The 138,945-nt window shown below is 41.9% G+C and overlaps 4 protein-coding genes across 5 annotated transcripts in view; all 4 read right to left on the bottom strand.

The window, feature by feature from the left end:
- Positions 1 to 34,336: 34,336 nt before the first annotated feature.
- Positions 34,337 to 53,607, bottom strand: MCRIP1 (MAPK regulated corepressor interacting protein 1). Of its 2 annotated transcripts, none has more exons than XM_036757914.1 (5): positions 53,513 to 53,607; positions 36,937 to 37,029; positions 36,669 to 36,787; positions 35,648 to 35,749; positions 34,337 to 35,349 (listed from the first exon to the last, which is right to left on the bottom strand). In XM_036757914.1, the coding sequence occupies exons 2-5, from the start codon at positions 36,942 to 36,944 to the stop codon at positions 35,285 to 35,287; spliced, it is 294 nt and encodes a 97-aa protein (XP_036613809.1). In that variant the 5' UTR covers positions 36,945 to 37,029; positions 53,513 to 53,607; the 3' UTR covers positions 34,337 to 35,284. The 2 variants fall into 2 exon arrangements, with proteins under 2 accessions (XP_036613809.1, XP_036613810.1); XM_036757915.1 differs by lacking the exon at positions 53,513 to 53,607 and adding an exon at positions 52,580 to 52,724.
- A 763-nt stretch (positions 53,608 to 54,370) lies between these two features.
- On the bottom strand, positions 54,371 to 56,290 carry PPP1R27 (protein phosphatase 1 regulatory subunit 27). The gene is made up of 3 exons (XM_036758038.1): positions 55,984 to 56,290; positions 55,164 to 55,314; positions 54,371 to 54,587 (listed from the first exon to the last, which is right to left on the bottom strand). Exons 1-3 carry the CDS (start codon positions 56,171 to 56,173, stop codon positions 54,464 to 54,466), a joined length of 465 nt encoding a protein of 154 aa, XP_036613933.1. The 5' UTR covers positions 56,174 to 56,290; the 3' UTR covers positions 54,371 to 54,463.
- An 18,619-nt stretch (positions 56,291 to 74,909) lies between these two features.
- P4HB (prolyl 4-hydroxylase subunit beta) lies at positions 74,910 to 107,410 on the bottom strand. Its single transcript, XM_036754098.1, has 11 exons — positions 107,049 to 107,410; positions 104,783 to 104,989; positions 104,140 to 104,273; positions 103,774 to 103,911; positions 94,120 to 94,224; positions 87,958 to 88,083; positions 85,936 to 86,136; positions 85,152 to 85,272; positions 84,834 to 85,015; positions 84,134 to 84,220; positions 74,910 to 77,790 (listed from the first exon to the last, which is right to left on the bottom strand). The coding sequence occupies exons 1-11, from the start codon at positions 107,197 to 107,199 to the stop codon at positions 77,710 to 77,712; spliced, it is 1,533 nt and encodes a 510-aa protein (XP_036609993.1). The 5' UTR covers positions 107,200 to 107,410; the 3' UTR covers positions 74,910 to 77,709.
- A 25,288-nt stretch (positions 107,411 to 132,698) lies between these two features.
- ARHGDIA (Rho GDP dissociation inhibitor alpha) overlaps positions 132,699 to 138,945 on the bottom strand; it is a 10,002-nt gene continuing 3,755 nt past the window's right edge. The window contains exons 2-6 of the mRNA XM_036756271.1: positions 135,583 to 135,800; positions 135,310 to 135,393; positions 134,915 to 134,991; positions 134,755 to 134,818; positions 132,699 to 134,310 (exon numbers count right to left, since the gene is read on the bottom strand). Of these exons, the coding sequence (XP_036612166.1) occupies positions 134,111 to 134,310; positions 134,755 to 134,818; positions 134,915 to 134,991; positions 135,310 to 135,393; positions 135,583 to 135,772 (615 nt within the window). The 5' untranslated portion in view covers positions 135,773 to 135,800 and the 3' untranslated portion in view covers positions 132,699 to 134,110. The remainder of the gene's footprint in view (positions 134,311 to 134,754; positions 134,819 to 134,914; positions 134,992 to 135,309; positions 135,394 to 135,582; positions 135,801 to 138,945) is intronic.

The following is a 138,945-nucleotide window of genomic DNA, read 5'->3' as shown; positions in this document are numbered from 1 at the left end:
GTAAATAAAATAAAGAAAAAGGGTTGTGCTGGATGAGGTTCCTTTCAACTTTAAAGTAGTAATCTAATCTAACATCCCAATGAGGAGGAGAAACAGAAGCTGTCTGAAGAAATGTGAGTGCATAGGAAGCTCACCAACCCATTTAACTTTTTAAAAGATTTATAAAGAAGACGGAAGCAAGGTCAGCTTTGTTATTATTGTTCAGTCATGTCTAACTCTTTGTGACCCCATTTGTAGTTTTCTTGGCAAAGATATTGGTGTAGTTTACCATTTCCTTCTCTAGCTCATTTTACAGATGAGGAAACTGAGGCAAACTTGCCCAGGGTCACACAGCTAGTAAGTATCTAAGGTTGGATTTGAACTCATGAAGATGAGTCCTCCTGATTCCAAGCCTAGTGCTCTGTCCACTGCACCACCTAGCTGCCCCCCAAACTAAGCTTCTTCCCACCAAATTAGGTTTCCTTCCTAACTTTCCCAATGTTACTGATAGGGCTACCATTCTTCTTGTCAACTAGGCTCAAAGTCTTAATGTCAAGGTTGAACTCAGGTCTTCCTGATTCCAGGCCCATGTTCTATTCATTGCACCATCAGAGCAGCTAACAGAGCATTAATATAAGAACATAGTACAGTCTTGTAAAAATAGTATCTGGAGTGCTAATACTCAGAATGAGCTGAGATTAGCAAGAGAAGCCAAGATCAACATAAAAGGGTATTTTTGAACCATGGTGGGAAAAGAGAAGGATCACAGAAGGAATAGGACTGGGGAGGACGGGAAGATGATAACCATCAATAGAGAGAAAGAATATCCACTTCATTCTTATTTTTTGTGTCTGTCTTCTCTCCCAAGGAAAATAACCTTTGCCCTAGAAATGGCAGAATAGAAATAGTCAACGGAGAGTTGATACCCTAGGTAAGTCAGGAGATAGTAAGAAAGTGGCTAGGTACCCTTGATGAATTCAAACCACCTGGCCTAGAAAGACATCTCTGGGTGCTGAAATAATGGGTAGATGTGATTACTAAGGTCACTGATATTTGAAAGAGCATGGGAAATGAGAGCTGTACTCCAAGACTGAAGAAAAGGGGGAGGCAGAATAGAATCTGCAAATTACAGGCCATTGGCCTTGACTTAAATCCTGGGAAAGTTCTAAAACAGATCATTTAAGAGACAGCTGGTGAAGATCTAGAAAGGGGAGCAGTGATGATAATGTAAGAACCAGCATGGCTTTTTCAAAACAGGTCATACCAAGCCAACCCTATTTCCTTTTTTGACAGAGTTGCTAAATAGATAGATGAGGAATATGCTGTGGATAGAGAGAGCTAGGTTATATAGTGGATAGAGTGCTAGGTCTGGAGTCAGGAAGATTCCTCTTCCTGAGTTCAAATCCAGTCTCAGATACTTACCAGCTATGTGACCCTGGGCAAGTCACTTAACTCCGTTTGCCTCAGTTTCCTCAACTGTAAAATGAGCTGGAGAATGAAATGGCAAACCACTCCAGGCTGCCAAGAAAACCCTAAATACGGTCACAGAGAGTTGGACACAGCTGAAAAATGACTTAACGACAAATGCTGGGCATATAGTTTACCCAGATTTTAGCAAGGGGTTTGATAAAGTGTACATTTCACACTATTCTTGTGGAGAATACAGAGAGATGCAGCCCGAATGCTAAATCAGCTTTATGGATTCAGAATGGATTGGGTGGTTAGACTCCAAAGAGTGTCCGATAATGACTCAAAGTCAACATGGCAGGAAAGCTCCAGTGGAATACCCTGGGGATGCGTGCTTGGCCCTGTGCTGCTTCACATCTTTACTAATGACCTGCACAAAGGCATAGATGACACACCACTAAACTTGACTGTGACGCCAAGCTGGGGGAGATAGTTAGCTCCACTGGATGTTAGTGTCAGATTCCAGAGAGAGCCTGACAGACGAGCATGTTGGCCGGCATCTAATAAGACAAAATTCAATGGGAATAAAGGTAAAGCCTTTGGGTGAGGTAGGGACAAGGTTAGACTGCAATTTGTCAGAAGAAGATCTAGAGCTTTTAGCAGACTGAAAGTCAGCTGTGTGATGTGGCAGCTGAAAAAACGAATGTAATCCTGGTCTGCCTTCAGAGAGACATGACTTCTAGGAATGAGGCAATGGTAGTCCCACTGTACTCTGCTCTGCTCTGCTCAGATGTCATCTGGAATAGTGTTTTCAGTTCTGGACACCATTGTTTCAGAAAGATAGTCATAAAATGAAGGCAATCAGGATGGCGAAGGACCTTGAGCCTACATCACAAGAGGATAAGTCCAATTAATCATCACTAAGCATGTATGAAGTGTTTGCAATGTTCCAGGCATATGCTAAAAACTAGGAATACAATGAAAAAGCAAAAATAGTCCCTGATCTCAAGGAGCTTACATTCTAATGGGGGAGATAATATGTGTGTACGTATGTATTTATCACATATACACAGAGCAGAAGGCAGCCTTAGTAGTGAAGGCACTAGAAGCTGGGAGGGGGGACCAGGAAAGGTCTTACGTGGAAGGAAATGTTTGATTTGAATTTTGAAGGAAGCCAAGTGTTCTAAGAGGTGGAGATGAAGAGGCAGAGCATTTCAGGAATAGGAGAGGAGGGAGCAGCCAGTGCTGTTTTAGAGAAAGGAAATTCAAGGAACAGGAAGCAAACAATAAGGCCAAACCATAGAGGGCATGGGTGGGTGAGGGGGTGCAGTAAAGAAGACGGGAAGATAGAAAGGGACCTTTAAATACCAATAAGAGGAGTTTTTAGTTATTTGATCCTAGAGGTTATAAATAGCCAGTGGAGTTTATTGAGTGGAGGAAGAGGAGGAAATTGACACGGGCAGACCCATGCTTTAGGAAAATCACTCGGCAGTTTAATAGAGGAAGGACTGGAGTGGGATGAGACTCGAGGCTAGCAGAACAACTAGGAGGCATTTGCAATAGTCAAGGGGAGTGGTGATGAAAGCCTGAACTAGGCTGGTGGATGTGCGAGTAGAGAGAAGGAACACACCTGAGAGATGTTGTAGAGAAGAAATTGCAAGATCCGGCAACCAATTGAATACATGGTGTAAGATATATCACCCTCCAGAAATAAGGTCCCTCTACACAAGGAGATGAGGATTACAATGATGTCAATTACAATGATGGGTGACTAAAACCTGAGAGAACTGAGATTGTTTAGCATAGAAAAGATTGTAGAAGCATTTGATAGCAGCCTTCAAGTATTTGTGGGATCATCATATTGGAAACTGTTCTATTTGGCCCCAGAGCATAAAATCACAATCACTCAGTGAAAGTTACGAAGAGGAAAATTTTGGTTTGATGTCAGGAAAAACTTTTTCATGATTAGAACTGTCCAAAAGTGAAAGGTAGGGGAGGGGCAGGTTGGAGATGTTTGAGCAGATGATGGATGACTTCTTGTCTTGGGTATGTTTTTGGATAAGGGTTGAACTAGACAGCTACCAAGCTCCATCACAACATTAAAATTCTGGGATTTGGACATGGACAAAGATAAGGAAGTAGAAGGACCGTGGTCAGGGGACAGGAAGTTGTCCAGTTTGGCCAGATTTGAATTTCTGGCGGAGGGAGAAGAGTAATATGAGATATGGCTAGCAAAGCAGAGTAATGCCAAATTGTACAGGGTCTTCACTACCAGACAAAAGAGCCTGACCTTTAATAAATAGGGTATAGAGCCTCACAGAATATTTTATTTTTAATATTGTATAAAGAAATAAGAATAAACATACAAAATGAAACAAAATATTGCATAAAATCCTTAGCAATTAATGAGGTAGAACCAAGTGTATTAATAGACAACAAACAAAAAATGCCCACGCTGTGTCCCCTTCAATAGTTCTTTTGTTCTTCTGAAGTTCTGTTACCTTCAGCTTTGTTTTCTTTTTAGATAGGAGAGATATGGACTATTTGTGCCCAACCTGTGATAGAGCCTTCTGAGCTCATATTGGTCTGATCAGCCAGAGTCAGACACACTGTACCTTGACCCTGACATAGTGATGTCATTTTGTCCTCTTTGAGAATGAAGAGCAACAATCAATCAACCAACCAACCAAATAGGACAGATCGATACAGTCAATCTCCAACATTCCCACATTTAACTTTTTTCAAACATTTGTCTGGTTTTATTAGTAACCTCATTTTCACTTTTGAATTGGCAACCACACACACTCCTGGCTTGGCATAGTAGAGAAAAATGAGAGGTACAATGTGGGCAAGTGTGTGGAGCAGCTGGTATCCTACCTGGCATTTCACTGGTCTTGTTCACCCTGCTGTGGTAAAGAGCTCTCCCTGCATTCATTGCATATTTTCATTGCTTGCCTTTAAAACTCAAATTTTGTGTTACAATCATGCCCCCTAAAGCGTAGTTCAAGTCCTTTGGGCTCTAAGGTGATGTTGAGACTGCACCAGTCTTGGCATCTTCCAAAAGCAAGACTAAAGTCCCAGCAACATCTCCATTCACTTTCAGAGGGTAGCCAAGGTAGAGAGGTTTTACAGAAGTATAATATAAGGGGCAGCTAGGAGGTGCAGTGGATAGAGTACCCTCCCTGGAGTCAGGAGGACCTGAGTTCAAATTTGACCTCAGACACTTGACACTTACTAACTGTGTGACTTTGATCACTTAACTCTGATTGCCTCAAAAGAACAACAAATAAACCAAAAAGAAATATAGTATACAGTACAACATACTCACACTACCATTACCTTCATAAGATTCAGGTTACAAACTGTTTTAGTTTTAAGAATTTTATATGTTGTATAATAATTATGGTACCACATGGTACGTGTATTATGAAAAGTGAATATTGTTTGAAATCAATGGTTCGGGGGTTTTTGTTCTTATTTTGTTTTGTTTTGTTTTACTGAGATGTTAGCAGAAAAGACCACAAAGTTATAGGGAATTACTAGTGAGGAAAAAATGTTTTGCATGTTATCAATTTTCTTTTGTGTACTACATGTTAGGGGTTATTTCATGTTAGGAAAAGCGCATATTATCAGAATTTTTTTTTGTTATAAAGAATTGTATGCAGAAAAGCGTATTTTCAGCAATCTCTAGTGAAAGATTACAGTTTTCGGTGGCCACAGGAACCTAGCCCCTATTTCCCACAGGTACACTGTATTAATACTTACATTTTTGACTTTTGTGCCATTTTCTAAAAAACGTTACCCCCACAAAAGTTGAGGATTGACTATATATGGTTAGAGTTGTGCTGACCTCGCATTGTGTCACTTCACAAAGGGTTGGGTTTTTTCCATATTTCCTTGTGTACTTCCTATTTATTGTTCTTACAGAATTATAATATTCCATATATTACTAATGTACCAGTCTCAGTAGGACCACCAACAACGTATTAGGCACCTCAAAATTTGGGGACAGAAGAGCGATGCGGTCAGATCTATGCATAAGAAAGATTTCTCTGGCCGTGATCCGAGGGATGGGTTAGAGGGAGAAGAGAGTGGCAGAGGGGAAAAAACTCTCTTAAAGGTAATAACAAGAGTCCAGGCTGGTGGTAATGACTTGGGAGCCTGAGTAAACAGCGATGCCAAAGTCAGAGATAGGAGAGTCAGAACAAGGATGAAAAGGTTTTTGAGGTAATACCTGGATGACAGCATTGGGAATAAAGAGGCAGGGACACATGCATGTGTGCAGTGGTGTTCTGGCAAATGTTGAATGTGGGAAGGAAATGTATGAACTTTTAAGCTTAATCTGCATCATTAGCATTTTCTTTGTCACTTTCTTAAGTTTATAAAGAAATCAGTGAAACAATAAGCCAAGCTCTGATTTTGTAGCATTCCGCGATTTCCAAGATGTAAATGCTCGCACTGAAAATTTAACCATCAGCTCCAGCAAGGAAGTGTGAGCTGGCTTCGGCACATCTCAAGAAATGTTGTGGAGGTAGAATCAACAAAACCTGATAATTAATTAGATGTGAAGTAAGGGAAAGGGAATAGTCAAAGATAATACCAAGTTATCAAAATGGGAGCCTGAGCAAATGGTGATGCCAAAGTCAGAAATCGTAGAGTCAGAACAAGGATGGAAAGGTTTTTGAGGAAAGATAGTGAATGGAGCTTAGTTTTATTTATATCGAATAGAAGGTATTGATAAGACAGGGCAGCTGGGTGGCACAGTGGATAGAATACCGGGCCTGGGGTCAGGAAAACTGCTCTTCCTGAGTTAAAAATCCAGTCTCCGACACTTACTAGCTGTGTGGCCCTGGGCAAGTCATTTAACCCTATTTGCCTTAGTTTCCTCATCTGTAAATTGGGCTGAAGAAGGAAATGGCGAACCACTTCAGTTATCTTTGCCGAAAAAACCTCAAATGGGGTCACAGAGAGTTGGACACGACTAAATGATAATCTTGAGTTATCAATAAAGATTGGATCATGATTGGCGTGATCTATGTAAGAAAGCAGGTACGTATTTCAGAAAGATTCCTATCCAAAATGATTAGAATAAAATCAAGTCAGGGGGCTTAAAGACCTGAGAAAGACCTTACATCCTGAGGGTATTGATGTCCCATTTTATTGATGTCATAATGTTGATTTGCCAAAGTGCCAGAGAACCTAGATCAGATGGTGAAGTGGGGGCCCATAGTTAAAGTCTGATGTTGTTCCAATAAGAGGTGGAAGATCAACCCTAAGAAAATAGAGAATCAAGCTCACCCACTCAAATTTTTAGGAATACCACAGATAGGGAAAACCCAGATATTCTAGACACAGTCCAGAAAGAGGTTCTAACAATCATTTCCCCACAGTCTAAAAAGGCAGCCCAGAGGTTTACTAGACTATTTGAGTTTTAGAGAACCCATATTCTTCATGTGAGTATTCTAATGGCCTCCATTTACCAAGTTACTGCAAATCTGCTTCTTTTGACTAGGGCCTAGAACCATCTAGCAGTCTCTCCCCCTACACCCTTATGATACCATGAAGTCCCCATTTGTGAAAGTCTCTTCATAAAAGGAAACATAAGTAGAATCTTTGACAGGCACCTAATGGTAGCCAGACCAAACGACCATCAGGCTTATAAGGCTGCAACACCTCAAAGTAGCCACCCTCTGCACCACTTTTGAAAAGTAATTGCTCACCTGTTACTGGGCCTTCATTGCCATTGAATGGAAGACACCTTTCATCTAGAGTTGCCTCTTATCAGTTGGGTGATGCAAAATGGCCTCTCTAATGAGATGGGTAGAACCCAGCAGGCTTCTATGATTAAATGGAAATAGTACAGTCAAAACATGCTTCTCCAGGTGCCTTAAGTGTGCTTCATGAATAGATGGCAACTCTATCAGAAACGAGAGTCTCCCATCCGAGCCTTGATGCCCTATCTCTTCTGCTAGTCCTATCTGGGAAGAATACCATTTTGCCTGCTTCACCCAATGGCTTTACTTGCTATAAGAAAGGCATATACATGCAATATTGGTGAAAGCCCACTCCTTAGAGGATAATAATTGCCTCGGAGACAGAAGAGATCTGATTCCAGTTCTGACACCAGCAGTCTGTATGACCGGGGGCAAGTCAATTTACCGCCCATAGCCTCAGCTATAAGATGAGATTGACTAGAACAGAGATGTCAAACAAGGACAAGAGTCCTGAGTGAAGCCTAAACCAGATTAAAATGTAATTGGGAAATATTTAACAAAATAAATAAAAATGCAATAAAATATGGATTATATTAAAAAAAAGAAAAAGAAAGGCATATACAACTGAATTTTGGCAACTATTAATCCAGTAATATGGTTTACCCTGAAAGATGGGAGTCCTGGAGAGTACTCCCAATGAGCTAAGGTACAAGCTGTATAGCTAGCGTTTTTTTTTAAATTAAATTTTATTTATTTTTTTCTTACATTTTAAGTTTCAAACTGTCTCCAACCCTCCCTCCTAATCCTGCACTAGAGAAGGCCACCATTTGATACAAGTAGAGATAGATAGATATAGATATATAGTAAAGTCACACTTTGTATTCTATTTATCAGTTCTTTCTCTGGAGGTAGATATCATCTTCCTTCATAGGTCCTTTGTAGTTGATTTGAATATTTTTAATACTCAGAATAGCTTAATTATTTATAGTTTTTCTTTGAACAATACTGCTGTTACTGCGCACAGCATTCTCTTGGTTCTGCTCATTTCACTCTTCATTTTTTATACGTCTTTCCATGCTTTCCTAAAATCCACCTGCTCATCACTCCTTACAGCACACTAATATTCCATCACAATCATATACCACAGCTTGTTCAGCCATTCCCCAATTGATGGGCATCCCCTCAATTTCCAGTTCTTTGCCTCCACAAAGAAAGCTGCTATACATATTTTAGAACATATAGATTCTTTTCCCTTTTCCCTGATCACCTTGGGAAACAGACCTAACAGTAGTATTTCTGAGTCAAAGGGTATATACACATGCATAATTCCAGACTGTTTCCAAAATTATTGTATCAGTTCCACCAACAGTGTATTAGTGTTCTAACTTTCCCACATCCCCTTCAACATTTGTCATTTTCCCTTTCTATCATTTTAGCCAATCTGACGGGTGTGAGATGATATCTCAAAGTTGTTTTAATTTGCATTTCTCTAGTAATTTAGAGCATTTTTCATGACTATATATAGCTTTGATTTCATCAGAAAACATATCCTTTGACCATTTATCAAATTTTTAAACTGATTCTGAGAGAGGCTAAGTGATTTGTTACACAGCTAGTAAGCATCTGAGGCAGTATTTGAACTCAGGTTTCCTTTGCTCCAAAGCTAGCACTCTATCCCCAATTCATCAGGTGGGAAATGACTCATATCCTTATAAATTGGACAAAGTTCCCTATAAATTTGAGATATGAGACTTTTATTCAAGAAACTCTATAATTTTTTCCCTAAATTTCTGCTTTCCTTCTAATCTTAGCTACATTTATTTTCTTCGTACAAAACTTTCTAAACTTAATATAAACAAAAATATCCATTTTATATCTCATGATGCTCTCTATCTCTTGTTTATTCACAAATTCTTCTCCTACCCATAAGTCTGATAGATAATATGTTCCATGTTCTTCTAATTTACTTACGATATCTCCTTTCGTATCTAGGTCATGTATCCATTTTGACCTTATCTTGGTAAATGGTGTCAGATATTGGTTTCTGCCAGACTGCTTTCTAGTTTTTCTAACAATTTTTACCAAATAGTGAATTCTTACCCCAAAAGCTTAAGTCCGTGTGACATTTATCAAACACAAGGTTATTATAATCATTTACTACTGTGTATTGTATGTCTATTCTATTCCACTGATCTACCTTTCTATTTCTTAGCCACTGCCATATAGTTTTGATAATTACCACCTTGTAATGGTTTAAGATCTGGTACTGCTAAACTTTCTTCCTTTACTTTTTAAAAAATTAACTCCTTCGATATTCTTGACCTTTTGTTTTTCCAAGGCTAGGATTTGAAAAAGCCTTGAGGGATAGTGGGATAAGATCTTCACCCGCATGGATTCCTAGGCAGTAGCCATGGTCTGGCCAAGGGATTTGGGGGCTGGAAAGCACAGAACTGAACAATCAAAGGTGCTCCCCTTTGGGTTCAGGACCAATGAAGGAATCAGTAACACAGAATTCCAGAACTGGAAGAGAATTCCCTCAGCACCTGTCTTATAGACAGTTGTATATAACGTCAGCACCCATCATATGCCTTCCCTCTTCTGAACTAAAGAATCAGGCTGAAGTTGTTTGGAGCGTGGCACACGTTAAGGAGAGAGTCTCTTGCCAAACTTGGCAGGCAGATTTTAATACTTTGTTTTGCTGAGTGTGGGACTATGTGATTAACTAAGGAAACAGCTGCTTCTTTCCAGCAGTCCTTTTCATGTCTATCGGAGAGCCATGTTGTTGTTGACTTGCTCCCAACTGGCAAATGGGTCCTCTTTCCCCACCTCAGGGCCAGAGGTTTGGCCTTGCTAGACAAGAGCTTTGCCAATCAAGCCCCTGCCTAGCAAAGTAAGGAAGGGGGAGGGTTCTCTGGGCCAGCTGTTTCTCAGATTCAACCTCCGGGAAGATTTGCTTTTGTACCTACTCCCCAGAGATCTTCTCCAGCTCTTCCTTTTCCTTCCCCAGCTCGGAGTTACTCCAAGCCTCGAAGTCTACACCCCCTCAGAGGGTTCTGTATATCCTGAAGACATAGTCTGGGTCCTCCTCAATTGGGAGGTCTTCTTTCTATCAGGATGGTAGAAAAGGGCTTGGGGGACCAAGGGATGGTACGTGGGGAGGGGCTTTGCTTTCTAACAACATGGAGGAGATAAGTCTCTGCATAACTGTAGTAAGTATGAATTTATCTAGATGAAAAGGGATCCTCTAACTGATTTGGTGGCTCTCCTGAGCTCCTGGATGAAGTAGAGAGACAGAGACAGAGGCACAGAGAGACAGAGACAGAGAGACAGACAGAGAGAGAGACAGAGACAGAGAGAAACAGACACAAACACAGAGACAGAGACACAGAGACAGGAGAGAGACAGAGAGACAGACAGAGACACATAGAGAGAGACAGACAAAGAGGAGAGAGACAGAGACAGAGTGAGAGAGTATCTTTATCCACCCTCATGAAAATATGGGGCAGCCCCTCAGCAGATGCCACTAAAAGGATAAAGGTTTTATATTCCCCTCTCACCCCCTGGCACTCCTAGGGAGGGGTGATCCAGGCTGGTAGAGGCAACTGAGGAACACTGAGAGAGCGATGGTACAGGGAAAGTCTGGGTATTGATCCAGGTGATGGGGATATGCTGCATGCAAGGGGATAATGACCCCTTAGCTGCTTTACTACAGATGACTCTGTCCCATGAGGAAGAATCAGTGACTCTGTTAGAAGTGTCAAGGTCTATGCCATGGCCGGGATGTCCCCATTGTCACCATTGCTTGCTGTCACTGCCTTACACTAGGAGACCCACTCTGAACTGCACAGGTTTGGGGTTACCCACCATATGGAACAGATTGTTGAGATATAGCACTCAGTCCTCCCGAAAGGGTCTGGGTTTTCGGGGTTTTGTGTTCTTCTATATTTGATCACTCTTTCGGTGGCCCATGAAATTATTTTTTGTTTTATTTTGTTTTGGTTTGCTATGCTTCTGGTTTGATCTTTCTTTTCCTCCTCCACTTCTGCCTAGGTCAGGCTTTTCACATTCTAGACATTAAAGTTTTATAGTCATAGTCCCAAAGCCGTTATGGTGGAAGGTCTTCTATAGCACTGTCACATTCAGATAGGAAGGATCCTTGTGGGTCATATATTGACTCAGAAAAGCACAAATTAACATTACCTCTGCTGTTTTGTTGTTGTTAAGTCATTTCAGGCATGTCCAACTCTCCATGACTTCATTTTGGGTTTTCTTGGCAAAGATACTGGAGTGGTTTTCATTTTCCTTCTCTATTCATTTTATAGATGAGGAAACCGAGGCGAACAGGGTTAAGGGGCTTGTTCAGGGTCACATAGCTAGGAAGCATCTGAGGTTGGATTTGAACTCATGAAGATGAGTCTTCCTGATTCCAAGCCCAGTACCACCTAGCTGCACTTACCTATTATGCACTATATTTTTATTTATTTTGTTAAACATGTGCCAATTACATTTTAATCTGGTTTTTTGCTTTGAGTTTCTGGAAGAACCTCTGTTCTAGAAGACTTTTTAGGACTTTGCCACCAAGGGGTAAAGTATGCTAGGGTCAGTATGTGCCAGGGTCTTCCACCATGTATACTAGGCTAGTTTTCTCCTAATGCCCAGGGGCTTTCCAGCCTAAAAGAAGCCAGCTCATGAGGAATAAACCCAAGGAGGGGACTCAACAGATGTTTACCAGCCATGCGGCATCACATGCTGCACTGACACATTTGACCAGACACAGGGTAGCTGTGTCTGCCTGAGCCTGAGCCTGAGCCTGAGCCTTACCATCTCCTTGCCATGCTACAGCTAATTAATCCTTCTTTTACTAACTGTAAAATGAACTGCAGTCTTCTCATTTCATTCTGATCTCGACCCTGAACTACCAGACCAGCCTGAGGCAGGCTCAACTTACAACATGACCCATCTGTACCATCACCACTACCAGAACATTCTAAGTGATTTTACGTAATAGACAATATTAATGATTCTTTTAAATGCCAGGTAGCCAAAGGGAGAAAAAAGAAGAAAGCACTGGATATCTGGTAACCCCAGGCAGAGCGACCTGAGCTTCATTCTACCTCTACAGTCATGAGGTCTGATCTGAGAAGGAGATAAAAGGGATGAATGACATTTAAAGGGGTGGTGGCCTTCCTGAATTCAGAATTCTCTTCTGTGTCCCACTCTTGCAGAGGAATCACAGGATCATAGATGTAGAGTTTGAAAGGAATTTAGAAATCATCTAGGGGGCACTGCTAGGTGGTGCAGTGAGTAGAGAACCGGCCCTGGAGTCAGGAGGGCCTGAGTTCAAATCCGGCCTCAGACGCTTGACACATGTACTAGCTGTGTGACCTTGGGCAAGTCACTTAACCCCAATTGCCCTGCCCCCCCCAAAAATCATCTAGTCCAATCCCCTCATTTTACAGAGTGGGAAACTGAGACCCAGAGAGAATCATGAAGAATAGCAGAACTGTCATTTGAAACCAGCTCCTCTGACTCTAAAATCATTGCTTTTTCCACAGCACCACGAGGAAGGGCAGAGGAAGGATGGCAATTAGCAAAGGAAGTGGACTGAAGAGAACAAAAAAGGCCTTGATGGACTAATAAGGAGGCAGGGGGAAAATTGGCATCCCAGGAAATACCAAAGAAGATAGATGTAGCAACAAGGAGAGGGGAACAAGGAAAAGATGAAAGGGGAGAGGGCAAAGGCTTCCTCCTCACTTTTTCCTCAAAGCAGTTACAGATCTAAAAGGTGCCAGATGCCCGGCTGGGGTTCTGAATGGGAGGAGCTCCAGAAGCTCACTGAGTCAAGGGGTTTTGTGTGAGCGTGGGGAGGGGAGCCCTTCTCCCACAGCTGCACAGAGGTACGTGGGCTGGAGCCACTCAAGCAGATCCCAGGGCTAATTGGAGCAAATGGAAGGACAGGAGGCCTCTCAGGGAAAGTAAATAGAATTACTCACCCATGAATGGGGCCCTCGACGGGAAATGGATGGAGTGGTTCATCCACCCCAAATGGTATTACCTCTCCCTGATGTACCCTGCCCTCCCTTGGGACATAAACCACCCCTAGACCAAGGCAAAGAATAAATCCTTCTTATTGTCCACACCCATCCTAAATCCCTGCCCTCCTGCAGGCTCCTACTCCCACCCAAAGCCCCCCCTCCAATTCTTTTTGTTTTTCTAAAATCTTATATCCTCCTCCTAAGATCTTCACATGCTGCGACCCAGCACCCATTCTCCACCTTCTAACAGACCCCCACACTTTACCCTGTCCTTGCCCAAAGACCCCCAAAGACCCCTAAATCCTTGTTCTCCCCCTCACTTCTACCATCCCAACTTTACTGTCCAACCCTAGCTCCTGGATTCCACCCTCCCCTCACTGTACTCCCAACAAAGCCTCCTCTTCTCATCTTCCTCATAGTTTACCCATCTCTATTGTCTTCTATCTCCCCAGAGTTCCTTTATGAGACCAACAGGGCCCTTCCTGCTACCCAGACCCAGAGCTATCATTAGGCTAGGGCAACCTGGAGCTTTGTCTCAAGCCACCAAACTCAAAGGGGTCTAAAAACATTTTCAGTCTTTCAGCAGAAAAAAACAATAGAATTTACCACCTAGTTAGCAGAAAGAAATTAGATAAATAGTAAAAAAAAAAAATACCAGATGGCTGCTTCTCTAGCATGATTGACCTTCTGCCTGAGACTACTAGGTGGGCAATCTCCCAATGGGCCTAGCCATGGGTTTCCATCTATCCTTAGTGGGGATAACTTGGAAATGGTTTTTACTCCCCATTTTCTGGGCAGTTTGTACTTCCCCAGGAGCTAAAAAATTCCTAGTTACAGCCTCTGCTTAGATTCCTTTTTCTACTTTTCAGGAGCCCCTCAGGATGACTGAGGGAACTAGGCGGAAACTAACCACTCCTCCAGCAAACCCAGGAGAGAAAGAAGATCCCCTAAGAAGCCAGAGAAAGGTCTACCTGAATAGAGGTGGGAGGGCATTTACAAAGAGGAAGGAAACCTGGGGGATTGGAACTCATAAGAGGGAGGAGTCAAAATATTAGGTGGGGAGAGAAGGAAAAAAATGGCAGTTCTATGTTTGGAGTCAGTGGACTTGGGTTCAGATCCTGATTCTGTTACTAATACGGTCCTACCATTGTGGCCTTGATAAACTACTTAATCTCTATAGGCCTCAGTTTCCTCATTTTTTAAATGAGGGAATTGCATTAGGCCACTTACCTTCTAAACGCTATGATCCTAAAGGGATGAATAAAGCAAAGAGGAAACCTTGAAAAGCCAGCCCTGTCTTCTTTGTCCTGGGAAGGAATGCTCTGCCCAATAAAGTACTTAGGCCCAAGAACTCCCAAAACCTCTGTACTCCTTCACCAGATTCATACTGGGAGAGTGAGACAGCTATGAGGTTAGGAGGGCACCTAAAGGTTCCAGAGGAACCAACTGCCCTAGGTCGGCCTCCTTATTGGCTCTTTCCTCTCCTCCCACCTGTCAGCCTCAACCGTGAAGGCCGCTACAGGCCTCCTAAGGTTAGGGTGCAGACTTCTTTCGGGGCTCCACCTACCGGGATTTGCCCACCAGCTCTGATATCTGAGAGCTTTTTGTTGTATGGTTCTCCAAGATGGGGACTGGAGAAGGCTTGCTATTTGATGCAGACTCAGAGAGAGTTCCCAGGATTAACAGTCAGTCAACAAGCATTTATTAAATGCTTACTATGTGTATTAAGTGCTGGGCATAAAAATACTAATAAAAAGAAATATATGGCCAACAAGATGGAGAGGACTAGATGTTTTCTCTGATCCTCCTGATCTCTGAAACCTCTCCAAAGCAGGAATTACGTGCATGAGAGAAAGTAATTTCATCTGCTCCATAGTCTGACACCAAGAACACCTGATGAATTGACATTGGAGAAAACTAATCCCTAACCTGCTCACTCAGCACATCCACCTCCACCCCCTCCAGCCACCACACTCTGGCAAGGCTGCACAAACCAACCATCAGCTTGCAGCGGAATTCATTTCTCCGTTCCTCCCCCTTCCTTGCACCACAGAAAGCCCAGAACTTGCTCTGGCTGGGAATGCAGTACACTGTGCACAGCAGAGGAAAAAACGGACCTGGGGCATGATGCCAACATGTGCGGGAGTCTCCTCCAGGCCTGGAAAAAAGGGGGAATTGACAACCAGCTGTGGCCAGTTCTGTCCCTGCAGAAGTCATTTGGAGCAGAGTCTGAGGTCAGTGAAACGAGAATTGCCCTGCATTGAAGGAGGCTGAGACAGCTTTGAGGTCAACCCCTAGCAAAACTGCCAACAGAGGGGAAGAAGTGAGAAGGTGAGAGGTAGAAGAAAATAAGGAAAAAAAGACTGAAATGGCCAAAGATCTCAGGAGGTAGAAAACTGAGCACAAGCACACAAACAAACAGGAAAGATAGTAAGAACAGAAGGGAATATGATCTCCGTACTACCTAAATAAGTCCAGACATCTATGAGTGATATTTCAAGACAAAGGAAAATGAATTGGCACCTGACAAGGCAGAGGACCTTCTAGATTCCCAAGAAAACATGGAACCACAGCAGGGTGTTTAGGAATGGCTTAAGAGAGAAATTGAAATTGTGAAAGCAGAATTTATGGCTTACACAGCAGAACAGAACAATTTGAATCCATAGTGCCAAAACCCACCAAAGATACAAAAGAGAGGACAATTGATGGGGAATACACAATACACAGAATGCAAATACACAGAAAGAAGAGAAGCAAAAAGCAATGACATTAAAAGAAAACATGATCCCTACAAAACATACTGATGTCAGACAGGATGCAAAGGGATACCTTAGGGATCATAGGTCTCTTGCAAGAGCAAAAGAAGTCAAAAAAGCTGAACATTATTATGCAAGAAGCAATACAAGAAAACTGCACAGAACTCCTGAACACAGAAAACAAAGTACCAATTGAAAGAATTTACAGATTTCCTCCAGAATTAAAAAAATAAAATACAACCTCTATGTTGCAAATTCTAAGACGTTAAGTGGTTGAACTGATCAATTCCAATGGCAAACAAATTCTGTAAGTGACAAGAAGACCTTCAAATACAAAGGAAAGTAAATTCAAATGAAATGAGACTATTCTACATCCATCAGAAGGGGCAGCAGGGAAATGTAATTCCCCTGTAATGTAATGTGTTCCAAGGAGCTCAAGATGCAACCCAAAGTGACATATCCTGTAAACCCCATGAAAAGATATGGACATTCAATTTTCCAAAAAAAAAAAAAGAGGCGTTTGAAGCATTCCTACAAAGAAAACCAGACCTGAGTAGATTGTTTGCTTTGCAAACACCCTAGACAACAGAAAGGTAAACAAGTACAGCAAGGAAGGAACAGGAAATGAAATAAATTAAAGAGGAAAAAAAAACTAAAAAGGGAAAGGCATCTATGAGGCTTACAATAATAATAATGAAACCATTTAGAGATTTCTTTCTAAAAGTTTGCAAGTAGACCAGGGCAAAAGAGGAAATCAAATAGCAGAAGTAATGGCGGAGAAACGAGCCTGAACCCTGTCTATAAATGAATCACATTTTTTTGTTTTGTTTTCTTTTGGGAAGTGGGACAGAATGTGATGGTGTGTAAAAGTGGAGAGGAGAAAAAGGGATGAAGGGGAATATGTGATATACCCTAGTCAAATCAAATGTTAACAATGAATGGAAAATAACTCCTATAGTCTCTCAAAAGAAGAGAGTCTACAAGAGAATGGAGGAGGAGGTAAAGGGAAGGATTGAAACAGCAGGAAAGAAAAGGGGAAATCTCATTTCAACGGTAGGAGGGGATCCCACTGAAGACTGAGCCCATGTGGGGAGAAAGATATTCTATAATGGGAGGTGGGGACCCTACACTGGGTATAAACAGCAGGGATTTGGTGCTTAGAGAGTCCACTCATCCTGACTCAGGAGAAGAGGAATCAGAACTTCCGGGGGACACCCAGAAGAAGAAGAGGACATGGACCCAGAGGAGAGATTTCATGGCACATGGTGGGGGAAATGATTATGGGGAGGGCAAGGGGTAGCAATGAACTGTACAATTAGGGACATAAGAAAATTCCTACCACAGGGCAATATTTCTATCACCTGTAGAAACTGCTATTTCTAAGATTGAGGCTACACTTACAAGGCAATGATAACATAGAAATTGTTTAGAAGAGGGAACTCAAAATAGGTACCTTAGAGGCTTTAATTCCTCAAGGAATACAGAGACTAAAGGAGGAATAGATAAGGACAAGGGCAATGAATCAAAGAATATAATTCTATAATAAACAGAAAGGGAATAGAAATAATGAAGAAAATGAGGGAAAGAAGTTCTTTTTAGAAAAAGACAGAAAATGAAATTTAAAACTAACAAATTTGAAGAGGAAGAGAAGGAATTCTACTTGACTACTTAAATAAGAAAAAGAAATTCTGAAAGAAAAAGAAATTAATAAGTTAAGCAAAACTTCAAAACTAGGGATTTTGTTCAGTTGTTTAAGTCATGTCCAACTCTTTGTGATTCTATCTGGGGTTTTCTTGGCAAAGATACTGGAGCGCTTTGCCATTTCCTTCTCCAACTCATTTTACGCATGAGGAAACTGAGGCAAACAGGGTTAAGGGACTTGCCCAGGGTCACACAGCTAGTAGATGTCTGAGGCCAGATTTGGACCCATGTAGTTCATATTCCTGACTCCAGGCCCAATTCTCTATCCATTTCACCACCTTAATGGATGACATATGGGGCTTGAGGGTGAGAAGAAGGGAACCCGTAGGAACAGGGTTCTCTTAAAGCAGATTAAACTAAAATAACTGATGAGACAAAGAGCCATCTTTACAGAAGAAAAAGAGAAAAAAAATTCCTAATTCGGAAAAAAAAAGAACATTGGAAACAAATGGAGGAAAATATAAACTTGACTATCATAACTTTAAATGTGAGTCAAGTGAACAACCTCAAAAAGTGAAAAAGAATGACAGGTGGGAAAAGAAATCAAATTTCCACAATCTTTTGCTTACAAGAAACACGTTTAAAAAAACAAAAGACATACATAGAATTAAAATGAGGGGCCGAAACAGAATTTATTATGCATCAAGTGAACCCAAAAAAGCAAGAGTTGCAATCATGTTGTCAGACAAAACAAAAACAAAAGCTCACAACAGAAAAAGAGTTAAATATGGAAACTACATTATGCTGAAAGCAGCCATAAACAACAAACCAACATTGATATTAAATGCATGTGCTCTAAATGCCTTAGCATCTAAATCCATAAAGGTAAAATTAATTGAATTACAAGAAGACAGAGACAGTAATAGTGGCAGGAGATTTTCATGTTCCTTTCTCAGTTTTGGAAAAATCTAACAGAAAGATTAACAAAGCAGATAATACACAACTGAACAAATCACTGGAGAAACTAGAGCTAAAAGACCTATGGTATCTTCTAAATGAGACTGCTAAAGAATATATATCTATATATGTAGATATATGGTCATAGATATATTCCTCAGTACCATATGGAACTTTTACAAAAATTGACCATGTATTGGAACACAGAGATATTGCCAATAAATGTAAAAAGACAGAAATACAAAGTACATCTTTTACAAACCATAACACAATAAAAAAGGTACTCAGTTAAGAGAGAACAAACAAAAAACATTCAAATGGAAATGACAATGAAATCCTAAATAATGAATGGGTCAAAGAACAAATCATTTGTTATTATTCATTCCTGTCTGACTCTTTGTGGTTACATTTGGAGTTTTCTTGGCAAAGATACAGGAATGGTTTGCCATTTTCTTCTCTAGCTCATTTTCCAGATGAGGAAACTGAAGTAAACAGGGTTAAGTGACTTGCCCAGAGTCACACAGCTAGTAAGTGTCCAAGACCAGATTTAAACTCAGGACTTCCTGATTTCTGGAACTCTATCTGTCATAGAAATAGTTAATAATGGTGTGAAAGAAAATGATAATTGTGAAACAACATACCACAATTTCTGGGATGTAGCTTCAGGGACAAATTATATCCCTAAAAACACATGTTAACAAAACAGAGAAGAAGAAAATTAATAAACATGCAAAAAGATAGCCCCTGCCTTCAAGGAGTTTACATTCTAAAAAGGGAAGACAGAATAGAAAAGGGAGCTAGTTGAAAAGCAGGCTAAGATGCGCAGAGAGAAAGGCTCCCACACAAAGTGGTAGCAAAGTCCGAAGAGTCACAGACAGGGTTGGGAGAGGAATGAAGGGTGGCTGACCTGGGCCCCTCCTCCAACTGTCAGGAGACAAATTAGTTCTGCCATATCGCTGATGGGTTGTCACCATAGTAATCCTGCTCTATATGAAACGAGCCACAGGAACCAATATTTGATTTATGTACTTGGTGAAGGTTCAAAGGGTATGGAGAGCAACGCTTCAAACCTGTGGTTCCTTAGGTCTATGTATCCTTAGTTCTGAAGCCAATAATACCCAGGCCCTCCACCCCCCACCCCTACTGGTCCATGGAGACATCTACTTACTGCCCTGGCCCTACTTAGCTCCAGCCCCAGTGAGCAGAGCTGTATAGTACCTAGTAATTCTGGCACCTGGCATGAGTACAATAGCCACCCTCAAATCCAATTCCTAAGACAAATTCATTTGGGACAGGCTAGGTGGACCTCAGGACACAAGGCCCAGTGAGGGGAGAGATCAAGACCTTGTAATACAAGTACTCATAGAACATGGTTGAAGAGGTAGCCTATGAAGTGGCACATGAATGCTCCCTTGGGGTGGTACTTTCTTCCTTCCCCCCAGGGGAAGAAAGAGCTCATCTGGTAGTTTCCTATTTTTTAATTTTATTTTTATTGATGTCTTTTGTTTTGTCATCATGTTCTTTTCCAAATATCTCTTTCTCTACTCCCTTATCCAGCCAGCTGTCCTTTATTACAAAGATTAAAAAAGAAAGAAGAAAAAAATCAATTCAGCAAAACTAACCATAGCTTCCTATCTTAACCCACTGTTCTTACTAATTGGGTGCTACGCTCTCCTGTTTCTACCTGTCAGCATCCTCTAAATTGGGGTGTCCTGTGACGAAAGTCCAGGTACCAGTCTGCACTTAGGCAGCCCCCAAGTAGGCGTATAGTTCGGGTTCTCACTGCTGCCCCATCATCCTTTTATTGATACTATGAGTCTCTACAACATTCCTTATAGCAGGTGTTACAAATTTTCTTCACTTTCTTTAAGCCCCCAATATTCTGCATTACCCCAGCTGAGTCCTTTGTATCAGCACAGGAATATAGCTAGTGAGGGAGATTATTTTTTCTATTATATTAATAACCAATTGTTGAATTAGGACTAAGGCTTTTCCTCTTTATTTTCTCATTAAGGGACCAGCCCCCTGTAGGTCAGTCAGCCAGTCTCAGAAGAACAAGGCTGAAGATGAGATTGCCCAAATCCTCCCCGGAACAAGCTGCTGGATCTTGGGAGAGGACCCCACCCAAGTAGGAGGCCTTATTGTATTAAAGTGTAAACAGAATCTAAAGTAGGTGAATTCGAGCCCTGAAGCCCTGTCTATGCCCTCACACCTTTCCATTAGAGTCCCAACTCAAGAAGAAGAAAACCGTCCAGAGAGGTCTAGATAGAGATGGCTTCCCCTCCCCAGATTGCTGGAGGAGTCTAAGTCTCAGGACCAAACCCCATTCTCAGCAGGAGAAGCTGAAGACTTTTAGCTCACCTTCTCATTTAATTGCCTACCTCCTCATTCGTTATTCACCAATCAGGGTTGATTTCTCCTGTCAAGGGCAGTCCTTTCCAAAAAAAAAAAAATTTAAGGCATTCAGTGTCTCCATTAGGTGTCTTTGATTATCAAGAGAAAACACTGGCCACCAATTTATTGATTATCAGCTAGCCTGATTAATAAATTGATTATTAATTACCTGGAAGCTCTGTCTCTTGGGCTTTTCATTCATCTCACTAGAGAGCTGAAAGGGACCTTAAGGGTCATTGAGTCCATAGCCTGATTTGCCCAGTTAGTGCCCGAGGTGAGATTCAGAACTGCCTTTTGCTGACGGCTACACACCACGGCATAGGACTTTGTGTGAGCTAAATCTAAAGCGTATGGAATTTGGAATCAGAAGACCTGGGTTCCTCTCCCATCTCTGCTTATCTCACTGAGTAACTTTGGAAGAATTCTTTAATCTCCATGGGCTTTAGTTTCCCTCTTTATAAAAAGGAGTTGAATGAGATGATCTCTTAGGGTCTTTTCCAGCTCTAAATGCGACCATCCTATGGATTCTCCCTATAATCCAAATCCGGCAGGGACAAGAGCAACATCCCAAACCCAGCCTGGGGGCCTCCTGCTGAGGGTACCACCAAGCTGCAGCTGGCGACATCGCGATTATTTATGGAAAGAAGGCCAGACGTTTGTTGTCTCCATATCTCTGATCCGTCTGTCCCAGGCATGAACTCACAGCTCTAAATCTCTGGCACTAAAGCTGTCCCGTTCCCCCTGACCTTCCGATGCCTGTCACAGAGCTCACATGCAAATGGACCTATGGCACCTAGCTTCCTGTCGACGACCCGAGCAGTCTTGCTGGATGTCCTTGCACAGGACTCCATAGGGGAGTGAGTGAAATGGGGGTGCGGGTGACCCTATGATCCACCCCGTCCTGCCTTCCCTGCCCCACCCCCCCCAACATACCCAAGACCAACCATCCATCAGTGAAGAACAAACACTGCTGCCTCAGAGGCTTGGCAAAGGTGTCGTATAAATTCTTCTTCACTCAGGCTGAATTCTCTGGGATTTATGCTTCCTGCCCAGACCACAGCGCTGAGAGCACACCCACCTCCTGACCCACCACCATCCCCCCATCTTCCTCCCAAGGCTCCAGGTTTTCCTTTCCCTCCCCTATATGAAGCCTCCTTTGCTGCATTCTAGTCCTCTGCCCTCCTCTTCTCCCCCAGCCCCTTCCCTGCTTCTCCTCCTCCATCCCTGTCTTTCAGCTGGGGTTCCAGAAGAACAGAGCAGGAGCTTCTAGGGCCTTGAGACTGGCCTGGGCTCCCCCACCCAAAGACGATCACTTTATGGCAAGGCTCTTGGGCCGGGCCACATTCATTTCATGTGTCCGATGCTTCTTGGAAACCCTGCTGGTCACATCCCTAGCACCAGGCAGTCAAGTAATCTTCCAGGCACCAAACTGTCTTTCCCTCCCCTCTCTTAGGTCCAGAGTTAGAAAAAAACCTTATGGGTCATGAATCCAGACACCATTTTCTTTTCAAATAAGGAAAGTGAGGCTTGTTCTAACAATGACAGGCTCAGGTCCAATTCCCTTCTCTGCCGGCACAGAATCACGGCATGTCAGAGCTGGAAGGAACCTGAGATATCATCTTGTCCCATCCCAGAGGCCAGAGAGAAAATTACTTTCCCAAGGTCACACAAGGTAAGTGTTAAGAACTTAAAGCCAGATTTTCTGATTCAGAGCCCAGTGTTCTTAATATACCTTTGCCCCTCTTCTGAGATCACAGTCTAGTCTGTTGTCTGTGCCTTGTGCCTGTTCTGTGTCCCTTGGAATCTGTAACTGAGGGATTGCTGCTTGCATTCAGCACACGTGCACTAGGATAGTGAGTGTGACCTTGTGAGTAAATGGGCAGAATAACAGGGAAGTTGTAGTACTTGTGTATGTCTATGGGAATTGTGTGGTGGAGCAGCTAATATTGCACAGGCAGGAAGGTGTCACACTGCCTCGGGCATTGGGTAGCTATGTGACTGGACAAGTCACCCGACAGCTCTGTGACTCAGTTTCCTCATTTGTAAAAAGGGATAACAGCACCTAGCTCACAGAATTATTATGAGGATCAAATGAGCGAACATGTAAAGCATTCTGCAAATCTAAAAGCGCCGTGTAAACGCTGGCTATTAGTGTCCTACATTGCCTTGGTTATGGAGTGTTGTGTAGTGTGCATATCTGTGGAGACTGTCGTTTTGTGTGACTGGCTTTATGTGGAGTGTGTTGTGTGCCTCCGATACAGTACGAGCTCCTTCCAAATGGCTTTCTTACCATAATCTCTTAGCAATTCCTCCTCCCTTGCCCCAGTTCTGCCCACAAAGGAAGCCGTTGGGAGAGGGCAGAGCCGGGCAAGGAGGAAATAAACCTGGGAGAGCTTCAGGAGAGTGAAATGTCAGACAAGGGAAGGGGAGAGGACTGAATGAGGGAGAAAGAGTTTCATTAATGCCACCTGAGGTGGTTGTTTACACTTAATGAGCTGGACAGAAAAGAGCAGGGAAGGAGCTCAGAGGAGCCTGGCACTGTCCAAAACTGCATCCTTCCCCCCAACCCCACCCCTACTGCAACCTATACCCAAACACACAGTTCATGTATTCATACACAATGAGAGTACAAACACAACTCAAACGCACCCCAACACTGTAGATAAAAGATAGATAGGAACAATGATGAAAAGTGAGAGACAAAGATGGAGAGACAGAGAGACACAGAGAAGGGAGGGTGGAAAAGATTGTGAAATAAATAAAAAGGAAGTAAGGAAGGAAGGATGGAAGGAAGGAAGGAAGGAAGGAAGGAAGGAAGGATGTAAGGAAGGAAGGAAGGAAGGAGGGAGAGAGGGAGGGAGGGAGGAAGGAAGGAAGGAAGGAAGGAAGGAAGGAAGGAAGGAAGGAAGGAAGGAAGGAAGGAAGGAAGGAAGGAGAGGGAGGGAGGAAGGAAGGAAGGAAGGAAGGAAGGAAGGAAGGAAGGAAGGAGGAAGGAAGGAAGGAAGAGAGGGAGGGAGGGAGAGAGGAGGGAGGAAGGAAGGAAGGAAGGAAGGAGGGAGGGAGGGAGGGAGGAAGGGAGAGAGGGAGGGAGGGAAGGAGAGAGGGAGGGAAAGAGGGAGAGAGGGAGGAAGGAAGGAAGGAAGGAGGGAGGGAGGGAGGAAGGGAGAGAGGGAGGGAGGGAAGGAGAGAGGGAGGGGAAGAGGGAGGAAGGAAGGAAGGAAGGAAGGAAGGAAGGAAGGAAGGAGGGAGGGAGGGAAAGAGGAAGGAAGGAAGGAAAGGAGGGAGAGAGGGAGGAAGGAAGGAAGGAGGGAGAGAGGGAGGGAGGGAGGAAGGGAGGAAGGAAGGAAGGAAGGAAGGAAGGGAGGGAGGAAGGAAGGGAGGGAGACAGAGACAAAAGACAAGAAGGAAGAGGATTAAAGGGAGGGAGGGAGGGAAAGATAGCTGCAGAGAAACAGAAAAAGAGGAAGGGAAGGAGACAAAGTCAGGGCAAGAGACAGAGAGGGAAGGAGATAGAGACAAATACATAGCAGGAAGAAGAGAAACAGAGAGGGAGGGAGGATGAGATAGAAGCAAGAGAAAAACCAAGAGGAAGAAAGAGGAGACACACACTCTTTTGCTGGCTCCCCACCTAGAGGATAGATTGTAAAGTCTTATCCCCAGAGTAGCAGTGCTGCCTATAGGGGACATCAGGAAAAGCAGGAGAGTAGCCTGGGCTCTCTGTATGAGAAGAGGAAACCACAGACAAGCCAACTACTGATTTTTTTTTAAATTATACTCAACACATATTCAAATGTGAAAACAAGAAAAACAATTATATATAAAACTCTAAGGTGGGTAGCAAAGTAGATAGAGTGCCTGGAGTCAGGAACACTCATCTTCCTGAGTTCAAGTCTGGCCTCAGACACTTCCTAGCTATCTAACTTTGCACAAGTCACTTAGCCCTGTTTGCCTCAGTTTCCTCATTCGTAAAATGAGCTGGAGAAGGAAATGGCAAACCAACTCGAGTATCTTTGCCAAGAAAACCCCAAATGGGGTCATTAAAAGTCAGACACGACTAAACAAATGAATGTGTATTTAATAAGGTAGTAAAAAAAAAATCTTGTTTCCGTGTCCCCTTCTAAATCTCTTTATTACCTGGGTCTTGTTGCTGCTGCTTTTATTACTATTCACCGAGATGCTATCAGCATATATACTATGCTTTGGACTCTGCTTTCTTCTGTAGGCTTCATTTTATATGTCTTCCCAAATTTATTCGTGGCCTTTGTCTCTGGTGTTTCTTTTCTTTTTTTTATTAGCTTATTTATTTTTAGTTTTCAACATTCACTTCCATAAGTTTTAAATTGTCTCCCCCTCCATCCCCAAAATGGTCTGCAGTCTGATATAGGCTCTACATATACATTCCTATTAAACATATTTTCACCTTAGTCATGTTGTATAGAAGAATTATAACAAATCGGAGAAACCATGAGAAAGGAAAAGAAAATAGTCTGCCTCGATCTGCATTCAGACTCTGTAGTTCTTTCTCTGGATGTGGAGGACAGTTTCCATCATGAGTCTTTTGGAATTGTTTTAGGTCCTTGCATTGCTGAGAAGGGCTGAGTCTATCAAAATCAGATACCTTGTATAATGGTCTTTGATATTTCTTAAAGAGACAAAAGTATTCTATTACCTTCACAAGGAGCTGAAGTCTGGAGAAGAGAAGAGGACAAATTACTGCTCTAAGCCTCAATTTCCTCATTTGTAAAATGAGGGGGTTGGATTGATCCCTTCTAACTCCATGAGCTGCATTGGTACCAATATAATGTAAAGAGGGGTAAAGGAAGACCCTCTTGGGAGGATATATGGGAACACTTGACAAGAATTGCATAGAATGAAGCTTCATGGGTAGGAATACTTTAATGCACAGAGGTCTTTTTCTCCCCCCTGCAAATAATGTCCTCTTTATATATTCCTACTAGTGTGATTACTGGGTCAAGTGGCTACTCTGGGTGTCACTGCCTAGAGGCCGGATACATTCATTTCAGCCCCTCTCCTTCACCAAGCTTCAAAAGGATCATGGAATCAGAACTTTCTAACTGGAAGGGAACCTTAGAGAGAGCCATCTAGTCTAAGCTCTTTATTTTATAGGTGAGGAAACTGGACCTCATGGAGGTCAATGACTTGCCCAAGGTCAACACAGTTAGTAAGCGGTAGCGCTGGGATTCAAACCACAGGTCCTCTGACTACATGGTCCAGTGTTCTTTACAATGGTCAAAGTGTATAATGGGGACTTCTCAGAGAAGATCTGTGATTGTCATATATGTATTGTGACCATCTGAGTTGAGATAGTCAAACTTTTACTCCTTCCAGGGTTAGGGGGAGGGAGTAAATGGGGTAGGGAGGTGATGGGAAGAAAGAGAGAGAGATGACTTGACCAGGGAACTAGACAGCAGTCAATCTCCTTGCCTCTCCTGCTACATCTAACATCTCTGGGAAAAGTTCCAGTCAGTGCAGGCTCCTGAAACTTTCCCCACCAGGGCACGCTGTGGGATAATTGGAGGCAGTGGTTTTCTGGACTGGGCCAGATGCCACCGACCTACGGAGATCTGTACAAGTCCCTACTCCTCTGAGCCTTAGTACTTGTCTCTTTCTACCTGAAAGTGGAAATAACACTGCTTGTAAGAATTTGGCTCCTACACCATAGGCCTTGTCCCCCAAAGAAAGAGAAGAGGACTGAAGACAAACTGGGGAAGGAGGAAATAGATCCCCAAGAATTCCTTTCAATTTCTTTAATTATGTAAGTTTTCCCACCCACCCTAATCCCCCTGGAGATGAGCTCCCTAATCAACTAGATGGGATTACAGGGTGTGGGTGGGTAATTTGGAGCAGCTAGGTGGCACAGTAGATAAAACACTGGACCTGGAGTCAGGAAGATTTGAGTTCAAATCCAGCCTCAGATACTTTTTAGCTATGTGACCCTAGGCAAGTCATTTAACCCTGTTTGCCTCAGTTTACTCATCTGTAAAATGAGCTAGAGAAGGAAATGGCAAACCACTCCAGTATCTTTGCCAAAAAAAAAAAAACCCAGATGGAATCAAGAAGAGTCGGGACATAACTGAAACAACTTGATAACCACCACCAACAAAATGGGTAATTTGGTTGGAGGCATTTGGAGGGTACCTTCCCATTGAAGAATGTGGTCTCGGCCCACTGTGGCCTTGCTGAGAGTGCACAGAAAACACGATTCATTTTTCATTGCCTCGAAGTGCCCCACAACAAGAGGCTGACTGGGATTTGGGAAGGCAGCTTCTCATGGCCATAGGAGCTGCCATTTTGGGCAAGGCCTCCTTATGAAGGAGAACAACAGCCTTTTGCCTGTTTGAACTTTGCCCAGTTCAGAAGACAGGCAGCAGCAGATGATTGGACCTGCTCCTGCTTCTGGAAACCTAAGATTTCCCTGGAATAAATTCTGAGGTGGTAGCATAACAAGCCAAAGAGGGAAAATGATCTTCTTGGGTCAGGTTCCTAGAATCGGACATGGTCTGTGAAAGCCCAGAGCATTTTGAGGGCCCTGGACCACAGGTTACATCCAAACAACACAGTGCTGAAGCTGAAATGACCTTGAGAAATCCTCCAGTCCAACCCCTTCGTTTTACAGGTGAGGAAACTGAGGCACAGGGAAGGGAAAGTATTTTGTTCAAGGTTACAAGGCTAGTAATGGGTGGCAAGACTGTTCCAAGCTCCCTTTCTCTTTACTTCTGATGTGAATCAGGTCCATTCAGGCCCCGGAGAAGAAGTCTGATTCATTTCCAATTCTGAGGGAAACCATTTATTACATCCTCTACCCTTCAAATAGGCTGTTTGTGAACTTCAGTACATTATAGCTTTTCCTCCAGGCCAATCTCTCTGTACCTTTTTTTTTAACCATATTCTGGTACTATCAACTCAGCTGACCACTAGCTTGCTAGCATTTACATAGCTCTTTACGACTGGCAAAATACAAGCCTTGTTTAATTTTATTCTCACAACAACCCTGGGAGGTAGGTGCTACTATTATCCCATTTTGTAGATGAGGAAACTGAGGCAGACAGGTTTAATGACTTGGCCAGGGTCACACAGCTAAGAAGTGTCTGAGGCCAGTCTTGAACTCAGGTCTTCCTAACTCCAGACCCAGGGCTCTATCCATTGTGCCACCTAAATTTAGGCCTTGCTCTGGGAGCCACAATATATTTTTTGACAGTCACCTTCTCTGCCCTTTCCCCCATCCACCTTTTTTCCCCTTTCTAACATTTAAAAATATTAAAGGACCCACATTTACAATTCTAACACAAAGTCTTGATCCATAGGGTCAGAGAGGTCATGTAATCTCTCTGGACCTCAGTTTTCTAGTCTATAAAATGGGGACAATTATAGCACCTACCTCCCAGGGTTGCTACAAGAATAAAATTAAATAATATTTGTAAAATGTTTTACAAACCTTAAAGTGAGACAGATATGGAGTGGCCAGAGTGACTGTGGTTCAGATAGAAGGTACAAAGAGATTAGCCTAGAGGAAATTTAATTCATTATCCTTTGGGAGTAGAAGATAAATTGAGGAGGCCTATTGTTTATATACAAATAACAGCTTGTATTGATATAGTAACTTAGAATTTACAAAGCACTGTTCACACGTTATCTTTTTGGATCCTCACAACCCTAGTGGGGTAGATAGGGCTGGTATGGTTATTTTTTAAGAACACAGAACACTGACTCAGAGAAGTGTGATGTAACCCAAGTCACACAGCAAGTAAGAGGGACTTGATCTAGAAGTCCAAGTCTCTGTTGGTCACCTCTCATTTTAATGAGAGACACAACAATATTGAAGAATATTACATAAACTTGGTTAATAAAGCAGTGGCAGGGGTCGAGAGGACTGACTCCAATTTTGAAAGAAGTTTTACTATAAGTAAAGTGCTATCAAACAGCATCACATGTTCTGTTTCATGAAAGGAAGAGTCAATCAATGCCACAAACCTCATTGTTGTCTTATTTTAAGAACCTGCCACAGCACCCCCCAACATTCAGCAACCACCTCCCTGATCGGTCAGCAGCCATCAGCATTGAGACAAGACCCTCCACCACAAAAAGATTATGACTTGCTGAAGGCTCAGATGATGGTTAACATTTTTCAGCAATGAAGTATTTGTAAATTATTAATTAAATTTAATTATTTTAAATTATTGTACATTTTTAGACATAATACTATTGCACACTTATTAGACAGCAATATAGTATAAACATAACTTTTATATGCACTGGGAAACAAAACCAACTCATGTGACTCCCACTATTGCAATATTTGCTTTATTGCAGTGGTACAGGCCTGAACCCACAATATCACTGAGATATATATGCCTGTACTCATCTGAGTTCCTCCTACTGAAACAGCTCTTCTCAGGGTTACCGACAACTTCCTAATTGCCAAATCCAGGGGTCTTTTCTGTCCTCACATTTCTTGACCTCTCCATAGATTTTGACACATTTTCACCATTCCCCTGCACCTGGATACTCTCCTCCCCCTTGGCTTTCATGATACTACTTTCTTCTATTCTCTCCCTACCCTCATCATTCAATGGATCATCACCCATCTCCTACCCAGTAAATCTGCATGTGTCCTTTTGTTCCCCCTCTTCTCTCTCTGGGTGAGCAAAGCAGTTCCTACAAATTAAATTATTACCATTCTGTGCATAGCTCCCAAGCCAATATACCCCAGACATCTTGCCACGTGAAGGGGCCATAAGCACCACAAATTCAACACATCCAAAATGGAATTACACTTGTTCAATCGTTTTTCAGTCAGGTCCAACTCTTCATGACCCCATTTTGGGGTTTTCTTGGCAAAGATCTTGGAATGGTTTGCCATTTCCTCCTCCAGGTCATTTTACAGATGAGGAAACTGAGGCAAACAGGGTTAAATGACTTGCCCAGGGTGACACAGCTAATAGAAGTCTGAGGCCAGATTTGAACTCAGGAAGCTGAGTATTCCTAACTCCAGGTCCATTCTATCCATTGTGCCAACTAGTTGCCCTAAGAATTATATATTCTCCCAAAACCCGACCTTCCCTCCAAATATCCCTATTTCCATTGATAGTACCACCATCCTTTCAGTGCCTGGGGCTCACAACTCTCCTCCCATATCTATTACCTAGCTTTGTTGATTTTACTCCCACATCTCTTACATTGGTGTCCTTCTGTCCAGTGACACGGCCACCATCCAGGCTCAGGCATTCATGACCTCTGACTTAAGACTACTACAAAAGCCTTCTAATTGATCTTCTGGCTTTCAATTCCAGTTCTCTCCCCTTTCTAATCCATCCACCACACAGCCAAAAATGAAAATAAATATGAAGAAGTCCAAACATGTTATTCTCCTCATCAAAGATCTTCATTGGCTTCCTGTTGCCTCTAGGGTAAAATACAATCTTCAGCCAGGAATGGAAAACCCTCTACCACCTGGCTCCCATCTACTTTTCCAACATTTCCGATTATTCCTATGTACACCTTCTATGTTCCAGCCAAACTGGCCTATTGGCTGTTCTCTGAACTCAATATTCTATCTCCTATCTTCATACCTTTGCATTCACCATCCCCTTGCCTGCAATCAGTCGATCCAAATGCATTTATTAAGCATTTACAATATGCCAAGCACTATGCCCAGCACTGGAGATACAAATAGAGGTTAAAAAAAAGTTCCTGTCCTCAAGGAGTTTATATTTTAACGTGCGGAAACAACATGGAGATAAATATAAGATATATACAGAGTAGATGGGAGGCAATCTCAGAGGGCAAGGCACTAGCAGCTGGGGGGGATAGGGAACAGGCTCCTGCAGGAGGTGGGATTTGAGCTGAGACTTGAAGGCCAAGTAAGCTAAGAATGGGAGGTGAGAAGAGGGAGCATTCTAAGCATAGGGACAACCAATGCCAAGGCACGAAGATGGGAGATAGAATTTAACATGTGTGAGGAACAGCAATTAGGCCAGTGTAGCTGGATTGTGGAGTAGATGTAAGTATAGTGTAAGAAAAATGGAAAGGTTCTTTCCTGCTTGGCTGCTTTCGAGTAAGGAGGCCTAGATGGAGAGAGAGCTAGCATCAGCAGCCTACTTAACCCTACCCTGATCAACATAAAGCCATGGGCACATGGCCCTGCTGCTCTGTCTCTGTTGTCTTTTATTCTTTCCTGCCTTAAGTAAAGGAACAGTAGAGATGGAATGGACTAGGTTACAACTTTGTGAGCTTCAAAAGATCAGAACACTAGGGATCCAGCAACCGGAATGTATACATGCAAGAGTTTGTGGGGAGCCAAGCCCAACGAGGGTCAAACAACTTGCTTGACGTGGCCCAACAAAGGACTGACACCAAGATGCTCATTTCTGGAACGGAGGGACTTCATGCACCAGGTAGGCCACATTTGGAAGGGATACTGGTGGGACAAATACTTTGAAGTACTAACTCAAATATGAGCCCACTCCTCCCAGGGGCTGAGGCGGTGGTGGTGATGCAGGATGCCCCTGATTCAGGAGGATGTGTTTGTCTTTCTGTTCCTGCCTTATCTTCTTGATAAATAACCCTTTTGTAAAAGCTTTAAAAAAAAAGACTTGGAAAAAATAGGAAGGGGCCAGATTAAAAAAGGCATTAAACATAAAACAGAGAGGTTTATATTTGATCCTAGAGGTAATAGGGAGCCCCTGTAGTTTACTGAGTAAGGCAGTGACAGGAGGGAAGATGTGAGGTAGGAAGACTAATGTGAAAGCTACTGTGATAACACAGTGGAGTGGTTAGAAGGTACCAAACTCCTGGAGTAGAGGTAAGGGGATGAGATAGAAGTTGTAAAGGTAGAAATCACAAGATTTAACAACCAAGTGGATGTATGTTGTAAATGAGAACAATTAGAGGATGATACAGAAATTTTGAGCCTGGGAGTATGGTAGTGCCCTCAACAATGATAGGGAAGTTCAGAAGAGGGGAGGGGCTGGGGAAAAGAGGTTGAATATGTTGACTTTGAGATGCCTATGGGATATATTGATCTGGCAATCCACTTTATAGAGACAACTGATGAGATCACCAGAACCAGATAGATAGAAAAGGGACAGAGCGATGGGGACCCCCAAGGTTAGTGGGCCTGACATGAATAAAGAACCAGCAAATGTACTCCCAGCCCACCTCTACCTCTTAAACTCCCTGGCTCCCAGCAAGGTTTGGCCCAGATAGCATCACCTACAGGAAGCTTTTCCTAATCACCCTGGTGAGCGCTCTCTCCTCAGAGTACTTGTGTTTTATGTGTATACATGCTGTCGCCTCCCCAGTAGAATGTAAGCTATTTGAAGGCAGAGAATATTTCATTTCTGTCTTTGTATCTATAGTAACTAGCACGACGCTCGCTGGTCATGTAGTGGATACTTGCTTGTTGAACTGAATCATAGAATCAGATGAATTAATAGCTTATACCCCATGTTTTCAATTCTCAATCAATGGCGGATTATCAGCTAGGAGTAAAGGTTGAGGATAACAGATATGGGAATTGGTGATTCTGACACTGGTCCATAGCCTGCAGTGACTGGGGTCATCAGCTCTAGGTAAGACTTTGGCCTACACCTAACTGTAAACCCCTAAACTGAAATGAACCACATTCTTTTTTTTTTTTTTTGCTAAACTTTATTCTTTTATTGAACCATTACCTAAACTGAAGTTGTTGCTTTTTAGCATCTATTAAACCAGTTCTAACCATAGTGCATTGGAATATCAAATATTCTTTGAACTGACAATATTCAATCCCTTGTTGAGGATGCTCTCCAGCAGTATACGGCAGTTGAACATTCAGGAGTGGAGAAACTGTGTCTCACTGCTGGCAAGTGCTTCGAAGGACTTGGTGAAAGTTTAGCAGAGAAAGTGAGTAAAAGGATCCCTGAGGATCCAGTGTTGTCCATGGGCAGGAAAGGAGCTGTCTCGAGTGCCAGGCTGATGGTCAGGAGAGGCCTCCAGGTTGTCGTTGCCTCTCTGTTCTCCAGAGTCTGGTGTCAGGAAACCAAACCAATCTGATAATTACTCGGTGAGTACAAAGGCTGCTAGACTAGAAGTCAAGAGGCCTGGGTTCTAGTCTTGGCTCTGTCATTATCTCATTCAGTGATCTTAGATACATTACCTCTGTCCCTGCTCTGGGCCTCAACTTCCCATATGTTACATGAGAAGATCTCTAAAGTAATTTCCAGCTCTAGGATCCCAACAATAAGTATTATGAAAGTACAAAGAGGACTAACTCCAGCTTCTTGGAATTCAGTTTCCTCTGACTGTGTCTCCAGCTTCAAACCCATCATCATCTTATCCCAATGTCCCAGGGTAGCCTGGAGTCGAAATTGTCCTCCCTCCATGCTCTCAGACCTCCCCTCCCTGTGGTTAGCCATGCCTGACAGCAAGGGTGGCCACAGAGTGGGAGCTGGGATTCAGGGCAAGGCACACAGGGCCTCAGCTGTCAGCCTAAGCTTGGGGGAAGGTGACTGCATTGATACTGCCTGAGATGCCACTCAAGTCCGAGGAGACTATTCCGGGAAAGGGCATTCCTGAAATAAATCTTCACAGAGAATTCCTGTTTGAATTCAATCGCCTGAGACAAGAGGAATGTTCCACGTCTGGACAGACCAAAATGACGGGGATGTTTCTAGGTCAACCTACTGACAATCTGAGGACCCAAACCTCAGACTGGGTACTGCTTCCCAGCCACAGGTTTCTCTACTAGGTTCAAAGAAAAGATGTCAGAAGGTATAGATCTTCTGACTAGAACTTTGTTTGTTCTCTTATAGAAAAGATTCATCTCTAAAGTCCAGCCCAAACACATAGGAAAGTTACTGTTCCCTCTCCAGTGACATTTCCTCCTAAACTAAGTGAGTCAGGCTGGGTCAGGAGAAGATGAAACCAAAAAAACCAAATTGGGCTTAATAGTGAAGCTGGTACCGCTGTAAGGAGTGGGGAGCTCCTTCCCCATTCCTGCCACTGTTTGAGCCAGAGCAGGGGTCACTATTGGCCAAGAGAGGCCGATCCCAGATCCAGTACCTTCTAATGAAAAGCCTAGTCAGTAAGTATCATGGGAGAAGAAAAGATTTCATAACTCCTTTGCTGGGAAGCACAGACTCTTTGAGCATATATATATCACAGACACTGACATCTCACAACATGTGGATTCTCGTGATCTTGCCCAGAACCTCTAATTTCATTTTTATCAACTCCAAAGTCCTAAAAAAGACAATGCACTCTTGAGAAATAAGATACAGTTCCAAAAGATCCTTTCTACCACCCGCTGAGGCCTCATGCTGGCTGCCCAGCCCAAGGCCTAAGAGGAAAAATGGCCTGATACCCAAGGTCGAGTATTGAGTAGGCATCTGAAACAATATCAGGCCTGACCAACTTGGCTATAGAGGGGGCTACAAACTCAGCCAGAGGCACATTCCAAATGCCTAACCCCATCTTTATTTACAGCTCCTCAGGCTACAGAGTAATGGCAAACAACTCAGCTCTCGAACTGTAACAGAAAGAAAAAAGGGAACTACTGGTAACCCTCTCAGTAAAACTACCAGCTGGGAATAGGACAGACCAGGGAACAAGAGCAGCTGCTGAGCTTCAGGGGACGGGACTCCTGAGGGAGAGAGGCTGCTGGTCTAGGAGAGACTTGGCATGGCTGCCTGATAACCCCAAAGGGATGGGTCCTGGAGGGCTACCCCGGTATGAGGGACCTGGGGCCAACAGGGTTTAGAAAGCAGGGAAAGGGCCTCAGTTGGACATCTGGGAAAGGAAAAATGGAGACTTCCCAGCTTGCCCAAGACAGAGGCAGTAGCAGATGTCTACAGTAGAACCAGGTTGTGCGTGGGAGGATGGAGCTACCACTACTTAACCTTACCACCTTAGAGAACCAATTTGATCCAACCCGCACTGGCCCCACATCCCCCCATCTGTCCTTTGCTCCTTCCACCTTATTTCAGAAGTGTAGGGAGAGATGGGAGGGCTGCCATGCTCAACTGCCTTGGCATCTAAAAGCCAAAGAGGGAAAATGAGGGCTCCAGGCTGCCTGGACGGCAGACAGAGCTAGGCAACTCCAGAGACTTATAGGTTTAGAGTACAGGAAGAGAGGATGGGTGGCGACAGGGGCCAAGTCCCCCAAGTCACAGTAAAAACTTGGAACCTCCCTAAAGAAAAAGGAAGGAGGAACAGGGGAGAGAGGGCCTTGAGTGCCAATCAAGTCCATCCTTGCAGGTACTCAGCCCAACATGAGCGTGGCTCTTTACTTGCCCTGCCAGGGAGATGGGCCCAGAGGAGAGGGAGAAAAACCAACATAAATTCTGCAACTGTCAATCTTCCAGAGGCCATGGGGAGGAAGGGAGCAGCCAGGCCACTGCCCTTAGGACTTCTTGGCATCTTGTGTGTTCCGGCGTTTCAGGTCACTCAAGTCAAAAGGTTTGAAAGCTGTTGGGTGCAGAGGGAGTTGAATGTCAGTTTCTGAAGAAGATCCCTTGTCTAATCCCACCTTCCCTAAGGAAACCTTAGGATCCATTCTATCCCAGTTTTGTATGAAACCAGTCTCCAAGCTGCCCCTGTGGGAAGATTCAGTCTGTCTCCTTCAACCAGATCTCTGAAAGAGGAAGCAAGCACTTCCTCAAGTACTTCCTTCCTAGCCCTGCATCTAAGTGACCAATGCTCTCATTGAGTTCAGAAGGGAAGCTAGGACTCAGTAGCCTCCCCCTGTTCTTCCGGGGGCACTCACTCTTCAGGCTGGGGTTAGGGACCTTTTCCACATACTCCTCCACCAGGCCACGCTCGCTGCCAGACATCTGGTTCCGGAGATCTCGTTCCACACATTGCCATGCTGCACAGGAAGGGGAACAAGAAGTTAGGGACCAAGGCTCAAGATGCCTGCAGTATGAACCTCTGGAGTCTGGTTGTCTAGATTTGACACATCCTCTGCCATGACAGTTAAAATTACAAGTCAGGGAAAGCTGCTTTTACTGCCTCCTGCCCATGAAGCAATCTCTCTCACAATCCACCTCTTCCTGGAAGCCCTTCCTAAGTAATGCACTAAAATTAATCCTTCACTGTTCCCTCTCAACCGTTATGTACTTTGTTTTCAGGATATTAATCCATACTCGTTGCCATGTTTTATAGATCATAGTTGTGTTTCCTGTCTCCCTAGCTAGATGTAAGCTATCTGAAGGTACTAACCATACCACAGGCTCACGGAACATAAAAATAAAGAGATCCCCTAGTCCTATCTCTTCATTTTACAACTAACACTAGAGGAGTAAAGTGCCTTGGCCAAGGTCACACAATAACTAGCACCTATATAGTGCTGTAAGGTTTGCCAAGTGCTTTACAAAGATGATTTCATTTTCTCCTCACAACAACCCTGGGAGGCAGGGGCTATTATTAACCCCATTTTATATGAAACTGAGGGAGACAGAGGTTAAATGATTCACCTAGGCCACACAGTCAGTATCTGGGACTGAATGTGACCAGAGCCTGATTCATTCTTGAGGATTCTCTCAAAGGAACTAATTCAGGACATTGCACATAAGAGATGCTTGATCCATCACAGAATCTGAGTGACTCCAACATTGTGGGGATCTCCTTACAGAAGGGAGGACAGGAGGAGAGAAAAATCTCCTCTACGGGAGGCTGTTCTTTAGAACTAGAAGGCACTGAACAGTGAGGAGAAGGGTTTACAAAGAAAAATCACAGAGATAATGACATAAGGGTGGGGACCCTGAGATAAGGGTCAGATGACTCACCTTCATAAATGAAGCGAACGTTCTCCTCATGGGCTGGAGTGAAGATCTCACTGCTGTTGCTCGGAGACCGGGGGCTACTATTCCTTTTGCCATTATAGACAACTCTAGATACAGGGGAACTGGAGACAAATACCTGTGTGTAAGTGTCTGGTAAAGGGCAGGGTTTGGGGGCCACCTCCCACCATGGGCAAGGAGACTCATAACCCAGAAAAGCCCTAGAGTCAGGAGCTGTGGTCTGTCTCTGTGGTGGAGATGACACAAGTCTCACCTGGTCATAGCTGGGGGTGTCTGGTCTAATCACTCAACTCAAAAGCCTAGGTCTCCTTCTTGGCTTCAGTCTGCTGTTGGGAAGCTCTGGAAGCTAGAGAAGGAAAACCAAGTGTCAATGCAGGCAACTGTCTCCCTCCAGAAGTAGCCTACAGCAATAATAAGGTGAACCAGTGCGATGCTGGAGATCTCGCTTCCCTTCTTGGCATTTATGTCTATGTTGTTAGTATGGGCAATGTAATCAGCAAGCATGGGGTCCTGACCAGGGAGCAAGAAGGGCCTGGGGAAAGGACCAGTGATCAGCTCTTTCTGAAACAGGGGATGAATTGGAATCTAGTCGGTAAGGCAGTTAAAAAAAACACCTCAATGAAAAAGGTCAGTGAAAGATCCAAGGCTGGGGGAGCAGTAGAAAGGATGGATGTATTTAGAGAGAATATTACTATTAGTGAAACACGAGAGGAGAAAAGTACTTTAGGAACACTGGCTGAGCAAGGTGAGATATGCTCTCCTTCCCACCCCACCCCCTTTTAGCAAAGGAAAATCAGACATAAACACAGAATCTTGGAATTAGAACCAAGAGAGCAGAGGGCCAACCTAATTCAATCCCTAGTTGAACAACACCCTCTACAACATACCCAGCCTGTATCATCAAGCCTTTGCGTGAAGGAGAATCCACTGTCTCCCAAGGCAGCTCATTCCATTTCAGACAGCTTTATTTGTTACAAAGTTTTGCCTTCCATAATCCTTTCCCATACTGTTCTTTGTATATTGAAATGTGTGTGCCTGTTCATGACTAAGATCACAATAAATTTTTTTTAAAGCCAAAAAAACCAGAAAAAGTTTTGCCTTACAAAGATCCCTAGAGCACTCCATGAGACTTCCTTCCAAGATTATATGGAAAAATTAAAAATGATACTTTGGATCTGGCCATTCAACCACCTGAATCCACTTAATTGTATTATCATCTAGACCGACACCCAGAGGTTTCAAACACACAGCCTACAAGACTCCTGAACTTGGTGCTAACCAGATTAAATTGTAATTGGAAAATATTTAACAAAATAAATTCAAATACAATAAAACACATAATACTAATAGGTGGTTTTCTACATCAGTATACAGCCAACAGAGATCTTTAAGTACCTTTTAGTGGCCCCTGTTTCTATTTGAGTTAGACACCACTAATCTATCCGCTTCTCTCCATCTCTTCCAGCACTCTGTGATCTACCAATCTAACCACCCCAGTAACAGAAAAAAATAATAAGGTTACTATGGCAGACGATGAAACCGTGCCGGCTCATTCTGATCAGGGTTTCTTTTTCTAGATATTTGCTAACTATCCCTCTAACACCTTCTAGAATTTTGCCAGGAATTGAAGTCAAACACAGTAGACTATGGTCCATAGATTATTACTTTCCTTTAAAAAAAATTGGGACATCTGTTCTTCTCCAATAACTCTCATTCTCCACGATCTTCCAAAGACCACCAGAAGTGGCCTAACAACCCTTTCTACCAATTTTTTAAGTAGCTTAAGACCTTGTCCATTCGGGCCTGGGTGACTTTGAAGTCAGAGAAACAAGCCCCACTGGGCTTCAGTCGGGGCAAAACAGAAGGGGGAGGGTGAAAGTAAGATTACAACAGCCTACTTAGGGCTTAACCTAGTGGGATCCTGTCACTGACCAGTATTTATAACTACCTTTTGCTCTGGGGATTTCCATAGGCTAGGGGAATGGCTATTTTTAGTTGGAAGTTCTCAATTCAGCTAGACAAATAAAAGCACTATACTAGTTATAGAGGGAAGGCAGAGGAAGGGGTGAACTGACTGAACAGCATCTAAGATGACAACCTAGGAAAAAATGCACCCCAGGAGATGGCACCCAGGGCAAACAGGACTGGTGCCATCAATGCCCCCATTTTGATACCCTACTTGGGACACAGACATGATCTAGCCTGCCCTTGAAGAGTTCACTGGCAAAGGGGCAAGGAATGAGTAGAGAAAAAGGAGTAGAGTGAGAATTTCACTTCTCTTTCTATCTTTGTACATCTCTAGATGGGAAATCACGCTTGTGTGGGTGTTTGCACATAGGCATATACTCCAAGAAGATCAAAGTTAGGAAGAGAGTTCCAATATACATGAAAACATTTATAGAAGCAATTTTTTGTGGTAGCAAAGAACAAACTGGAAACAAAATCAGTAATCATCAATCAGGGAATGGCTGAACAAATTGTGGTACATAAATGTGACTGAATATTTATTAATCCTATTTTACAATGGACTGTAAGAAGCCATGAAAACAGACTTGTTTTTGAGGCATGAGAAGGCTTATATGGACTGATGCACAATGAAGTAAGCAGAACTGGAAAATAATATGCACACTGAATATAACAATGTAAACAGAAAGAATAACAACCCTCCCAAAACACTAAAAACTGAACACTGAGTAATAATAAAGAACGAGCTTGAACACAAGCAAAAGATAGGCGAATGTAGCTTCCTCCTCTCTTTGCAGAGAGTTATAGAAGTACAACACTGCATATGCTGTCAAACTTGACTATTGATTATTTTTTCTAAACTGTTTTTCTTTTTTATTCTTTTTTTAAGAGATGGCTCTCTGGGTGGGGAAAAGGGAAGGGCATATTAGGAAATGGAAGTGGTGTAAATAAAACAAAAGGTGTCGATAAAAATTTCTTTAAAATAAAACTGCCAGCATCTGAAAGGCTATAATAAGGGCAGAAAGCAGATGTGGGCTTTCTCCACCCAGGGACCATGACTACCCAACTTTAAAATTTACATTAAACCAAACTATTGTACAAACATAAACCTAAGAACATGAGAGAAATTAGGTAAGGTGAGAAAGAAGAGAGGCATTAGAAAGAAGTAGGGATCAAGAATCTCCTTTCTTTTGTTTGTTTTGGGGGGGGCAGTTTGGGGGCAGGGCAATTGGGGTAAAGTGACTTGCCCAAGGTCACATAGCTAGTACATGTGTCAAGTGTCTGAGGCCACATTTGAACTCAGGTTCTCCTGACTCCAGGGTGGCTGCTCTACTCACTATGCCACCCTAGCTGCCCCTTTAAAAACTCCTTTTGCTGAATTCCCTGTAGCATTTGTAAGAATAAATCATACAATTTAGCATATTTACTCAGGGAAGTGTAGAGTTAGAAGGGACCTGGAAAGGTCATCCAGTCCAATCTCTCACCCCATGCAGGTCATCTAGTCCAAGTAAAAGTTGACAGGTTTTTAATCGGGCACTGCCAATGACAGAGAATGCATTACCTCACAAAGCAAATCATTCCAACTTTCAGAAAACCCTAATTGTGAGGCTGTGAATATAAAGCCGAAATCTGCCTCACCATAGCTTCCACCTTGTTATTATCCTTAGTTTTACTCTCTGGAGCCATACAGAATAAATCTAATTCTCCTTCCACATGACAGCCCATCAAATGTTTTAAAACAGTAATCACATTCCAAGTTCTCATTTCTCCAGGCTAAAAATCTTCAGTTCTGTCAATATGTGCTTTTGAGGCCCCTCATCATTCTGCCTGTCTCTGATGGAAGTGTTCCAGTTTGTCAATGCCCTTCTTAAGTACCCACATACTATCTCATGTGTATTAGCTTCCCAATCAAAACACAAGTTTCTCAGAGTTCAGAAGCAAAACACAGACAAGCATGGCAGTTTTGAAAGTAATATGTAGAGTTTATTATATATTTTTTGGGGGGGGAAGCAAGCTGTAATAGAAATTCATGTTTTTACATATAATCTTTTCCTGTTCTATTTAGCGAGGGTTTTGCTGTTCATTAAATTCAATTTTTTTTCAACCCATAAACTGAAGGACCAAGGCTATGTTCTACTTTTAATGTAAATTCTCTTTCCATCTCTGGTGTTGGGTGCTCAGTGAGTTCTCAAAAATGTTTGTTGACTTAATGAAGAAAGCATTTATTTATGCTCCTTTCTTGTCTCCTGATAAAGACAAGAACTCTTCACTGAACTAGCTTTCAATGTGTCTCCTAGCAGGATATCCTGCCTGGTATCTCTTCTTGATTCTACTTACTGGGTTCTCCTTTTTAATACCTAGTACTGTGATGCAACCTCATCTGATGACTCCAGTCTACAGAAGAGACTCAGAGCCAATCCTTCTGCAGCCTTCATTATATGTTACTGTTTCAATAAGTCAGGAGTTCTTACCCTTATTTGTTGTGGTGGTCCCTTTGGCTGTCTGGTAAAGCCTATGGACCCCTTCTTAGAATAATATTTTTAAAAGCATAAAATACATAGGATCACAAAGGAATCAAAAGGTTAGTGAAAATAAAGATGTAATTTTTTACCTATCCTGACCCCCTGAAATCTATCCATGGATCTCTAGTTAAGAAATCCTACACTAAACCCTTTCTTTTCCCTTAACTAGTGGTTCTTTCCACAGATGAAGAAACACTTCTATTAAAAATGAGTTTGGAAAAGGACCCATATGTACAAAAATATTTATAGTAGTTCTTTTTGTGATGGCAAAGAACTGGAAATTGAGGGGATGCCCATCAATTGAGGAATGGCTGAATAAGTGGTGGTATATGAATATAATGGAATACTATTGTGCTATAAGAAATGATGAGCAGGCAGACTTCAGAAAAACATGGAAAGACTTATATGAAACTGATTCTGAGTGAAAGGAACAGAACCAAGAGAACATTGTACATAGTTAACAGTCACATTGTGTGACAACTAACTTTGATTGACTTGGCTCTTCTCGGCAATGCAAGGTTTTAAGACAACTCCAAAAGGCTCATGATGAAAAATGCTATCCACATCCAGAGAAAGAATTACAGAGTCCGAATACAGATCGAAGCATACTATTTGCCCTCTCTCTTTTGTTTTGTTTCTTCTTTCTCATGGTTCATTCCATTGGTTATAATTCTTCTTTGCAACATGACTAATGTGAAAATGTTTAATGTGAATGTATATGTAGAGCCTATATCAGATTGCATGCTCTCCTGGGGAGGGAGGATGGGAAGGAAGGGGAGAAATCTTTTTTTTGGGGGGTGGTAATTTAATTTATTTAATATATTTAGTTTTCAGCATTGATTTTCACAAGAGTTTAAATTACGAATTTTCTCCCCATTTCTATCCTCCCCCCCACTCCAAGATGGCATATATTCTGGTTGCCCTGTTCCCCAGTCAACCCTCCCTTCTGTTACCCCACTCCCCTCCCATCCCCTTTTCCCTTCCTTTCTTGTAGGGCAAGATAAATTTCTACACCCCATTGCCTGTGTATCTTATTTTCTAGTTGCATGCAAAAACTTTTTTTTTTGTTTTTGAACATCTGTTTTTAAAACTTTGAGTTCCAAATTCTCTCCCCTCTTCCCTTCCCACCCACCCTCCCTAAGAAGTCAAGCAATTCAACATAGGCCACATGCGTATCATTATGTATAACCCTTCCACAATACTCATGTTGTGAAAGACTAACTATATTTTGCTCCTTCCTAACCTATCCCCTTTATCCAATTTTCTCCCTTGACCTTGTCCCTTTTTGAAAGTGTTTGTTTTTGATTACCTCCTCCCCCATCTGCCCTCCCTTCTATCATCCCCCCTTTTTTATCTTCTTCCTCCTTCTTTCCTGTGGGGTAAGTTACCCAATTGAGTGTGTATGGTATTCCCTCCTCAGGTCAATTCCAATGAGAGCAAGATTCCCTCATTCCCCCTCAACTGCCCCCTCTTCTCTTCCTACAGAACTGCTTTTTCTTGCCACTTTTATGCAAGATAATTTACCCCATTCTATCTCTCCCTTTCTCCCTCTCTCAATACATTCCTCTCTCATCCCTTAATTTGATTTTATTTCTTTTAGATATCATCCCTTCATCTTCATCTCACCCTGTGCCCTCTCTCTCTCTCTCTCTCTCTGTATATATATATATATACAAATGCATATATACATACATACACACACATATACACATATATACATTCACACCACACACACACATATATATATGTATGTATGTATGTATGTGTATATATGTATATACATATACATATGTATATGAAGGGGAGAAATTTTAAACTAAAAGCTTATGGAACTGAATGTTTCAAACTAAAAATAAATATTTTTTTTTTAAATTAGTTAAAGACTTAGAGGATGAAAAACTATTCTCTGCCCCAATGGGTTTTCCTACAACCTGACACTGCCTCCAACCATGGAAGTTTAGTCACAGGTAAACAAGGAATGAATGAGAAGCACTGGAACAGTGGTTCTCAACTTTTTTAAGTATGATGATGAGTGGAGCCAAGATGTCAGAGAAAAAGCTGAGGCTCACTTGAGCTCTCGTCAAAATTCCTCCAAACACCTTTAAATAATGCCATAAAACAATTCCTAGAGCATCAGAACCCATAAAAGAACAGGGTGAAATAATTTTCCAGCCAAAGACAATTTAGAAGGTCAGCAGGAAAGGTTTGTCACATCTGGGTGAAAGTGGTGCACAGTACAGCACAGGCTACACCAGCACAGACCCAGCCCCAGCAAACCAGGAACATGCTGTGGGAGGCACAGAATCAGCAGTGGCAACAACTGCTTCCAAAGCTCTCAGCCCAAAGAGGGGCTGAAAAACTGGTCAGAAGGAGATAAAAGAGGTCTCTTTGCTAGCACTGGGGCAGGACTCTGTTGCTTTGCCAATACTTGGATCTAGGTCACAGTCCTGGGTAGCAATCCCAGGGTGAGGAGGACCACTAGCACACCAGACCTTGCAGCCACAGTGGAGTAAGGAGCCTTGTCAAAGTTTCAGGTCAGGATATTAGTAAACACACCTCTCCTTAGATCATTCCACCTTGGAAGAACGGAAAACTTACAGGTCTGTAGAAGAATCTCTGAAAACAGTTGCACAAAACCCCTAAAGCTTGGGACAGTTTGCCCTCCACCCTAGAAGCAGAGCCCTACTTTAACAAAGAGTTAAAAGTCAAGCTGGGAAAATGAGCAAACAGCAGAAAAAAAAACTGACCATAGAAAGTTACTATGGTGACAAGAAAGGTCAAAACATACACTCAGAAGATCACAAAGTCAAAGCTCCTTTACATCCACAGCCTCCATGAAAAATATGAATTGGTCTCAGGCCATGAAAGAACTCAAAAGGGGTTTTGAGGGGGGGGCAGAGCCAAGATGGCAGCTTAAAAACAGGGACTCACTTAAGTTCTCCCCCAAATCTCTCCAAACACCTATAAAAAAGGACTCTAAACAAATTCTAGAGCTACAGAACCCACAAAATAACAAAGGGAAACAAGTCTCCAGCCCAAGACAGCCTGAATGGTTGCTGGGAAGGGTCTATGGCACCATGCTGGGAGTAGAGTGCAGCCCAACGGGGGCCACACCAGGACAGACCAGGCATGGAATAAGCCCAGCGGAGAAGGCCTCAGGGCCCTGAATCACTGAACTGTGGCAGTTACCAGACTTCTCAACCCACAAACACCAAAGACAACAGAGCAGGTCAGTGGGAAAACTGCTAAATCTGGGTGAGGAAAGTGAAGGGTCTGGCCACAGCCCTGGGGCAGTGGAAGTAGTGTTAGTGGTGGCAGCAGCAGCAGCGGTGGCAGCAGCAACAGCACCAGCACAGGGGCTACTTCCAGCCCCAGGCCCACACTGTGGGAGGAATCAAGCGGCTGATCAGAGCAGGAGTACAGAGGTTGCTTTGCTGGAGCTGAGACAAGGTTCTCTTGCTTTGCTCTGCTTGAATTTGGGTCGCAGTCCTGGTTGGCAGTTCTTGGGGGAGGAAGAGCACTGGTGTGGCGTATCATACCACCTCAGAATACAAGTAGCTATGAAAACAGCAGCCCAAAACCCCTGAACCTTGGGACAAAGCACTCTACACTCTGAAAGCAGTAATACCCTGGGAAAAAGCTCTAAAGTCAAGTAATTATCTGGGAACATGAGCAAGCAGCGATAAAGGAATGACTACAGAATCTTTCTTTGGTGACAAAGAAGACCAAAACATACAACCAAAAGAAGTCACCAAAATCAAAGAGCTTACATCAAAAGCCTCCAAGAAAAATACGAATTGGCCTCAGGTCATGGAAGAGCTCAAAAAGGAGTTGGAAAAGCAAGTAAGAGAAGTAGAGGAAAAACTGGGAAAAGAAATGAGAGTGATACAAGAAAATCATGAAAAACAAGTCAATGACTTGCTAAAGGAGACCCCCCAAAATACTGAAGAAAATAACACCTTAAAAATAGACTAACCCAAATGGCAAAAGAGCTCCAAAAAGCCAATGAGGAGAAGAATGCCTTAAAAGGCAGAATTAGCCAAACGGAAAAGGAGGTCCAAAAGACCACTGAAGAAAATACTGCCTTAAAATTAGAATGGAGCAAGTGGAAGCTAGTGACTTTATGAGAAACCAAGAAATTATAAAACAGAACCAAAAGAATGAAAACATGGAAGACAATGTGAAATGTCTCATTGGAAAAACCACTGACCTAGAGAATAGATCCAGGAGAGATAATTTAAAAATTACTGGACTACCTGAAAGCCATGATCAAAAAAAGAGCCTAGACATCATCTTTCAAGAAATTATCAAGGAAAACTGCCCTGATATTCTAGAGCCAGAGGGTAAAATGGAAATTGAAAGAATACACCGATTGCCTCTTGAAAAAGATCCCCAAAAGAAAACTCCTAGGAATACTGTAGCCAAATTCCAGAGTTCCCAGGTCAAGGAGAAAATGTTGCAAACAGCCAGAAAGAAACAATTTGAGTATTGTGGAAACACAATCAGGATAATACAAGATCTAGCAGCCTCTACATTAAGGAACTGAAGGGCTTGGAATATGATATTCTGGAGGTCAAAGGAGCTAGGATTAAAACCAAGAATCACCTACACAGAAAAATTGAGTATAATGCTCCAGAGCAAAATATGGACTTTCAATAACATAGAGGACTTTCAAGCATTCTTGAAAAAGGAAAGACCAGAGCTCAATAGAAAATTTGACTTTCAAATACAAGAATCAAGAGAAGCATGAAAAGGTAAACAGGAAAGAGAAATCATAAGGGACTTACTAGAGTTGAACTGTTTTGTTTACATTCCTACATGGAAAAATGATATTTGTAACTCATGAGACCTTTCTCAGTATTAGGGTAGTTGAAGGGAATATATATATGGTGCTGGGAGTGGAGTGCAATTTCTATGGTAGGGGTCTTTGAAATTTTATCTTATTTTTTTTTGTGCCTGTTTTTCCCTTTGGCTAATTCTGCTTTTCAAGGCATTCTTCTCCTCATTGGCTTATATATTGGTATATATATATATATATATATATATACACACACACACACATACATATATATACATATATATGTATATATACATGTATATGTATATATGTATAGATATAGACAGAGGGCACAGGGTGAGTTGAATATGAAAGGATGACATCTAAAAAATAAAATTGAGGGGTGAGAGAGGAATATATTGGGAGAAGGAGAAAAGGAGAGATAGAATGGAGTAAATTATCTCACATAAAAGTGGCAAGAAAAAACTATTGTAATGGAAAGGAAGAGGGGGTAGGTGAAGGGGAATGAGTGAATTTTGCTCTCATCAGAACTGTCTTAAGGAGGGAATAACATACACACTCAATTGTGTATCTTACCCTACAGGAAAGCGGGATAAAAAAGGGGGGGTGATAGAAGGGAGGGCAGATTAGGGAAGGAGGTAGTCAAAAACAAACACTTTTGAAAAGGGACAGGGTCAAGGGAGAAAAGTGAATAAAGGGGGAAAGGACAGGATGGAGGGAAATATAGTCTTTCACAATATGACTACTATGGAAGTGTTTTGCGTAATGATACATGTGTGGCCTATGTTGAATTGCTTGCCTTCTTAAGGAGGGTGGGTGGGGAGAGAAGAAAGGAGAGAATTTGGAACTCTAAGTTCTAAAAGCAAATGTTTAAAAAAAAAAGAAAAAAGTTGCTTTTACATGCAACTGGGAAATAAGATATACAGGCAATGGGGTACAGAAATCTATCTTGCCCTACAAGAAAGTAAGGAGAAAGGGGATGGAGGAGGGGAGAGGGAGTGGGTGATAGAAGAGAGGACAGACTGGGGAAAGAAGCAATCAGAATTTATGCCATCTTAGGGTGGGGGGGGCAGTAAGAGATGGAGAGAAAATTTGTAACTCAAAATCTTGTGGAAATCAGTGTTGAAAACTGAAAGTATTAAATAAAAAAAAATCTGAAAAAAAAAAGAATTGGACACAACTGAAAAATGCCTGAAAAACAATAATAAAAGGAGGAATAGTGGATAGAGTACTGGGCCTGAAGTCCGGAAAACACATCTTCGTGAGTTCAAATCTGGCTTCAGACACTAGCCGTGTGACTCTGGGCAAGTCATTTAACCCTATTTGCCTCAATTTCCTCATCTGTAAAATGAGCTGGAGAAGGAAATGGCAAACTACTCCTGTATCTTTGCCAAGGAAACCCCAAAAAGGGTCACAAAGAGTTGGACATGACTGAAATAACTAAACAGCAGTAACAAGTTCTGTTTGTGGACCCTAATAATGGTCGTTTTCTGTCCTTGGAAAAGTAACTAATGGATTCCTCTTGTCTATTACATTTTGGGTAATTTCCATTTAGCTAAAGTAATCAATGAGAGCTCAACAGATTTTTTTTTTTGTAATGAGGAACTCATGGCTTTTTAAGAAAATAAATACAAGGTTATGAGTCAAAAAAAGGCAGAGTTTTTTTGAAAATCAAGTAAGAGAGGTAGAGGAAAAATTGGGAAGAGAAAATGAGAGTGATGCAAGAAAATCTGAAAAAATGAGTCAATAGCTTGGTAAAGGAGACACAAAAAATACTGAAGAAAATAACACCTTAAAAAACAGACTAGGCCAAATGGTAAAAAGCCAATGAGGAGAAGAATGCCTTGAAAAGCAGAATTAGCCAAAGGGAAAAACAGGCACAAAAAAAAAAATAAGATAAAATTTCAAAGACCCCTACAATAGAAATTGTACTACATTAACTGGAAAAAAATAAATAACTGGAATTAGAATTTAAGTTTCTTAAGGGAAGGGACTATTTTCATCTTGTCTTTTATCCCAGTGCTTAGCACTGTGCCTGGTACAACACAGTAATAAATGCTTTTTGACTGACTGGTAGGGACATTCTGTAATAATTCTGTGAGCCTCAACCACTACCCCTGGTTAAAAACTACTAGGAAGGAAAAAAATAATCTCCCCAGCCTGCCTAATTTATACAACCTCACTGTTAAGGGGCATGAAAACCCCAGCCTTCAATGAAGACACTGAAATAAATTATTCTTCATACTCTTTTACTATTTAGAACCACAATCCAACTGGCCTCAGTATTCCAGAGTTTATTCCCATAGAAATTCCCCAAGACATATTCCCTTACTTTCTTCAAAATCACTCACTTGGCTTTTTCAGGACACAGACAGGCATCTCTAACTAGTTAGTATCATATGTAGGAGAGAAAAACCAAAACAGGCTAGAATAGATTATGTTTTCCTTTTCACAAGTGTCATAACACTCCCACAGTTTGCGATATCAACTCTATGCTGATAACTCTCAAATTTTTATACAGTATCATGCTGTCAACTGCCTAGTGGATATTTCTATCTGCATTAAGGCATTGAATTTGGTGCCATCTCTCCAAAACTGATATGTCTAAAAAGCAAAATGACAAATGTTGGAGGAACTGAAAGAAAACAGGCACCTTGAAGCATTTGTTGGTGTGGCTGTGAATTGGTATATTCTGAAAAGCAATTTAGTACTACACCCCCAAACTGACAAACTGTGTGTACCCTTTTGCTCAGAGTTAACACTTACTACACCTATACCTTAAAAAAAAAGCAAAGGAGGAGAAAGAGACCCATAAGTACAAAAATAATTATAGCAGCTCTTTTTGTGATAGAACTTGAAACTATGGGCTGCCCATCAATGAGGGAATGGCAGAACAAGTCATGGTATATGAGTATAATTGCCAAAGGACAGTTTTGGTCAAACCAGGGAAGGTTTATATGAACTGATATGGAATGAAGTAAGCAGAACAAGGAAAATAATTTATACAATGATAACACTATAAAAAAAACAATTTTGCCTTAAGAATCTGATCAATAGGATAATAAATTATGGTTCGAGAGGGAATGAGACTTAAATTTTTTGAACGTAGACAATGCAGGAACTTATTCTATTTGATTATGCATTGTTACAAAGATTTTGTTTTCCTTTTTTTCCCCCCAATGGGGTTGGGGGGAAGGGAAAGTAGATTTTTGTTAATTAGAACAAAACTTTAAATAAAACAAAAAGTTAAAAAAATGACATGTCTAAAATTTGCCTTTTTCCCAAACCAGTTCCACTATGGCACCACGATTCTCCTAGTGCCCAGATTCAAAACTATGGAGCTAGTTTTTCCCTTCTCCCTCGCCCTCTATATCCAGTCTTCATCAAACCCTATGAGTCTTCCTTCAACATTATCTTTACCCTCAGTCCCCTGGCTAATTCTCACTCTTACCACCTCAGTCAGTTTCCTCATCTACAAAATGTAGGGGTAGGACTAGATGATCTCCAAGATCCCTTCTACTCTTAGGATCTCCGATCCTATGAAGGCTGATTTAGACTTTTACATAGTTTCCCAGGTTCCTCTGTCTAGTGCCTCAGTCATCCCCTCAATTCATCCTGCATACTACCATCAGATGAATCTTCCTAAAAAAAAGCTTTCAATTAAGATAACTATAAGCTCCATGAAGGCAGTATTTTTCGCTTTGTGTTTGAATCCCCAGTACTTAGCACAGAACATTTTAAAACATTTCAAAAAGAGAACTAATAAAAGTTTAAAAATAAAAAATGCAGAAAGGGGAAACAACTAGAACAATTTTGTTACTACTTTATTCAATTCACAAATAATTATTTTTAAAAAAATAAACTACACACAAGTTGTTTCTTATATAATCCTTATTCTTCCTTATTCTTTGCCTATTGAAATGCTTGATAGACAATAAAAAAGGAAATTTTAAACAAAATGAAGGCTCAGAGAATTACAGTAGCATGTATACAGCCACATCTAAAGAAACAAAAAAAAATTGCTAGAAGAAGCCTCTACCTATCCTTCCACAGCTTGACCCTCCAGTGTACCTCTTTTATAGCACTCTGCAGGTCTTCAGGCACTGAGACCCACTTACATCAGTGTGATTACATAGAGAATGGGTAATTTAACTTTCTGTGCCAGAGATGTTATACCAGTCCAGATGTAAAATTAATACTTTCCCCAGAGTTCCAACCCTGAAATTCCAGCTGCCTGCTAGATATCTATCTACAACTGATATTTCATTTCATTTCACATTTCAAACTCAAGATGTTCAAAAATAAACATCATCTTCTTGGTTCAGTTCAACGAACACTTTAAAAGGACACAAAGACAAAAATAATTCCTGCCTTCAAGGAGCTTATGTTTTACAAACACTCAAATCCTAAGCTGCAGAATCCTCTTTGCCTTTTCTCTTAACTTTATTATCAAAATAATCCTATCAGTTCCACCTTGGAAATATTTGAATATTGAAATATTTCTCAAATCTATTTTCATCCAAGTTCAGGCCCTTATTACCTTTCACCCTCACCTCTGTAATCCCACCTCTCATACTTACTCTCTGTGTGACTTTGGACCATTATTCACTCATGCTCTCTGGACCTCAGTTTCCTCATGTATAAAATGGCCTCAAGGTCTCTTCCAACTTTAAATTTATGAACCTGCATGAGAGCCTCCCAACTGGTCTTCCTGTCCTCCCTTCTCCCAAGTATCCATGACCCTGTGGCCCATTTCACTTTCCTAAAGCACTCCTATTGTGATCACATCACTCCTTGATGCATTACTTTCAGTGGCTTGTTGCCTTTCGCTTTCAGAATAAAACTTGCCCAATTATCAAAGCTCTCCACAATGAATCCAATATACCTTTTCTGCCTTATCAACACTACTCTCCTTCACAAACTCTAAGCTCCAGCCAAAATGAAGTCCTCAGAAGCCTCTATTTTTTTCTGCTCTTGCCTATCTTGGCTCACACCACTTCCTGTCCCTGATACCTGAAATGGACTTTCTTTCCCACTGATCCCTTCCCACTGAAATCTCTTTCAAGTCCCACTCCCTCCTCAAACTTTTCTTAAAACTAAATAAGGATTTCTCCTGTACACTAACCCATATTAATTTGCATTACAGTTATCTGCACACACATCTCATCTCCCTTACTAAACTATAATCTTCTTGGGCTCAAGAACTATGTTTAATTTCATTTTTTTTAAATCTCCTGGCACCTACCAAAGTGCCCTACATCTAGTAGAAACTTGGCAATGTTTGTTGAATGCACACATTCAAAGCCTCCACATATGTTCTCACAACCTCAAGACCTCCTAAGACAGAAAGAAGCAAATGGGGTCTGTTGCAACTTTACTGGGGAAACCAGTACAAAGTAATTAAACAATATTTTCGAGATCCCACGGTGAGTAAGGTCACAACAGGGAGATAAACTCAAGTAACTTGAATCATTTTCAAAAATGCTTCCTAACGATAAAATAAGGATCATCTTCTGCCTTGCAGAAGACAGAAGAAATGGAAGCAAAGTTTCCTGATTCCCACCCACATTATTCATGCTTTGATTCTGATATTTAATAAGTAGAATGGAGCAGTGGTATAGTGGGAAGAAAGTAGGGCCCAAAGACTGGAGAGACATATATTTGAATCCTGTACCTCTGATACCTTCTAGCTATGTGTGACCTAGCAAGTCATTTAATCTTTCTAGGTCTTAAGTTCCTCAATGAAAAACAGTTGGTTGTGAGGTTCAAATAGGTGGGTAGTTGGTGCAAGCAGTTGGTGCAAGGCCCTTAGAGGTGTCCAAATAGGCCTCAATTCAAGTCCTGCTCAGACACTCACCAACTATTTGACCCTAGGCAAGTCACTTAACCTCTTACCTGCCTCAGTTTCCTCATCTGTAAAATGGGGGTAATAACAGCACCGACCTCCCAGTATTGTTGTAAGGCTCAAATGAGTAAACATCCCTTTGGAAATGATAAATGCTAGCTATTATCATCAAATGAAGTAATGTATGTAAAGTGCATTACAAACAAATCATATATAATAACTATATATAACTGGGCATATATGGTTATGATATATATACTTATATGGTTATACTACATGTAGTTATCACACACGGTTTGTAATTTGATATGAACATATTTAAATCATTCTGCCTCCAGGCCTCTGAACATTCCAGTTTAAACTAGTCGGACTAAATCTTGAAGCGATCTTCAGACTCCAGCAACAACAGGGCTTCTTAACTTTATCAGAAAGTTGATACTGTATCGGGAGTCACAAGTAACACTTGCCAATTTCCCAACCTCTTGTCGCTACTTCCTTGCCACCCAGGGAGAGGAGGGGTGGCGGTCCAATAGGGTATCTGAACAACCGAACACTAGGAGTTCTGATGCCAGCTCTATCACCCACCTGGCGCTTATAAATCTCCCTTTGGTATGAGGAAGTTTAAAGGGCATACTTGTCAAACTACCTGGGGACCGTGACAATAGAAACCATATAAGAGCAGATAAAGCAGGGTTTGCCCAAAGAGTAACCAAAAAAAGGTACTGGACTAGAGCTGACTTAGGGGTCCAAGTCTATTATCCCTTACCTATGTGGCCTCTCAGCAAAGTCACTAGACCCTCCTCGTTTTCCTCATCTGTGAAAAGGATTTGGTCTAGGGTCCCTTCTAAAATCAGACTGGTCCCAGATTCATATTGAGTGGTTCTTCCTGGTCCCTCAGTGAGTAGTAATACCTGCGGAAGACAGGTACAAGAGGAGGCTCCTCCGCCTCAAAGGAGAGGAGGCACCTGCTTTGGACAGACACCCACTGCCAGTCTTCAGGGATGACCTGCTATTGCGGGAGAGTTTCACGAATACTGTATCCTAAAGTCTGGCCGGCCTCCCCATGCCCTGTTGCACTGTTCTGGAAGGGCCAGCAGTAGGTAAGTGGCACCTCATCAACGGGGAGAAGACCCCGGGTCTGGCCGGCTCCCTCTTCTCCATCAGCAAGAGGAGGAGGGAACCGGGGACATTTCCTGTGGACACAGGGGGTCCTAACACCTGGCTGGGGGAAGGGGAGAACCAAATGGAAAGGATCCCCAGGTAGAGCTGCTCCTTTCCACGTACCAGCTTGTAGTGAGGCGGTCCGATTCCAGGCCCTCGACCTAAACCTCTAGAAAACCACCCCACTATATCGCCTGTGCCCTGGTGTCGCGACATAACTATCTCATCCCGGGGTGGGGGGGAGTCCCCTCTCCCCCAGTTAGGGGTTATACAACATGACAGGTACACTCGTTTGGGTCCTGGGGTAGGACTTCTCCAGTGGGATGGGCGGAACCCACCTCACGACGCGACGTGCCGGTCGCATCGCGACAGTGCGGGGGTTGGGGGGGTCGTATCGTGACATAAAGGGGGGGGTGGGAAGAAAGGGAGGAGGCGTGGCCCAGGCCGCGTCAGGGGCGGGGCGATCCCCACAGGTTTCCGGCGCGAGCCCAGTCCCGCCCCCCAGCCCCGGGCCCCTAGCCGCCCCCTGGCGCCTCACCTCGCCCAGTTTCAGACACCGCCACCGCCGCAGCCGCTTCCAGCTGGGAGGCCCGGGCCGGAAGTGACGAGACAGAGGGGCCGCGCAGGCGCAGGATGGGGGGAGAGCCCCCATGTGATTGTTTGGCCCGGGCGGGCCTCTCTAGCAGTAGCCCCACGGTAACCTCGGCCCCTAGGTTTGCTGGAGGGGGCGTGGCCGCGACTGGAGGCCCCGCCCCAAACGCTCCGCCCCCCGCCCCGGCGCAGCCCGGACCCTCGCGGGTAGAGAACGGAAGAGTAGAGTCTCCGGGGAACGGGAGCTGGGCGTCCCGTCTAGGGCGGGCACCCTCCCAGCCCCCGGGCTTCAGGAGACAGGAAGAGCGGGGCGGGGCAAAGAGGCAACAGTGGTCTGTGGAAATCACATTTATTGAAAAAGTAAAAATTATTCAACGATTTAAAAAAACAAAACACAAAAACGTCCTGTAGAAAAGCCAAGCTCCCGGCGGGGCAGCACAGAAAAGCGGGGTCCGAGGCGGGGGAGCCGAAGAGAGCCACAGCGCCCCCCCCCGTGCGGGAGTCCGCGAGCACCGCTCTCCCACCTCCCCCCGTGGTGCCCCGGACCTCAGCGACCTCAGCCTCCCCGGCCCCCGCCAGGGCTCAGGCGTGCGCACGCGCAGGGCGCCCAAGCCCGGGGCAGGGGGCTCAGGTTGGGGGTACCCGCAGCGGAACAGTCTCGTGCGCGCCTCGCTGCGTGCGGGGCCTCGGGGCGGGGCGAGGTGGAGCTGGGGGAGGAGACACCCCGAGAGAGCTTAATAAAGAGCTTAACTTCCCCAGCGCGCTTCACCGCTCCAGCTCCCGCTCCTCCCCGCCAAATCCCGCTTCAAGTCCGGGGTCTCCACGGGGAGAGGAGAAGGTGGCGAGGACGGTGAGGGCTCTGCAAGGGGATGTGGGCGGCCAGTGGATGGATTGTCCGTCAGTCCATCGTGGCCCCTTTGAATAGCTCCACCAGGTCCGTGTAGTCCGGGTCGATGAGGTCGGAGGGCAAGTCACCGTCGTCATTGGCGACGTCTTTGTTCGCCCCCAGGGAGATGAGGTATCTAAGGTGGAGAGGAAAATGGTAAATGGCTGGAGGGACCCGGGGGCCTAGTGGTGAGTGGGACAGCCACACTGCCTTTTTCTAGGTAAGGGGAGAGGCATGTGGTCCAAACCCCTGGACACAGCCTCACGTCCTGCAGCTCACCACCGCTTGGGTGGGATGAGTGCTGGATTCGCACTTAGTTAAAATGCCAGCTCTGCCACTTAGGACCAGTGTCACCTTGACCTCTCTGGGCCTCAGTTCAGTTCAATTCAAGCATTTATTAAGTGTCAAAAATAAAATAAAAAGTAGCCTTTGTCTTCAAGGACCTTAGTTCTGTTAATAGTTTCCCAAAAAGCTTTGGACCTTTAAAGGTTCCCTCTAGCTTTAAGTTCATAGTGCCCTATCATTTAAAGGTCATCCCACTCTTTTCCTAGGAGTAGGGAAATGAGGCTTGCAGCTAGGGAGGCTGGACTTTTAATTTGAGATCCCGCTCCTCCCCCCAAACGATGACCTTGGGTTGGATTACCATGTCCCAGGTCTGCCATTAGCAGCCAAAAGGATAGCTGAGCCTCTAGCCCCTGCCTGGGCCCCTCACCTGGCAATGTCCGGGTAGCCATCGCTGCAGGCCATGTGCAATGCAGTCCATCCTGTTTCATCCCGCTGGTGGATGTCAGCCCCATGCTTGACTAGTAGCTTCACGCACTCCAGGTTCCCAGAAAGTACTGCTTCATGCAGGGCAGCCAGACCTGGAGGAGGGAAGCATGAAGGAAGTCAATGGGTGGGTTGATTGGAAAGATGGGGATTAGAGCTGAAGGAGCTGGGGCTGAAAGCAAACTCCCTACCCCACATGTTCTCTTCCTGCCTACCCTAGGAGAAACCAAGTCTGCCAGGAACTAATTGTGTGATCTTGGGTAGGTCACCTCTCTAGAACTCAGTCTCCTCATCTATAAAAAGAGCAGGTTGGATTAGTCTAAGGTCCCTTCCAGCTCTAAATTGGTGCTGTGAGCCAGGCTAAGCCTCTAATCAGTGTCAGGGTGGTTCCCAGAGCAATCCCTCCCTAATCCAAGTCTAGATTTGTTACCTCCTATTCTGCCCCTTTAGAATTCTCTGAGCACCTGTTATCTGTCTCTCTCTCTCTCTCTCTCTCTCTCTCTCTCTCTCTCTCTCTCACACACACACACACACACACACACACACACACACACACACACATTTGTTTATAACAAGTCAAAGATCTTCCCGTGTAGATGTAGCTTCGGGTGCCTTCATTTCCTTTAGGGGTCTAAAATTCTCTTCTAGGGTATTGTGGAGGTAGGGCAGATTGTAGAAATAGCCAAAAGCAGCAAAGGGAATCAGTCTTGAAACAATAACTAACTTGTGAAGGAATGTAAAGAAGAGGACCCTCTTTTGCTCACCTGAAGGATAGATGGTATCCAGGGAGACTTTTCGAGTCCGGATGAAGCGTCCTACCTGCCTCAGGTCACCTTGTCGGATGTGATCCAGAAACAGGACATCGTTGGGAAATCGGACACAGCGCTCTGCATGTAGACGTCGCTGACTATAGCGGCTGCGGTGGGCAGGGGTGGTTGGCACTGAATAACGCATCCTAGCAGGCCGTGGGAGAAAGCAAATTCTCCCCAAATGCCCCTAAAAGATTTAGAGGGTCTGAGGAAATTGGAAGTACGAGTTAGGGAGTGTGCAAAGCACAGACAGAGCTTTGGTCTTTCAGAGAAACTCTGACTGTACAAAGATGGCAGCAGTGAGAGTAGCAGGCGCAGTCACAATAATGTCTCTTTCTCTCTCTCTCTCTCTCTAGCCCTGGGCATTTCCGCCTTATATAGAGCTTTCCAGGCTATATAAAGTGAGCAAGTCATGCTGTTTGTCGTGAGGGACTGTAATCGAGCCACCTCCCTCCCCGTGCTCAAGATCATGTTTTAGAGTCTCAGCTTTCAGCCCACCTGTCCCTGTGTGCAGCCAAAAGGGTCAGCTTCTTTCTGGCTACCCACTCCCAGCCCCACAGCTGGACCTAGGCACTTAAAGCTAGGCCCACTGAAATGCAATGAGAATCTTGCTAGGGGGATGAGTCTACTGGGAAGACTTGTGATTGCTGACTCAGTCAAGTTAGTCAACCAGCAACTACTCAAGGGGGAAGCAAGATCCAAAAATAACCATGAAGGCATATTAATACCTCAGAGTCCCAGCAATTCAGATTTGATGATGAGCTGGTTCTTAGGCAAGGGATGATGAAATGAGAGTTAATAGCACCCCATCCACTATTGTCTGACTCCTCTGGCATCCTTCAAGTCCCAGATAAAATCCCATCTTCTATAAGAAGCATTTCCTGATCCCCCTTCATGCTAGTGAGCTCTCTCTTGTTAACCATCTCCAATTTATCCTGTACATATCTTGTTTGTACATAATTGTACAGTATGTCGACTGTGAGCTTCTTGAGATCAGGGACTGTCTTTTTTTCTCTATATTCCCAGCACTTAGTACAGTGCCTGACACATAGTAGGCTCTTAATAAATACTTATTGACTAAGTGCCCAGCCCTGGCACTTGCTGCTGCCAGTATCCCCCAATTCACTTTGGGGATGAGAAAAGCAAAGGCCCTGAAAAGGAAGAACACCTAGGTCCAAGAGACCTAGACCCACTAGGCTTTCTACCTTAGATCTCTTCTCCCACCCCAATTCTATCCTGCCCTCTGATGCCAAACCAATCTTCCTAAAAACACTTCTGTCATATTATTTCCCTACTCAGAAGCCTTCTACTAGTAGCCTTTAAGTTCAGATTCCTCAAAGTAGCATTCAAGACTCACCCTACAGAGCTCAAGTCTAACTTTGTTGCCTCACTGCTCCCTGGTGTGAACTTTCTTCTTCAGCACAGCTGGTTCCATCATGCTGTCCCCCGAATATGCCAAGTCTATTCCTATCTACTATTTCCCCTTGCCTGGAATGCCTTCTACATCTATCTGAAGTCAACCCATCTTTAACGTCCAGCTTAAATCCCAGCTTATCCAGTAAACCTTTCCTAGAAAGGTATACTGAAATGCTGTTGGTGGGGCTGTGAATTGATGCAAGCATTCTTGAAAGCACAGTTGTGGTCTCTGATTGTGATAAAATAATACTACTGTGCTATGTATGAGAAATGATGAGCTTCATGATCTTAGAAAAACATGGAAAGACTTAAACGAAATAATGAAGTGTGAAATGAGCAGAACCAAGAGAACACTGCATACAGTAACAGCGATGTTGTTTTAAGAACAACTTTGAGCAAATACGGGACCATCTCCAGTTGTCCCGATCTGTATCTTGCCTCTGGGCCCAGATAGCTCAGGAAGAGAAAGTGAGGCTGGTGACTTTGCACAGAACCTCCCTCACTTAAATCCAATCCACTTGCTACATGGCATCACCTTCCTGAAGCAAACAACGACAACATTTTGGCTATTACAAATGCCCAAATTAACAATAAAAGACATATGAAGAAAGACACTATCTGCATCCAGAGAAAGAACTGATAAATAGAAATATGTATAGAATACTTTTACATATATACACCTATTTGTTTCTAATGGTGGCCATCTCTAGGGTGAATGGGTAGAGTCTGAAGGAAGAAAAAAAGAAATTTACATGATAACTTTATTATATATTTAAAAGGAATAGCAAGTTATACATCATAGATTTGCAATTTCATGAGCAATCCTCATTTTATCATAGTTTGTTATGGAAATGCTTGTTTCTATTCCATAAATTTTAAAAATAAAAATAGGTAAGCTTTTCGCTCACCTGTAACTGTTTAATAAAGATGAAAATAAAATTAAGAAAAATTTTTTAAAAAAGGAAACAGTCAATGTTGGAGAGGTTGTGGGAAGATAGAAACACAACCATTTCGGAAAGAAATTTGGAATTGTGGAATAATAATCACAATAAAGTGACTAAAATGTCCATATACTCTTTGACCTGGAGATCCCACTGGTGGTGTTTACCCCTCAGGAAGGTACCCTATAAACCAAGCTATTCCAGCAACTCTTCTTGGCGTAGCAAAGAATTGGAAGCAAGGTAAATCACCAATTGGGGAATGGTTAAACAAATTGTGATATATGGATGTAATGAAATATCACTGTGCCATAAGAAACTATCAACATGAAGAATTCAAAAAAGTATGGAAAGACTAGTGCTGAGTGAATTAGAAGAACCAGGAAATCAATATATACAATGACTGCAACAATATTAATGGAAAAAAAAGAACTCTTTAACTAATGACCAAGTTTGGCCCAGGGAAGAGTTGAGAAAATTTGCTGCCCTCCCTTCTGTGCCAAGATGGCAAAGGACAGACCATGGATGTAGGGTATGTCATATAACTAGATACAGTTGGTGAGGTGACTTTTACTTTACTGCTTCCTCCCTCACTCTCTTTAAATCTTTGTTTTGGAGGAATTCGCTGGTTCAAAAGAAAGAAGAAGGATATATTGACAAATGAAGGTGTATCAATAAAAATAAGATTTAAACAATGTTTCCCAATCACTCAAGCCTCCAATCATCTGTACTATCTGTACCACCCAGTTTGGCATTCATCAGAGACTTTGGTTATACAAATGTTTCGGGTTTATGTGCATATCTTGTCTCCCCAACTAGACTGTAAGATTCCTAAGGGAAAAAAAACTGTCTTTTTTTATGTTCCACATTGTACAGGACACCTATTACGGACTCAATAAATACATGTTAAATGAACAAATAGGCTGGGATTTTGAGAAAATAAGAAATCTCAAAATTATACAAAAAAGTTCAGAAAGGAACTAAAGATCACATCATTCAGCCATTTAATTTTTATAGTGTAATAAACCATAACTAGGGGATGAAGTACCTCATCCAAGATCAAAGAACTGGGATTCTGACCCAGGTCCCCTGATACTAAACCTGGAGTTTTTCTGCCCTATGTGGCCTCATGCATATGGAGTACCCTCCAGCCCCATCAAACTGTAAGAAATAACCCAAGGAGCAAGTGTGGAAGTGGGAACAAATGATTAAGCTTTCTCCTTATTTAAGAGGCGAGATGGAAGAGGGACAGTAAAGCAACATGGCCATGACCTTGGGAAATAAGTTTGTGTTTGTGTTTTTTGGTTTATTTGTTGGGTTTTTGGTTTGGGTTTTTTTTTTGTTTGGTTGGTTTTTTTTGAGAAACAAAGCTGCAAAAAAAAAAAAAGGTGGCTGCAGCAAGGAGAAAGACAAATGACTGGGCAGACTGGTTGTCAGCAGTAGCTGGTGCTGTAGGCAATTTAGACTTGGCTTCCTCAACACCTTTCAGACCTGGCTCAGAGTCAGCCTGGGTTTATTAAGTGACTAATGTGAAAAGTGACAAGTTCCGTTTGCTGTTCTTGATCCCAGTCCCTGCTGAGACTGAAGGATTTAGTAGAGAGAAAGAGAAGACTAATCTCTCACACTGAGACATAATCTCTCCTGTTTGGGGACCAGGAACTTGCTAGACTGGTCTCTAAACTAAAGTAGAACCCCTCCGAAGACAGAGGCAGGCTAGGAGGCTTGCTCTTACTCATGAAAAATCAAATCAGTGAATACTTGTTGAGCTTTGTTAAGGGCGATCCTTTTTTTTTTGATATACACACACATCTATGCATAGGCATACGTATATATGTTGTTGTTGAGTCCTTTCAGTCTTGTCCGACTCTTCGTGACCTCATTTGGGGTTTTCTTGGCAAAGGTACTGGAGTGGTTTGCTGTTTCCTTCTCCAGCTCATTTTTGTAGATGAGAAACAAACAGGGTTCAGTGACTTGCCCAGGGTCACACTGCTAGGAAGTATCTGAAATTAGATTTGAACTCAGGCTCTCCTGACTCTAGGACCCGCACACCCTATCCATTGAGCTACCTAGCTGCCGTGTTGGATGTGTGTGTGTGTGTGTGTGTGTGTGTGCACATATATACACATACATATTCTATGTATACTTATATATTCTCCCAGTGCTCTAGAATCTAGAGTTGAAATACATCTGAGGCAGGAGCTCTTAACTGGGAATCTCTGAATTTTTTTTTAATATTTTAATTACTTTATCAATATAATTGGTTTCCTTTATAATACTATGTATTTTATTTATGCACTTAAAGACATTATTCTGCCTTCCTGCCTCCTTTGGATGTTGTCTCCCCCTTTAGAATATAAGCTCCCTGAGGACAGGAACAGTCTATCTTTTTATTAATTATATCCCCAGAGTTCAACCCAGTGCCCAGCACATAGTAGGTGCTTTATAAATGTCGATTGGATTGAACTGAGTTGGGTCATTCTGAGAAAGAGTTGGTAGGCTTCACTAGATGCCAAGGGAGTCCATGACAAACAATGGTTAACTAAGACCCCCTACTCCAAAGACTAAGTTGCAGAGACAGTGCCTACCCATCTGCACTAGCAGAGAAAGTTTCCTCACCTGGGAGTTCTGTATACTAATGAAATAACAGCTCCAGTCCTAATGCCTACTTTATACTTTGCATTTGTACATGTTGGCTCTCCAGAGAAAACATATGCATTTTAAGAGCAGAGATTTTTTTCATTTTTTTTTTTGCCTTAGTATCCCCAGACCCTAGCACAATGCCTGGTACATAGTAAGCTACCAATAAATGATTGTTAAGGTGGCCTGAGAGCCAGGTAGGTTACATTTCACTCTTCCCCCAGGGTTCTCTGGTACCTTTATAGGAGGTTGAGAAGTATCTGGTCTCTGTGCCATTGGCTCAAGCTCCCACCAATTGTGTTCCTCCAATTTTAGAGGGGTCCATTGCATACCGGTTGTATTTAACCACTTAACAGTCAGATTAGCTTTTTCAAAAGGAATGTTTACTCCAGATGAACAGATACACAAACATTCTTCCCCAACACCTACAGAGCATAGTTCCCCCCTTACACTACTCCTGTCTATGAGGAGAAGAGTGGGATTAGGTTCACAGTTTGACTTAGTTAAAACCCCCTGGGCTTGAGTCCCAGTAGGCTGGCTTCTCAGGCCTTCCCTGCTCGCCTGGTAGGAAAGAAGGAAACAAGCATTCGTTAAGGTACCTCCTACGTGCCAGCCACCAGGCTAGGCTTTACAAATATTATCTCATTTGACCCCCACAACAACCCTGGAATGTAGGTGCTATTATTACCCCCATTTTTCAGTTGAGAAAACTGAGACAAACAGGGTTAAGTGACCTGTCTAGGGTCACACAGCTAGTAAGTGTCTGAGGTCAAATTTGAACTCAGGTCGGGAAGACTCTAGGCCCAGCATTCTATCCTCTGCCCTGTCTAGATGCTTTGTGCAGCTTCTGCCCTGGAACCCTGCCTCCAAAGATTACCAGGGCTCAAATTCCACAGCCTTAAACCTAGAACTGAAAAGGACAACTGAAATAGACCAAAACCTCAAGCCCATTTCTTGGGGTTTCGGGGCCTAAAAGAGAGAGAGAGGGAACATAGCCCTTCAGCCTACATCCAGCTCAACACAAGATGCCCGTGGCTGTGGATGAACACGACCTTTACCTCCTGGAATCAGCATGAAGGAGAAAGTGAGACTGTCCTAGTCTGGGAGTTTTAAAGACACAGCCTGTTCTGGCTAGCAGCCAATGGAAAAAGGCTACTCCCACCTCTATGCTAGGGGAACAGGTTGTCTCCTCCCAGAAGCGGATCCCTATCGTCTCCCACACAGGTTCTTCTGTCTTAAGTGATGTGGGCATGTGCAGCAAAGTTCTGTTATGCTTATTTAAATAAAGTTTCCTGTCCACAAATAACTTACAATTCAGCTACGATGAAGGGGAAAAGAAATGTAGCGCATAGTTCCGACTCTGTAGTCCTAGCCCCAGGAGCAGAAATCACCAAACCCCAACGTGCCCCAAATGGCCCTAAGAATATGGATTCATCAGGAACTAGGAACCTGGCCAGCTCCGATGGTCTAGTAAGAAAAGTGGTTTGGGAAGCAAAGCATTGACCAGTCTTATCTACTGGTTGCCTGGAAGTCAGGGGTTTCTTATTTGGGGACTGCTTGTACCAGTGTTACATGGAGACTAAAGTTGCACATTGTACACTTGAAACAAAACCCTTTGATGCGAAGATAGTATTTTTGTTCTCTTTTCCTATGGTTGTGGAAACTTAACTCTCTGCCCTATCTACCTCCCAGGAGTTGGAAGGATCAAATGAGGTACCATAAAAGGGTGAAATACAAAAGATGGTTAAATATCTGCAAATAGAAGGAATTTTTTTTTTTGGACATTTCTCACTTTAACCTCTTTGTTGGCCAGACTTAAGGATACCTGTGTGGGGAGAGCACTTTTGGGTGTGCTGGAAATTGTGATGCAAATACTTTTTGGCGTTGGAAACTACCTTTGGCCCTAAGAAGAAATGAATCTCTCAACGTTCTGATGCCATCATACTTCATCCTAGTCCAGGCTTTTTGAACAAATGTTTTCCAAAACATGAACATGATCAGAAGAAAAGTAGTTATATTGAGATTTCTTTTTCCTCCATAAAGGATATATGTGACCAGTTTTTAAGTAAAGGTATGATATAGCTAAAATAAAATCAGTATTTTTGAGGATCTGATCTCTATATGCATAAACTTCTTTTGAAATTTTATTTTTTCATTTAACAAACATTTATTTTCTCTCCTTCCCATCACCACAGAAGGAAAAAAAAAACCCTAATAGCAAATAATAGGCACAGGCAAATAAAACAAATTCCCCCAATGGGGAAATCCCCGTTGACTATTCCTGAAATACGCAAACTTCTAATATAACTTAGCTTACATCATTTTACATAAATACTTTTAGAACAAAAATAGACTAGCATATTCCATTAAAAAAATTTAAATGTTAATCTCTTTATAAGTCCATTCTCTAGATTAATGTCAGAGCCAGGACTAAAATCCAGTTGTATTGGCTGTTAGGACCTCATTCTTCCCATAATACCACATATGGTATAGGCAAGAATAATATTGGGCAGCTAAAGTCTGCCTACGTGCAGGGTTTTTTTTCTTTCTGTTGTCAGGAGAGTGAAAAAAGTGAAAACTTAATACAAAAGGCCTATCTACACAGCAACCTTTTGGCTTAATGCACTAATCCTCCAGCTAGGCCAGACAGAGTTTGGCTAGCAATCCACAAACTCCCAGAAAAATCCAACACAAGGAGGTACAGCAAATTGACTGCCTCTGCAAAGGGAAGAGGTACCAGGAACAATTTTTTTTTCCCTGTCACAAATATTCTGAGTTGTCGAGACAGCTGGTTGGCACTGCATATAGATCTCCAGACCTGGAGTCAGAAAGATCTGAGTTCAAATTCAGACTCTGACCTTTACTAGCTGTGTGACTCTGGGCAAGTCACTTAACCTCTCTTTGCCTTGGTTTCCTCATCTGCAAAATGGGGATAATTATTGCCTACCTCCCATGTAAGGATCAAATGAAATAATAATTGTAAAGCACTTGGCACAATGCCCGGTGCATGGTAAGTTCTATATAAATGTAAGCTGTTATTAATACACAAACACAAACACACACACACACACACACCCCTTGGGGTATTACTACTACTACTACTACTACTATTACTACTACATTGCAGATGCATCTGCCCCAGTGAAATAAGTAATCTACAATCTTTAACTGTGAATAATTTAAATATTTATGCTCATTTAAATTTCTCTCCCAGAGAACAGATACCTTGTAGGCAGAGATGCCAACAGCTAGGTGGCTTAGGAAGTGGAACGAGGGATATTTGAGTTCACATTTGACCTCAGACACTTAACTGGCTCAATGTAACCTTGGGAAAGTCATTTAACCTCGTTCTCAGCCTCCAGTTTCCACAAATGGAAAATTGGGTTAATAATAGCACCCAGGAGTATTGTGAGGATAAAAGGAGAGGCCATTTGTAAAATACAAATGTTAGTAGTAGTACAATATAATATCATAGTATATAATATAGTATTGTATATAATATAGTATTATACTATAATATAGTATAGTAAATATAATATAGTATATAATGTGTATAATATAGTATACTATAATATAGTATAGTAAATATAGTATATAATATAGTATAATACATAATATAGTATATATACACATAGTATATAATATAGTATAGTAAATATAGTATAGTAAATATAATGTATAATATAGTATAGTATATAATATAGTATTATCCTATATTATAGTATAGTAAGTATAATATAGTGTATAATATGGTATAGTAAATATAATACAGTGTATAATATAGTATAGTAAATATAATGTATAATATAGTATAGTATATAATATAGTATTGTATAATACTATTGTAATATTGTATAATATAGTATGTATGGTATTATAGTATGGAGAATAGCTATAATACTAGCTAATATTTATTGACACCAATCAATCAACAAGAATTTGTTAAACACCTACTATGTGCCAAGTACTGTGCTAGGACTTAGGGATACAAATACAAATAATGAAACAAAGCCCCTTTGCAACAAGCTCACATTCTAACAGGAACAAGAAGTAAATATAAAAATATATGCAGCATAAATACGGAGCTAATAAATGCATGCATACGTATACACACACAAAATAGTTAGACACAAGATAGTTTGGATGGAGGGCACTAGTGGTTGAAGGGGAGGAAGGAATCAGGAAAAGCTGCATGCAGGACATGGTGCCTCAACTGCCCCTCAGAGGAGGAGAGGATATTTATGAGATGGAGTCAAGGAAGAAGTACATTTCCCATGTGGGGGATAGCTAGTACAAAGAGATGGGGGTGAGGAGAAAGAAAGAGAAGACCAACTTGGCTAGATCACAGTATGGAAGGGTGAGACATAGGTGTGGGGTTCGGAAGAGAGGATGGAGAAGAGGGGAGAGTAATATCCAATAAGGCTGAATAGATAGATTGGGGCAATAGGAAGCCAGTGCCTGCTGAGCTTGAAGCTAGGAAGACCGTATTGACTGTGTGCCTCAGACCAAGTCACTTAGCCTCAGTGATCTAGGCAACCTCTAAAATGGTAAATCACAGATGCACTGGTACCATGAAATCTTAAGTCCATACCCTATCCTATGGAATGGGTAGCCCCTTACACCTACAATCTCTAACTATGAATAATTTAAATATTTATGCTCATTTAAATTTGGATGCCTAGCAGCTCGGTGGCTTAGTGAATAGATGAAGTGGAGTAAGGAGTACTTGAGTTCAGATTTGACCTCAGACACTTACTGGCTCAGTGTAACCTTGGGAAAGTCATTTAACATCTTTCTCAGCCTCAAGTTTCCTCATATGGAAAATCGGGATAATAATAGCACCCAGGAATGTTGTGAGGATAAAATGAGATGTCATTTGTAAAGTGCTTTGCAAATCTTAAAGTGCTTTATAAATGTTAACTAGGTCTATATCCCAAAGACAGAAAAAGGCGGAGGGGGGAGGACTTTTTTGTACAAAAATACTTATAGCAGCTCTTTTTATGGTGGCTAAGAACTGGAAATTGAGGGAGCCTAACAATTGGGGAATAGCTAAATTATCTGTAGTATATTATCATAATGGAATATTATTGTGCCATAAGAAATAGCAAGTAGGATAATTTCAGAAAAAAACCTGGAAAGACTTACATGAGCTGATGCAAAGTGAAGTGAGTAGAACCAGGAGAATGTTGTAAACAGTAACAGCAAGATGAGAGTTTCGAATGACAGCTATTCTCGGCAATACAATGATCCAAGGACAATCCCAGCAATGATGACTAATGATGAAGCATACCATCTGCTTCCAGATGGAACTGGAAGGTGAGTTGGTTCTGGCCCTCTCCTTTTCATTTAGAATGTGCTGATAATAATCATGGCTAGCTAGCCATGCTTCCAGAAAAAGAACTTATACTATCTGAATACAGACTGAAGCATATGGTTTTTCACTTTCTTTCTTTCATTCCTTTTTTTTTTATTTGAGGCTTCTTGTACAAAATGACTAATATGGAAATGTTTTACTGATTGCACATGTATAAGCTATAAGATTGCTTACTGTCACAGGCAGGGAGGAAGGGGGAGAGGGAGGGAGGGATAGAATTTGGAACTCAAAACTTTTTGAAAATGTTTGAAATTGTTTTAACATGTAATTTGGGGGGGAGAATAAAATATATAAAAATATTAGCTAGTAGTAGTGGTAGTGGTTATAATAGTAGTAGTAGTGGTGGTGGTGGTGGTGGTAGTAGTGGTGGTAATAGTAGTACTAGCAATAGTCATAAACCTAGGGTGCTCACCTTCCATTAGGAAAGCATCTACTTTAGAACATCTTAAATTCTAGCTGGAGCTTAGGTTAAGCACAATCCTCACTGAGACAAGAGTGAGATAAATGAGCCTTTCTTATTTTGAGCTAGCTAGGATATAGACTATATTCCCAGGTTAGCTGGGAAACCAAGAGCAAAATAAACCTTAATCATGTTTTGATACTGTCTACTAAACTATAGCCATCCTTCTCAGGTGATTGGGTGAATGTGCTAAGGCACCTAGCTAGCCATGATTATTATCAGCACATTCTAAATGAAAAGGAGAGGGCCAGAACCAACTCACCTTGAAATTTCATCAGACTTCAGGGTAAAATAAATGCAAAGATATTGTAAACAAAGATACTAAAAGGAAGCTAGACTCAGATTAAATTCAGTGACCAATTTCGGTGCTGAAGAGCGGGGAATGAGATGCCCTTCCCTCTTCTTAGTAGAGAGGTGAGGGGACAACAGATGGAACATCGCATTTGCTATAGTATACCAACACCTTATAAGTAAAGTTTACCTCATTACTTGCTTTAATGAGCCAATGGATGGTTTCAAAGAGATATGGAAAGACTTGTATGTACTAACTCAGAGTAAAGTAAGCAGAATCAGAAAAATTTACATTCATGCCTGTATGATAAAGATGAACAATTCTGTCAAAAAAAAAAACAAAAAAAAATTTTAAAAAAATTAAAAAAAAACCAAGATGAACAATTCTGAAGACTTTTATAACCTGATGAAGTATGAAATGAGCAGAACCAAGGGAACAATTTATGTAAAAACAGTAGCATAAAGACAAACAATTTGAAAGCTTTAAGAACTATGATCAGTGCAGTGACCATCAATGATTCTAATGGAGTGATGATGAAGAATGCTACCCACCTGTCAATAGAGAGGTAAGGGATTCATGGTATAGAATGAGACGTGTGTGTGTGTGTGTGTGTGTGTGTGTGTGTGTGTGTGTGTGTGTGTGTGTGTATTATAACAGGACCAGGAAGGGGATTTATTTGGCTTGACTATGCCTGACTATATTTGTTAGAAGGCATCTGTTTCTCTTTTTCTTTTTTTAATGGGATGAAAGGGTGGGAGGATGAGAAAATAGATTTCTATGAATTAAAAAATAAACTTTTAATTTAAAAATTATCCTTCTTTATTTCAAGAGAGGGTGATAAAAATGACTGTGTTGTAAAAATCCACAGGGCTTAAAAAATAGAAATAAATACAAAGCAACAGCTAATATTTACTGAGCACCCTTCTGCATTACATTTGTATGCTAAAACATAAATGGTAGCCTCGAGCTTTAGTAACCCTTAGGATGGACCGTTAGAATTCAAGGATATCAAACCACAGCTGGAATTGCCAATGTCCAATAGCAACTTAACATGTCTTACCATACACACCCAGAAGAGGCCACCTTTCAACCACCTCAGTTTTAGATTTTAGGTGACAACCACACCCGTGTGTGTGTGTGTGTGTGTGTGTGTGTGTGTGTGTGTACTCCAGAGTTGGAGGCAATTAGGAGCTGAACAGCACTAACAACTAGGGGGATAGAGAAAGGCTTTTTGCAGAGGGTGGGACATGAGCCTTAAAAGGACACGGGGTAACTAGGAGGCAGAGATGAAGAGAGAAAATTCCAAGCATGGAATGAAAATGCTCAGAGATTTGAGATGGAATATGGGGAGTTGAAATGTTCTGTACAAGGAACAGCAAGGAGGACAATCTCACTATATCACAGATTTCAAAGTAAAGTGTAAAAAGACTGGAAAGGTGAGGAAGGGTTTATGTTATGAAGGACTTTAAAAGTCAGACAGGGTTTATATTTGATTCTGGAGGTAATAGGGAGCCACTGAAATTTATAGAATGTGGGAGAAACATGGTCAGATCTATACTCTAGGAAGATCGATTTGACAGCTAAGTGAAGAATGGTTTGGAGTGAGGAGAGATTTGAGGCAGAGAGAGAAACCAGAATGCTGTTGCAGTAATGGAGACATGAGGTGATAGTAATAAGTGACATGAGGTGACAGTAATAAGAAAGAGGAAGCAATTAGCAAGTAACAGTAATTAGGAAGAGGGGAGTGTTTCAGGGAAAGATGAGCTGTTTCAGACGTGTTGAGTTTGAGGTGTCTATGAGACATCCAATTCAAGATGTCAAATAGGCAGTGAGAGATTTAAGACTGGAGGTTGGGTGAGAAGATAGGGTTAGATAAATAGATAGGTGAGTCATCTTTATAGATATGGTAACTGAATTCATGGGATTAGATGAGCTCACCAAACAAAATAGTATAGAGGTAGAAGAGAAAAACACCTAAGACAGAGAGACTTGTCAATTAGCTAACAGTGAATGCGACCTGGATGAAGATCCAGCGAAGGAGAATAAGGAGCAGACAGGAAGAAAATCAGGAGTAGTGTCACAAAAACCCAGAGAGAGGAGAATATTAAGGATGAGAGAGTGTCCAACATTGTCGAAGGCTAGAGAAAGCTCCAGAAGGATACATAAAAGGTATTGACTTACTTAACCAGAATAAGAACACAAGACAGAGGAAATCCCTTGAAATATTTAAGTAACAATTTTAGGACAAATTAAAGTATTAGTGTTTTATATATAGACATGTATGTGTATACACACACATATGTATACATATACACATATAGTATATATGTCTCTACAGTAAAAAACCTTATTTTAAAAGTTTGAATTTTATGTATTAGATTTTCTTAAACCAGTATACCTATAATTTGAAGAATAGGAGAAATATTTTTTGAAGGCTCCAGTTAGCTACTGTACAACAAAAGCTCTAATTGTTTCTAGCATGTTCCTTAATTATATGAATATATATATATATATAATATATATGAATTTGACAAACATGAATATTAGTTTATTTAAAGAACAGAAAAAGAGTATATAAAACAATGGAAGCATGACTTTCTAAAAGTATATAATTATTTAAATTAACATTTAAGATGGTAGGTACAACGCTGCCCTTTTGTTGCATCCTCTCCTGAACTTGTTTCAGCTCTGGTCTGTGTATTTTTTAAAATTTTTTTAATGATTCCACCACACCCTTTTATTTCTCTTCTTCTTCTTCTCCTTCTTCTTCTTCTTCTTCTTCTTCTTCTTCTTCTTCTTCTTCTTCTTCTTCTTCTTCTTCTTCGTATTCTTCTTCTTCTTCTGCTTCTTCTTCTGCTGCTTCTTCTTCTGCTGCTTCTTCTTCTGCTTCTTCTCCTCATTCTTCTCCTCCTCCTTCTTCTCCTCCTCCTCTCCTCCTCCTTCTCCTTCTCCTTCCCCTTCTTTCCTATCATTACCACTACTCCCCTATTTCTCTTACACAGACATAGAAACCACCTCTCCCTGGCAAGATAAAAATCCTCCCTATAACAAAAGTATAGTTAAGCAAAAAAAAAAAAAATCTACATATCTTATTCTGAAGCTCCAGTTTATCACCTCTCTGCCAAGAGGTGGGAAGCATGATTCATCTGCAGTCTTCAGGAGCTGTAATTGGTTATTGCATTGATTATAGTCTTTCATAGTTGCTTTATAAAAGGGGGAACACTGTATAAAATTGTTCTGTTTCTGCTCACTTCACTCTTCATTAGTTCATACAAATCCTCCAAAGTTTCTCTAAATTTGTCCTTTTTTATCATTCTTACAGTGCAACGATATTCCATTACATCCATATATCATAACTTGATCAGCCATTTCCCAAGTGACAGGCATCCCCTTAGCATTCAGCTCTTTGCTATAAACAAAAAGTGTTGCTATAAACATTTTTTTTGGTGTATATGGATACTTTCCTCTCTTTTATCTCTTTGTGGGGTATATAGTAGGCAGAGTTTAATGACTTTTCATGCCACCTTTCTACTCAATAAACTCCAGTGGCTTTCTATTGCCTCCAGGAACAAATACAATACAAAAGGCTCTGTTTGGTATTCAAAGTCCTTCATACTTAGCCTCTTCCTACCTTTCTAGTCTTCTTATACCCTACTCCCTTACACATACTCTTGGATCCAGTGACACTGGCCTCCTAGTTGTTCCATGAACAGGACATTCCATCTTTCAGCTCTAGGCATTTTCTCTGGCTGTCCCCTATGCCTGGAATGCTCTCCCTCCTCATCTCTACCTGCTGTCTTTCATGGCTTCTTTCAAGTCCCAACTCAAATCTCAGGAAGCTCTCCCCAGCCCTTCTACAGGAAGCTTTCCCTGGCTCTTCTGAATTCCAGTGCCTTCCTTCTGTGATTTCCTATTTATCCTATATGTAGCTTACTTGGTATATATCTGTGTGCTCTTTGTCTCCCTCCTTTGATTATAAACTCCTTGAGGGCAGGGACTATCTTTTACCTCTTTTTGTATCCCCAGCACCTAACAACAGTCCCTGGCACAGAGTAAACACTTAATATTTATTGATTTCACCTTTTTCATTTTTGATCTTGGAAATTTGGCTTTGTTTTATTGATCAGCTTTATTAGTTATTTCTTTAAATAAAAGGTCTCATTTTTATAAATTCAATTAATAATAACTAGTATTTATGTAACACTTTAAGGTTTTCAATATGCCTTACAAATATTGTCTAATTTTGTTCTCACAACAACCCTGGTAGGTACATGCTGTCATTATCCCCATTTCACTTGAGGAAACTGAAGCTGAGTTTATGTGATTTATCTAGGGTCAGTTAATAAGCATATGAGTCTGGCTATGAACTCAAGCCTACCTGACTTTAGGTCCAGTGCTCTATTTACTAAGCCAATTGTTTTATCTCTTTTTTTTATTTTCAGAATTCTACTTTTGTTTTTAATTGGAGATTTCTAATGTTGCTTTTCTAGCATTTTTTAGTATGCAACTGTAGTGGGATGTAGTGTGTGCTGTAATGGGAAAAAGTATGTTAACTTAAAGTGAGTAATTCCACTTTGTTCAAAGCCTCTCTTTTGTGACTTCAGTTGTCATATAAGTTTTCTATAAGAAGATAAGCATGTTTATAGTTTGTCAATGACATATAATCTCCCAAATTTAGTAAACAATTATTTATGATATATCCCCCACAATTTGGTAAACAGTAACTGATAAACACTTATTAATGATGTTAGGAAACTAAAGCTTTGGTTGATAGTTTCCTTTCCTCAGAAGCTAAGGTAAATCAATCACCAATAAGAACTCAGATGCACTTTTTTTTTAATCATCTTTAGGCAAAACCATAAAAATCCACTAGAGGCCCCAGCCATCAGCCTACTTCTAGGTGGCTACACGAACTGATTCCTGTGTTCCCTGAACTTTGAGATTCAAACATTCCATGTTTGCTCAAGAGCAGTGCTGATCTGCAGAGATTTGCCAGACCACCACCTCAGAGGCAGACACAAGGTTTACAGCTAGGCAGAGAAGGAACCTTGTTCTGAGTACAAGTATGAAACACAGGACATCTAGGAATCAAGTTGATAGTTTGTTCCTAGAAGGGTGGTGTTTACATGTAGTGATTAATAAAGTTTGATTGCATGCATTCAAACTAATTGTGGCATTAGTAAATAGTAAATGGATCTTAATCATGCCCTGGGTTACACATGTCCAATTTATTGATCTGTTTGTTTCCTCTTTTGTTGATGAAAATGTTTAGATACAAATTTTCCCCTAAGGACTGCTTTGGCTGCATACCAAAAGTATGTGACTTTATTAATGTCATATTTTGATGAAATTATCCATTGTTTATTTTTTGACCCATCAGTTCATAAGGGTGAAAGTATTTAGTCACCATTTAAGTATTAATTTTTTCAAAGGTAGTTTTCCGACCATAATTCTATTATGCTCAATAAAGCATGTTTAATGCCTCTGCATTTGCTGTTATGTCCTAGAACATGATTGATTTTTGTGAGAAATATATTCCTTTCTATTCTCATATCTGTAATCACCAGAAACCTATTACATACTTTTTCTAAAATTCTATTTAATTCCTTAACTTTTATCTTTTTGTAGTTTGCCTATTTCCAAGCACAGCCTGTTGGGTCCCCAACTACCATAATTTTGTTGTCTTTTTCTTCATGTAGTTTGATGAACTTCCTTTGCATACTTAGATGCTGTGCTATTTGGTGCATTATGTTAAGAACTGATATTATTTCATTATCTGCAGTTCAGTTCCTATAAACACAATGTACTTTCTCTTCATCTACTTTACCATATTTATTTTTATTGTTGCCTTGTCTGAGGGAGTCTTTACTATCAAGTGTTTCTTATAAACAACATAGTTTGTAAACTACAAACAATCCATTCCGTCATCCTTCATCATCCCATTCACATTCATGGTTAATTAAGTGTATTATCTTTCATCACTCTTCTACTTTTCTCTTCCCACTCTTCTCCACAAAGATGGGAAAAGGAATGTGACCAATAATAATAATCTAAGATTAAATACCCTCTCCCTACTTTTCTGCCTTTTCTCTCTAGAAGCTCAAAGGGTGACCAATGGTTCTTATGCTTTTTCTAATCCTTTGATTCTACTAAACTCCCATCACCGTGTCGCCACTTTTTGGTTTGTATATTTCTCCACCAAACGCTTTTGTACATTTGTTCAACTCTGGTTTATGCAATTCAGAATATGAGATGCCACTTCCCCCAACCTTGTCCTCCATATTTGCATATTCATGTCATACACCCAAACTATGGAAATAAGTTCCTCTCCCTTCATGTCTTTCTTAGTGTATTCTTTCTTCACCCTTTCTTTTCACCTTTTCTTAACACCAACAAAACCAGTCAGTCCTTTTGTTCCTATTTCATAACTTTTTCAATGCTGCTTTAAGACAGAGATTCTGAAAGAACGCTTCTCTTAACCCTGATTAGAACATAAGCATTTCTTCAATGTTGAGCCCCTTCCCTTTGCTCAAATGTAGCTTCCTAGCTTTCTCTTGATCCCAGTATTTGCATTTCAAAGTTTCTACACAGCTCTGGTGTTTTCATCAGGAATGGAAAATCCTCTGTTCTCTTAGAGGTTCTCCTCACTCCCCACAGAATCATATGCACTCTTTTCCTTTTAGGCTTCTGGAACATTTATTATATTCCAACATTTCTTTTGTAGTACTTGCAACATAGTCTTGTGTGATCCTGACTCTAAGTTCCTTGGTACTTCCTGGCTGCTTCTGGTACTTTTTCCCTTTGACTTAGAAGCTCTGGAATTTGGCTATGACATTCCCGAGTGTCTTCTATTTTAAGTTTATTTCAGGGGACCAACAGATCCTATTTTTACTTTGCCCTTTGGTACTAATAGAGCTGAGCTGGTTTCTTTTGTGAATTTCTTGAACTATGGTACCCAAGTTTTTCTTTTTGGTTTTTCAGGGAGTCTGTTGAGTCTTTAATTTTCTTGACTTGTTTTCCAGGTCAGGCATTTTTGATACTGTACAATTTCTATTTTTAAAATCTTTTGACTTTGTTGAAATATTTCTTATTGTCCAAGTAATTGAATACCATTGTTTCATTCTATTTTTCAGGAGTCCATTAGTTAGATAAGATTTTCCACCTTCTGTTCAAAGGTATTTATTCCCCCTTCCATTTTTTTTCCTCCAGAGCTTATTCATTTCTTTTCTTAAAAATTTTTTTAATCTTTTTGTTTGAGGGGGGAGGGCAGGGCAATTGGGGTTAAGTGACTTGCCCAAGGTCACACAGCTAGTGTGTCAAATGTCCGAAACCGGCTTTGAACTCATGTTCTCCTGAGTCCAAGGCTGGTGTGCTTATTCATTTCTAATTTCATTATTTATATTGTTTCATTTCTTCCAGACATTCTTGTATCCCTAAGGTCATTTTTTTACTCTACAATTCTGTACTTATGAAGTTACTGTTTTCATCTGAAGAACTTCCTGATTTTCTTTGAATCCCAATGACTTATTCAGTTTGGTGTTTTGTTTTTGTTTTCCCTGGTATTTCTTTTTTAGCACTCAGGCTACAATTCATTTACTGAGACAGTACTGGCTTCTCGTAAGGGAACTTTCTCCCAGGCTCTGCTGGATTCTGGCACTCCACCTCAAAGGCATGACCCTCTGGCATCTCTCTCCTATTATTAGCAAGCATTACGAGAAACTACTAGACACTTAACTGTGACTATTCAATATTGTTATTACCAAATCAAGTTTGAAATCAGTGTTTATTAAACTTCTATGTGCCAGGTGCTGTGGATACAAAGACCAAAAAAAAAAATCCCTGCTCACAGGGAGCTTCCATTCTATCAGAGGAAACATGGACATATGTAAGTACACACTGAACAAATACATACAGAATAAATGCGAAGTAGTTAGCAAGGGCACTAGCAGTTGGTGAGGGATAAGATTTAGGAAAAGCTTCACATAATTGGTACTTGAGTGGTTATCATGAAGGTGGAAACAAGGAGGTAGTGCAGTTAGGATGAGGACCTCCAGTACAAAGGCACAGACATGGAGTACCATGAATAAGATAGACCAGTTTGGCTGAATTATGTCGTGGGAAGGTGAGTAATATGTAGTGAGGTTGGAAAGATTAGCTTTTAAAATCCTTCATACCCTTGGTCAGCTAACAAGAGTTTACATCTTATCCTAAAGGCAGTAGAAAGTCACTGTAGTGTACCAAGTAGGAAAAGTGCATGGTCAGATCTTTTAAGGAAAATCATTTTGACAGCAAGGTAGATAGAGCAGAGTTGACAAACACATAGCCCACAGGCTACGTGTGACCCCCAATACTCTCCAGTGTACTGTCCCAAACCAGATTAAAATCTAACTGGGAAATATTTAACAAAGTAAATGAAAATATAATAAAAACCTATTTTAAAACTAAGTTCATAAGCAGCCTGCAGGGATCCTTACATATGGATAAATGGCCCATATTTTCATTTGAGTTTGACATCACTGGTGGAGTAGGGAGAGAATACCAGTCAGAAACCTGTTGTAATAATCTAAGTGAAAAATGATAAGGATCTGAACTAGGGTGGTGGCTGTGTGAAGAAAGAGGAAACACATCTAAGAGATTTTGTGGAGGTAGAAATAAGATTTAGTAACGGTTATCTGCAGTGAAAAAAAGTAAGAAGTCGAGGGATAACACTAGTTTGCAAACATGTGACACTTGAAGGGCAATGGTACCCTTAACAGGAAAGTTTAGAAGTAGGGACAAGTTCAAAGACGTAAAGTTGAGCTCTGTTTTGGACATATTAAGTCTGAAATGCTAATACCCAGGGGGCTGGAGCTTAGGGATACTTGCTCTGGATAAAGAGTGCAGAATTCTTTATCAGTAACCCAAGGGAACTGATAGGGTCACCAAGACAGTGTAGGTAAGAGGGCCCTGGACAGACCTCACCCCCAGCTGGGGGTGTGTGGGACACAATACGGATGATGAACCCAAAGGACTCAGAAGAAGCAGTCAGGCAAAGGAACCAAAAGAAAGCAGTCTGATGAAACTTGGAAGAGGAAAGAGTATCCAGGAGAAGGTGATCAACACTGTCATAAAGCAGAGAGATCAAGAAAGAAGAATGAATACTGAGAAAAGACCATGAGATTTGGATTTTAATCAATTAAAAGAATATCAGTAGGAGCAGTTTCAGTAGAGTTCAGATAAGAAGTCAAGCTGAAAAGAGTTGAGGGATGAGTGAGACTTAATGTATCCATCATACCTCAAAAGTTTACAAAAATTAGTCTTAAAGGAAATGACAACATGAACTGTCCTTAGGGGGTCCTTCAGCCCCCTTTAGAAACCATTAAATCCATTCTCCACACAATTTCTTGCATATTAGGTTTTAAGGTCACACACACACACACACACACACACACACTCTCTCTCACTCTCACACTCTCTCTAGATCCTTAATACTGGACTTAATTACATATGGGTTTAAAAAATAAAGTTAGTAAGATACCAAATATTAAAATTTCAACTTTATTTGGCCAATGTGTTCAGTTCCAACATTATGGTGGAAATGTTTAAAGTGTTATCAAGTTTGAGCTCAAACATCCGTGGCCCATACCCACACACTGCCCTCCCCAATTCCCAATAATCATAAGCGTCCTGGTTTACTGCATCAAGTAGGCCTTGGAAGAGAATCCAGTATTCACAGAGCAACTCACCAGAAAGTCGTGGAACAAAACCCTGTATCGTAACAGGGAAGAAGGTGGTACTACTTCTGGATCTAGTCTGAGGAGGGGAGCCAGAAACTATCTTCCCTTTCACCAATGATTGTTGTCACAAAAAAACACAAACAAACAAATGATGGCATAGTCCTATCCAACTCCAGAGCGTTAAAAAAGTGTCTTGAAAGCAAAAATACAAGGACATTCAGCCATGGTAACACTGGTGTGAAGGGGAGAGTCCTTGCATTTAGCTTAGTGGTTGCCCCTCCCCAGACTAAGGAATGGTTGATTCCAGGGAGGACTAGCTAAAAGGTGAGTGACACTGCTGTTTGACACCCTGACATGTTGTTGAATTATCAAATGTGTTAAAAAAAAAAAACCCTACAGGCAGGATTTTTTTTTAAAAGGATGACATGAACTTTCATAGGCGATATCATGAGTGTAGCATACACTAAAATGGTTTAGTAATGACAACAGCACTCATGCTTTTAACTTTACAACCCGCTTCAAACCAAAAAACGTGTGACAAAAAAAAAGTACAAAAAAAATTACACCACATCCCCCACCCCTTCCCCTGAAAGAATAGGAGTCTCACCAAATGATCTGGGCTATTAAAGATAACTCACTTTTCAAAAATTGAAAAGCAAAAAGGAAAGGACATTTGAATTTACATACATGTTAGAATGAATATTACTTTTAAAAAAATCCCTGGATTTTCAATCAACACTCTCCTTCAGCTGTGAATCTTACAAGTTTCCAGATGCATTTGCTGCTTGGTTGGAGCAGCCCATAATGTAGTGTCTTATTTTTGGGATATGTCAACTTAGTTCTCCTCTTTACAATTCATCTTTCGGGGCTACTTGATCATCATCTTCTTCCATATCTGGCTCTTCAGCTTCTTCCAAGTCTTCTAGATCCTATAGTTAAATAAATAAAAGGTTTTGATTACTTGTCAGTCCAACACTGACCTTTCCTTAGTATCCAGCCTAAACATCCAATACTCCAACTCAATACATCTGCTCCTTTATTCAAGGAAGCAGACTGGTTATTCTTGTTCCCTGAGGGGCTCACTTACACTGCCACTTATTAAGCCATAAAAACAATCATTCAGGTCTTTGAACAATTCATGAACATACTTCACAGGTATCAGGCAGTTTCCTCCTTACCAACCCCAACCACCTCAAAGGGATGAGAAATGAGGATACTCATACATAGAACAGGAGAAAAACCAAGTCCCCCCAACCTACAAGAAACCCCAATGACATGCCCATGATCTTTTAGATTTGTTTTAAAAAAACAGTACACAGGATTTGGAATGTTCAAAGACAGCCAGTCAAATAAGTTAGACACTATGCCAAGTACTGGATACACAAAGACAAAAATGAAATAGACCCTGCCCTCCAGTCACTTACAATCTATCAGGTGAGGGGCGGTGTGGTCATATAATTATCTACTGAATAAATCCAAAACAGGGAATGCACTAGCAGTTAGGGAGAAGGGGAGACATCAGGAAAAACTTCATGTAGAAGGTGGTGTTTGAGCTGTCTTGAAGAAAGTGAGGTAAAGATAAGGAGAGAGGGCCAATGCAAAGGCAAACAGAAAAAAGGAGAAGTGCCATGTGTGAGAAACAGAGAGAAGGCCAACTTCAAAAGGCAAGGAATGGAATAAATATATAATAAAGCTAGAATGATAGGGAGGGGACAGAGCCGAAAAGGCAGTGACTAGACTGAGCTCTCCCCAATACCCCTCCAAGACCTTTAAATAATGCCATAATAATTCTTGGAGCAGCAGAACTCACAAAAGGATAGGGTGAAATAATTTTCCAGCCAGACAACTTAGAAGGTCTGCAGGAAAGGTCTGTAGCACCTGGGTGAAAGTAGAGCACAGTCCAGCACAGGCTACACCAGCAGAGACTCAGCCCAAGCAAACCAGGAGCAGGCCTTGGGAGGCACTGAATAATCAGCAGCCAACAGCTGCTTTCAGAGCTCTCAGCCCACAGAAGGTAAGGGGGTTGAACAACTGGTCAGAAGGAGATTACAGGGGTCTCCTTGCCAGCACTGAGACAAGACTGTTGCTTTGCCCATACTTGGATCCAGGTCACAGTCCTGGGTGGCGGTCCACAGTGAGGAGGAACACTAGCACACCAGAGCCTGCAGGCACAGTGGAGCAAAGACCCTTGTCACAGTTCCAGGGCAGAAAAGAGTGCTTGCAATCGCTCACAGATCACAGCACAGGCCAAGAGAGTAGTAAACACACCTCTCCATAGATCATTCTACCTTGGGAGAACTGAAAACCCACAGGTCCCTAGAAGAATCTCTGAAAACAGCTGCACAAAACCCCTAAAGCTTGGGACAATTTGCCCTCCATCCTGGAAGAAGAGCCCTACTTTAACAAAAAGTTTAAAGGTAAAAAATGGGCTGAGAAAATAAGCAAACAGAAAAAACATTCTGACCACAGATTACTATGGTAATTACAGTCAGAAGAAGATAACAAAATCAAAGCTCCTTTACATTGAAAGCCTCCAAAAAAATATGAATGATTGGTTTCAGGCCATGGAAGAGCTCAAAAAGGACTTTCAAAATCAAGTAAGAGAGGTAGAGGAAAATTTGGGAAGAGAAATGAGAGTGATGTAAGAAAATCATGAAAAATGAGTCAATAGCTTGGTAGAGGAGACACACAAAAAATACTGAAGAAAATAACATCTTAAAAAACAGACTAGGCCAAATGGTAAAAAGAGGTACAAAAAGCCAATGAGAAGAATGCCTTAAAAAGCAGAATTGGCCAAATGGAAACAAAGGTACAAAAGCTCACTGAAGAAAATAATTCCTTAAAAATTAGACTTGAACAAATGGAAGCTGATGACTTTATGAGAAATCAAGAAACAATAAAATGAAACCAAAAGAATGAAAAAAATTTAGAAGACAATGTGAAATATCTCATTAGAAAACCACTGATCTGGAAAATAGATCCAGGAGAAAAAATTTTAAAATTATTGGACTACCTGAATGCCATGACCAAGAAATGAGCCCAGACGCATCTTTCAGGAAATTATCAAGCAAGGAAAACTGCCCTGACATTCTAGAATCAGAAGGTAAAATGGAAATTGAAAGAATCCACTGATCACCTCCTCAAGGAGATCCCAAATTGAAAACTCCCAGGAATATTCAAGCCAAATTTCAGAGCTCCCAGGTCAAGGAGAAAATATTCCAAGCAGCCAGAAAGAAACAACTGAAATACTGTGGAACCACAACCAGGATAACACAAGATTTATCAGTTTCTACATTAAAGGATTGAAAGACATGAAATATGATATTCCAGAGAACAAAGGAGCTAGGATTACAAGCAAGAATCACCTACCCAGCAAAACTGAGTATAATCCTTCAGGGGGAAAAGTGGAAATTCAATAAAATAGAGGTCTTTCAAGCATTCTTGATGAAAAGACCAGAGCTGAATAGAAAATTTGACTTTCAAGTACAAGACTCAAGAGAAGTATAAAAAGGTAAACAAGTAAGGGAACTTACATGGGACTTAATAAGGCTAAATTGTTTACATTCCTACACGGGAAGATGATACTTGTAACTCATAAGAACTTTTGCATTATTAGGGCATTTAGGAGTGTGTGTGTGTATATATATACATATACACACACACACATAATTTCTATATCTATGTATAAACAGACAGCACAAGTGTGAGTTGAATGTGAAGGGATGACATCTAAAAAAATAAAGGAGGGAGGGGAATGTACAGGGAGAAAGGGAGAGGGTAGAATGGGGCAAATTATCCCATATAAAAGAGGCAAGAAAAAGCTTTTACAGTGGAGGGGAAGAGGGGAGAGGTAAGGTAGAGTGAGTGACTCAAAGAGAGAGTAATAGACACACTCAATTAGGTACAGAAATCCATCTTAGAAAGTAGGAGGGGAAGGGGCTAAAGAGAAAGGAGGGGAGAATGCATGACAAAAGGGCAGATTGGGAGACGAGATAGTTAGAAGTAAAACACTTTTGAGGAGGGACAAGGCAAAGGGGGAGAGAAAGAACAGAACAAACGGAGGGGTGGGATGAAGAAGGGGAGGGATAGGATGGAGGGAAATACAGTTAGCAATAGTAACCATGAAAAAAATTTTTGACGCAAGTTTCTCAGATAAAGAGGCCTCATTTCTAAAACACATAGAAAACTGAGTCAAATTTATAAAAATAAGAGCCATTCCCCAACTGATAAATGATCAAAGATATAAACAGTTTTCAGATGAAAAAAAGCTATCTATAGCCATATAAAAAAATGCTCTAACTCACTGATTGGAGAAATGCAAATTAAAACAATTCTGGTACTACCTCATATGTATTAGATTGGCTAATAGGACAGAAAAGGAAAATGACAAATGTTGGAGGGGATGTGGGAAAAATGAGTGATACCCTTTTGGTGGAACTGTGAACTGATTCAACCATTCTATAGAGCAATTTGGAACAATGCCCAAAGGGCTATAAAACCATGCATACCCTTTGACCTAGCAATACCCACTGCTAGGTCTGTATCTCAAAAGAGGTTAAATTAAAAAAAAAAAGGAAAAGGACCTACATGTACAAAAATATTTACAGCAGCTCTTTTCTGGGGGCAAAAAACTGGAAACTGAGAAATTCCCCATCAATTGGGGAATGGCTGAACAAATCGTGAATGTGATTTCAGTGGAATACCACTGTGCTGTAAGAAATGATGAGCGGGATGCTCTCAGAAAAACCTGGAAAGACATGAGCTGATGCAAAATGAAATGTACTGTGTACAAAGTAACAGCAATATTGTAAGATGAGCAACTGTGAATGACTGAGCTATTCTCAACAATACAATGATCCAAGGCAACTCTGAAGGACTTAAGATGAAAAAAATGCCATCCATCCCCAGAGAAAGAACTGAGTGTCTGAATACAGATTGAAACTTACTTTTTTGAACTATTTTTCTTAAGGTTTTTTTTTGGGGGGGGGGGAGGGAATCTATGTTTGCTTTCACAACATGACTAAAATGAAAATGTTTTGCATGACTACACATGTATAACCTGTATTGAATTGCTTACCTTTTCAATGGTGGGTGGGGTGGGGAGGGAGGGAGAGAATTTGGAACTTTGTTTTGAAAACAAATGTCAAAAATTATTTTTACATGAAACTGGGAAAAATTGAAAAAATAAATTTAAAAAGACAGGGTGGGCCAGGTTGTCAAGGACTGATATTAAAAGCCATAGGCAATTATTGCAACTCGACCTATTCAGTAACTGATCAATATATAAAATGGATTTCCCAAATATCTACTTACTGCATTTAGAACTAAGGGGAGCTACAAATAAAAACACTACCTCTTATATGGCAACACATTATTCCTCCTTCCCTATTCCTACCCACTTTTAGAAATACTGAGAAAGACTATTTTTTCATAATCTTGGTCTAAAAATCAGTTTTCTCTTGAATAGAAGAAAATGCAGAGAAGATAGTTTCCTGGTCTAAAGTCCTTCTTACATACTATTAAGTGACTAATCAGTTTTTAATGGAGATGCCAAATCAGCCAAAGACAGACTTCTCTTTGAAATTAATTAAAGTACTGATTGACTAAGAGATGTCTTTAATTCAATTAATAGAACATAGTCTCTGGAGTTTACCTTTGACCAGGAGAAAAGGAGAATTCTTAAGAATGTTTAAATAAGGAAGGAATGGTTTTAGACAAATGATTCTCCAGGGTGATTATTATTCTATTTGATGAATCAAAACTGTTACCTAGATGGTATCCTCTTATCTGATCTTGAGGAATTTTTCACTTTGTTCTTAAACCCTATAAATTACGTATGGAAAAGGGCTAGGGCAGAGCTATTCTTGATTAATTTATTTTTAGTTTTCAACATTCACTTCCATAAGTTTGGGTTTTAAATTTTCTCCCCTCCCTCCCCTTACCCCTCCCCAAGACGGCATGCAATCTGACACAGGATCTACACATACATTCATATTAAACATATTTTCACATTAGTCATGTTGCAAAGAAGAGTTAGGGCCAAAGGGAGGAACCACAAGAAAGAATGCTTCAATGCGCATTCAGACTCCACAGTTCTTTCTCAGGCAGAGATATGTTCAAAGGAAAGATGAATTTCTGGCCCCTTGGATTCTCTCAGCCAGAGGTTTTTAACCTTTTTGTGTCATGGATCCCTTTAGCAGTTCAGTGAAACCTATGGACACCACCCCCAAAGCATTTTTAAATAATTGAAGAAAATGCTAAGTTTCCAGTTAGGTAAGTGAAAATAAAGATAGGGCTTTTTTCCCATCCAAATTCACAAAGACCCCAAAGTACCTAGAATTATTTCAGTAGTCTGTCTCTAGAAGATGTGGCATAAAACACAAAATAAAGAGTTTTTCTTCCACTTGTGTCTTTAAGATGGTTGCAATCTAACTGATAGGACAAGCACAGTCTAGGGCAGAAAATTCTTACTGTGAAGTTTAGATTTAGTCAAAGGGCCACACTGGAGGACCTAGAGGGCCACGTGTTGCCTCGAGGCTGAAGATTCCCCACCCCTGGTAGGGAATACAAAGACATATACACAAGGGACAGAAGAAAGCTACTTGTGACCAAGAGTTAGCACGGGTAGGATGAGGTGGGGCTACTCTAGAAAGGGCTCAAAGAACAATTAGATGGGGTTTTTTTTTAAAAAGTCACACACTCTGGCTATGCATATTTGTAATGGGTTTTGTTTTTCTTGCCTTTTCAATAGATGGGAGAGGAAGAAGATGGAGGGAGAGAATCTGGAACTGAAAATAAAACTGATATTCTCTAAAAAGATAAGAGTTCAGAACAAGGAAAGAGCGTCTTAGCAAGGTGGTAGGGTCATCTCATCCCGTGGATCAGAATTTCGCTGTCAAATTTAAGATCCAGCTCATTAAGAGTAAACAGCATTCAATCATCTAGAGTTATGTTTGTGTGAAGCACTTTGAACTGCAAAAGCTTAAAGAATGTGCTAACATTCAAGACCCTCCACCCAAACCCGTCTAAAACCACGTGTCCTACCCCATCTTCTCTGATCTGTTTATAGTATAGCTAGGGGAGCGAGGGACATAATGGTTACTTCCTAGTAGGATGAACTCTGTAAGCAGCAATCTAAGCCTGTAGGTCAGAACTATTCATGGAAGGAAGGGCAGAGTGTGCAAGGATAGAATCCAGAGTATGGATTCTACACATTTATCAAAAGATTTTTCTCTCACTAAAGATATAGATCTATGCTGGTAAAATACTTACATCATCATCCCCTGCCCCATCTAGTCCACCACTCTCCAGGAACTTTTTGAAACCTTCTAGTGTTCTCTCTCCATTGTAATCAATTACCTGTAGGGAAAGGGGAGGGAAAAGAGGTGAAACCAATACCATTTAAACCCCACAGCCCACCTATGACAACTTTTACCCCCAAAAACCTCTCCCTTCCTACACAAAGTCAAGGAGCTCAGGAAATGTTCCTTTCCATTAACCCACAAGGGAAAGAGCTTCTGCCGTGGGGTACCAAAACCAAAAGCCAAACCCCCACTTACAGCTCTTCCACTCCTTCCCCACCAACAAAAGGCCCCTTCCCAGCTCCCTTACCTCTGCGCTAAAGCAGCCCCAACCCGATCCTTCCTAGCTCCTGGCTCCCTGGATGACAGATCCCACAGAGAGGCTCTCAAGTGGACTTGAGGGAAGGCAGTGGCATTGGGAAGGCAGGTTATGAGAAGAGTACATGCTAGCATCATTTGCATGGAAGCAAGTCTTAACCAGCCCGAGATCAATCCCACCCTCCCCACCCCAAATCTCAGAAACACACCTTAGCTTCACAGATAAAAAGTAGCTCTTCCTTCTCCTTCCCCACCCCCCCCCATCCAACATTAACATCAAGGTCATAGACAAAGTCATCCCACTGCAATAGGTCCTTCCCCTCTCCCACTTCTCTGTGCTGTGAAATCCTTACCGTTCTGTCAGCGCTTGCAGGGAAGAACTTTAACGTGGGGAAACTGTGGACCTTAACTGCCTCTACTTCATTAGCTGTTGAGTCCATCTTGGCGATGACTATACTTTCATGATCCTTATAAGTCTCTCCCAATTTGTCCCAAATGGGAGCCAACTGTTTGCAGTGACCACACCAGGGGGCATCTGTAAAGGTGACAGGTCAACAGTCAGCACAAGCAGGCCACTTCTCCCCGTCCCTTATGCTATGAACAGACTGCTTTGCTACTCCAGTTAGGCCTTTCTATATTGCAAAAGGAAAAAAAATTACAATTCCACTTACAGAATTCCACAAAGACATTCTTTTTTTCATCAAAAGCAACTTCTTCAAAGTTCTTCCCAACTAGTACTTTAACAGGCTGCTTGTCCCAGTCATCAGGTAGGTCCTGGCTCATTAAATGGGGCTAAAAGTCAAACATATATAGGGAACCAACAATAAACAAGTGCTCCAGAAGGCCACTGGGCCCTATGCTAGCAGTGCCTCTACTCAATGAGTCGAATGAGACTTTTCTCTCCATCTTGGTTATTCCTCTTTCACAAAGAAGTAGGCTGAGCAGGGAGGGACTGAAGTTTAACTAGGGGATCATACCATGATGATACTGCTCAGCTGACAACCCAAACAATTACTGCAAATTACAAGGAGGAAAACGGGGGCAAAGGTTTGCCCAGAAAAACGAGAGACATAAACCTTCTTATTTGCTGAGGACATGGGAACACTGGTTATAAGACAACTAACCAGCTCTAATGTATATCTAAGTAGCCCCAATAGCAAGAGGGATTCATTGTGGCCACTGTATATTAAAAGAAGAGTTATTTTTGTGCTGCATTGCTGCATCTAGTCTCATGGGTTATGCTCTTTGGCTACTCTGTGTACTGTTTGGTAGATACTCTACAGAAAGCTGCAGGGGGTCTGAGATAAAGATAGCTCAAAAGGCTATGGTGACCTTGCTCTGAGAGTTTGTACATATGGGTCGTGCTTATGCTATTTAAGCCAAATCATCAAGAAATCTAGGTTTTAGTTTTCTTATCTGTAAAAATTACAGTAAAATTCCTTTCAGTTCCAATACCTTGACTTTGCCCTCCAAAAATCGGTCACAGAATTCCTTTATCTTTTCTGCCGTTAATTCATCTGACTCAGGCTTGTACTTGGTCATCTCCTCTTCCAAAGTGATGAGGCGGACAGCTGGGCACTCTTCCTTCTTTAGGCCAAAGAACTCAAGGATCCTCTGATTGTCAGTGTGGTCACTATCAATGAAGATAAACAGGATCTTGGGAACAAAAGAAAGATTTGACATTAGAAAAATATGAGCTATTCAAGATAATTCTTGCCTTTCCTGGTCAAGTTCATGCTAAAAAAAAGTTATGTTCTCTAGCTTAAACTTTAGATCTGATATTCCCAGACTACACCAAATGGCAAGTATAAGAAAGTATCAAAGAACCACACGTTCCCTTTTATTCCTCCATTCTTAAGACATAAACAATAGACGATAAATACCTGCCCAACCCTTTTTTAAAGGGAAAATTTTTAATGATTTTCTACTAAGATTTCCCTAGCAGAGGTGGGAGCAAGGTAGCCTAGCAAAGGCATCAAGCTGCTCACAACTAGTGCTCCTTAACAACTACTAAGCATCTTTTTGGAGGTGGGCTGGGGTTGGGAAAGATGTATGACAGTAGAGAGCAATTCTATTTAGCAAACAATTCCACTGACGAGATGAATACAGAAGACAGCAATTAAAATGTTAAGATTTTTAAAATTCACAGTCATGACTCCAAACTATGATCAGTTTGTTATACTTTCTTTAACATAATATGAAAACTGCCTGTTGAATGTTAAGCCCATGCACAAGACAGGCAATGCCTCCCTTAATCAACATTCCATTTATTTCTGATTGTACAGAAGAATAAACTTTATCATGAGTTTACCTCAGGCAAGGTCGGATTCCTTCCTTCCCAAAAATGTATCTAGAGCTACTAAAAATTTGTATTTATAAGATAAGTCTATAAAAATAGTCCTCTGAATTGTACAAGGGAGGTGCTAGGGACCACTATCAAGAGACTGGTAGAAGAGGTTATTCAAATTCCGTCTCCTTTTCTTCAGGCTCAGTCAGAGGTAAGTGGTCATTTTGAGTCACTCTTTGGTTAGTCACTTCTGTTCATTCTCCTTTCGAGTAAAACTCCCCGGATTATCCTTCCCGGCTGTCTTTTGGGACTCAGATTCATATTTAACAGGAATTTGTTTAACTGACAAAGACCTCCTGTTGGGCTCCTCCCTTAGTTGTCCTTCCTCATATGTTGGCTCCCTCCCTTTGGACACTAGGCAGGCAGGTAAAAGGATTTACCACTGAGCCATTTTTCTTTTTTTTTTTTTTTAATTTAAATTTATTTATTTAACATATTTGGTTTTCAGCATTGATTTTCACAACAGTTTGAATTACAAATTTTCTCCCCATTTCTACCCTCCCTCCACTCCAAGATGGCATATATTCTGGTTGCCCTGTTCCCCAGTCAGCCCTCCCCTCTATCACCCCCCTCCCCTCTCATCCCCTTTTCCCTTCCTTTCTTGTAGGGCAAGATAAATTTCTACGCCTCATTGCCTGTGTATCTTATTTTTTAGTTGCGTGCAAAAACTTTTTTTTTTTTTTGAACATCTGATTTTAAAACTTTGAGTTCCAAATTCTCTCCCCTCTTCCCTTCCCACCCTCCCTAAGAAGTCGAGCAATTCAACCTAGGCCACACATGTATCATTATGTATAACCCTTCCACAATACTCATGTTGTGAAAGGCTAACTACATTTTGCTCCTTCCCAACCCATCCCGCTTTATTGAATTTTCTCTCTTGACCCTGTCCCCTTTCCAAAGTGTTTGTTTTGATTACCTCCACCCCCATCTGCCCTACCCTCCATCATCCCCCCCCCTTTTATTTTTTTTTTATCTTCCTCCCTCTTCTTTCCTGTGGGGTAAGATACCCAACTGAGTATGTATGGTATTCCCCCACTGAGCCATTTTTCTAAACCCAGACTTCTTCGTTTTGTCATTTTCCCCTAAGAATTTACTTTTACTCTACGATAACATTGTTTAAAGTCAAGTACCTTTCCCTTGAAACTTTCTGCTGCTTTTTTGAAGTTATTCAGTTTCTCATCATAGTCAGAAACACTCTTTGGCAGGAACAAAAGGATATGAGTCTTGATTTCACCTCCAAAAATTTTGGGGGCCGTCTGGTGAACACAGAAACAGATGTTAAAGAAAATGAGAAAATCACATGAAGGCACTTCCCATTCAGGGCCTTCTGTCATTCACATATTTAGAAAACCACAAGTCATTCAGCAATCAGCTCTGACTTACCAATTACACGGACTCAATCAAGAATTCATTATGTACCTATAACATGATGGGCCCCAGGGATACAAAGAATAAACACAGTTCCTGACCTCAACTGTCTTATATTTTATTGAAGTGGGAGCCAACACCCATACGAATAGGCACATATAAAATAAATGCAATTTGGGGGGAGGTAGGTCAAGCAAAGTTTCATGGAATAGGTGGGGTTGTCAAGCTTTGATGGAAACAAAGAATTTTAAGAGGCAGAAGGAGTGAGAAGGGAGCACACTCTAGGTATGAGGGACAGCCAGTTGTAAGGCATAAAGATACAGATGGAATGCCAAGTATAAAAAACAGAGAAGGCCAGTTTGGACTGAGTGAAAAGTACAGGAAGGGGAGATGTACAATAAGACTGGGAAAGGAGGTTGGAGTCAAGTTGTGAAGGATTTAAAATTTCAAACAGAAGAGATCTGATCCTAGAGATAATTGGGTGCCAATGGAATTTACATAGTAGGGGATCAACTGAAGAACAGAGTTGAGAGGTAAGAACGCCAATTAGGAGGCTACTGCATAATCCAGGAAAAAGGTAATAAGGGCCTAAAACAGAGAAGGGGTCAGATATGAGAGATGTTAGTGATGCTAAGACTTGGTTTCTGGATCCATGAATTGTATCTCCAGTGCCTGGCACACAGGAGGTGTTTATTAAATACTTATTAACTCAGTGAAGGAGAGTGAGGACAATGCTGAGGTTAAGAAACAGGGAGACTGGGGGCGGAGCCAAGCTGGTGGCTGACAAGCAGGTCACTCCAAACACCTATAAAAATGGCTCTGAACAAATTCTAGAGCTGCAGAACCCACAAAATAGCAGAGAGAAGCAGGGCTCCAGCCCAGGACAGCCTGGATGGTCTCTGGGAAGGGTCTATCACACGGATCTGGGAGCAGAGCAGAGCACAGCCCAGCGTGGGCCACGCCTGGACCAACCAGACCAGGAGCTGGGCAGAACAGGCCATAGGGCCCTGAATCATTGAGCTGTGGCAGTTACCAGACTTCTTAACCCACAAACACCAAAGACAACAGAGCAGGTTAGTGGGGAAAACTTCCGCGACAGAGTGAAAGGAGCTCATGGTCGGCCACCGGAGGTGGAGGTGGTACAGCTCTGAAGCTGCTTCCAGAGCTACAGCTGCAGTTGCTTCTGGCCCCAGGCCCACCCAGTGGGAGGAATTAAGCCTTAGAGCTGGAGTGCAAAGCCTCCTTTGCCCAGTCTGGATCTGGGCTCCAATCCTGGTTGGCGGTTCTTGGGGGAGAAGTAGCGCTGTCATGGCTGAGCTTGCTGTGTACAAGTAGCTCTGAAAACAGCAGCATAGCCCCTCAGGCTTGGGACAAAGTACTCTCTACTCTACAAGCAGTCACACCCCGATGAAAAACTCAAGGGCCAAGTAGTTGGCTGGGAACATGGCCAAGCAGAGAAAATGCTCTCAGATTCAGACTCTGGAATCTTTTTTTGGTGACAAAGAAGACCAAAACATACAGCCAGAAGAAGTCAACAAAGTCAAAGAGCATACATCAAAAACCTCCAAGAAAAATATGAATTGGGCTCAGGCCATGGAAGAGCTCAAAAAGGAGTTGGAAAAGCAAGTAAGAGAAGTAGAGGACAAACTGGGAAGAGAGAGTGATGCGAGAAAACCATGAAAAACAAGTCAATGACTTCCTAAAGGAGACCCCCCCCAAAATACTGAAGAAAATAACATCTTAAAAATAGACTAACTTGCTGAGTGAGCGGAGCAGAGTCAGGAGAACGTTGTACACAGCCACAGATATATGGATTCCGTGAGGACTAACCCTGACATACTGTGCTTTTCTCAGCAACCTAAGGGGCAAGGACAACTCCAGGGGACTCACGATGGAGAATGCTATCTTCATCCAGAGAAAGAACTGCGAAATTTGAATACAGATTGAGGCGCACTACATGCTTGCCTTTTTTGCTTCTTTTTTGTTTTTGGGTTTTTTTTTTTTGGTTCTGTTTCTTCTTTCTCATGATTCATTCCATTGGTCAAAATTCTTCTCCACGACTTGACTAGTGCATAAAATAATTCAATGCGAAGTTATACATGACAGTTATATGAGATTCCATGCCGTCTTGGGGAGGGAGGGGGGAGGGAGGGGAGAAAAACTGGAACTCAAAACTATGTAGAACCGTGTGTGGTAAACTAAAAATAAATAAAGAAATTCAAAAAAAAAATAGACTAACTCAAATGGCAAAAGAGCTCCAAAAAGACAATGAGGAGAAGAATGCCTTGAAAGGCTGAATTAGCCAAATGGAAAAGGAGGTCCAAAAGACCACTGAAGAAAATACCACCTTAAAAATTAGATTGGAGCAAGTGGAAGCTAGGGACTTTATGAGAAATCAAGATATTATAAAACAGAACCAAAGGAATGAAAAAATGGAAAACAATGTGAAATATCTCATTGGAAAAACCACTGACCTGGAAAATAGATCCAGGAGAGATAATTTTAAAATTATTGGACTACCTGAAAGCCATGATCAAAAAAGAGCCTAGCTATCATCTTTCAAGAAATTATCAAGGAAAATGCCCTGATATTCTAGAGCCAGAGGGTAAAATAGAAATTGAAAGAATCCACCCATCACCTCCCGAAAAAGATCCCAAAAAGAAAACTCCTGGGAATATTGTCACCAAATTCCAGAGCTCCCAGACCAAGGAGAAAATACTGCAAGCAGCCAGAAAGAAACAATTTGAGTATTGTGGAAACACAATCAGGATAACACAACATCTAGCAGCTTCTACACATTAAGGGACTGAAGGGCTTAGAATATGATATTCCAGAGGTCAATGGAGATAGGATTAAAACCAAGAATCACCTACTCAGCAAAACTGAGTATCATCCTCCAAGGCAAAATATTGATTTTCAATAAAATAGAGGACTTTCAAGCTTTCTCAGTGAAAAGACCAGAGCTGAACAGAAAATTTGACTTTCAAACACAAGAATCAAGAGAAGCATGAAGAGGTAAACAAGAAAGACAAATCATAAGGGACTTACTAAAGTGGAACTGTTTTGTTTATATTCCTACATGGAAAGATGATGTGTGTAATTCATGAGACCTCAGTATTAGTGTAGCTGAAGGGAACAGACATATACATACATACATACATACATACACACACACACACACACACACACACACACAAAGGGACCAGGGTGAGTTGAATATGAAGGGACGATATCTAAAAAAATAAAATCAAATTAAGGGATGAGAGAGGAATATATTGAGAGAGGGAGAAAGGAAGAGACAGAATGGGGTAAATTATCTCACATAAAAATGGCAAGAAAAAGCAGTTCTGTTGGAAGGGAAGAAGGGGCAGGTGAGGGGGAATGAGCGAATCTTGCTCTCACTGGATTTGACTTGAGGAGGGAATAACATACACACTCAATTGGGTATCTTACCCCACAGGATAGGAGGGGGAAGGGGATAAAAAAGTGGGGACGATAGAAGAGAGGGCAGATGGGGGAGGAGGTAATCAAAAGCAAACACTTTCAAAAAGGGACAGGGTCAAGGGAGAAAATTGAATAAAGCGGGGCAGGATAGGAGGGAGCAAAATATAGTTAGTCTTTCACAACATGAGTATTGTAGAAGGGTTTTGCATAATGACACACATGTGGCCTACGCTGAATTGCTTGCCTTCTTAGAGAGGGTGCGTGGGTAGGGAAGAGGGGAGAGAATTTGGAACTCAAAGTTTTAAAAGCAGATGTTCAAAAAAAAAGTTGTTTTTGCATGCAAAAACATAGAAATGCATAGAAACGTATAGAAATCTATCTTTCCCTATAAGAAAGTAAAGGAAAAGGGGATGGAGGGAGTGGGGTGACAGAAGGGAGGGCTGACTGGGGAATGAGGCAATCAAAATATATGTCATCTTGGAGTGGGGGGGAGGGTAGAAATGGGGAGAAAATCTGTAACTCAAAATCTTGTGGAAATCAATGCTGAACACTAAAAATATTAAATAATAAAATATGAAAAAAGAAACAGGGAGACTTCTCTTGATTCCCTTGACATAAAGGGAAGAGGGGTGGGGTATGAGAAGCTTGTGGGATATTCAATTAGAAGTAGGCTCAACTAGAGCTCATGAGAGATACTAGGGCTGGATAGAGAGATCTAGAAATCATCTGGCTAAAGATCACTGAACCCATGGAAGCTAATGAGGTTAGCACATGAGAATGCAAGGACAGAAGAGTACCAAAGGTAGTCTGTTGAGGGTACACCAAACGTTAGGTAACATGATACAAGTGATGAACCAGCAAAGAAGACTGAAAAAGAGTGATCAGATGAAAAGGGGAACTAAGAGAGCAGTTATCAGGAAAAAGCCAAAGAGAAAGTCAACGGTATAAAATACTGTTGAGAGTTCAAGAAGTGCGAGGCTTCAGAAAAGGCCAGATTTGGCATTTAAGAGATGGCTAGGAACTTTGGAGACAATTTCAACTTGGCAATTGACACATTAGTCAAATTGCTTAGGGTTGAAAAAAGACTGAAGAGGCAAATGAAGGCAATAAGTATAAACAGCTTTTTCTAAGAGCACAGCATGGGAATGGGAGCAGAGACATAAAAGGATGGCAGAATCTAGGTTTAAGGATGGAAGGACATGTGCATGTTTGTAGGAAGTAGGAAAAGATCAGGAGATTAGAAAAAGGGGATTACTGGGGGGGGCAAGTTGATGGAGAAGGCAGGAAGGGTTGACTTTGGCAAATAAGGTTACATTTTCAGAGACTAGAGAAAAAGGAGAGAATGGAAGAGAAGAATCAGAACACAGGACTGTGAGATATGGAGAAGGATGAGCTCATGGTGAATAGTTTCTACTTTTTCAACAGAATATGAGGCAAAGTCCTCAGCTGAGGGTAGAGAAAGGAGATGGCTTGGGAGGTTTGGAGACTAGAAAAGGTTTGGAATCTGATCTGTGGGAAGTGCAATAATCAATAGTGAGGGCTAAAAGGGTTGCCTTTCTGCTATAAGGGCTCCAGTGGAATCACAGAACACACATTTTTTTTCTCAGCCTGGCTTCCTAATTTCCTCTAGCTCTATTCATGAGCACCCGAATAGAAGCTGAGGAGGCCAGTGATGGGAGTAACCCAAGGTTGGGGTCTGGAAAGACATTAGTGTTCATAGGACTAGGGGACAAAGAGGTCTGAGAGTAGAGGACAATGCAGAGTTAAACTAGTTAACTATGAGTTGAAACTGGGGAGGGAGAAAAGTGAAGTTAAAGTAGGAATAATATCCTGGGAGAGGACTGAGGAATCAAGGGATCGAAGGTCCCGTGAGTACAAAAAATAAATGGTTTTAGGAAAGCTAAGGCATAGCATGAGATGACTGACAAGAGGTTATTATCTGATAAAGGAATTCTGGAGGTTTTGAACACAGAAATGAAAGGCTTGCGAAAAATGGTAAAAATCAAGAGTGTCATCTCCTATCCCTATGTGTAGCTGAGGTGGAAGAAAAATTAGGTCATAGGATTTGAAAAAAAAGAGTAACCTGGGGGTTACTCAGAACTGTCAGTTAAAAAATGAGAATTCTAGGGAGATAACAGAAGGAGAAGACAGGAGTAGAGTGGGATATTGGAAGGGTAGGGTTCAGGTTTCCAGGATGAGAGTAGAGCAGTGAGAGCTTAGAATGGGGTGGCTTGCTCTTAGGCAGTCAGCAATTCATTATCACAGGGATTATGATAGAAGGAAGTAGTGTGAAAGGTATACAAGAGGAGTCTGAGCAGAGAATGTAGAGCATTCCTGGTACCTGAAGGTCTTAGCAGGTGAATGGATTCCAAAGCAACAAAGGATCTGCTGGAACAGAGCCACAGGAACGTCTTAGTTCCCAATTCTTGAACTTTCCTTCATTGAGTTAGTAATATGTGGTATGGCAAAAAGCTTCCTACCTGCTCAGTGAACTCAATGACCAAGGGCAGCCGGTGGTAATTAACAAAAGTCAGTAGGTTTTCCTTGGTAATCTCTCCTTCGAAGTTGTTTCGACCTTCGTCAAACTGAGGAAAGAAAAAGGTTAAAAGTTAAGCCCTATGTACATACACTTGACCCATTTTGGGCTCTCACCAGTAGGACAGTTTGGCAGCATCTCTGCCTAGTACCTTTGTATACCCTACAGATCCTAGCAACAGAGAAAAGAAAACAGGATCATACAGTCAACAGCCAATTTTTCCCAATAATACCTCGCCCTAGATCCAAGATTCCTTGCCACAAGCTAACAAGGAATTTTTATAACTACCATTCTAGCCAAACTCAAATCCAAGTGCTCACAGATATAAGGAATTAATCTGAAAATCAAGCAGAGCTCTGACAGAGAAAGTTGCAGACCTCAATCCTTGATACTGCTCTACTGAACTGGAAAAGTAGTCATGAAGAAAGGCCATCAACCTAAAGCCAGTCAATGAATCCAAGTCAGTGGGAGGCTGAAGAAAGTGTTATTCTGGGTAATAAGAACCAATAAGCAGTGATGAAGAAGTGCTTCCCATTTACTAAGGAAGCAACCAAAGAAGAGGTATACTAAAACACAGCTGATACTGCATTTGCTGATGAACAGTAGTTTACTTATAAGAGCATTTTGTCTCCACAGGGTATAAGGTGGCATCAGGGATAAAAGCATAGATGTTCACTGGAGATAAGCCTCAATCTAATGCCAAAACCCATTTCATCATAAAACAACACCTATTTTTGCCCTCAATTCTGGGAACCCTCATTTTCTATGGTGCCAGGAAAAAAAAGGACATTGGTACATTAGGGTTCAAATGCACACCATCCATTTATCCCAAAAGTTTTATTTAGGGCATGGGTCAGAGTTTTATTTCTGAAACACAAGTGGCTCAGCAACATATTCTACATTGCTGACCTCTCAGCCTGGGAAAAGAGTTAAAAATCTGAGTTATTCTTTCATTTTTTAGTAAAATGCAATTACCTGGTACTAACAAAAATGGTTCTTTAAAAGGAGGTCTCACAGCTCAAGGCATTTAAGCCTTTATTATTGACAACAGCAAGCTTCTAAAACCAACTTCCTATTTCTCTTAATTTTTGGAAAGGTACAGCTGCTTCAGGCACATGCCCATGCATCTTAATTTCCAGTTTGGACAAAATTAACAGAGATAGTTACAAAGGTATCCTGTTCCTGCTTACACATCTGCTAGAAATGACAAAAATAATTTTTTTAAAAGGCATTCCTAATAAATGGTTAGGATTTAAACAGTTCTCAGGAGTAGATTTGCAAACTACAAAAGACCACATGAAATTATGTCTGAAATGACCAATTGTAAGAGAAATAAAAATAAAACAGCTCAGGTTTCACCTTACTTCATAGAAATTGGCAAAGGTAAAGAAAAAATGAGAACAGTCAATGCTGGAAGGGCTGTGTGAGAAGAGGCACCCTGAGGTATGCAATCATTCAGTTAACAAGTATTTATTAAGCTCTTACTATGTGCCAGGCACCGGGGATACAAGTAAAAGCATGAAATAAATGATTCCTATGCACAAAGAGCTTACATTTTAATGGGAGAGACAAGGATATATACAATATACAGAATTAAAAGTTAATAAATACAAAGCCGTTAAATATAAGGTAGTTTGGAAGGGAAGGCACTAGCAGTTGGCAGACTGGTATTCACAGATGCATTCATACATATGTACGAATGGATATGTGTGTGTGTACAAATACATATAGGCTTAAGTACTATTAAAGATGAGTATGCAGGGAGAAGATAAAAGGGCCTAGGAAGAAAACTTGGGAGAACACAGGTGTGATATGGATGCAGCATCAAAGGAGCCTGAGGAGTAGTCAGGAAAGGAGGACCAGAAGAGAAGAGCATCCAAAAAATCCAGAGCCCAGAAAGCAGTCAGCAGTGTCAACTGCAACAGAAAGACCCAGGGATGACTACTGAGCAATTGAGAAACCACTGGTAACTCGGGTGACAGCAGTTTCAGTTGAGTGGTGAGGGTGGAAGCCAAACTCCAAAGGGTTGAAGGAAACAAACAAAGTGCAGACACTTTTTCCCCCCAGAGTTTTGCTGAGCAAGGGAGGAGGGATATAGCTGGATAGTTTGAGGGGATGATAGGATTTAGTGCAGGTTTTTTAAGGACAGGAAAATATTTGAGTCTGTTTGAAGGCAGAAAGGAAGAAACCAGTAATTTAGGAGAAGTTGATCAAGAATGCAATCTATTGGCAGACAGCTGGGGGATTACTAGCAAAGAATATTGTATGTGCTGTTAGACACTATGTATCAGATGTTTTTAATTATTTTTCTTTGTAACAAAGGAGAACTCCAACAGGATGAAGATTAATAAATGTGTGTGTGTGTGTGTGTGTGTGTGTGTAAAATACATAATGAAAAGACAAAAGGAATCATTAAAACCATATACACATATATATTATCCTTATTGGGCCAGGCACCCACTGAGATAATTGTCATTACTATGCAATGACAGTAATAAAATTACTATGTAATGGTAAAAATAAAAATCTAAGTTATTCTTTCATTTTTTTAGTAAAATGCAATTACCTCATACTATTAAAAAAAAAACCCAAAACCAGAAAGTAGTCAACAGTCTCAAACAAAGCAAAAAGAACGACCGCTAAATCCAAAAGCATTCTTTTCAAAACTTTTTATTTGTAAAAAGCAAAATACAGTTTCTTTAAAATGCTGATTTGGTGACTAATTTTTGAGACCAGCATTTATAAAACCACTATGGCTCCAGAGATACTTTCCTTCCTACACAGTGGAAAACAGCCCTTTGGACCCCGCCTCTTTGCAGGTTTAACAGTAAAGAGCAACTGAAACACAGGCAACCTGTTGCCGTCTTATACCTCAAAAATACCCATCTTCTGTTTCTAACCAGAGCAGGCCGTGCCTACAATTTCCTATGGAGAAGGCGCAAGAATAGAGTGATCACACTTTTCTCAGGAATGAACTGCTACGTACAGCACGATTGCATTTAGAGAAGGTATTAAAAAACCAACTCTACCAACTGAGAGGAAATCTTCAGCTGTAGAAATGAGGTAGTCATTCTGCCCAGATCTTCCTGAAGCATATTTATGAACTGGAATAAAAGGATGAAATTAGAGACTATTGCTGTGAAATGTGGCTAAGTCCCCGGGTCTCTGGTCTCAGAAATATCCTTAATAAAAACCAGGCAAAAAGTTCAGTTAAATAAATCATGGCAAAGAAGCAAAAGATAACCCGCTGACTAAAACAGACAAACCAAGGAAAACTAAGAGCTTTCTTTATCAACACTGAATGAAAGAATATATTAAATGCCGGACTACTTTAGTCACTTGGAATTAATCACACACCTCCCCTCACCCCATCAGTTGGGACAAACTCTAGAATGTCGCTTGACAACTGGCTCACGGTCCAACAGCGCTTACACAAGTCGGCTGTTCTTGTTGTCACTAATATTCATTACTAACACTGCCTGATGACTTGAAATCATGGGATGATGGCAGGCCTGCACTGTGAAGGCAGTCCAACTCTGCCCCCTATTGCTCTCAGAGGCACCCTGAAGGACCTCATGCAAAGGCTTATCAGAACTGAAGTTGCAGCAAACATAGGAAACTTGTTTGGCGAAGGGAGTCTGGCAGTAATTCCATTCGATAAACATTTGTGAAATGTCTATTTAAGTTGATTTTCGTTTCCAGAAGGCCAGGGCTTTCTAAGTACCCTAGTAAGTATAGTACAAAGCAAAGTTCTTCCCAGAGATACAAAGTGCTATAAGGGCTCCCTCCTCTCCCCCCAAAAAGTAACCACGTTCAGGTGGAAGGGTTAATAAGGGTGGAATTGGTAGCTGAGGCAGACCTCAAAGGACTTCTCAATAAACATTAAGTGTCTATGTGCCAAAGAGGATACGATAAAAAAAAAAAATATAACAGTTCCTGTTTTCAAGGCACATAATTCTCTCAGGGGAAACGACTACATAAAGAAATATTTATAGCATAAATATAAAGTTAAAAAATAAAAACAGAAAAAAAGCACTTAAATACAATGTAGTTTGTGAAGGTATTAGCAGCGAAAATTGGGAAATTCTGAGACATGAGGAAAAAGATGGTGTGTGAGCTGCATCTTAAAGGAAGAGAAATACTATGAGGCAAATACAAGCAGGGAATACAGTCTAAGCACAGGGACCAACCAGTGAAAAGATAAGAGACAGAAAAACAGAGAGAAGGCCAGTCTGACTGGATGGTGAGGCTGGATGGTGTGTAGGAATGACTGGAGCAGAGGCACAAATTGGGAGGTTGCTGCAATGATCCATACAAGAGGTAACGAAGGTCTGAACTAAGGTGGTAGCTGTGTGAATAGAAGAGATCAGATGAGAGATGTGAAAACAAATAAGATCAGGCAGCCAATTAGATACGGGATCAGACAGGATTTCAACAAAAGAAAAAGTACTCAGGCAAAGGGAATGCATTAAAAAAAAAAAAATACTGAGGCCAGAAAACCACCATGGCAGCTAAGATATCAAAGCCTTTAATAGAAAAAGGAGAATAAGGAAGCAGTCTTGAGGACCAGTGGAAAGGAATGCTAACTTCAGTTTAATGAGTACATTCAACAGGCAAATTGGTGATGTGGGACAGGAACTCAGGTGAGAAGTCATATCTAGAAAAACTTCAAAGTTACCTTTAGAGAGGCAATAGTTTAAACCATAGGACTGTATGAAATTGCCAAGGAACTGAGTAGAAAGTAAAGAGAAAATGTAGAAGGCAGAATCTTGGGAAAGTTAAATTTAAGATAACAGAAAGAAAACCCAGAAAGTAGAACTGGACTAACTCTATAAAGCAGACCAGGGAAAGTCTCATTTTTGTCAGGTCTCTGGCAATATTAATGAGAATGCAATAACTACTCCTTTTCTTACCCAGGAAAAATCTACATAGTGTCAGGTAACAAAAACTATAGGAAGAAAATTCCAAGTATCTACATACTTAGTATCAATCTCCAAAAAGGAGAACTAAGACTACGGGATTTGTCAATTAGGAAATACCTCAATGAGACCAATTTCTATAGAATTATGGGGGCAGAAGCCAGACTGGAAAGCACTGAAAAATGAGTGGATAGACTACTCTTGGAAGAGGTCTGGGAGTATATCAATAAATTAGCAAGCATTGCTTTAAGAGCCTGCTTAGTTCTAGAGATAAGACAAAAAGGCCCTGTTCTTCAAGGTGCTTATATTCTAGCCAGGGAAAGACAATACATGTGTGTGCGTGCGTGTGCGTGCACATATACATATATAATATGTACATAAATGCACAAACAAGTATTTATATGTATAGAGATAATAGATAAAATAGACACAAGGCAATCGGTAAGGAGGCACTGGAAGCTGGAAGAAATAACCTGGCTTGAAAGTGTAAAAGGATAAAGATAAAAGAGTCTTTCAGAATAAGGTAAATTTGAGTATATTTGAATACAGAAGGGAAAGAAGCTGGTAGAGATAGAATGAAAACAAAGGGAGTTGGAATGATGGAACAATATACCCAAAGGCAAGAGAAAACATGAGCCAAAAAAATAAGTGGTAAGGATAACTCCAGCAAGGTGGGCCACTTCTTCCTCTGAGAAGGAAGGTAAGAGAGATTCTAAATTACAAAAGAAGGAAGCTAAAAGAATTCCCATAGGGAAACTGCTGGCACAGTAGAGGGAGAACTGGGCCCAGAGTCAGGAAGACCTGATTTCAAATCCAGCCTTAAGACACTTCTGCGTAACCCCAGGCAAGTCACTTAACAGCAGCACCTACTGTACAGGGCTGTCATGAGGATCAAATACAATAATATTTGTAAAATACTTAGCATCGTGCCCAACACACAGTAGGTGCTTCTTAAATGCTTCTTCCTTTCCACTTCCCTTTCTCTCCCTTTCAGTATAAAGTATCTGTTGATGAGTGAATTGAAAGAGCCACTTAATGGAATATAATAAAAATAAAAAAGATTTTAAAAAAGATTTTATTCCAAGCAGCTTTGCAGGCCCACCTAAAGTTATTATGAATTGTTAGCATAGCTTCATCAGCAAGGCAAATATAACAAAAGATGAAACTATTACATCTGTCTACCTACATTGTCTCCAACACTGAATACAAAGCCAGGAATTTGACTAACCATTCTGGAAAACTAATTTAGCACTATGCTAGAAAAGTAACTAAACTTCATACCCGTTGGCCCAGTGATAGCACTAGAGGTATTTACCCTAAAGAGATCAAAAAAAGATTCTTCCTGTCCCTATTACCAAAATATCTCTAGCAGTACTTTTTGTGGTAGCAAGAAAATGGAAACAAATGTTTATGTCCAATTGGGGAATGGCTGAAAGAACTGTAGAATGTGAATGCAATGGAATAAAACTACAAGTGATGAATATGAAAAATTCAGAAAACTTTGGAAAGTTTGTATGAATTGAAGCAGACCAATATAGAATAATTATAATAACAAAGGAAATAATGCAATAATATAAAAGGAGGAAAAACCCACCAAATAGCAAAAGAATTCCTGACTCCAAAGGAATGATGATGAAACACAGCTCCTTTCTCTCAAATGAAAAGTGGTTAACTACAAGTGTGACTTACTGTAATTTTGTTACAAGGGATGGCTCTAATGGGGGAAGGATATGGTACTGGGAAATAGCATTTATGTAACAAGAATCAAAAAAAAATTTTAAATTGTAGTATAGTTTTATTTCATGATGAAAATGGCTAATCATATCTGGAGACTAGCAGAATGGTGTCAGCTGAAGTCCTTACCCATAAGATCCATGAGCTAAACAGGTAAGGAAGCTAGAATAGACTAAAACAGCGAGGGGCTAACACAGAATAAGAGGGACAATAGAGTACATGCAGGTATAAAGGAGAATAGATCAAAAACAACAGAAGTGCTTGCAAACCTTCAAGCACTATATAAATGCCAGCTTTTATTAATTATTTCATCTTAGCATTCTTAGCACCCCCTACAAACTAGGATCTAAAATTTGATTACACTGGTAGAGAAATACTTGCTGTCGGAGGAAAATAAACAGTAATTCAGCTATATGTCCGTCAAAATTTTAAACTTCTTTCCTATATGAAGAAAATTTGACCTTAGGTCTATATTTCTATTGCCCCCAAGTTATCTCAGCTAATTAAGCAGACAAAGTTCACTGGAACTACTTTATGGCCCAGATCCTTCTGCAAAAAGCTTGCCAGAAGGCACTGCTGTTTGTTTCATGGTTCATGGACAAAGCCAGCTATCTGTAATTCAGGCATCTGCTAACATGAATTGAAAGCAGTTTTTACTAATTAACCTCGTGCCCAAACCAGAAGTGGTCAATCTCAGAATTAAATCAACAATATTTATCAAGAGCCTATTGTGTTCTTAACACCATTGGGCCCAGATGGAAAAGAACATCAAGAAATGGTCCCTGCCTTAAAAGATGACAATCCCCTCAGGGAGATTTGCAAACATCAAACAGTTAGAAAATCTAAGTCAATGAGCAGATGCCAAAATAAGTGAGTCAGATAAGTAACAGAGGAGATTTGCACTAGACTTTTCTGAAGAAATTAGAACTCTTGATGTTCCCTTTATACCTGTAATGGTAGACACACTTTTTCAATAGTTTGTTCGAATTGTAGAGTCACTCTGGACTTTAGAAGAATCTTTTAACCTCCAAAGTATTTTGTCCTGTTAAATTTAAAAATATCATCCAATCATAATGGTCTCCCCTTGCAACACATTCCTCACTCCATCCATAAGGGGAGACTTAATACCACTGCAGTCCAAATTCCTTAATAGGTATTTATTACACCTCTTAGACCTAAGTATTTAAACTTCATTTAAATGTTTCCTAAACGCTTTTCTCTCAACAACGAGTAGCTCTATCAAACAATGTCCCCTAGGAAAGCCATGCATGAGTCTTGCCCATTTGTTCCTGAAATAGCAGAATTCCTTAGGAAGAGATCTAACAGAAATAGGAAATTATAGTAAGATTTCTAAAGCAAATTGTCCCTAAATTGTGAACTCATTCTTATTGTAAATAGCTTCTACGGTACTCTTTTAGGAAGGACCACACCTTACACTCTTTTGTGCCACAAAATTCTATTAAGAATGCCTGTGTTAATACACTTTGTATGCTCAAAATCTTGAATATAAAAAACTTTATTCCATTACATTTAGCCTCCATTATGCTACTTTAAAAAAAAAATCCTAGATCTAGATCCTAGTTGCCAACCAAAACTTTTCCTTCGTAAAACACACAAGCACCTTCCCTTTTCCTTAACAATAATTATTATCTACTTTCAAAATGCTTATTTTTTTCAGCCAACATATGATCTAACTTCAGTACTTGTTCAGTGGAGAAAGCTCTCCAAATCAGATACTTCAAAGTATTCAAAGAACTCATAGTTCTTTTGAAACTCACCTGGACAAATCTTTCAAATTCTAATTTTGCACTACAAACAGTTCTTGCTTTACCCAAGTGGATCAGTCTACAGACATTTAAAAGTGATTTTTTTATGGAATTCCAATTTGCTCAGGACAAGGGGGAGGGAGTAAGGGAAGGAAAGAGACAGGAAGGGGAACACATCTGTGCAGGGAAAGGGCCTGGCACATGATTCAAGGACATACGGGAGCCTCAAGAACACATCAGGGCAGGGGAGAGAGAAGATCAGGAGAAGAAACCAGCCTGCCTGACCAAAGACAGGAAAAAAAACACGTGGAGGGGACAGACAAATGGGAGCTAGACAGAGATAGACAAGAGAGGACAGGCCCTGTCATTGGGACAGACACTTGGTATACTGGAGCTCCAACTTCAAGGACACATGATCTGAATGGGGTAAATGTCTCCTCTCTCAGCTCCTGAGGACTCAAGCAAAGCCCTTGAGTTGCAATGTCTCTGGGCATTCGTTCTTCTGCTTTCACTTGGAGGTTTTTCTTTAGGGTTTTGGGGGGGGGGGGGGAGCAGAAGCAACACAGTACTATATAAAAGCTAACATAGGTGGTTTTTTTTTTGGAACGCAGAATTCTTTCAGAATTATTTACTAACATTGAATTTGCATAATGCAAATTTAAAGTGAGAACTGTTTGTATTTTTTTCTCCTTCAGCACCCTGGTTTAAGTATTCCCAACCAGTTTATCCACCAACTACCATTCGCTATCAGATTTTTTTAAAGGAAAGAAAAAAAATTAACTTTTCCCACAGTAGATTATGGTACACAAATAGAAACTCTTCCCTTACAGAAGTCTGCAGGAACCCAACTTCTGAATACCCCAATTTTCAAGTGGAAAATAGTAAAGAAGCTAAGAGAAACTTATGGTCCAATGATTAAGCTATTGTCTAAGACTGCCCCTTTAAAGTGGTTTTAAGAAATAATTCTACTCCAATTAACTACCAAAATGACTTTATGACACAAAACCTTTAACTTGAAGGTCTCATTTAACACAAATCCTCTCTTGATCTGATTGAGATGTAGAATCTCAGGGCCACTCTGTTCCAGAAGGGGCAAGGTGCTCAAAAGCATTATCATCCTCTGCGGACCAAAGCTGAATTTCATGTCATTTTAAGAGTTCAACAAGCCAAACAACTCACCTTCTTAAAGAGGACAATGCCATCTTTATCAAATTGATATTTGGAGTACAAATCACTGTTGGAAGAGATTCCAAATGGGATATCATCGATGGACTCTGCAGCCAATGTGAACTGTTTGACGAGTTCTGACTCCAGATCCTAGGAAAGGAATATAGAAAAGAAACGGGTTACTGACTCAGCATAGTCAGTACATTATCTGTAAACAATGAAAACATCAGACCCTGTGACCCATCCACAACGAAGGCTCCTTACTTAGCACATGCCAGGGCCCTGGACAACAGGATGAGATGCAATCACTTGTTCCAGTTGTGTAAGGGATGACACACAAAAGAAAAAGAATCTGAAATTAAGTTTTAAAAGATCTACCTTGAATAAGCCAATAACAGCAACTTCACTGGAATCCACCAAGGACTCAGCAGCAGCAACATCTGTCAGGACAGTGACTGCTGGACTAGTGCGTTTCTTCAGCCAGTTCACAATATCTTCAGCTTCTCTGCCAGCTGTCTCCCCCACGCCCAAAAAAATTCAGGTTTATTTTGGTGTCTGGGAAGGTTGATTTGTTAAACAAGCATTTGTGGAGTGTCAACAATGAACTTCCTAAGTAGGAGGGGAGGGGAAAGGATACAAAAATCAACAAAGCCTAGGCCTAGTCCAAAAGTAACTAGCCATTCCTATCATCAAACCACCTTGGAGTCTTCAGCAAGTCAACCTCTTGACTTGAGACTTTTCCCAGCTGTAAAGTGGAGCTAATATCTACCTTGACCAGATCAGAGCTACAAAGGAAGTACTTTGAACTTCTCACTAGTGGCTAATATATATGGATAAGGTATTATTCTTGCCCTACTTAATCTCACCAAGTTGTTAGGATAAAATTGAACATGTAAAATGCTTTGAAAAGTTATTCCAGTAGCAAATAAATCTAAGGTATTATATCCTCAGTTTTTTTTTCCCTCTTGCATATCTAGCCCCACCTGAAAGAACTTGATTACTTCCTAGGAAGAAGACCTACCTGTATACTCTTTGGGAGAAGCTGTATCTCCATTCTTAAAGAATTTGATGGTGGGGTACCCCCGAACCCCATACTGCTGTGCTAGATCAGACTCTTCAGTGGCATCTACTTTGGCCAGTCTGATTTTAGAACCTTCAGCCTTCAATTTCCCAGCTGCCTTAGCATACTCAGGTGCTAGAGCTTTGCAGTGGCCACACCAAGGAGCATCTGAAAAGAAAAACAAAGCATAAGCAGGAGAGCCTGATCTAGTTCTGCTTCTTTTGACAGCTCTCTTAACCTCTCATAGATTTTCCTTCACAAAACCTAATAGAAATAACCATTTAACACACTGGTAAATGAGTTCTTGGAGCTCTTCAGCAGTAGAAGGACATAAGCTGTTCACATCAGATGAAAACCATAAATAAAATTATGCCCTTAATCTGCATTGTTACTGAAGGCTCCGGGTGGCTTTTTAAATCCTAATAAACAATACCAGCTTTTAACCAAGTAGGTTTGTTTTGTTATTCCAAACCTGGGATTTCATCAGTGTGAGAGGAGAGTCCCGTCTCTGTCCCCCCCCCCCCAACACATACATCTCATGACTGAGTGAGAAACTCCTACTAATACACGTCTGTATCTGCTCTGCAATTTACTGTCTTTGAGACTTGAGAGGTTATCCCAGGCGTGGGAAACTTGCAGCCTAGAGGCCATATGTGGCCCTCTAGGTCCTCAAATGTAGCCCTTTGACAGATTCATGAAGTTTGGATCCAAAGGCGGAACTTGAGGAGCTGGAGGGTCACATATGGCCTCAAGGCAGAAGGTTCCCTGCCCCTGAAAGGGACTTGCCCAGTTCTGAGCCAGTATGTGCCAGAGGTAAAATTTGAACCTTAATCATCAACAGGTGATTAGAGAAAATTTATACCTAGAATCACTGCCACCCCCTTAAAAATTCAGAGCCATCAACATTTAGTCATCTACCCAATAGCGCTCAAATGATCCATGATATTTGAGTTTCCTCTGTGATCCCAACTCATCCATGCCTGTTACACCCTGTGAAACTCTTGTCCATGTCCTCCCATAAATTCACCACAGTGGGGGTCTAGTCAACATGGCAGAGGACTTCCCCTACCATTATAGGGGCACCAGTTGAGCACTTTGATTGCACACCTGGTGACTAACCCCTTCTTTTCCTATCCTGTTTCTTTTATTCCACTTCTTTTTTTCAAAGTTCCTCATTGATTCTATGTTGCACCCAAAGGAAACAATTATCTTGAAATTGTAAATGTGGCATACTATTCAAGTTTATTACTCTCACAATTTGTTTCACTGTTTTGTATCACAAGTTAGCAACTGTTACCGCTTGATTGCCGCTGAAGAGATTGCTAAATGCTCACATGACAACACAAACGAAGTTTCAAGGTTCTGGTTTTCATTCCTATTAAGATAGGTATCTTAAATTAACAAGGGCAGAAGCATACAGGTGACACTGGAGAATTAAACCATGGAACAATTCTTTTGTACCTGCTTTTGCCTAAACAAGCTCATTCTCTTCTTTTCATGGAAGTTTGCCATGTGGACTTCGAGCACCTAACTTGGCCCATCTTAGAAGTTATTGAACGTAACAACTTAGGCCTTAAGAATAAACTGTAACGGGCAGAAAAGGCGGCTTAAGTTTAAGCACTCCTTAAGGGAGGATCAATGCTTCTTTTCATCCAAGAAAAAAAAAAGTGGCTTTTTGGAGACTTTTCCTATTCCCTGAGAAGTGGCCTGAATACTGGAAAAAATCAACTACAAATGAAGGACCTGTAACCCCCAAGATCTCAATGTAAAGTTGAAAGTTCGGGGCTTCCAAAGGGATACCCCTCTTCCCCGTCCCCCCAGAAACAAAGAACTTGGGGAGCACGGTGTCACTCCCGAGTCCCCGTAGAACTAGATCTGTCCGGGAGGGTTCATCCATGCGGACCCTTTCAGCTCAAGAAGGGGAAGGGGACAGAAGGCACGAAGCCCACTTCGGTCAAGGCGCCAGGGTTCACCGGGAACCCAGAGTCCCCCACTCCTGCTGATCTCAACCAATGTGAACGCGGCCGCCGACACCTACCCACCCACCCCCGCCCACTCCGAGGTGAGGAAACGCGGCTCAGCTGCGGCCGCCGCCGAGGCCCCTGGGGTCGCAAGCGCGCCCACGGCCTGCCGGCTCCCCGAGAGCTTCGGGGAAGGCGGACGCTCGCTCTCCGGGGGCTGAGGCCGGCGGGGCAGGGCAGGACCGGGCCGGGGTATGGGCACTCACAGAACTCCACCAGGAGATACTCATAGGTCGCCAGCGCCTCCTCAAAGTTGCTCTTCTTCAGGACGAGGACGTCGTCCTCCTCCTCGGGGGCGTCAGCGCGGACCCCGGCCGTCACGGCCAGGGCTAGGCAGAGCAGGGCACGACTCAGCATGTCTCTCTTCGGGCCCGGCGAGCGACTGTAGGCCGTAGGCACGCAGAAGGGGCGGGCACGAAGGGGACCGTGGGGCTGGACGTGTTACGGTTACCTCCCTGGGACGGAGAAAAAGACTGAAGCGCGCGTTCGGTCTTGGGGCCTTGCCTTTATAGATCCTGTCCCCTAGAGTGCGCGCCCGGCTGCCTCCCACTTCTCACTGGCTTCCGCGCGCGCGCTTGCTCCGCCCCTCACCCTGCACCGATTGGCAAGCTGACTCGGGCACCTGCCATTGCCCCCCTCAGATTGGTTGCTAAGTTAGGCCTATGGTCGGTCTGTGAATGGCTGCAAAATGGAACTCGCCCTCTTCCCCTTATAATTGGTTAAAAGCAATCACGTTCACGCCCTGCCCACATTTCTTATTGGCTGAAAGCGAGAACTTTCTCTTTCCCTACTTCTAACTGGTAGTTCTCACCGGCACCTTCCTTTTTTTGATTGGCTGTCACGTTCAGGGAAACCCGGATATTGAAGGGTTTGATTGGCTAGTAGGCGCACGCGCCCTTTACCGTTTCCTTGTAGAACGTGGCAATGGGGAGGGTGAGGTAAGGGAGAGACCCAGTTGAAGTACTAGGTGGCGCGTGCGCTCAGGAAACCCCTCGTGTTGGATTCTTACTGGACCGCGTCTCCTTAGTCGTCACCGCCTCCTCCCCCTACCCCCACCCCGAACTGAAGGAAGTGTCCTTGAGGTAACTTCCGGTGAGCGTGTGGTCCGTGTGATTCCTGCTTTGGGAAGTTTGGGAGGAGAGGGCAGGGGATGGATTCGGAAGCTGAGGTGGCGATACCTACGGCCACGTGGTCCCCGCGATGCCATGGGCCGCTTGCTTTGGGCCTCGAGGGGTCCGGCAGTCGAGCGGCCGGCGGGCTCCGCCTTTCGGGACTCCTTTCTCCTCGAGCCTGATGTTGCTGGTCCCCAGCACGAGCCAATGACCGCGAGGCGGTGCCCAGGCCACAAGCCCTAGAAGGGGACCTGCCCGTAGGGGGGAGAGCCGGCTGCACTCGGCCAAGCCGTCCACCTCGGTCTGGTTCAGTACCTGCCTCTCTAACTGGAAGGGACATGATGACCCCGGGGGTAGATATCCAGGGGGTCCATGAATCCGGACTGTTATTTTTAAAATGTTATTCCTAGAAAGAGCTTCACCAGGCTGCCAAAGGCACCCATGACACACAAAAAAGACCTCCGACCTAGACCCACCTCTTAATTTTTACGAATAAGACAGTGGACCCAGAGAGAGGAAATGACTTGCCCAGGGTCACAAAGGTAGTAAGTAGAGTCAAGATTCGAACCGAACCTTGGGTTCTTTCCAGTATTACATACTATCTCCTTCCTTTTCTGACCCTAGAAATCCAGATCTTCTGAATCTTGATACAGAGCCCTCTCTCGTCTCTAAGAAAACACAATTTACTTCATATCGATAAATACTAGACAGATAGCCAGTTGCCTTGCTCACTAAATTTTTAAGTGCTTTGATGGCCTAAATCATCACTTATACTTTAATTACAACAAATTGCTCTCCCACGTCTAATCTGTCTTCCCTAGAGTCCTGGCCTTGTCCCATGGCCACCCCCCTTATACATTTTTCCCACTTGACAATCCCCAATATTTGTTACATTTTGAACAAAAATATCTTAACTGTAACTTATAATTACCCTTTACAAGGTAATGGGGATCATAGACTCAGAGTTCTTATGGGCAGATCTCCCTCATAGTTGAGGAACTTAACACCTACAGAGCTTAAGTAGCTTGCCCAAGATCACAATAACCAAGCCAACTTTGGAGCACAGGTTCTCTAACTTCAGTTTCAGCAGTCTTTCCACTATGCTATGATGTCTCATATGTGACACAGAGCCTACTCTCTAGGAGCTTAGAAAAGACTGCTCATAATGGGTAGAGATAACTGATACAAAGAAGAATAGGATAAGTTCAAAGGAAAGATCCAGGCAAAATACTTTAGATCTTTAAAAGAGGGAGAAATCTGAATTGGTGGGAGGTCATAATTGGAGGACGTCTGAGGCCTTGTAGGAAGTGAGAGGCTTCAGTAGCTTGTGGATTTAGATACAAAGGATGATTTCATTTCATTCATGGGAGACGGTATGCAAACTTGCAGAGACAGGATAGGGCAGAATGAGAACAAAGTATTCCAGTTTGGTGAATGTATAAAGTGAAGAGCAGTTGTGTAAGGTTAGGATGGATAGGTAGGTTACAGCAGGATTGTGGAAGGCCTTAAGTATCAGAATCAGGAATATTCTTTAGGAAGTGATGGAGAGCAAATGAAGGTTTTTGAACAAAGGAGTGATAGGATCATAGCGATGGATTAGGAAAGTTAGGCAGGCAGTTGGATGTTCTCCCAAGTTCCACACCTCCAATGCCATCTAAATAACTGGCACCTCACATTCAGCATGTCTAAGACTTAATCTTCCTTATTCCTTTCCTCCTTATGACTTAAGTATTTTTTCTTTTAAAAAAAAAAGTATTGATCCTTTTAAACATCACTTGTCAGTTCTCAGTGACTCAAGATTGAAGCTCATCAAAGTTACATGACTTGCCCAGGGTCACTTAACTAATGTCTAAGTTGGGAATTGAACGCAGGTCTTCCAGACTCCAAGTCCAGCACTCTACTACATCATGACTGCCCCAAAGTCCATTCCTCTTTCTCCACCCCCACCCCAACAGAATTCTCTCCAGGAACAATTAAATAAACAAATCACATTAGACCTGTCTGACTTAGTATGCCTCATTCTGCACCTATAGTCCTCTACCTCTCTGACAAGAGGAGAGGGAGACAAATTTCATCGTCAGTCCTCTGGAGTCCTGAACAGTCACTGCGTTGATTGGAGTTCTAATATCAATACTGCTTTCCTTTTTTGTGGTTTTACTGTTTCTTTCAGTAGTAATACTACCGATCCATGGTTGAAACCATTGTTACCAGAAATCTTACCTGTCGTACTTTTGCAAAATCTCAGCCGTCCCCCTCTACCTATTACTGTAGCTACTGCTCTCATTGCCATTCATCTACACTATTAAAGAAATCAGTCTTGCTGCCTCCGCTTTCTCCCCTTTACTCCTCACTGCTAGACTTCATTGGTTTCCTGCTTAATCTACTGAATGAAGACATTCAAGGTCTTCCATAAGGCTACTATTCCAACAGCTTTGAAAGACTTGAGAATTTTGATCAATACAATGACTGTCCATGATTCTACAAATTGAATGGTAACACATGCAGCCCACCTCCTGACAAAGAGACATGAAGGATTCAAGGTACAGAAAAACAAATTTTTAGGTGAGGCCAATATGAGAATTTCTTTTGCTTGACTGTGTGTATTGATTACAATTTTCCTTTTTTTTTTTCTGTTGCCAGAGGGGAATGTGATAAGGAAAAGGAGGATATTACTAGAGTGGCCAAAATGAAAAGAGGGTCATCGGGGCATTTAAGAAAATGCACAGAAAGGGAGGGCTGGAGAGGGGAAGAAAATCTGGAACTCAGGATCATGCAGAACTGAGTGTTGTAAACTAAAAATAAAAAATCTTAATAAAAAAATATAGATAATTATATATCAAAAAAAAAAAGAAAATGAACAGAAGAGAACAGGAGGGAGGCCAGAAGGAAACACAAAGAAGCAGGACAACCTTGAAAGTTACATGTTGAATTTATGCTATACTTAAAAGGAGAAGCCAGTTATACACAACAGAGATCTGCAATTTCGTGCATAATTCTTTTTCTGTTCTACTTTATACCTAGAAATGCCCATTTTATTTGTTGTTTGCTATATTTAGAATTTAAAAAAAAATCTTAAATCTGCCTTTCCAACCTTATCTCTTTTTTTGTACTTTCCACTCTAGGCCTTTAAAAGGCCCACCTCAAATGTCACCTTCATGACGTTCCTGATTCCTTCATTCAATGATGAGCCTTTCTTCCCCAGACTTCATGTAGCACTTGGTTTGTACCTCTTTTATAGTTAGGATATATCATACATCATTTTTGCATTATAGTTGTTTATATCTATGTTGAGTACTTCACCAATCCTTATTGGAGCTCTACTGTGTTCCTCATTGTGGGTGTTGCAGAGGTGACTCTGGGTTTCTGTAGATTGTGCCAGCCAACTGCAAACTCTGGCCAGTCACACTGAACTGGAAAGGCCTGGTGATAAGATCCTGGTTGTTTTTTTTTTTTCCAAGACTAGTTTGGGTAGCCAAACCCACATCAAGTTGACCACGAGATGATGATGAATTTTTAGAACACACCAAACCCTGAAGATCATCTGCTAAAGCTTGGAGCAGTTATGCTCTGCATGGGGAGAGGGAGTACCCATTTCAACAAAATCACAAGGTTCTTGAGTTAATAGAAAAAGTTGAATTCTCCCTACTAGAACAAGACGCAGTGTGGTGCAGTGGGGAGAATTCTGGATTTATAGTTAGAGGATCTGGGTTCAAATCCTGACTAACTGTATACAGCTTTGGGAAAATCATTCAGCCTTTCTGGGGCTCATCTCCCTCATTTATAAAATGAGGGGGTTGGACTACCTCAGGGGTTCTTAAACCTTGTTTGTGTCATGAACTGCTTTGTCAGTCTGATGAAACCCATGAACCTCTTATAGCAATGTTTTTAACTGCACAAAGTAAGATATACAGAATTATAAAGGAAACCAAAGGTTAATGAAAATGGATATTAATTTTTCCCCTGTCCAAATTTAAAGGCCTTCTGAAATCTGTCTACAGACTTTTTGGGTCCTTGGACCCCAAGTCAGGAACCCTTGAACTGGCTAATCTCTAAAGTTCTTTCCAGCTCTAAATCTGTAATTCTTTATTCCTAAAACATGTGAGGGCAGGGACCTTTCCATCTAAATCAGACAAGTCAAACATGACATTTGGAAATAGAACCGGATTAAACCGTAATTGGGAAACATCTAACAAAAGAAATACAAATATAGTATAAGTTAGATGAAGTCAGTATGTGCCCCTTAAGGATCCTTATGAAGGATTTAGTGGCCTCCAACCTAAACTGCCTTCTTAACCAGTCTCTGACACAGTAGGTTTTAGCTCCATTTGTTGTTTAATTAGATTCCCTCTATGACCTCCGACGATGATAATGGTCAAAGAGGACATGTATCGTTTCTCTGTTTTTGAGTGTAAGCAATTTATCCTTGTTTAGTGCCTTATCATTGTTCATTCATGTTTACCTTTTTATTTTTCTCTTAAACTCCTGTTTGTATGTCAAAATTTTTATACAGCTCTGGTCTTTTCATCAGAAATACTTGGAAGTATTCTATTTCATTAAAGGTATATTTTTCCCCTTGTAATATTATGCTCAAATTTTCTGGGTAAGTTATTATTGGCTATAAGCCTATAACATTGGACTTCTGGAATATTGTATTCCAACTTCTCCATTCCTTTATAGTGGTGGTTTCTAAATCATTTATACTCCTGACCATGGCTCCTCAGTTCTTGAATTCTTTCTTTCTGGCTACTTGCAGTATTTTTTTTTCTTTTACCTGGAAGGTCTGGATTTTGGGTAAAGTTCCTGGAAGTTTTTATTTTGAGGTTTCAGGAGGTAACCTATGGATTCTTTACATTTCCATTTAGCCCTCTGGTTTGAAGAGATCTGGGTAACTTTCCTTTAAGATTTCTTAAAATATGATGTCTAGGCTAATTCTTTGGTCATGGTGTTCAGATAGCCTAATGATTGTTAAATTTTTTCTCATCGATCTGTTTTTCAGGTTAGTTGTTTTTCCTATGAGATAGCTTATATTTTCTTCTATTTTTTCAGTCTTTTGACATTAATTTAATTTAATTTCCTGTTGTCTCATGAAGTCATTGGCTTCTATTTGGCCCATTCAAATTTTCAGGGAGTTTGTTTCTTGGGGAAGGTTTTGTACTTTTTGTACCAAGCTGTCAATTCCCTTTCCAATTCTTTCTTCCATTGCTTTCGTTTCTTTTCCTGTTTTTTTTTTGTTTGTTTGTTTGTTTTTACCTCAAGCACTCTCATTTCATTTTTAAAAATGTTTTAACTTTTTTTTTAATCTTTGCTTCCTCTCTTCTGGGACTAAAAGTTGAGTTTGTGCTCAAGTTGTCTCTGAGGCTTTGTAGATGTTTTGAAGTCATCCTCTTCTACTAGGTGTGTGTCTTGAGCATCCCTGTCACCATAATAGCCGTTTATGATGAGATTCTTTTTTGTTTGCTCATTCTTCCAGCCTACTTCCTGATTTTGGACTTGATATTAGGGCTGGGCTCTGCCAGAGTTCTGGAGAGAATATATGGGTTGGTCCCGTTGCAGCTTTTTTGGAGTAGTCAGTGTCTTGTGCCTGGATCTCAGGGACTGCTCAGGCTGGGCCTCTGCAAACTTTCATTGCTCCTAAAGTATGGTGTAGGGCATAGTTTCATTGCTGTCCCACCCCTCCCTGTCTGAGCTCTGCAATTTCTTTACCTGGCTTTAGGGCTTAGTAACAGTAGAACACTGCTGAATTCAGCCCATGTCAGCCAGCTGGAAAACTCTGTGGGTTCAGAGTGATATAATTGTAGGCTTCCCTTTGTTCTGGGATTCCTACCCTAGTTATTTCTCTGCAGACTTTAGACTGGGCTAGATGCTGGAACCTGGCTCTGTTCTTGAGGAGTCTGAGCCATACTGCTGCTGCTTACTTCTGAAATTCCGCCTGTCTCAGTTCACTGCCCGGGGTCTCTCTATCAGAGAACACCACCCCTAGGCCCAAATCCCCTTCTCAGTCTGCCTGGATCTGTGACCTAGAACTAGATAGTGGGTTACAAAGCTACCCTTTGGCACCTGTCCTTGTTACAGGCCCCCCTGGTAGGGGCCTGGGGGTTTCCTGTTGAGGTCTGAGACCCCATTTCATAACCTGTTTCTGGGTCTGGAATATTCTGTGAGCCTGGCCTGGCTCCTGGCCTGACCCTGTTCCCGAGTATCCACAGACCTCTGACTGACTGATTCTCTATGCTGACTTGGACTGGACGAATAACTCACTTTGACTTTTTCTGGATTTCCCCATCAGGATTGAATCTCTTGCATTTGCTAAATCTGTTTGGAGGAATTTTGTTGGTTTTTTTTTTTAAGGGAATTTGGCTTTTCTTTTTTCACTATTTTTCAACTATACTCTCTCTTCTCCCTGATATCCCTTCTATTGCCAAAGTAGGTGGACTGGTTCTATGTCTCTTAGGGTATGTGGGGAGTTCAGGGAGGACTAGCACCTTTGGTGTGAGAGCTTACCAAGCCCTTTTTACAGCTGCTCATTCATCTTTGGTGTCCACCTTCATCCAAGTGTGACCTGTGGCTCCAAGAAGCTGTAGCATGAGCAGCAGCCACACCCCGTAAAACCATCTCAACAGACAGGCTAAACCAGGTTGAGGGTAACCAACAGGCCTCAAACCTGTCGATGAGTTAGGGAATGTCAACCCCAAACATGTGAAGACTTTCCCTGGTGGAAAGGGCAGATGAGAACAGTTTGTTCCAACAGCCATGAAAGTGGCTGAAGCAGACTTTTTGGAGCACTTAGGGCTTGGTCAGACAGTGAAGATGCCAGAGTCATATACTCCATCCCAAGCCACGTCCAGTCATTCTGACTTTTGTCTTGCTATACTTTGATAATGTTGGAAGGGAGAGTTAAACTGATGCCTTTGTGCAACTCTACCTCATTTAAATCCAATTCACACCTGAGTCCTTGGTTCTCTTTGAAATGAAGGACAAACAGCTGCTTTCGCAGCTACCCTAGTCTAGGCCCACAACTCCTTGAACCTGGTTTATTATTGTAGTCCCAGATATCAAGCCAACCCACAGACACAAGCTGCCTAATTAATAAAGTCTTCTCAATCCATTCATGCATCATTGACTTCTAGTAGCTCAGTAGCTTCCTTCCTGCCCATCTTAAAATTTAAATTGCTTGACTTGGCTTTCCAAGTATCCCACATTTCTCCCCCTACATTCCTTACCTTCAGAGCTCAGTTTTTCTAAATGGCCTTCCATTACCTACCCCCTCAGCTGTTCATTCTTTCATGCTTAATGCCCCAAATCAGTTTGAGTTACTCTGTAAAACTCTTACTCACTTTCACCAATGTTTTGTTTCCCCAACTAAATAGTTAATTTTTAAATATAATTGATTTCTAAACAGTTATTTCTTCTAATTCTTTTTCCTTCCTGGGTAGTTTGACAAGTATTAGATAGAACTGAAAGGATATTAGAGGTCATATAGTCCAATGTCCTGTTTTACAAATGAACAAACGGAGGCTGAGGAGGGGGAATGACTTGAATTGGTAGGACATAATTACCTGAGGTGGGATTGGAACCCACACCCTGACACTGAAAACTTTCAGTGTGGTTGGCCTTGGTGCACCTCAACTGAGCCTCAAGTAGCTGTGGTTGTGAGTAAACTGTAGCTGAGTGGATTGTGTGGACAAAAACTGGTTTACTTCACATCTGCAGACGTGTCTGCCTTCAGCCTTTAAAATGTGCCTTGTCTCTAACATAAAGTAATCCTTTGAAAACCACATTCTCTGAGATTGTTTGTTTTTTCCCCAATCATTGTGACTTGTAGAAGCAGAAAAGCCAGTTTCCCAGGAGGAGGATGGAATAGGAAGCCCAACTTGGTGTGTTAAATTTGGATACCTCCTCTCCACTGTTAAATGGTGAAGAGTAGGATTTGTGAAAAACAAGGTCATGGTGGGAAAAAAAAAAGGAAAAATGTGGTGCCATATGGTGCCAAAATATGCTCATAGCACACCCAACATGCAGGTCACCAATAGTAATCAAGTGATTTGACAAGGACAAAAGAGCATGGAAGCCTCCCAGCCCAGTGCTACAACTGGGAACTATTAATGGATTTAAAGGAGTTTTGAGAGCTTAGCTGTAGAACAATGGTTAGAGTGGGGTAGGTAGTGTAGTCACCCCAGGTACTGCCAGGAAGAGGTTATATATTTGCTTCTGAACCAGGAAGTTGCTTCCTTCTGCTCTAACCCATACAGGAATAGATCTTTGGGCTTAAGTATATGCCTATCAGGATCAGAACTGAAGAGTATATGTGACTAGGGAACAATCCATTGATGGAATTGAAGGGCTAGGAGGTATGTGGAAAATGGTACTGTGGTATGGTGTAAAAAACACCAACCCTGATTTCCAGAGCCTTTCTCTGGGCCAAAGTTTGCTCCAGTAAGATAAGTGAGTTGGACTAGGAAATCCATAAGGGCTCTTCAAACTCTGACATTCTTTGACCCTGATTCTGTGGTGTCCTGGTTAGACTGAGAATCTCAAGAGTTTAGCACAGTTCTTAGAATTTGTTGAAGGAGTGAGCCAAAAATAGCCAGTGATTAGATGGAATATTTCTGTCTGTACTAAGTACATAGAAGGTGCATAGTTTGCTGAAGATTGCTCAGTCACATCAGAACCCTTTGACCTCAGCCAGAAAAGTAAGCTGCACCTGAGACCTGCAGTTTTTTGTAGAGACCTCTTTTTCTGTTCTATTGCATATATGCTAATGCCCTCTATTTAGTATTTGTTAAATTCAGAATAAAAATAAGAATTATTTAAAAGAAAAATCTCAGGCTTGGGTTCCTCATGGCCCCATCTTCTCTCCCCCAATGGGAACCAAAAGTGGCATGAGTTGGAGAGGAAAGGGATGGAAATAGTGGAAATAGCAGTGAGGTAGGAGGAGAGTGGCAGGAACAGATAACTTTGGGGGGAAAGTTGGAAGACTGGAGCCTTTCATTTCTATGTTTGTAAGGCTCAAAACATAAGCAGCCAGGTTGCGTAAACTTGGGGATGGAACCAGGAGAATCAGATTAGACTTGGGACCCATGAAACACGTCATGGACATTCACCCAGTGCCACCTCATGTTAATTTGGCTCTGAGGAGGAACCAGGACAAAGTCCTGACTGTTGGCCACATGCCAGTACAACCTGGCACCCCAGGGTCTGAGTTCAAATGAAGCCTACACAAAAACTAAAGGAGAGTGTGCCTTTTGACCCACCTTGAATCTCTTTCACATAGCAGGCACTTCCTTTCCCCTGGTTGTACAGTTCTCTACTTTGAAGAACTGTCACAGACAAGTCCCCTAATGCCAGTTGTCAAGCAATGGATTCTGTGCGAATCAGTTCCCTGGGAGTAAACCACTCTGAGCAGAACCGGTTTGATGGTTAAGGATCCTTGTCCATATCTCCCTGTCTCAGTCTCTCTCTCTGTCTCTCTTTCCCTCTCACTTTTCCCTCTCTCTGTTTCTCCCCGCCCCTTCCTTTCGCCTCCCCCTCTCCTCTTTTCCTCCTCCTGCTTTTTCCTGTTTCTCTCTCCCATTTTTTTAAAAGCCTTCACTAGATTTTACCATCTCTTCCTCCTTCCTTTCTCAGCCAAATTCCTAGAAAAAGTTTACTACACTCATTGCCTCAATTTCCTCTCCTTTCATTCACTTCTCAACTCTCTGCAAACTGCCTTCTGACCTCAGCTCTCAACTGACACTCTACAACGTTACCAGTGATTTCTTAATTGACAGTGACATGCTAGCTTTTTCTCAACCCTCATCCTTCTTGATCTCTGTGTAGTTTTTACCAATGTGACCACACTCTCCTCCCAGCTTCTCTCTCTACTCTGGTTTTCATTATATTGCTCCTTGTTGGTTCTCCTACTTGTCTGATTGGGGTGTGTGTGATGTTCAGGGAGGACTAGAGCTCGCTAATATCTTTTCAGAGCCGCTCATCCGTCTCTGGTGTCCACCTTCATCCAACTGTGACCTGTTCCTCCAAAAAGCTGTAGCATGAGCAGCAGCCACACCCCAGGAAAACCATCTCAACAGACAGGCTAAACCAGGTTGAGGGTAACCAACAGGCCTCAAACCTGTCAATGAGTTAGGGGATGTTAACTCCAAACATGTGAAGACTTTCCCTGGTGGAAAGGGCAGATGAGAACAGTTTGTTCCAACAGCCATGAAAGTGGCTCTGTGGAGCACTTAGAGCTTGGTCAGACATTGAAGATGCCAAGGTCATCTATTGCATCCCAGGCCATCTCCAGTCATCTTGACATTTGTCTTGCCACTGTGTTTTGATGACTCTGAAAGAGAGAGTGAGGCTGATGACTTTGTGCAACTCTGCCTCACTTAAAATCCAAATCACAACTAATCTATTCTGGAGAGTATTTTGGAACTATGCCCACAGGGCTATAAAACTGAGCATACCCTTTGATTCAGCAATACCACTGCAAGGTCTGTATCCCAAGGATATCCAAAAAAAGTGGAAAGGACCTATTTGTATGAAATATTTATAGCAGCTCTTTTTGTAGTGGCTAAGAATTGGAAATTGAAGGGATGTCCATCAACTGGGGAATGGCTAAACAAGTTGTGGTATATGATAGTAATGGAATATTATTGTGCTATAAGAAATGACTAGCAGGATGATTTCAGGAAAACTTGGAAAAACTTACATGTATCGATGCATTGTGAAGCAAGCAGTACAAGGAGAATGTTGTACACAGTAACAACAATATTGTTCAATGAAGAACTGTCAATTGTTCCCAGCAATACAATGACCTAAGACAATCCCGAAGGACCCATGATGAAGCATACTATCTACCTCCAGAGAAATAACTGATATTGGTTGACTACAGACTGAAGCATGCTATTTTTCACTTTCATTCTTTTTATTTTTTTTTCTTTTATTCAAGTCTTTTTGTACAAAATGTTGTTGTCTCATGAAGTCATTGGCTTCTATTTGGCCCATTCAGATTTTCAGGGAGTTTGTTTCTTGGGGAAGTTTTTGTACTTTTTGTACCGTTATCAATTCCCTTTCCAATTCTTTCTTCCATTGCTTTCATTTTTTTCTTTTATTCAAGTCTTTTTGTACAAAATGACTAATATGGAAATGTTTTACATAATTGTATATGTATAACCTGATATATATATATGTATATATACATATATATAAAAATATAGTATAATCTGATTGCTTACCATTTGAGGGAGGGAGGAGGAAGGAAGGGAGGGAGGGATAGAATTTGGAACTCAAAACTTTAAATAAAAATGTTTAAAGAAACTGGAAAAAAATAAATCCAAATCACACATAAATCAAGCCATCACCTGTGATGTCATTGTTCCTCTTCAAAAATGAAGGACAAACAATGACAACTTGTCTGGTCATTCCTCATTCTCCCTTGCTGGTTCATCATATCACACCCAGTAATTATAAGCGTACTCCAAAAGTCTGCATTGGGCCCTCTATATGGACTTTCTTACTTGGTGACCTTATCAGCTCCCCTGGCTTAATTATCATCTCCATACAGATGACTATGTATTATATAGATCTATATATTCATTCCTAGTCTCTCCTCTGAGCTCCAATCTCACATCAGAAACTGCCTCTTGGATATTTCAAACTGGATAATCTGGTAGGCATCTCAAACTCAACAGGTCCAAAAATGAACTCATCTTGCTCCCAAACCTACCACTTTTCTAAACTTTCCTGTTTCTGTCACAGGCACCAAATATCCTTCCAGTCCCCTGGGTTTGCAACCTCTGCTTTGCCCTTGTCACCTTACTTTGTCTCCCTCCACGTATCCATGTTGTTGCTACATCTTACTATTTCTACCTCTACAACATCTCTCACATCTGACTTCTCTCTAATTGCATGGCCAACCCCCACCCTATTTCAGGTGCTCACCACCTCTCACCAGAACCATTGCAATACCCTACAATTGGTCTTCCTACCTAAAACCTCCTCTTTCTTCACAAAATTACAAGGTCTGACATTATTCTCCTACTGAATAAACTATGGTGGCTTTTGTTTGCCTCTATGATCAAATATAAACTGTTGTGTTGTTCAGTCTTTTTTTTTTAATTGTGTTCAACTCTTCCGTGATCCCATCTCTTGACAAAGGTACTGGAGTGGTTTGCCATTTTCTTCTCCAGTATACTTTACAAATGAGCAAACTGATGCAAAGTGACTTGCCCAGAGTCACACGGCTAAGTTTCTGAGGCTAGATTTGGATTCAGGAGGATGAGTCTTTCTGACTTCAGTCCCAGCACTCTATTCACTGCCACTGCTCCACCTAGCCATCCTTAGTTGAGAGTACCTTAGAAGTCAGGCTCTTCAAAACTAAATCCGCAGAATAAACTGATAAAAGCAGGAATAGTGAGTATTCTTAAGGTAATTTCCATGCAAATAAACAAACTTTGTGCCACTATTGAAAAACGTGCTTAAATAATATGTGAAATGTAACAACTCTGATTTTTAAGGCAACTTATGGCCTTGAGAGTATAGGTATACTATTCTATTGTGAGGGGGAAAAATCTAAAAAAAACTAATATTCTCTATACCTAAGGAGTGTAGTGCTGTAATTTATAGAAGGATTATCCTAACACAACCTAGATTCTATTTGGTGAAGAGGCTTGAATTTGAAAAGGATTAGGAGGGAGGGATGGTGTAAAGAGTTGTATCTACCTCACAACAGAGTATTAGCTCAATTCAGTATGCCAGGCCAATGCTAAATCAAGTGAGCTACATTTGTTTAGAATTTACTGGGCTACAAGTTTAAATTTAAAAATACTAAGAATTTCTAATTTGACAGAAAACTGGGTAGAAAAGCCCTAAGAATGTTTAGGTAGCCTTAAAAACAATTGTATTTTCATTGTTTGTTTTTTTTACTCAAAGTGGAAGTAATCAAATAAATTGCTTTGATGATTTTGCCCTTTGTTTAATTCATAGTAACTAATACCAGGATGGTTTTAACAGTTGTGTAAAGATCAATTCTCCTTGTACAGTCTAGCACTGTTCCCATCTACACAGCTTGCGTATTTATCCACGATAAACTAAAACTGATTAAATCCATCTAAAATGTACACAGAACAATGAATTCTGAAACACCTAATATACAACTTTCATATGTAATATAACATTTTTCAAATCTTTTGTCACTGGTTCTTCATGTTGTTCATCCTTTGCTCTCAAAGAGACTCAAGACTGGTTCATCGTCTTAAATTCTGAATATTCTACAGTAGAATTTTAGAGCTACAAGGAAATGGACCAGCTCATTCAAACCCCTCAAATTATCTAGCATGCTTATTATGAATAATTTCTCCCCCTTCTGTTTTAATCTGTTCATAAAGTCATTTTCTGTCAAATAGAAACATCTATGGTTAAATCCCTCCACAACTGGTACCAATCTACCTTTCCAGGCATATTATACATTACTCCTATTCACAACCTCTGGTCCAGCCTCCTCTTTATACATGATGTTCTATTTTTAGTCACTAGGCCTTTGAACTGGCTGGTCCCCCAGACATGGAACATACTCCCTCCTCACCTCTCTCTTGTGTTTCCTTCAAGACTCAGCTTAAGCACCATCTTCTATATAAAGCTTTTCCTCGTGTCTCTCTCCTCCCAGCTCCCAATAACCTCCCTTTGAAAATTACATTGTGTTCATTTTGGATATATTCTGTATATATTTATTCACACACATGTCATCTCTTCTGATAGAATGCAGGCTTCTTGAGGGCAGGGACTCATTTTTGTTTTCCCAGTGCCTGCACAGTACCTGGTCTATATTGGAAGCTTAATAAATGGTTGCAGATTAATTGACTGACCCTCATCAGGGGTCCTCCAAGCTGTCTATGGTCTTTGCTTTCTCTGAGAAAGGATATAGGACCATAAACTTAGGAAAGGACCTCAGAGGTCATCCAATCCAATCCTCTCATCTTACAGCTCAGAAAATGGAGGCCTAGACTCTGAACAAAGTGACTTGCCCAGGGTCATAGAGGCAGCAGATGGCAGAGTTGGGAGGTGTATAATTTCTTTTATGTTTTCCAAAAGCAGATGGGATAAAACTGTCTGAATGATCATGACACAGAGCATATGCTCCGCTTAGAAGCTCGCTAGGCCTTTATTCATTCCCGTGTATAAACAGATCTGATAAAACTTACCTGGATCAAAGATCCCGCCCTAACCTCCAAGCCCAGTGGTTCCCTCTGATCCTAAGACAGCTGCTACCAAACAGATTTGGCTTTGTCACCCGCCGTCACTTCCTTGTTTCTGTACCAACCCTCTCCCTGCCCCTGAAGGATGTTTATGAAGAAAGGAGGCCTTTCTAAGTCTCCCTCCCCTCTTTCAAGCTTCTAGTACCTTCTCCTCTAAGGATACCTCCCACCTCCTCTGTATGTATTTATTAATAAGTAAAAAGTACAAAGTATGTACCTATTTCTATATTATATAAATTGCTTTAATGCCTACAAAACATTTTATGCATAATCCCATTTGATTCTCACAGCAGCTCTCATTTTATAAATGTGGAGATCGAGGCTGAAGTTCAGTGACTTGCAAGAGTCACATGGCTAGTAAGTACCCAAGGCAGGATTTGAATTCAGGTCTTTCAGACTTCAAGTCCAACACTGTCTGCTGCCTTATAACACATATCGTCCCTACAGGTAGAATGTAAGCTCTTGAGTCACAATAAGCACTTTTTTTTCCTTCTTTGTAACAGCTCTTAGCACAGTGCCTGGCACATAGTAAGAGCTTAATAAATGTTTGTTAATTGATAGCTAGCAAGTTAGGTCTCTAGGGAAACCAATTGAGTGGCAGGTTCTAGCAGGTGACTGTTTACTCAGGCCTGAGAGGTGATGAGGGCATCGCATGTACTTCTCCAAACTCTGGATAAGCTCCCAGGAAGGACTAGCCCAGCAAATAAGCAGTCAGTTAATAGAGACAGGGTTTCTGTGGGGCTCCAAGAAGGCAGCTATGAGGTTCAGAGGACGGTGTGAGAAGTCAGTGATAAATATCAAAAAATATCTGGTTTTAAATGCAGCAATTTCCCCTGCCTGCTACATCAGCATAAAATTTAACCACTTTTCTAAACGGTCTAGACCACACAAAACCCTAAAGATTTCCCAACCAAGAATAGGAGCAAAAAAATCCAGTTTTTCCCCACAGTCATTGACAGATGGTTTTAGGGAAGAATTCTCCCTGGGTAAGAAATCATTATTGAGTCGAAAAGAAAACCTTGACGTTAGGTTTTCTCAATGGGGAAGGGGTTCCCCAGGACCAGAGAGTAGTTCGGTGGCCAATATTTATCACAACCAGAGTCCCCATCACAAACAAAGAGCAGGTGGTATCAGAAGAGCCTCGGACATGGAATCAGCAGAGGCCTGGGCTCTTCATCTGTAAAATGGGCATGATAATGTCATACCTACCTCACCTCATAGGATCAAATGTGATTAATTATGTAAAGCAGTTTGCAGGACTCAAAGCACCGTGTAAATATCTGTCTGTTGTTGTTAGCATCAGGAAGCAGTTGGTAATCTTGTGGGCATATAGATTTGAGAGCTTGGAAGATCCTTACTCCCTAACTGCAATCCCCTCATTTTACAGCGGATGAAACAGGCCGAGAGAGGTGCTTTACAATTCCCAGGATCATCGATTTAGAGATAGAGGTGGACCTTAGTGGTTATCTAACTCTATCATTTTACAGATGAGGAAATTGAGGCCCAGTAAGGTTAAGTGACTTGTTTGGAGTCACATGGGTAGGGAATGACAGGCAGTTTGAACCCGAGTCCCCTGATTCCAAACCAGGGCTCTCTCCACCTTGCCATGTGGCTGAGGGGTGTCAGCACAGGCCCAGGCAAAGTTTACCTTGGAAACTGAATGGAAATATATCTCTGTCTTTCCTATCAATTTAACAAAATCACTGATGCCCAATAAATAAATACCCAATAAGAATACCCAATAAATAAAATGTGTTAGGTATCCACAGAAATGCCCTGTCTGTAGGCTAGCAGAGGGAACCACAAGAGGTAGATGGTCCTGATGTCCCCTAGAATTCCTCACATTCCTTCCACTTCCCCTCCTTCAAGGTTAATAAACAAGCCCCAAGCATGCCAGTGCCCTGGGATATGCCCAAGAAAGAGTTAACTCTCTCCCTGCCACAAAAAAGGGTAGAGATCGTCCTTATGAGTCCTTAGTCATTCTGCTATCAGTTAATGTGTGACTATGCTGAGGGCCCCACCTGTTCTGTTGATCTGATTTAGGTTTGCAATGCTAGTAGTAGGGATTCTTTCAGCAGGTCACTGAGCATTTGTACTAAAGCCAGTGGATCACCCTGCACATAACAGTTTTCCTCAGATAATACAACATAAAAGAACACATTTATTAAGCATCTACTATGTGTAGTCCATTGTGTTAAGTAAGCACTGGGGGAGATAGGAAGTTTAGAAATGACAAGTCCATATACTCTGTTCAATGAATATTTAGGACCATAGGTTTAAAGGTCATCTAGAGCATTGGTGTGAAATAGAAACAGAGCCTTAGAAAATCACAAATTAGCATAATCTGTGTTGGATTGCACTTTTATTTTCCCAATGACATTTTAATCTGGTTGGGGCCACAGGTGGGAGTTTTGCTACTGCTTGAAGCCCTCTTGCTAACTCTGATCCAGAACAACCGCCCTTATTTTACAGCTGAATTGCAGAGAAAGAAAATGTCTTCAGCCTAAAGTCACAGTCTACTAATGTTGGTATTTGAACTTTGGTCTTCCAAATCCAGATGTGGAAAGAGAGTTCTTTCTACTATACCAGGCTAGCTTTCATGTATCTAGTGTGTGCAAGGCATTTACTAATGAACTAGACAGTGAATTAACGAGTAAGGAACAAAATGGGAACAAAAGCACCTACCATATTTGAAAACAAATAGCCTAGCTATCACTAAAGTAGCCTTATAAAATTTCCATTAATCAGGCCACTGGTTGATTAATTGATAATTTATTGCATTAATTTGAGAACATATGATTCCTTTTTTGTTTTATATCTGTGTATGCATTATGTATGCATTACAGACACATGCACATGCAGGAATATATAGTCAACTCATTTGCCATAGTTATTTTATTTTTCTTTGTTTTTTTTTTTGGAGGCAATCAGGGTTAAGCAACTTGCCCAGGGTCACATAGCTAGTAAGTGTCTGAGGCTGGATTTGAGCTCAGGTCCTCCTGACTTTAGGGCTAGTGCTCTATCCACTGTGCTACCTAGCTGCCCCTGCTGTAGTTATTTTCTGTAAGATCTCCCTGAACACTGAATTGGCAAATACTGAACCACTGTCCTAGGAGAAATACAGGATTAGATTCCTGCATGTCTCCAGTTGACTCTGACATTTACTTCAGCACTTTCTGAAGTTATCTCATACAAATCAGCAAATTTCCCCCACCTTTTCCTGGATGTACCGTATTGTCGATTCATTAACATTGAACTCATGGCCAACAGCATTCTAACTCATACCTGGAAGAAGGCACACCACTAGAAAGCACTTCAGCACGACACTTGGGAACCATTTTAAACAGCAAAATCACCAACAGAAGCACAAAAATGTGGAAAATCGTGCCACTAAATAGACTGCAAAAGAACACTTGTTTACAGTATGAGAGCTGAAACAAGAAGGCAAAGCAATGCCTAGTTTGACCTTAGCTGGAAACGTGGGCGTCTGGTGACTCAGATTTTTTGCCTTTCTGAGTATGCCTGCAAATGACTGCAAAAGTGCTGTGGGTATTGATTTTGGGGTTACAAATTTTAAAAGTAAGCAAATTCACAAATACAGAAGCCACGAATAATGAGGATTTATTGCATTTGATTTTTGTCCTTGTATCCAGTGTCTGGTATGGTGCCCGACATGGAGCAGGTATTGAGTAAATGAAGACAATAGCATCTACTTTCTCCAAGCTACCTTTGAGTTATTCTGTTTGTATGTTTGTGTATATGTGTGTATGTGTGTATATAGCATGGACAAGCTTTGAAGAAAACTAGGAATACTAAAGAGCAGAGGGGAGGAGGGAATACATTCCAGATTACAAAAAGGCATGGAGGTGGGAGATGAAGATGTCTGAAGAACCGAAAGAGGGTCAATCTGGTCACACCATAAAGAAATAATGTATAATGAGGCCGGAAAGGTAGATTGGAGCTGGGTTATGAAGGGCTTCGGGAGCTGAGCAAAGGAGTCGGTACTGGATCTTAATCAGGGGAGTGGCAAGAATAGAACTTTGGCAGGTAGCATTAGGGTTACAGAAAGGATGTATACATAGTCTCTGCCCTTAAGGAGTTTGCCATCCACTAGATGATAGCACGTACTGTTAGGGGGAGAAATTGTAAATCCAGAACAGCTAGGTGGCGCAGTGAGTAGGGCACCAGCCCTGGAGTCAGCAGGACCTGAGTTCGAATGGAGCCTCAGACACTTGACATACTTAATAGCTGTGTGACCTTGGGCAAGTGACTTAGCCCCAATTGCCCTGCCTTCCCCTCTCCAAAAAAAAAAAAATATTAAAAAAAAAAAAGAAATTGTATATCGGTATCAATATCACCTACATCCCCTTAGTTCCCAGCACAATGCCTTATGGGTAATTCAATTCAACAAACATTAATCAAGTGCCTACTGTATGCAAGGCACTGTATCAGGTGCTGAGCACACAAAGACCACAAAGAAATGCCTCTGCCCTCACAACGCTCGCACTCTGAACAATGTGTAAATACAAAATACAAAATACATACCAAATCATTTCAGTGTGAACACTAACCATTGGGGGACCAGAAAAGTCCAAAATTCAATTATCCCAGGCCCGAGGCTGAACCTTGGAGGGAGTTATTAACTACCGATTCTAGACACCTTGGCGAGGAGGGAGAATAATCCAGGCATAGGGACAGAGATGGATGGTGGGTCACAGCCGTAGAAAAGAGCTTTGCCCGGAGCCGGAGTGAATCGACATTTTGAAGTCAGTATAGAAAAATGATAAGAGCTAACATCTGCAAAGCACTTTACACATGTTCTTACTTGATCCTCACAACTCACTGAGGTAGGTGCTATTATTATGGCCATTCTTACAGATGAGGAAACTGAAGCTCAGGGTAAATGACTTACCCAGGGTCACATAGCTAGTAAGTATTGGAGATCTTTCTGACTCCGCATCCCGTGCTTTATTCATGATACAGCAGTGCCTCCTGACATAGATGGCACCTAGAAAGATGGCCAAATTATATGTAAATATATAAAGCTAGATTGTGAAGGGCTTTGAATGCCAAACAGAAGAGTTTTTATTTTTTTGTAGAGACACTAGGGAGAAAATGAAGTTTCAGCAGAGAAGTGGTGTGATTAGACCCGTGCTTTTTAAGATTGTCCATTTGGCAACCATGTAGCCACACATGTATTGAGAGACTGGAGGCAGAGAGCCCGATTAGGAGGTCATGGCAACACTCCAGCAAAAGGTGATCAAAGCCAAGTAAGTGAAGAGAAGGGGCCAGATGTGAGAAATGTTGTGCAGGTAGATCGAACAAGGCAGGGCAGAAGTGATCAAGGGAATACCTCATTTGCTAGATTGGGGCAACTCTGCAGAACTTGATGTTCCCTGGTCACCTGGTGAAGTGTATGACCCTTGTTGGGGTGACAGCACCTCCTGATTGGTTCCCAGGACCGGGGGAGATTGATTGGGGATTGAACATCAGCAGAGACAGAATCTTATCAAGAGATAGACTGTAAGAAGAGCTGTGAAAACACACTTGCCCTCCCAGGCTCTTCTCTCCTGGGATGTTCATGAACTCTCTGTCTCTTAGACTCCAAGCAAAGATGGGGGAGCAGGGGGGAGGGGAGGGGCTGGGGAATGGGTGGAGAGGGAGGTTTCTCCCCATTCCACCCCCTAGTGGCAATGGCAACAATAATCATGTGGAACCTAGGCTTGTCTGCCTGAGCCTGTGCCCCTGGCAGCCTACTTTTGCCTTTTCTATTTCTCTGCCTGGGCACCGATCAAAAATATTGATCCTAAGAAAGGAACATTTCTAGTCTTGGCAAGTAGTTTGTAAGTCCAAGAGTTTCTAGAGTTCCTGAGGCAGGTGCTGAGAACCTACCTGGAGTTGATTTCCACCATGACTTTTGGGGAAGAACACCATTGCCAAGAGAACCAAGAAAGTGAAGCCTTCGCTAGCCAGGAGTTCTGGGCCCAGTGATGTGCTCAGGCAGTATGGGTCCAAAGTGGATGTGAATGCATATCTGTCTGATTGTCCCTCTTCCTTGTCAGTAGAATGAATGTAATATGCTATTTGAAATGTGTGTATTGGCATATGTTAATGCATGCAGAGAGTCTTTTAAGCACTTTCTGTGGTGGAGGATATAAGCAGTCGTCTTTTACTGATACCCACTTTGTACCCTGAGTACCTTTATTAAGGATGCACCTTCTTAGTCACATTTTGGGGAACCCATGGATTTTCCAGCAATTTTATCCCACTTAGGGTGAGAACCAGAGAAAGAAAGAAAAGCCTGGCCCATGTTTTTGCCTTTCTTTGTATCCCCAGTGCCTAGCACAGTGCCCGACACATAATAGGCACTTAATAAATATATATTGACTTACTGACTGACCCTCCCACCTCTTTGAGGTCCCAGAATAAATCTAGGTCTAGGTCAGGGGTGGGGAACCTGTGGCCTTGAGGCCACATGTGGCCCTCTAGGTCCTGAAGTTCAGTCAAAGGGACTGAATCCAAACTTCACAGAACAAATCCGAGGATTTGTTCTATAAAATTTGGACTCAGTGAAAAGGCCACACCCAAGGACCTAGAAAGCCACATGAGGCCTTGAGGCCACAGATTACCCACCCCTGGCTAGGTGAACACAGAACTGAGCCTCCTGTGTGTTGGGGAGTGGGGGGAGGGAATTAATTAGTTATTTGATGAACAATTGTTTTCACATCCACACAAGTATGGTACAAGGTAGAATGTGATAGGGGCAAAGAAAAGACCCAGACAAAATGTTCTAACAAAATCTGGGGAGAGAGATTACTTTTAGCTGGGTGGGTCAGGGAAGGCTTCATGGAGGACCGGGTGAATTCCTCTGATGGTCACAGTGAACAGTAGCAGCTGTTCCATCGTAGATGATCAAGAATATGGGCCACAGGATTTTAGGATAAAACCTAGGGACTATAGATTTATTTTATGGGCCCAGTGCAAAATTTCAACTCATGCCGTTATTGTTGGTTAGTCATGTCTGATTCTTCGAGACCCCATGTGGGGTTTTCTTGGCAAAGATCCTGGAGTGGTTTGCCATTTCCTTCCCCAGTTCATTTTACAGATGAGGAAACTGAGACAACAGGGTTAAAGTGACTTGCTCAGGGTCATACAGCTAGTAAATGTCTGAAGCTGGATTTGAGTCCAGGAGTCTTCCTGACGCCAGGAGCAGCATTCTATGCACTACCGCGCCACCTAGCTGCCCAATTCAAGCCATTAGGCTCCCCCAGATCCATAAGCAGCCATGGGGGAATGGGATACTTGCACTACCTGTTTCTTAGGGGTGTGGCTAGGAAAGCACTTTCCAACCCTTAAGGGCTACATAAATGGGAGGTTTCAATCATGTTAATCCAAGTTGCAGGCATTTTGTACTTGGAGTATTTAGAATAGTTATCTCCAGGTGTCATTTTCATCCTGTCACTCCTCTGATCCAGAACCTCCACTGGGTCACCTGTTACTTATCAAACCCAGACTTTTCAGCAGCCTGGACTTAAAGGGCCTCCACCAACTGCTCCCTCAACTCACCCCCAGGTCATTTATTACTCCAGAAGACACACCCTCTGCTCCACCCAAATGCTTCCTGTGTCCATGTGGCAAGTCTCTTGAACTCTCTGGCTATCACTTTCCTCATGTGTTAAATGAGGGCATTGAACTAGATGACCTCTTGGATGCCTTCCAGTTCTTAAATCTTTTGATTTGTTCACTTCTCCATTTTCATACTCCCAAATTTTCCTTTTTACTCAAAACATCTTGCTCAAAGATACTCCTTTTCCTTTAAAACACAACTCGGAACTCATCACTTCTAAGAAACTTTCCCTGATTAAATTCATCATCCCCCTATTATGGGACCTCCAGCATAATGTCAATGTTGCTTTTTAAAATAGTTTTAAGGTATTAAAGCTGTGCTAAGACTTGGGACACCCTGTAAAGCTTTGCCCATTTGTCCTATCTTCCCAATGAAGTTTCATATTCTACAAGGATAGGGGTGGTGTGTTGGTATCTTGGTTTTTTTGCATAGTGTTCTACAGTGGGCTAAATCTTGACTAAAGCTTTGGTTACTGTTATTTAGTCTGGTGGCAGTGGCCTGGGAAAGGCATTCGTTCTCTTGTGGTTAGACAGGCAACACGGTAGTGGATAGAATGCACTGGGCATTGGGAAGACCTAGACTTGAATCCTGCCTCGGACACTTATTAGCTGTGTGAACACAGGCACATCATCTTCTCTGGGCCTCCTCTGCTAAATCGGGGTAACAGCCTCTACTTTCTCCAAATTATGTTGTGTGTATACATCTATTTTGTGTATACACAGTCTGCCTGTTATCTTCTCCACTAGTTTGGGAGCTCCCTGAGGACAGGCACTAGTTTCACCTTTCTTTGTATCCCCAGCGCTTACTTAGCACAGTACCTGGCTCATAGTAGACACTTGACAAATGCTTGTTGATTGACTGGTTTTCAGGGTTGTCGTGAGGATCAAATAAGAAAATATATGTATTATAGGACCATAGATTTAAAATTGGAAGACATCTTTGAGATCTAATTCAACCGATTCCTTTTTTTTTTTGGTGAGGCTATTGGGATTAAGTGACTTGTCCAAGGTCACACAGTATCAAGTCAGAGCCCTGATATGAACTCAGGTCCTTCAGATGCCAGAGCCGGTGCTCTAATCCACTGGGCCACCTAAGCTGCCCCGATCCATTCCTCTTAGAGAAACTGAGGCCCAGAAAGATTAGGTGACTTCCCTATTTCTGTCAAAGACACCACCATCCTGCCAGTCCCCTAGGTTTCTTACCTCAGCATTATACCCTGCTTTTCCCACTCTTCCTGACCCCAAATATTCAAGCTTCAAATCTTGCCATTTTTACTTCCACATCATCAGATCTCAGTCTCTGCTTACACCCTCATCTCGTATCTAAATTTCAACAGCCTACTAACTGATCTCCCTTCAGATCTTCCCTCACTCTAGTCCACACAATACACTGCTCCCAAAGTGATTTTCCTTAAGCAAAGATCTGTCACTTCCCTACTCCAACACCAATGGCTCCTTATTCCTTTTAGGATGAAAAAGGAATTCCTGTGCTTAATGTTTAAAGCTCTTCATAACTGGGCCCTCTTTCTAGCTTCACTGTACACTACCCACCCACCCGCTCACCCCCATGCAATTTGTGATCTAGAGTTTTGTTTCCTAAGAGGACATCATTTTGCTTCCCATCTCTGTACCCTTTTACTGGCTGAAATGTACTCCTTCCCCACCTCTTCCTCATGGCACAGCATAAGTACCATTTTGCTCTGTGAAGCCTTTTCTGAACTCCCCAAATGCTAGTACCTTCCTAAACTACCTTGTATTTGACTGCTCTGCATTTCTTCATTAAACCCTGTATATCATTATGTGATTGTCTTTATTTGAACATAAGCACCAGGATTTTTTTTTTTTTACATAATTGTGTCCCAGTATCTGGCATAATAGGCATTTAAAGCAGAATTGGGTCTTGGGCCCAAGTTCTCTGACTTCAAAAATTCAGAACTCTACACCTTACTACCTGTATACGAACTACCATTATTATGGGTTGGTTCTTTAATTGAGATGGGGAGTGAAACACACAGGGCACAGGAATTACTAGTTATGCCAGTCTTAAAAGCAACATAAGATGTTAAAGCTAGGAGAGCCTTGGTGATCCTCTAATCCAATCCATCTCATAGTAATTACTTACGTCTCCCCAGCGTGACTGTAACAACTGCCTTGTTTTACTTGAACCCCATTGTGATTAACAGTTTTGTACACATCGGCGTTCCACCAGCATCATGAAGCTGAAAGATGGGCAGAGTGCCAACCCCACGCTGTTTTCTTGAGGCCCAGGCTACAGATCTGGGCTTTGTCACATGCTGAAAGGAGGTTTCTAGTTCCCCCGGTCCAGGGACCCACTTTTCCTTTTTAGCTCACAGCTGTTCCCGAGATAAGGAGTGGGGCATGGAGCAGCTATATCCCAGTTCTTTCTGTGTAACAAAGGGAAGTTAAAAACCTTGATTGACAACAAGCAGCAGTAGGACTCCCCCCGCCTCCCCCAGTAGACTGCTCTGAGACAGCTGGGCAGCTGACCAGAATGAGCAGGCTGGTGGCCTGTAGCATGGGTCCTAGAGCTAGTGGTAGGGTGATGTGGAATGTGGAGAGAAGCAGGTTAGGGTTGGACGAGCCGCACTGCCCCTTTGTGTGGGTTTGGCCCAGGAAGGACTCCAAGATAATATGGGTGGAGATTTGTTGCTCTAAGCCATGGACAGGAACAGGGAAGGGGAAAACAATAAGCGTGGGGCACCCAGGAAGGCCCAGGCCTTTATTTTCTGATGTCTTTTTTTGTCTTAGAGCCACTCCAGCTTTTTGGTGTTGGAAGCTGAATTGTCTTCTCCCTACAATGAGGAAGCCTGTGTCACTGACTAAAATCCTAACCCCACCCCACTGACACAGGAAAAAGCAAGCACAATTGTGTACATTGAGAGTTTATTTCCCCAATCTGAAAAGGAGAAGTAGCCAGGTGATTCCAAACCTGTTACCGAGGGCCTCCAGAGTTTGTGATACCAAACCAAAAGACTGGTGGCATCAAAGTGGGGGAGGGAGGGAAAAAAAGGGAGGCACAGGAGACACAGCTCCCAATCTGTGCGCACTTGGTCCCATGTCTGTCTTGGCTAGGCCTTGTAGGGTAAGGGTGGGCTCTGCCTGGGGATGGTGGCCCTGGATCCCAAGGGAGAAAGAGGGGCCAGCTGAGCAGGGCCCCAGGTCGGCACAAATCAAGGCAATACATAACTGACAGGCCAGGCACAAGATTCCAAGGCAGGGGCTGAGAGCTCAAGCCAGGGACAAGTAAGGCTCAACCATTGGCTTTGTCCTTCGGGGGGGTCTTTGTTCAAATAGGCCTAGAGACTCCTCAGATAGGAGAGCTGCCCTGACCACAGGAAGTGACTGGGATGAGGAAGCCAGAGCCTCCCCAGGTCCCCAGAGAGTGAGAAAACCCCAGCTTTCTGGAGTGTGAGGGTGGGGCATAGAAAGAAGGAACAGGTTAGAGATTTGGCAGTTTGGCTCTCACCAGTTGGGAGCAGTTCCTGGAGCCCTGGTCTGGGAGAGAGAGTAGGGCTAAGACCCACCCTGGGCAAGCTAGGGAGAAGGGGCAGCAGCACAGACAGACAATGCAAGTCGCTGTAATTAGCGAAGGTGGAGGGAAGGTGGGGATAGGGAACCACATGCTCATGCAGACACAGGGGAGCCAGAGGTTAGTGATTGGGGGAGCAGTTCTCCCCACATAGCACACGTTCCACATGTTAAGGCATCATGGTTACACGGTTACAGACAGCAATGAATGAACTGACAGGCCCTAGATGGCCACACAGAGGGGGCAGTAGAACAGCCAAAGGTCTCTTCACTACCCTGATTCTGTGGTGCACCACCCCCCCTCCAAGGGGAAACAAGACATGATTGGTGGGGCTGCAGCAGCTGAGGAAAGAGAATTTAAATTCCTGTTGAAGCCCAGAACAGACCCTCTTCCCTTTGGCCTAAGGGAAGAATCGGGACTTGAAGGAAGTTTAGGCCTTGGCTGAAGCCCCCACCTCCAAGCAAGACTGGGCTGAAGCAGCAACAGGAAAAACAACGATAACCACCTGGGAGGCGGAGAGGGGGCCCAAGAAGACAAACATGGGACCCCCCATCCAGAGGAGAAAGACCAGGGGTGTGAGAAGACAGTCAGGTGGGGGTGGGGACTCCCCTGTCAGCACTTTGGTATGGGATTAGGGGTTGAGAAGGAAAGTAGGATGGGGGTAGGGGGTTCAGGGTCAGGGTAGGGTTCTCCTGTGGCCACTGTCTGGGGATGCCTGCCTCCCTCCCTCCCTCTCTAGGGCCATAGGTTCAGTCCTTCCACTCCTTTTTGATGGTGAGGTTCCACTCCCAGGAGAGATGATCCGTCTTGTCATCATCTGTGAAGCGAGACTTGATATTGTAGCTGCCACGAGCCAGCATGCCCTTGGGAGCCTCCTCCACAGGGGTCAGGAACTCATATTCTTCTGCTCGAGGCCCATAACTGCCCACCATGTAGTCAGTTTTGTCAACTGTAGAAAGACACAAAGTCATGCTATAAATCCTACTTCTGAGTCTCCTCTTCTCTACCACCTCCCCCCCCCCCCCCCCCGACTTAGAAATCCGGGAATATGCTAGACAACAGGGTTTGGCAACACGTGATTTTTAGTAGCAAAGCAGCGGGCTTGTGAAACACATGTATGTGGGGGGTGGGGGGAATAGGAGAGGTTTATCCTCTCTACACTTTGGAAACTAGATCACCTAGGGAAGGTTTTCCCAAGAAATCCTTCATCACACCTAGCTGCAGGCTCTTGTGGGGGAAAAACAAATACTGGTACTAGCCTGGACATTCCTACCCCTTTCTGAAGGGGGACTGAGTACTGACACAAGCCTTGCTGGGCCTACTGGCCTCTGCTCCAGGCTATCTGTGGGATTGAGTCCCCTCGGTTTAAGGCATATCCCATTCCCACACTCACTCTTGACGCCTTTTCTGTAAGTGTGCTGGATGTACTTCATGCCTGATACAATCTCCCTGTTCACCTGCAGGGGAACAAAGCCACAAAAGTTACTCTGGGCCTTCGATGGAGCCTGCCCAGATTCTCCATCTGGAAGCCTTCCCCAGACACTTGGCCTTACCTGGAAGGAGATTTTTATCCGGTATTCCACACCCTCCTTTAGCACGAATGACTGCTTCTTGAAGCTCTCCAGGTCACCTGTTTGGGGAAAACAACCAATGACTGTGAATTCCCTTCCTCCATTGTCCCCTCCAGCACTGTTCCCAACAGTCTATCACTCAGCCCCTGCTCCACAACACCCCCCAATACTCAGCCCACTTCATTCACAACTCTAGAGTCTGCCAACTACAATTGGCTTTAAACCAGTCTCTGGCTACATTTTCAGCTAGTCACCATCAGAGGGCGCCAGGACAGAAGCCAAGGGAAGGCTAAAAGTTGTGTCAAGGTAAGGAATGACAAGCGGGTTCCCCCCTTCTACCCTCTCACAGTCCTCAGGCCCCCCCCACTTGTACTCACCAGTCAGATCTAATTCCAAGGGACCAGGCGCAGTGCTGCACACCAGGGTCAAGCGTGTCACAATGACATTAGGAGTATTGGGATCTGAAGGCATGGAGAGGAAAGTGGGTTGGTTAGAATGCCATCCCGAGGCAAGTTCCCCTAGAGATGCTAGGCAGAAGATGCAGGCCACAGTCAGCACTGTGCCTATTAAGATCTGCCCAACACCTCATGGAGACTGCCCTAGGCAAGCACTCCCGAACCCTTCCTGCAGGCCTGCAAAGTGGCTCCTACCAGCAGAAACAGTCACACTGCCCAACAGGGCCTCTTTATACTTCCGAAGGCTCTCATCATCCTTGTCCAGCTCCTGGATCTCCTGGATGCTCTTCTGTGCTGGGGGTTTATAGTTGACAGAGTGTTCATCCTCCTCATTCTCAGCTGCAATCTGAGCCAGCTGCTCTGCTGTAGGTTCTTGTTCTGCCATACTCACCACCTGATTGGGCTCTGAAAACCTGTAGAAGAGGGGAGAGGTTCAGCAGCGTACCCTCAAGATAAGGCCAGGGTGGAAGAAAGAGAATGGGGGTGGGGTGAGGTGTGGAGTAGGTAAGGGAGCAGGGAGGGAGGAGGTGGGAGGAAGAAAAAGGGAGAAGGAGGGAGAAAGAGAGAGCTCCCCCACCCCTTCTGCACCCACTAATCCTGGAGCCAAAACAAGGCAATCTGCACAGCAAAGCTACAGAACCACCCACTGCAGTCCCCAGCTGTGGTCTTGTGAGGACTGACAGAGAGGACTTGACTTCCGTACTGAGGTCCAACCCCTTCACAACTCCACTGCACTCCCAGCCTTGGACAACAATCACTGCAGCAATCACTGGCAGGCACCATAGCCAAGGTACATGAGAAAATTAGGGGTAAGTGCTTTGAAAACAGCAGGCACTTAGGAAATAGTTACTACATGAATTCCCAAGAAGTCCCTGGAAACTACCCAATCCCTCACTCCCCTTGACTCTATACAACACTCCATCGTAAACTGATGTAACACAGGGCTACATAAAAGCCTGTTTCAGTGCCTACAGTGCATAGTATAGAAAGGAACTTTTCCTAACCCCATGAGCATAAAATAACTGATACTCAGGCTCTTGCTCAAAGGACCTCAAGTTTGATGACATATCCAACCATGGCAACCTATTAAACACACAACCAAGCTCACCTAGAAAAAGAGTTGGCAAAGACAGGTTCCCAAGCCTGAACCTTAGTCTTTCAAAGATAAAGGAGACATCAACTCTCCTCTTAGCTGAGCCTGTCCTTATTCGCAGGGACCCCATCAGAAGCCCAGCCCTGCCTCACTTTGCCTGGCTCATACATACATACATACATACATAGATACAAGTCTTCCGGAGCTCTATCTCTCCTCAAAGGCAGCAGCTTCAACACCACCCCATAAAGATTTCCTGTACATCTATTACTTCTGAAGGTGCCATGCTTAGGCACTGTTCTAGATGGCCAGTCTCAAGAAGGATAAGAACTGAGAAAAGTCCATTAGGTTTGGCAATTAAGAGATCAGAGGCAACTTCGGAGAGAGTAGTTTCAGTTGAATGATAAGGTCAAAGGCCAGACTGCAGAGAATTAAGAAAAGTGTGAGGAAAGGAAGTGGAGGAACCTAATATAGATGGCTTCTCAAGTTGTTTAGTCAAGAAAGGGAGAAGAGCTACAGGGCAGTAGTTAATAGGGATAGACAGATCAAGTGAGGACTGTTTGAAGATGGAAGACATGTGGGCATGTTTGTAGTCAGTAAGAAAGTAGGTAGTAAACAGGGAGAGACTTAAGATAAGTTAAAGAATGGGAACCATAGAGGAGGCAAACCCCTACAGGAGAAAGGATGGAATAGGACCACCTGTGCTTTTAGAGGAGTCTGTCTTGGCAAGGTGAAGATAGGGGTGAAGGAGAGGATAGTAGGGAAAGGGATCTGTATGATGTGACATGAGGGGGACAGAAAGGGAAGTTCTTGTCAAATGGACTCAAGTTATTTCAGCTAAATATGGAGCAAAGTTCTCAGCTGAGAGGATGGAGGGAGGGGCAGCCATGGGAGGTCTGAAGAGGGGTAAAAATCACTCTGTGAGTGGACTAGTGTTCTTCACATTGCTACTTATAGCTCAAGAGACTATTCAACCTGTTCTACTTTTCTCCTGTTTACTTCTTCTTCTTGACCTCTCTCTGGACTCTGGCACTCCCAAGCAACCTGTTCTCCCGGAAGGCCCCACCTCCCCAGGTTTTCTTGATATTACTCTCTCCTAGGTCTCCTACCTGTCTGAGGCTTCTAGGTCTAATTTGCTGAATCTTCACTGAGGTGACACCCACAAACCATGGGTGTCCCCCCCAAAAGTCTGTCTTGGGCTGTCTTCTCTGCCCCCTCTACAGTATCTCACAAACTCCCACAGGTTCAATTATCAACTCTTATACAGATGATTCTCAGGTCCATATATTTAACTCTAACCTCTCTCTTGACCTCCAGTCTCATATTACCAACTGCCTCAACACCTCAAACTGTATGTCCTTTTAAGCAATCTCAAACTCAACTTAACCAAAGGAGAACTTATTTTCTTCCCCAGCCTACCACCAAACCATTTCCTTTTACTCTCATCAGCACCACCCTCCTCTCAATCACCCAGAAGTAAAACAAAGGTATCATCCTTGACTCTTCACTCTCTCACAAGCCAATTTTGTGCCTACGTCTGGTTACCTGTACCTTGAGGACATCTCTCATACACATCTGACCCAGCCACCACACTGGCCCTCATAACCCCACACCCTGACTACTGCCAATGCTTCTGGTTGGTCTCCTGGCCTCATCTCTCCCCATTCCAGTTCCTCTTCCACTAAAATGCCAACATGATTTTCCTAAAAGAGCAGTTCTAACCATGTCAGCCCCCATCCACTCTATTCAATAAACTCTACCAATTCCCTATTACCTTCAGGATCAAAGATGAAATCTTCTGTTTGGCTTTCCAATCCTGGCCCTCTCCTACCTTTCCAGTCTTCTTCCATCTTCCCCCTTCCCCCCCAGCACTCTATAATCCAGTGACACTGGCCTTCTGGCTGTTTCTCCCCAGTGACCCTTGTCTCTTGACTCCATGCCTTCTCACTGGCTGTTCCCATTCCTGGAATTTTCTTTCTTCTCACCTCCACCTCCTGGCTTCCTGGGCTTTTGTTCAAGACTAAGCTCAAATCTCACCTCCTCAGAGTGAAGAGAAAGCAGAGTTAAGGAAACAATGTATATGTGTGTGTATATATATATAATTACAATGTTGCAAAATTACAAAGAATACGCATAGCCCCCAAAGAAAAGACAAGAGACCTCAGCCTTCTTCTGTATAAAGGTGGGAGGTACCCCAATGTACCCAATATGTGGTACATTGTATATATTTTCATACTTTTTAAATGTATTTATTGATCAATAATGCTGATTTTTCTCCTTTTTTAAGTCTTTAAAAGCATTGTTATACTGAATGACTCTCTGAGAGGGGGAGAAATACTGGGTAAAATTATGGTGAAGGCATCACTAAAAAACTTTTTAAAAATCCCACCTTGAGCCAAGAGATCTCCCTGGGTCCTCTCCACCACTAGGGTCTTCCCTGTGAAATTCTCTTCCAGTTAAACTGT

This window comes from Trichosurus vulpecula, chromosome 4 (genome assembly GCF_011100635.1).
Source record: "Trichosurus vulpecula isolate mTriVul1 chromosome 4, mTriVul1.pri, whole genome shotgun sequence".
Classification (NCBI taxonomy): Eukaryota; Metazoa; Chordata; class Mammalia; order Diprotodontia; family Phalangeridae; genus Trichosurus; species Trichosurus vulpecula.
Note: the sequence above shows the minus strand (reverse complement) of the source record. Positions and strands in the feature narration are given on the sequence as shown.

Coding starts and splice junctions, on each gene's coding strand:
- MCRIP1 (XM_036757914.1), bottom strand. Junction 35,750..36,668: donor CGTTCGCTTCATTTATGAAG/GTGAGTCATCTG, acceptor CTTCCTGTGCAG/CATGGCAATGTGTGGAACGA. Junction 35,350..35,647: donor CCCTAACCCCAGCCTGAAGA/GTGAGTGCCCCC, acceptor TGCACCCAACAG/CTTTCAAACCTTTTGACTTG.
- PPP1R27 (XM_036758038.1), bottom strand. CDS start 56,173: ATGCGTTATTCAGTGCCAACCACCCCTGCCCACCGCAGCCGCTATAGT. Junction 55,315..55,983: donor GGATACCATCTATCCTTCAG/GTGAGCAAAAGA, acceptor TCCCTCCTCCAG/GTCTGGCTGCCCTGCATGAA. Junction 54,588..55,163: donor GGCTACCCGGACATTGCCAG/GTGAGGGGCCCA, acceptor TCTCCACCTTAG/ATACCTCATCTCCCTGGGGG.
- P4HB (XM_036754098.1), bottom strand. CDS start 107,199: ATGCTGAGTCGTGCCCTGCTCTGCCTAGCCCTGGCCGTGACGGCCGGG. Junction 94,225..103,773: donor GCATTGTCCTCTTTAAGAAG/GTGAGTTGTTTG, acceptor TTCTTTCCTCAG/TTTGACGAAGGTCGAAACAA. Junction 77,791..84,133: donor ATGGGGCAGGGGATGATGAT/GTAAGTATTTTA, acceptor ATTTAACTATAG/GATCTAGAAGACTTGGAAGA.